The 126,377-nt window shown below is 41.0% G+C and overlaps 2 protein-coding genes and 2 long non-coding RNA genes across 4 annotated transcripts; 3 read left to right on the top strand and 1 right to left on the bottom strand.

Moving 5' to 3' along the window:
• The first annotated feature begins 4,389 nt into the window (after positions 1-4,389).
• On the top strand, positions 4,390-17,085 carry LOC135538793 (uncharacterized). The gene is made up of 3 exons (XR_010455489.1): positions 4,390-4,528; positions 11,761-11,948; positions 17,041-17,085. It is a non-coding gene; the product is annotated as an uncharacterized LOC135538793 (long non-coding RNA).
• Positions 17,086-30,500: 13,415 nt separating this feature from the next.
• On the bottom strand, positions 30,501-39,703 carry LOC135538792 (uncharacterized). The gene is made up of 4 exons (XR_010455488.1): positions 39,422-39,703; positions 33,886-34,079; positions 31,093-31,699; positions 30,501-30,959 (listed from the first exon to the last, which is right to left on the bottom strand). It is a non-coding gene; the product is annotated as an uncharacterized LOC135538792 (long non-coding RNA).
• Positions 39,704-58,384: 18,681 nt separating this feature from the next.
• Positions 58,385-63,445, top strand: LOC135538798 (fructose-bisphosphate aldolase A-like). The gene is made up of 7 exons (XM_064964713.1): positions 58,385-58,492; positions 59,825-59,943; positions 60,367-60,633; positions 60,996-61,156; positions 61,950-62,208; positions 62,486-62,685; positions 62,961-63,445. Exons 2-7 carry the CDS (start codon positions 59,832-59,834, stop codon positions 63,051-63,053), a joined length of 1,092 nt encoding a protein of 363 aa, XP_064820785.1. The 5' UTR covers positions 58,385-58,492; positions 59,825-59,831; the 3' UTR covers positions 63,054-63,445.
• A 1,439-nt stretch (positions 63,446-64,884) lies between these two features.
• On the top strand, positions 64,885-125,870 carry LOC135538797 (integrin alpha-M-like). The gene is made up of 30 exons (XM_064964712.1): positions 64,885-64,989; positions 68,897-69,002; positions 73,029-73,132; positions 73,617-73,687; positions 73,816-73,930; positions 74,225-74,352; positions 75,676-75,818; positions 75,933-76,083; positions 78,166-78,316; positions 78,632-78,702; positions 78,884-79,004; positions 79,086-79,219; positions 88,575-88,715; positions 88,830-89,042; positions 89,233-89,366; positions 94,239-94,381; positions 96,001-96,155; positions 98,009-98,140; positions 98,323-98,396; positions 98,637-98,778; positions 98,977-99,075; positions 101,464-101,543; positions 101,642-101,725; positions 109,829-109,907; positions 110,002-110,100; positions 114,288-114,368; positions 115,007-115,117; positions 115,241-115,354; positions 115,665-115,775; positions 119,503-125,870. The coding sequence occupies exons 1-30, from the start codon at positions 64,947-64,949 to the stop codon at positions 119,593-119,595; spliced, it is 3,423 nt and encodes a 1,140-aa protein (XP_064820784.1). The 5' UTR covers positions 64,885-64,946; the 3' UTR covers positions 119,596-125,870.
• The last annotated feature ends 507 nt before the right edge of the window (positions 125,871-126,377 follow it).

Below are 126,377 nucleotides of genomic sequence, written 5' to 3'. Positions count from 1 at the left end.
TCCACCACGAACTGACGCGAGGGATCGGGAGCTATGAGGATAGGAGCCGAAACAAAGCGGCTCTTGAGTTTGGCGAATGCAGCCTCGGCTGTATCGGACCACCTGAACGTCACTCTGGGAGAGGTTAAGGCGGTAAGAGGAGCGACTATCTGGCTAAAGTTGCGAACGAAACGCCGGTAGAAATTGGCGAATCCCAGAAACCTCTGTAGGGCCTTACGGGAATCTGGGCTTGGCCAATCCACCACAGCCTTAACCTTGTCGGGATCCATGCGAATACCTTCAGTCGAGACGATGTAACCTAGGAATGGAACGGATTGTGCATGAAAAATGCATTTCTCCGCCTTGACAAAAAGTCCATTCTCCAACAACCTCTGAAGCACTCGTCTGACGTGTTGAGCGTGTTCCTGGAGAGAAGAAGAAAAAATCAGTATGTCATCCAGGTAAACATATATGAACTGATCAATCATATCTCTCAGCACGTCATTGACGAGTGCCTGGAAAACCGCTGGGGAGTTGGATAGCCCAAAAGGCATGACCAAATATTCGAAGTGCCCTCTGGGGGTGTTAAACGCGGTCTTCCATTCGTCCCCCTCCCTTATGCGAACCAAATGATATGCATTACGTAAATCCAACTTAGTGAACACGGATGCTCCTGTAACCTTTCAAAGGCGGAGGACATCAACGGTAAGGGATAGGTATTCTTCACTGTGATGTTATTCAACCCACGGTAATCAATGCAAGGACGCAGAGATCCGTCCTTCTTCCCCACAAAGAAGAACCCCGCCCCCGCTGGAGAAGAGGAAGGACGAATGAATTTAGATGCCAGAGAACCAGAGATGTATCTCTCCATAGCCTCCCTCTCAGGAACAGAAAGTGAATATAACTTGCCTTTAGGCGGAGACTCACCTGGCAATAATTCTATTGCACAGTCATAGGGACGATGCGGAGGAAGGGAAGCAGCACGGGACTTACTGAACACCTCCTTCAGGTCGAGGTATTCAACGGGCACGTTAGACAAATCCACTGCCTCCTCTAGAAACACAGAATCAGACACAGACGAACAAGCAGACACTAAACAGGACTCAAGACACTTGTTACTCCACATAGATATAGAGTTATGACCCCAGTCAACTCTGGGGTTGTGTTGGGTGAGCCAAGGGTGGCCGAGAACTAATGGTGCAAGGGGTGAGTCCATGAGTAGGAATGATAGTGTCTCAGTGTGATTGCCAGAAGTGATGAGTGTGATAGGTTCAGTGGTGTGAGAAATGTTGGGGAGTTCTTGACCATTGAGAGCGTTGACGGATATCTTGTGCGTGAGTGAGGTGATAGGGATCTGGAGTTTGTGAGCGAGCTTGAAGTCCATGAAGTTACCCTCTGCTCCTGAGTCCAGTAAGGCTTGGGTGTCGTGCGTGTGGGTGGTCCATCTTAGTCTTACCGGGAGGAGAGTAGATGATGAGGTCTTCTCTGTGGTGACACCACCCGATAGTAGCCTCATGTTTACTACCGGGCCTGATCTTTTACCGGGCAGGAGTGGATAAAGTGGCCCGCTCTACCACAGTAGAGACAGAGTCCTTGGGATCTCCGCCTCTCCCTCTCTTCCCGGGAGAGGCGAGCTCTCCCCAGCTGCATGGGTTCGTGAGCGGAAGCTGAACTGGCCGTGTTCCCGACGCTGGCATGCCAGCCCTCCGTGTCGTTATACGGTCTGTTAGGGCATGCTCGGCGGCCAATACGACTCAGACGAGCGTCGACCCTCAGGGCTAGTTCCACTAGTCCATTTAAACTCCTGGGAAGGTCCAGAACATAAATCTCCTTCTGGATCCGGTCCTCCAGCCCATGCAGGAACATGTCCCACTGCGCCTCCTCGTTCCACTGACACTCAGCAGCCAGAGTGCGGAATTGGATGGAGTATTCCGATACTGAATGGTCTCCTTGGCGAAGGTCAGCGAGTAGTCTGGCCGTCTCCCTACCCGCCACGGCCCGATCGAAGACCCTTCTCATCTCCTCGGAGAGTGTCTGGAAAGAGGTGCAGCATGGGTCCTGGTTCGCCCACACCGCCGTTCCCCAGAGAGACGCTTTGCCTGATAGCAGTGTGAGTACGAATGCTACCTTAGACTGTTCACGGTTGAAGGTCCGTGGCTGCAACGAGAAATGCATGGAACATCTCGTAAGAAAGGCTCTGCAATAGTCAGGATCACCTGAATAACCCTCTGGTGTCGGTAGCCGTGGCTCTAGCTGGGAATCCGGCTCTGGCGGGGCGGGTTGAACTGCCGGTGTAGGTGTCGCAGCGGAACCCCTCAGATGTTGCAATTGTTGGGTCAGCTGGGATACCTGCGTCGAAAGGGCTTGTACTGCCCGACCTGTGCTGGAGATGTTCTCCTCTTGTTGATCCATTCTCGTGATACTGCGGGAAAGGAATTCGGTCAGACTCGTTGAACTCGCTGCATCCATGGTCTGGTCAGATCGTTCTGTTACAACACAGAGGCGGATGCAAGATGCAAGCTCAACTGGCCTACCTGATGAAATAAAGGAGAAATGAAAAATAAATACAAAATCCTAAGGTTGATCCCATTACGATCAAAGTGAATTCATGTTTATTTTGTTAGTATAGGCTAGGATAGTCTATACACACAGTTAAAAAAGTGTGTGCAAACTGACAGGCAATAAACTTGAGACAGACTTGTTTTTATCATACACTATTCATCCCATCTGGAATGTTTTACCTGAACTATGCACCTATGGATCTATCTATCAGTGTGCAAAAGTCAATATCATTTGTCAAATGTTGGTGAAAGCAATATGGATATTCTGAGGTCAATTGGTTATTCAGGCATATCTTTTTTATTCCCTCCACCACCCCCTCTTGGAGGACAAATATCTTAGTTTTTCTTTACAGCTTTTGCTACATATACATACACATTTTGCGTACACAATTTACATACACTGCATGCACAATTATTAGGCAAGTGAGTATTCTGATCTTATCATTATTTCTATGGACATTTTCTAACTCCAAAACATATAAACTTGAATGCTCATCAGATGTAATCATTTTCAGTGATAATCATATCAGGTGTGCATAATTATTAGGCAGCTTCATTACCTCAGGTAAAATGGGCCAAAAAAGAGATTTAACTGACACTGAAAAGTCAAAAATTGTAAAATGCCTTTCACATGGATGCAACATCCTTGAAATAGTTAAGCTATTGAGGCGTGACCACCGGCCAATTAAACGTTTTGTTGTCAATAGTCAACTGGGGTGCAAAACCCATGGAGAAGAAAAGACGCAAATGAACTGCAAAAGGCTTGAGAGGAATTAAACGTCAAGCTACCAGGAATCCATTATCCTCCAGTGCCACCATATTCCAGAACTGCAACCTGCCTGGAGTGTCCAGAAGTACAAGGTGTTAAGTGCTGAAGCGTCAAGATTGGGCAAAGAAATACCTGAAGACAGATTTTTTTAAAGGTTTTATGGACAGATGAAATGAGTGACTCTTGATGGACCAGATAGATGGGCCCATGGCTGGATCAGTAATGGACACAGGGCACTTCAAATCAGGCGCCAGCAAGGCGGAGGATGGGTACTGGTATGGGCTGCTATCATTAAGGATGGACCTTTTCGGGGTGAAGATGGACTGAAACTTAACTCTCAAACCTACTGCCAGTTTCTGGAAGATACTTCCAGTGGTATCTTACGAGCAGTATCTTACAAGCAATGGTACAGGAAGAAGTCCTCAGCATTCAAGAAGGCCATGATCTTTACGCAGGACAATGCTCCATCACATTCATCCAAGTACTCCCCTGCTTGGCTAGCCAGCAAGGGCCTCAAAGATACCCGAATAATGACCTTGCCCCCTTCCTCACCTGACTTAAATCCTATTGAGAACTTGTGGGCCCTTCTCAGATGTGAGATTTACATTGAGGGAAGACAATAGACCTCTTTGAACAGCATTTGGGAGGCTGTGGTTGCTGCTTCAGTGAAAGTTCATTGTGAACAGATCAAGAAACTGACAGACTCCCTAGACCGAAGGATCATGGCAGTTATTGAAAAGAAGGGTGGCTATATTGGTCACTGAAGTGAGTTGGGAGAAATTATTTTTGTCGTTTAGTTGCCTAATAATTGTGCACACTAATAGTTGCCTAATAATTGTGCACACGTATATATTCCCCTGAGAAAGACAAAACATTTCCTTTGTTAAATATTCAGGTTAGAGGTTCAACAGCATTTGGATTGACTGAGAGCATTGTTTGTTCAACAATAAAATTAATCCTGAGGAATACAATTTGCCTATTAAGCCTATTAATTGTGCATGCAGTGTACATGTAAAATGTTTCCTTTTCTTCCTCTTGGTTCCTAGCCACCCCTGGGGCCATCGAGGTGAAACTGGGGAAGAACAGAACGGAGGCGGACATGCGGCTCTTCACGGAAGAGCGTGACCGGCTGAGAGAGAGAAGGAAGAGATACGGAGCAGCCTAGTCAACCTGAAGAAGGAGAGGAGGGAGACCAAGGAGGAACTCAGCACCTGCCAAGGTACACCATCAACCCCTTGTGCTGGAGCACAACACATAGTTAGCCTTTACACAAGGTCCCTTTCTCAATTCATCTTTCCTCCATTGCTTGCCTCCTTTCTCCGCACCTCCCACTGTGCACACATTGGTTTTAATCAACGTTTTTTCAACCTAATTTGTTAACATATCAACGTGGAAAATACATTGGATTTGAAAAAAGTAATCGACCAGTATTGTTTTCATCTAATTTCAACCAGCATTGTAAACATTGAAATTAGGGTAAAACTTCAACTTAATTACATTGACTAAATGTGATTAACAGGTTGTTGCATCAATCTAATTTCAACATAATCATCAACACTATGTATACGTGGAATTTGCGTTAAATTCAATGGTACGTTTGAATCAACGTCATGCCATCAACCTAAATATAGAAGGGTATATTGAAATAAAATGTGACACCACAGTCCAACAAATGAACAGTGACTCTTACTGGTATATGAGGAGTAATGCACTTCAGTGAGAACAGTCTACCATCCAGATGCCTACTTCTATGTATCCTGCTTAGCATTGGAAACAATCTGAGTTTGATTGTGCTGAACCATCATATTTAGACATTGAGCAGCTTCCATACTCATTTGCGTAGACTACCTAATAACATAGAATAGTTTAAAGTAACTAACTTTTGTTACACAAGCTTTATGTGAAAGAACATTTGGAGTGAGGTTGGGTTTATGGAGGCGACATTGGCATCTGATTTGCCCAAAGGACACCATTTCAACTTGAAGCTAGGCATACTGTCAATCGTTCATGGTTGATTGGATCATTAGAAGTTTAAAAGTAGTTACCATTAGCCCTATAAATAGCTAAATTCATAATACACAGAAAATAAATATAAACGCAACATGTAAAGTGTTGATGCCATGTTTCATGAGCTGAAATAAAAGATCCCAGACATTTTCCATACACACAAAAAGCATATTTCTCTCAAATGTTGTGCACAAATTTGTTTATGCCCCTAGGTGAGCATTCCTCCTTTGCCAAGATAATCCATTCACCTGACAGGTGTGGCATATCAAGAAACTGATTACCGTAATTGCTGGACTATTAACCTGTTTGCCGCGCAATCCCGGATCCGGGATTCTATTTATAGCCTCATGCTCATTAGCATAACGCAACGTTAACTATTCATGAAAATCGCAAATGAAATGAAATAAATATATTTGCTCTCAAGCTTAGACTTTTGTTAACTACACTGTCATCTCAGATTTTCAAAATATGCTTTTCAACCATAGCTAAACAAGCATTTGTGTAAGAGTATTGATTGCTAACATAGCTATAAGCCTAGAATTCAGCCAGCAACATTTTCACAAAAACAAGAAAATCATTCAAATAAAATCATTTACCTTTGAAGAACTTCAGATGTTTTCAATGAGGAGTCTCTCAGTTAGATAGCAAATGTTCAGTTTTTCAAAAAATATTATTTGTGTAGGACAAATCGCTCCGTTTTGATCACGTTTGGCTATGAAAAAAACCTGTATACAGTTATAGCCTCAAGCTCATTAGCATAATGTAACGTTAACGATTTCTGAAAATCGCAAATAAATGAAAATAATGCGCCTGCTCTCAAGCTTAGCCTTTTCTTAACAACACTGTCATCTCAGATTTCCAAAATATGCTTTTGAACCATAGCAATTCACTAATTTGTGTAAGAGTATGCCAAGCTAGCTTAGCATTTTGAGTAGCATTTAGCACGCAACATTTTCACAAAAACCAGATAACCAAATAAATAAAATCATTTACCTTTGAAGAGCTTCGGATGTTTTCAATGAGGAGACTCTCAGTTACATAGCAAATGTTCAGTTTTTCCTGAAAGAATCTTTGTGTAGGAGAAATCGCTCCGTTTGTACATCACATTTGGCTACCAAACGAAACGAAAATTCAGTCACCAACAACGTCAAACTTTTTCCGAATTAACTCCATAATATCGACCGAAACATGGCAAACGTTGTTTGGAATCATTCCTCAAGGTGTTTTTTCACATATCTCTTCATTGATATATCGTTCGTGGAAGCCTGCTTTCTTCTCTGAATTCCATGGAAAAATACTTGCAGCTGAGGTTTGCGCACCATTTGGCGCAGGACACCGGGCGAACACCTGGTAAATGTGGTCTCTTATGGTCAATCTTCCAATGATATGCCTACAAATACGTCACAATGCTGCAGACACCTTGGGGAAACGACAGAAAGGGTAGGCTCATTCCTCTCGCATTCACAGCCATATAAGGAGACAATGGAAAACGGAGCCTCAAAAATCCTGCTGATTTCCTGGATGCCGTTTCATCTTGGTTTTGCCTGTAGCTCACGTTCTAGGGCACGCACAGAGAATATCTTTGCAGTTCTGGAAACGTCAGCGTGTTTTCTTTCCAAAGCTATCAATTATATGCATAGTCGAGCATCTTTTTGTGACAAAATATTGCGCTTAAAACGGGCACGTCTTTTTATCCAAAAATGATATAGCGCCCCTAGAGTTTCAAGAGGTTAAGGGCACCTGAATATAAACCGCACCCACTAAATTATTAAAAAAATATGTATTTTGTACAAAAATAAGCCGCACATGTCTATAAGCCGCAGGTGCCTACCGGTGGTACATTGAAACAAATTAACTATACACAGCCTTTAAACGAAACACGGGTTGTAACAAAAATAAATAGGCTTTAACGAAACACGGCTTGTAACAAAAATTAAACAGTAGCCTACCGAGAAAGTCAATGGTCACTATCTTCCTCCTCCTGTGCACTGAAACCACTGAAGTCATCTCCTTCGGTGTCGGAGTTGAATAGCCTCAGAATTGCTTCATCCGATGTTGGATCGCTGCCCTCTTCAACACGCAGCAGTCCAGCCTTTCGAAACCCGTTGATGATAGTGGATTTGTTGACAATGCTCTACGCTGTCAGCAGCTCTATTTCCTTTTCCAACAGCCAGATCGATCGCCTTCAACTTGAAAGCTGCATCATATGCATTTCTCCGTGTCTTTGCCATGATGGGGGTGACAAAATGACTACCGTAATCAGAATGATGGGAAGTTTTAGCGCTCGATTTACGTCACATTATGTGACGGTGCTCAGTTTTTTGGCGGCATGAATCTTGTGAAAGCGGAAAAAATCCATAAATTAGCCGCGTCATTGTATAAACCGTGAGGTTCAATGCTTGGAAAATAAGTAGCGGCTTATAGTCCGGAAATTATGGTTAACAGCATGATCATTACACAGGTGCCACAGATGTCTACATTTTTGAGGGAACGTGCAATAGGCATGCTGACTGCAGGAATGTCCACCTGCTGCCAGAGAATTGTTGCCAGAGAATTGAATGTTCTTTTCTCTACCATAAGCTGCCTCCAATATAATTTTTTGAGAATTTGGCAGTATGTCCAACCAGCCTCACAACAGCAGACCACGTGTAACTACGTCAGCACAGGACCTCCACATCCGGCTTCTTCACCTGCGGAATCATCTGAGACATGCCACCTGGAAAGCTAATGAAAGTGAGGAGTATTTCTGTCTGTAATAAATTATTTTTGTGGGGTAAAACTCATTCTGTTTGGTTGAGCCTGGCTTCCCAGTGGGTGGGCCTGGCTCCCAAATGTATGTGGACACCGGTTCGTCGAACATCTCATTCCAAAATCATGGGCATGGACTTCACTTTGTGCATGGGGGATTTGTCATGCTGAAACAGGAAAAGGCCTTCCCAGACTGTTGCCACAAAGTTGGAAGCACAGAATTGTCTAGAATGTCATTGTATGCTGTGGCGTTAATATTTCCCTTCACTAGAACTAAGGAGCCTGAACCATGAAAAACAGCCGAGACCATTATTCCTCCTCCACGAAACTTTACCATTTTGCCTATGCTTTTGGGCAGGTAACGTTCTCCTGATATACGTCAAACCCAGATTCATCCGTCGGACTGCCAGATGGTGAAAACTTGTTTCCACTGCTCCAGAGTCCAATGTCGGCGAAGTTTTACACCACTCCAGCCAACATTTAAATCAAATCAAATTGTATTGGTCACATAGCAGATGTGGGGCTGCAGGGTAGCCTAGTGGTTAGAGCGTTGGACAAGTAACCGAGAGGTTGCACGTTCAAATCCCCGAGCTGACAAGGTACAAATCTGTTGTTCTGCCCCTGAGCAGGCAGTTAACCCACTGTTCCTAGGCCATCATTGAAAATAAGAATTTGTTCTTAACTGACTTAGGGTTATTTTAGATGACACCTAGCTATATAGTTAGCTAGCTAAGTATAGCAAGTGAAACAGATTATTTCGCTATGTTTTTGGGGAAGAACATTGTTTGCATCCATGAGGTAGCTAGCTTTCTTTAATGACCAGCACTATAGGTGCTCTAGGCAACTTTACCAGCGTCATAGCGTACGTATCGATAAATCGCTGTTACATGAAATTCATATCAGTGCATCACAAGACTGTAAATATACTATTCAAGCAGAAGATACATCTCCTTCAAATGTTGATATTTTGTTGAGTTCACAATTCAATGTCCAGTTTGTCTACAAATTCATAATTGATATGTTGGATACACATCTCCATCTCAACCGAAAATCAAAGCTAAAGAATACCACTAAATCAAATCAAACTTTAAATGCACTTCAAATAAGGTTTGATTTGATTGAGTTATATTATTAATGTTAGCTCTCTGTGTTCATGCAAGGGCCAGCGTTGCTGCCCTGTTCTGAGCCAATTGAAATTTTCCCTCTAAGTCCCTCTTTGTGGCATCTGACCACATGACTGAACAGTAGTCCAGGTGAGACAACTATGACCTGGTTTATCTCAAAGCCAGTGCCATGTCGTTAGTAAAGATTGAAAAAAGTAAGGGGCCTAGATAGCTGCCCAGAGGAATTCCGGATTCTACCTGGATTATGTTGGAGAGGCTTCCATTAAATAACCTCTGTTTTCTGTTATACAGGTAACTCTTTATCCACAAAATAGCAGGGGGTGTAAAGCTATAACACATATGGTTTGGGTGGTGGACATTGTTGATACACACAGGAAACTGTTGTGTGTGAAAAATCCAGCAGCATTGCAGGTCTTGACACAAACCGGTCCGCCTGGCACCTTACTACCATACCCGTTCAAAGGCACTAACATTTTTTGACTTGACCATTCACCCTGTGAATGGCACACACACAATCCATTTCTCAATTGTCTCAAAGTTTAAAAATCCTTCTTTAAAATCCTTCATCTACACAGATTGAAGTGGATTTAACAATTGATATCAATAAGGGATCATAGTTTTCAACTGAATTCACCTGGTCAGTCTGTCATGGAAAGTTCTTAATGTTTTGTATACTCAGTTGAATATAGGATGAAAAATATTTTTTATGTTTCTATGTGTAATTTTCAATACAATTTCAATGTATACATAATTATTATGTTGAAATTAGATTGACTTAACTTGACTAACAAGTTGTTAAATCAATGGATTTAAGTTGAAGTTTTAGCCTAATTTCAATGTTTACAATGCTGGCTGAAATGAAAACAGTACTGATGGAAGACTTTAAAAAAAAAAAAATTGAATGTATTTTCCACGTTGATTCCAAAACTGTTGACAATTTATGTTGAAACAACGTTGAATTAACCAGTGTGTGCCCAGTGGGCTCCTCAAAACGCATTGGAGAGGAAGGCCTGAGGGCAGGGACCTTGGACATCTGCAAAGCTGATGTTTTGGCAGTGTCGGAGGTGTAACTGCAGTATGAGCTGACATATCAGTGAGCGGCTGCTATCGAGTGTCACAAACCACTCCCTTTCTTATTATCCCTATTGCGTTATAAGTTAAAAACGGCGGTATACAGTGTAGACTGTGTCGCTGATCGAATGACTCGAATGTAATAAATAATAAGACACTCATCTAAAGTGAATCAGTGCCGCTCCCCATATTCCTCCTCCTTAAGTTTACGAAGCACTGTTCTCATCCTCTTGTGGGCATGATTGATGCATTCTAGTTTCCCTAACTCAATGCCTGGGAAGCAATCTAATTTGACAACTGCCTTGTATGCAGTACTGTCACCGTCTGACAGCATCATATTATGCTCTTCTAATTAGCTTTGTAGCACTCTCCATTGACTATAGTCCTCTCTGTATCTCTGCAACTAAAGTGGGGGGGAAATACTTACTATGATGTCTGTCGATGGTTACAGTCATAACTGCAGGACTAAATATCAGGGTGTTACCATATGTAAATATTAGCATAACAGTGCAGTTCAAGAAAAGTTAATAAAAGTAACACAATAAAATAATAATAACAAGGCTATATACAGGGGGTAATGGTACCGAGTCAATGTGCGGGGGTACAGGTTAGTCAAGGTGATTTATACATGTAGGTAGGGGTGAAGTGACAATGCATTGATAATAAACAGCAAGTAGCAGCAGTGTAAAAAACAAATGGATTATCTCTAATTTGTAGAATCGTAGCAAAATTGGTTCCTGTTTGGGTCAACCAAAACACCCTATTGATTAGTTGACATATAGTATCTCCTCACTAGCCAGGCAATGGCTGCATGTTGCAGTTGGTGAGAAGCAAGTACAGCGACTTGAAGGCGACTTCGTCCAAAAACTGCATGACCTTTGATCACATTGTAAAGTTAATGCAGTCAACATGTAGGCACAAATGTAACACACTTTGAAAGGCAGTGACCAACTTTGGTTACCGACTTGACAAAATGGATCCGCACGAAAGTGCATGGGATTTGCCGGATGATAAAGTCGGTGTGGTTTTGTTGCATCGAATGGCAATGTCCGCAATAGGTATAACACCGGGAGCCGCTTGTGGATTTGACAGCTCTAACGCAATTCCACCTCCGTCACTCAAAACACCCGCTATGCAAAATGTCAGCTAAAGAGGATCTGATTGAATTAAGCCTTTACTTAGTGTCTATGCTGTTTTTTAAAACATTCAAGTATAAAAGACAACTTCATGTGTAATCTTTGTTTTGTGTGTTTTTGTCCCATACTAAAAAGGTGCACATTTTATCAAATTCTTAATTATTCTAGCCTTTAGTAAGAAACAGTTAACATGGTTTAACATGATGCTTGTTTCATGACTTTCCCTCTGCATATGCCATATGTAAGCTGTAAAGTAAACAAGCATGTCACTTAAAAACATTCTCAATCACTGAGATCATGATTGGCATCCACATGTAATTATGTCAGGTTTGACGTTCTGATTGACACATGTCCATGTTACTCAGACCCGGAGCAGCAGGCCTCCCTGGATGCATGTCTGAAGCAGAAGGAGGAAGCGTGCCGGGAGGCGGAGCATTGTCGGGTGGAGGTGGAGCTACGATTGATGGATGTGAAGGAGAGTCTGAGGAAAGCAGAGGCGGGGCCTTTCGTTCTGGGCACCACATTGGACAGCAGCCTCCTGGACACACCCATGGTGTGTAGGTTAACACTGCCTATAAGAAATTTGCCCCTGGATGCTGATCTTGGGTAAATTTCGCATTTCCCCCACTTATGGTTAAGGACAGGCACCACAGGCTAATAGTTATATATTTTTTGATTTACTCTAATCAGACTGAAACTTTACCAGTTGGAAGTATACATAAAAACAATATTTTTGTATTAAATGTTTTAGTTATTTAAAATAAAAATATGCAAATGAGCCAACATATGCCCTTATTTGCATGTTACAATAATCAGTTTTTCAACACATTGCTTCAGGGCAGAATATTTTTTGTTTTATTGTGATAAGACAGTCAATGGTCAGACTTTTGCAGAACAGCTTATCAAAATGTTGTAATTTTATGGAATTATTTAAAAAAACACTATTCACATGTATGCATATTTTGCATATAGACGTTGCAGCCGTGTTACAAGTTCAAACACTCGAATGGGTGAAGTTACAGTTACATTATTGCAAGTTACAGTTGCAAAATATCCCAAAATTAGAAAATTGACAGATGGAAGCAAAATCACAATTTTTGCCTGTGGTGCCTGGCTTTAAGATTAGGAATGGAGGAGGGGAAGCTGATCCTAGAACTGTACCTAGGGCAAACTTTACCCAGGGCAAACTTTACCCTGGATCCTGCATATACCAAAGAGTGTGTCACAAAGCAGAGCCCTATACTACATACCTGTTTTGAGGAGTTATCGCGGTAACTTTGGTCAACTCTACGTTCAACTTGGGATAACTTGTACCACGAAAGTGGCTCACCTTTTAGCCAGGTAAATTTCTAATGCAACAAATCCTTCAGAACTACCTGTAACCTGCTCCGGGGTAGGCTAATTCAGGAATAAATCCATTTATCCTGAATGAAGTGCCTGAGGTGAGGACCAGTGAAATCAGATTCCCTCCCTCTCGCATATATTGTCATCATCCCCTTCATTTGAGGTAGACAACTGATTTTAAATATTTTATTAATCAAATGTGTTAAAAAATAGTCATGTTAACCTGTTGCGACTCTAGGGGCAGTATTTTCATTTTTGGGAAAAATACGTTCCCGTTTTAAACGGGATATTTTGTCAGGACAAGATGCTAGAATATGCATATAATTGACAGCTTTGGATAGAAAACACTCTAACATTTCCAAAACTATAAAGATATTGTCTGTGAGTATAACAGAACTGATGTTGCAGGCGAAGGCCTGAGAAAAATCCAATCCGGAAGTGCCCCATATTTTGAAAGCGCTGCGTTCCAATGAGTCCCTATTGAGCTGTGAATGTGCTATCAACCAGCGTACGCTTTCTACGTATTTCCCAAGGTGTCTACAGTATTGTGACGTAGTTTTACGCATTTATGTTGAAGAATAGCCGTAGGCGGCAACATTGCGTCAGTGGTCACATGATGGCTCCCAGGGTGACTCTTGTGTAAAATAGTAGCCATTACTCCAATCGGTCCTACTGAAAAACGAATTGTCCCGACTGATATATTATCGAATAGATATTAGAAAAACACCTTGAGGATTGATTATAAACAATGTTTGCCATGTTTCTGTCGATATTATGGAGTTAATTTGGAATATTTTTCGCAGTTTTCGTGACTGCAATTTCCGGGCGATTTCTCAGCCCAACGTGAAGAACAAACAGAGCTATTTCACCTAAAAAAATAATATTTTGGGAAAAAATTAACTTTGGCTATCTACCTGGGAGTCTCGTGAGTGAAAAAAATCCGAAGTTCATCAAAGGTAAACAATTTAATTTGATTGCTTTTCTGATTTTCGTGACAAGGTTGCCTGCTGCTAGCAAGGCATAATGCTATGCTAGTCTATAACTTACACAAATGCTTGTCTAGCTTTGGCTGTAAAGCATATTTTGAAAATCTGAGATGACAGGGTGATTAACAAAAGGCTAAGCTGTGTTCAAATATATTTCACTTGTGATTTTCATGAATAGGAAGTTTTTCTAGAATATTTATGTCCGTTGCGTTATAATTATGTCCGATTGCGTTCCCGGACCCGGGATAGTCACAAGAAGTTTTAATAACTATCACAAACATTCAGTAATGACAGAATGCATTTGAAACTTCATGCAGAGTAAAAACGTTCTATGTCTATAAATAATTATTTTAGCGATATATGAGTGGGAAAAAAAGGTGCTTGTGCATTGAAAAGCACCCGAAGCAACCAAAGACGGCCGGTATCGGTGTCCCATCCACGGGGGAGTCAGGCTAATGTGATTAGCATGAGTTTTAACAAGAACATTTACGGAGACATATCTGATACAAACATTCAGTAATGACAATTTACAGAAGAATGAAAGAATACCATGCTATTGTTTGAGGAAGTGCACAATTTTGAACATGTTATTAATAAACAAATTAGGCACATTTGACAGTCTTGATGAACAGAAATGCAATGGTTCATTGATCAGTCAGAAACCTGGCACATACACTAGTGGAAAGCTGGGCTGGAATAATACAAGCCTTTCTCTTACATTTTAAAGATGATGGCCACCTAGTGGCCAAAAAATATAGTCCAGCTACAAATGAACCTTTCTCTTACATTTTAAAGATTTTTTTTTTTTCTTTGTATTATCTTTTACCATATCGATTGTGTTATATTCTTCTACATTCCTTTCACATTTACACAAACTTCATAGTGTTTACTTTCAAATGGTACCAAGAATATGCATATCCTTGCTACAGGCAATTAGTTTTTGGCATGTCATTTTAGGCAAAAATTTAAAAAAGGAGAGGTTAACAATAAGTAATCAAATAATGATGGCACTTCTAAAAGCCAAATGTGGCAAAGAAACTCCCATGTATTGATGTTTCAGCATTGTCTCAATTAGAGGTCGACCGATTAATCGGAATGGCCGATTAATTAGGGCCGATTTTAAGTTTTCATAACAATCGGAAATCTGTATTTTTGGACACTGATTTGGCCGATATTTAACTAGGCAAGTCAGTTAAGAACAAATTCTTATTTACAATGACGGCCTAGAAACGGTGGGTTAACTGCCTTGTTCAGGGGCAGAACGACATATTTTTACCTTGTCAGCTCGGGATTCAATCTTGCAACCTTATGGTTAACTTGTCCAACGCTCTAACCACCTGATTACATTGTTAGGCGAATACAGTACGAAGCCAAGGTAAGTTGCTAGCTAGCATTAAACATATCTTATAAAAAACAATCAATCATAATCACTAGTTAACTACACATGGTTGACGATATTACTAGTTTATCTAGCGTGTCCTGCGTTGCATATAATCGATGCGGTGGCATTCGCGAAAAGGACTGTCGTAGCTCTAACGTGTACCTAACCATAAACATCAATGCCTTTCTAAAAAATCAATACACAAAGTAAAAATGCAGGTTTAAAAATATATAGTTAATATTGCCTGCTAACATGAATTTCTTTTAACTAGGAAAAATGGTGTCACTTCTCTTGCAACAGAGTCAGGGTATATGCAGCAGTTTGGGCCGCCTAGCTCATTGCAAACTGTGTGAAGACTTTATTCCTAACAAAGACAGCCAACTTCACCAAAAGGGGGATGATTTAACAAAAGCGCATTTGCGAAAAAAGCACAATCTTTGCACGACTGTACCTAACCATAAACATCAATGCCTTTCTTAAAATCAATACACAGAAGTATATATTTTTAAACCTGCATAGTTAGCTAAAAGAAATCCAGGTTAGCAGGCAATATTAACCAAGCGAAATTGTGTCACTTCTCTTGCGTTCGTTGCACGCAGAGTCAGGGTATATGCAACAGTTTGGGCCGCCTGGCTCATTGCGAACTAGTTTGCCAGAATTTTACGTAATTATAACATAACATTGATGGTTGTGCAATGTAACAGGAATATTTAGACTTATGGATGCCAACCGTTAGATGAAATACGTAACGGTTCCGTATTTCACTGAAAGAATAAATGTTTTGTTTTCGAGATGAGAGTTTCTGGATTGGACCAAATTAATGACCTAAAGGCTTGTATTTTTGTGTGTTATTATGACATAATTAAGTCTATGATTTGATAGAGCAGTCTGACTGAGCAATAGTAGGCAGCAGCAGGCTCGTAAGCATTCATTCAAACAGCAATTGTGTGCGTTTTGCCAGCAGCTCTTCACAATGCTTCAAGCATTGCGCTGTTTATGACTTCAAGCCTATCAACTCCCGAGATTAGGCTGGTGTAACCGATGTGAAATGGCTAGCTAGTTAGCGGGGTGCGCGCTAATAGCGTTTCAAACGTCACTCGCTCTGAGACTTGGAGTGGTTGTTCCCCTTGCTCTGCATGGGTAATGCTGCTTCGAGGGTGGCTGTTGTCGAAGTGTTCCTTGTTCGAGCCCAGGTAGGGGAGCGTGGAGAGGGACGGAAGCTATACACGGGCTGTACTAAAGTGCCTATAAGAACATCCAATAGTCAAAGGTTAATGAAATACAAATGGTATAGAGAGAAATAGTCCTATAATTCCTATAATAACTACAACCTAAAACTAATTACCTGGGAATATTGAAGACTCATGTTAAAAGGAACCACCAGCTTTCAAATGTTCTCATGTTCTCTGCAAGGAACTTAAACGTTAGTTTTCTTACATGGCACATATTGCACTTTTACTTTCTTCTCCAACACTTTATTTTTGCATTATTTAAACCAAATTGAACATGTTTCATTATTTATTTGAGGCTAAATAGATTTTATGGATGTATCATATTAAGTTAAAATAAGTGTTAATTCAGTATTGTTGTAATTGTCATTATCAGCTTTTTTTGGTCCTCCAATAATCGGTATCGGCATTGAAAAATCATAATCAATCGACCTCTAGTCTCAATGAAGAGTTTGGCGTTCGACTAGCCACATGCGACATGCACGTGCATTTACAAGCCAACTGGAGTTAGCGGCTGGCAGACAAGCAATATCCAACGTCGTAATACGGATGAAGCCTGAGCTGGAATATGAAGCTAACTGAAGCTAGGAATCTTGAGAGAACCCTGAGTAGATCTAGCTTGCATTGCAGTATGCCCCTCAGCATCACTAAGTCAACTAGCTAACATTCAGAATAAGCATTCAGTTCTTGACTTTCTTGTTACAGGCGAAAGCGGTATCCATGGGTCCCCCACAGACTCCCTCTCCCCCACAAACTATGGGGACCTCTCCTGTCAACTCCGCCACCGCGCTAAAGAATAGACCCCTGTCAATCATGGCATCCAGCAAAGGCAACGTCCTGCAGAAGGCTAAGGTCAGAGGTTATTGTCCGTCCCCCCCACACAGACATTTGAGTACTTTATTTGGATCTATAATGAAGGGGAACCCACATTTTAAAGGTCATTGATGTATGTACTTTTTGAGTTGGATGGATGTCCTTTGGTTGGTGGACCATACACTGATTGAAGTGGATTTAACAAGTGACATCAATAAGGAACCATAGCTTTGACCTGGAATCACCTGGTCAATCAGTCATGGAAAAAACAGGTGTTCTTAATGTATTGTATGTTGTTGATATGATCACACACAAACACACATTTTTACTAATTTACTCACACACATACAGTGGCAAGAAAAAGTATGTGAACCCTTTGGAATTACCTGGATGTCTGCATAAATTTGTCATCAAATTTTATCTGATCTTCATCTAAGTCACAACAATAGACAAACAAGAAGTTATTTAATTTTTCCATATTGAATACATCATTTAAACATTCAGTGCAGGTTGAAAAAAAGTATGTGAACCCCTAGGTTAATGACTTCTCCAAATACTTATTGGATTAAGGAGTCTGCTAACCTGGAGTCCAATCAATGAGATGAGATTGGAGATGTTGGTTAGAGCTGCCTTGCCCTGTAAAATCACTCAAAAAAATTGAGTTTGCTATTCACGAGAAGCATTGCCTGGTATCAACCATGCTTCGAACAAAAGAAATCTCAGAAGACCTAAGTGTAAGAATTGTTGACTTGCATAAAGCTAGAAAGGGTTACAAAAGTATCTCTAAAAGCCTTGATGTTCATCAGTCCAAGGTAAGACAAAGGGTCTATAAATGGAGAAAGTTCAGCACTGTTGCTACTCTCCTTAGGAGTGGCCGCCCTGCGAAGAGGACTGCAAGAGTACAGCGCAGAATGCTCAATGAGGTTAAGAAGAATCCTAGTGTCAGCTAAAGACTTGCAGAATTCTCTGTAACATGCTAACATCTCTGTTGACGAGTCTACGATACGTAACACACTAAAAAAGAATGGTGTTCATGGGAAGACACCACGGAAGAAGAATACAAAAATAAAAATAACATTGCTTCACATTTGCAGTTTGCAAATGTGCACCTGGATGTTCCATGCACTACTTGCCAAATATTCTGTGGACAGATTAAACTACAGTTGAGTTGTTTGGAAAGAACACACAACACTGTGTGGAGAAAAAAAGGCACAGCCCACCAACATTAAAAGTATAGTGGAGGGAGCATCATGGTTTGGTGCTGATTTGCTGCCTCAGGGCCTGGACAGCTTGCTATTATCAACGGGAAAAAATCCCAAGTTTATCAAGACATTTTGCAGGAGAATGTTTGGCTATCGGTCCGCCAATTGAAGCTCAACAGAAGTTGGGTGATGCAACAGAACCATGACTCAAAACACAGAAGTAAATCAACAACAGATGGCCTTCTGGAGTGGCCCAGTCAGAGTCCTGACCTCAACACGATTGAGATGCTGTGGCATGACCTCGAGAGCCGTTCACACCAGACATCACAAGAATATTGCTGAACTGAAACAGTTTTGTAAAGAGGAATGGTCCAAATTCCTCCTGACCGTTGTGCAGGTCTGATCCGCAACTATAGAAAACGTTTGGTTGAGGTTACTGCTTCCAAAGGAGGGTCAACCAGTTATTAAATCCAAGGGTTCACTTTTTCCACCCTGCACTGTGAATGTTTACACGGTGTGTTCAATAAAGTCTTGAAAACGTATAACTGTTTGTTATTAGTTGAAGAAGATTGTGTTTGGCTATTGTTCTGACCTAGATGAAGATCAGATCCAATTCTATGACCAATTTATGCAGAAATCCAACTATTTCATAAGGGTTCACATACTTTTCCTTGCCACTGTACATTTACTCTGACTCAGTACTATTCTTACACTGGCCAGAGGAAAGGAGGCAAAATGCAAGACTGCCTCTGAGATTGACATCCTTTAAAGCAGTGGTTCTCAAACCTCTCCTCAGGGACCCCCAGCCATTCCATGTATTTGATTTATTCCTGAGCTAGCACATCTGATTCAACTTATCAAGCTCTTGACTAGTTGAGTGAATCAGGTGAGCTAGTTCGGAGCTACAACAAGTGTGAAAACGTCTGGAGGTCCCTGAGGAGAGGTTTGAGAACCAGTACTTTAAATCAGTGGTCACCAATCAGTCAATCTACAAACATTTCTGTGGAAATCCAACGATTAAAGCCTTGAGCTTCTCTTTTTTTTCTTGTCTTGGGCTGTTGGCGGTAGGTGTACTTGAATCAACTGCCCTACACGCCGGGTAGGCAAAGTGTCCCCATTTTGAACCATATGATTTGGACATGGAGAGCTAAATCAAAACACCTACTACTGACCAATTGGATTGCTCAAATCACTGTGCCTGCAGCTTCCACAACCCCACCCACAGCAAAGTTGCTACTCGCCTTCGTGAGATTTCATAACTTTTTTAAACCATGACCAGAGAGAGACAGTCAAAGAAAACAGCAAAGAGTGAGTTTGTGTTTAAGTTTTTATTCAGCACTGTCAACACTGTTTTTTTCCAACACCTTTACAAATGTGCTTCTCCCTACAACCAGCACTACAGCTGCATTGAATGAGTAGCCAAGTATATTGATAGGCCTGCATTTTTATTATTAGCGGCTCGTCGTGTCTATTTTAATATTGAGGAATATTTAACTTCAAAGGAACAACAACATTCATTTGTGGCTGAGACAGAAATAATGTGGTTCTTCTCAAGTTTCGTCATCATGCGGAAGACATTGTCCCTTCTTTCTGGTCAATCTCACTGGTGGGAGAGAGCAGGGACTTTGAGAGGCGAACCCTCTGCTGTTCTCTCCTTCCCTCTGCTGAGACTGACCATCGGCTGCATGCAGGTACCAGTAGTCTGGTAAAATAAAGTACATTATTTAAATGTATGCTCAGCAGTGCTTCGCAAGTAATAAAACTGATAAATTTTGTTATCATGTAGCTCAAGTTTTGAAATATAATATAGTCTGAGAAGGGCAAGCATAGCCAATATGCTGTGATAATGTATTAGGCCTACTGCACAAACCTCATTGCAGAACTGTTTTTATTAGGTTAATGCTGCATAGGTTTACATTTTTTAAGTCATGATTTTTTTTATCTGAGCGGTAAGACTTCGGCTTGCATTTTGACTCTGAAAGTGATCTTGACTCAGAAAAGGTTGGTGACCACCACTTTAAAGGCACAATTATTTTTGTATGGGGCCTGTTTTCAGGGATATGGCTGAAGAAATGTAACGTCTCAAATTAAATAATTGGAGCTATATGAAGAGCCATGATAACAACTTAATAGCTTCAAACAATGTAACATACAGAAACTATCATGGTTGGTATTAATGCTGTTCTCTCTGCACACACAGGAATGGGAGAAGAAATCCACCACCTAGGGGTGAGCAAGACTTTCCCTTTGATCTCTGATGACATTTGAGGTCATCATTATGACCCATGGCCAGGTCAGGTGCTATGCTTTGGCTGCACTGGGGGGCTAGGAAGGAAAGGACACCACCCTCACCACCTCCCTGCCCCTACACCTGCCTCTGTCCAACCAGAGAATAGGACAGAAACTAATGGCTCCACAGAAAGCCAATTAGAGACCAGGCACACCTGTCTACTGGAAAACCAATGCCACTGGACATTTCTAGATTTGAAAAACGATTGAAGTTGTTTTTTTCCATAAAGTCACATTTTCATATTGTCACATTTAAAAATATGTTTAAAGAGGTTTTTTAATAATATACAGTATTATTTTTGGAAATATGGAGCCACTTTCCTCTTACACCAGCATGCCACAAGGGGACGACCCCCCTACCATGTCTACCATTTGGTACAGGCTGATAGCCAAGATGTAAATACATATTACACTGTTCTGTTTACTTTTTACTTGTATGCTAGCTAAAACTTGCACTTTTATTAAAATAAAAAAACTTAGTACTGACATATACTGGCTTGCTGATACATTTTATATGCATTTCATAATGTAATTTAATTTCAAGTTGCCAGCACAGTCAAATGGGTCTTCATGAATACTCCTCTATTTATAAATTCATAACGTAAATCAGATTTAAAAAGACAAACAATTCATACATCGTATCATAATCATGTTGACAAACACATTTCTCTGTATATAAACAAGTCATTTTTATATTTGCATACTGTAGCTACGAATATATATATTTGTTTCAGTCAAAAAATACTCAAGTCTAATTCTTTCCAGAAAGAAGATGCATTCAATCAATCAAATGCATTTATAAAGCACTTTTTACATAAGCAGATGTCACAAAGTGCTATACAGAAACCCAGCCTAAAACCCCAAATAGCAAGCAATGCAGATGTAGAAGCATGGTGGCTTTGCAAGCACCCTAGAAAGGCAGGAAACAAGTAAGAATCCTGGAGAGGAACCAGGCTCTGATGGGTGGCCAGTCTTTTTCTCTTTGTGCCTGGTGGAGATTATAAGAGCACATGGCCATTTAAGGCCAGAATGTTCAAGCAGTTCAGACGTTTATAGATGACCAGCAGGGTCAATAATAATCACAGTGCTTGTAGAGGGTGCAACAGGTCAGTTGGCTTTTCATAGCCGAGCATTCAGAGGTCAAGTCAGCAGGTGCGGTAGAGAGAGAGAGAGAGTTGAAAACAGCAGGTCTGGGACAAGGTAGCACGTCCAGTGACCAGGTCAGGGTTCCCTAGCCGCATGGCGGAATCGTTGAAATTGTAGCAGCAGGGTGACCAGGTGGACTGGGGACGGCCAGGATTCATCCAACTGACATTTACTCCTGAGGTGCTGACTTTCTGCACCCTCGACAACGACTGATTTTTTTTGACCATGCTGGTCATTTATGAAATTTAACATCTTGGCCATGTTCTGTTATAATCTCAACCCGGCACAGCCAGATGAGGACTGGCCTCCCCTCATAGCCTGGTTCCTCTCTAGGTTTCTTCCTAGGTTTTGGTCTTTCGAGGGAGTTTTTCCTAGCCACCGTGCTTCTACACCTGCATTGCTTGCTGTTTGGGGTTTTAGGCTGGGTTTCTGTACAGCACTTTGAGATATCAGCTGATGTAAGAAGGGCTATATAAATACATTTGATTTAATCAGGCCAGGAGGTCCTGAGACATGATCCTAGGCCTCGGGTCCTCTGGGAGGGAGAGAGCGAATTAGAGCGAGTATACTTAAATTCACACAGGACACCAGATAAGACAGGAGAATTACACCAGATATTACACCAGACTGAACCTTGTCCCCCAGCACAGACTATTGCAGCATAGATACTGGAAACTGAGACGGGTGGGTCGGGGGACACTGTGGCCCCTTCCAACAATACCCCGGACAGGGCCAACCAGGCAGGATATAAAACCACCCACTTTGTCAAAGCACAGCTCCCACACCACTAGAGGGGTATAGCCCATGAAAATCTTCTCCACCGCACAAACCCAAGGTGGCGCAAAACCGGACAGGAAGATCACGTCTTTGATTCAACCCACTCAAGTGACGCACCCTCCTAGGGACGGCATGGAAGAGCACTAGTAAGCCAGTGACCCAGTCCCTGTAATAGGGTAAGAGGCAGAGAATCTCTGGAGAGCGATAGCAAGGGCAGTTCGTTGCTCCAGTGCCTTGCCGTTCACCTTTGCGCCCCTGGGCCAGACTACACTCAATCATAGAACCTACTGAAGAGATGAGTCTTCAGTAAAGTCTTAAAGGTTGAGACCGAGTCTGCGTCTCTCACATGGAAAGGCAGATCCTTCCATAAAAAAAATCTAGCTCTATAGGAGAAAGCCCTGCCTCCAGCTGTTTGCTTAGGGACAATAAGGAGGCCTGTGTCTTGTAACCGTAGCATACATAGGTATGTATGGCAGGACCAAATCGGAGAGATAGGTAGTAACAAGCCCATGTAATGCTTTGTAGGTTAGCAGTAACACTTAAAATCAGCCCTAGCTTAACAGGAAGCCAATGTAGAGAGGCTAGCACTGGAGTCATATGATTCATTTTTGGAGTTCTAGACAGGATTCTAGTAGCCGTGTTTAGCACTAAATTAAGCTTATTTAGTGATTTATCCGGGGAGCCTGAGAGTAGTGGATTGCAGTAGTCTAACCCAGAAGTGACAAAAGCATGGATTAGCGTTTATGCATAATTTTTTAAACAAAAAGCTTCAGGATTTTGCAATATTACGAAGATGGAAAAAATCTGTCTTTGAAATATTCTTGATATGTTCGTCAAAAGAGAGAGCAGGGTCCAGTGTAACGCCGAGGTCCTTCACAGTTTTATTTGAGGAGACTGTACAACCATCGAGATTAATTGTCTGATCCAACAGCAGATCTCTTTGTTTCTTGGGACCTAAAACTAGCATCTCTGTTATGCCCGAGTTTAAAAGTTTTTAAAAATGTGTTTGAATACCCATACTAGCGTACTACATACTTAAACTGCATTCTATATACTCATCGTCGCATACTATTTAGCACATACCATTTATTTAAAAGTATGCCATTTTCCACGTCCGCAACACCTGATTGACTGAGTAGGTGGGGCGGGGCCGAGTGCGGGTGGAATTTTCCAAATTCAACAGCATTAACCAGCCTGATAATAGCTGCTTTCCAATTTGATTAATTTCTCTACTCTGAATACAATAGGAATACTCAGGCTGGTTACAGGCAGACTATCACATACGAACAATACCGTAGTAGACCATCTATCCGATTTAAATAGGCTTAACACAAACAGATAATTTGGTTCCATTTCAATATATTTATTATTGAAACCAAAGTGCTGTAACATATAAATTAAATTTAAAAGTACACACACCAAATGTTCAACTCAAAAGACCATTGCACATAAAAACGTGGACAGTCGAGTGGGTGCATCGCAAATGTAGAACCGCTAGACAGCAACATAAACGAAAGCACTGGTTATTGGATATGAGATCAGAATGACTGCTAAGGCTTGATCCATAAAACAGGTCGCAGTGGTGGGTGGTATATGGAGCATTGGTGACAAAACGGATGGCACTGTGATAGTCTGCTAAGTAGAGTGTTGGATGCTATTCTGTAAATGACATCGCCGAAGTCAAGGATCGGTAGGATAGTCAGTTTTACGGGGTATGTTTGGTGGCGTGAGTGAAGGTGGATTTGTTGCGAAATAGAATAAACCGATTCTAGGATTAGAGATGTTTAATATGACTCTGGAAGGAGAGTTTACAGTGTAGCCATACACCTAGGTATTTGTAGTTGTCAAACAAACCTCCCGGTCACGGCCGGTTACGACAGAGCCTAGGCACGAACCCAGAGCCTCTGGTGGCGCAGCTGGCGCTGCAGTACAGCACCCTTCACCACTGCGCCACCCGGAAGGTTTGTTAACACAGTGTCCAAAGAAGGGATGTATACAGAATGGTGTCGTCTGCGTAGAGGTGGATCAGGGATTCACCCGCAGCAAAAGCGACATTGTTGATACATACAGAGAAAAGAGTCTGCCCGGGAATTGAGCCAGGTAGTACCCCCATAAAGACTGCCAGAGGTCCAGACAACAGGCCCTCTGATTTGAGAACTAGTTGGTGAACCAGGCGAGCCAGTCATTTGAGAAAGTCTGCCGATAAGAATACAGTGATTGACAGAGTCGAAAGCCTTGGCCAAGCCTTGGTCGATGAAGACGGCTGCACAGTACTGTCTTATCGATGGCGGTTATGATATCGTTTAGTACCTTAAACGTGGCTGAGGTGCACCCTTGACCAGCTCGGAAACTGGATGGCACAGCGGAGAAGGTACTGTGGGATTCGAAATGGTCGGTGATCTGTTTATTAACTTGGCCTTTGAAGACTTTAGAAAGGCAGGGCAGGGCTTGTGCTTCTAGTTCCGACAATGCAGTAATAACCAACAAGTAATCTAACTAACAATTCCAAAACTACTGTCTTATACACACAGGTGTAGGGGGATAAAGAATATGTACATTTTATTTATTTATTTTATTTATTTCACCTTTATTTAACCAGGTAGGCAAGTTGAGAACAAGTTCTCATTTACAATTGCGACCTGGCCAAGATAAAGCAAAGCAGTTCGACACATACAACGACACAGAGTTACACATGGAGCAAAACAAACATACAGTCAATAATACAGTATAAACAAGTCTAATAACGATGTTAGCAAATGAGGTGAGATAAGGGAGGTAAAGGCAAAAAAAGGCCATGGTGGCAAAGTAAATGCAATATAGCAAGTAAAACACTGGAATGGTAGATTTGCAATGGAAGAATGTGTAAAGTAGAAATACAAATAATGGGGTGCAAAGGAGCAAAATAAATAAATTAAATACAGTAGGGAAAGAGGTAGTTGTTTGGGCTAAAATATAGGTGGGCTATGTACAGATGCAGTAATCTGTGAGCTGCTCTGACAGTTGGTGCTTAAAGCTAGTGAGGGAGATAAGTGTTTCCAGTTTCAGTGCTTTTTGTAGTTCATTCCAGTCATTGGCAGCAGAGAACTGGAAGGAGAGGCGGCCAAAGAAAGAATTGGTTTTGGGGGTGACTAGAGAGATATACCTGCTGGAGCGTGTGCTACAGGTGGGAGATGCTATGGTGACCAGCGAGCTGAGATAAGGGGGGACTTTATCTAGCAGGGTCTTGTAGATGACATGGAGCCAGTGGGTTTGGCGACGAGTATGAAGCGAGGGCCAGCCAACGAGAGCGTACAGGTCGCAATGGTGGGTAGTATATGGGGTTTTGGTGACAAAACGGATTGCACTGTGATAGACTGCATCCAATTTGTTGAGTAGAGTATTGGAGGCTATTTTGTAAATGACATCGCCAAAGTCGAGGATTGGTAGGATGGTCAGTTTTACAATGGTATGTTTGGCAGCATGAGTGAAGGATGCTTTGTTGCGAAATAGGAAGCCAATTCTAGATTTAACTTTGGATTGGAGATATTTGATATGGGTCTGGAAGGAGAGTTTACAGTCTAACCAGACACCTAAGTATTTGTAGTTGTCCACGTATTCTAAATCAGAGCCGTCCAGAGTAGTGATGTTGGACAGGCGGGTAGGTGCGGGTAGCGATCGGTTGAAGAGCATGCATTTAGTTTTACTTGTATTTAAGAGCAATTGGAGGCCACGGAAGGAGAGTTGTATGGCATTGAAGCTTGCCTGGCGGGTTGTAAACACAGTGTCCAAAGAAGGGCCAGAAGTATACAGAATGGTGTCATCTGCGTAGAGGTGGATCAGAGACTCACCAGCAGGAAGAGCGACCTCATTGATGTATACAGAGAAGAGAGTCGGTCCAAGAATTGAACCCTGTGGCACCCCCATAGATACTGCCAGAGGTCCGGACAGCAGACCCTCCGATTTGACACACTGAACTCTATCAGAGAAGTAGTTGGTGAACCAGGCGAGGCAATCATTTGAGAAACCAAGGCTGTCGAGTCTGCCGAAGAGGATGTGGTGATTGACAGAGTCGAAAGCCTTGGCCAGATCAATGAACACGACTGCACAGTAATGTTTCTTACCGATGGCGGTTAAGATATCGTTTAGGACCTTGAGTGTGGCTGAGGTGCACCCATGACCAGCTCTGAAACCAGATTGCATAGCAGAGAAGGTATGCTGAGATTCGAAATGGTCGGTAATCTGTTTGTTGACTTGGCTTTCGAAGACCTTAGAAAGCCATGGTAGGATAGATATAGGTCTGTAGCAGTTTGGGTCAAGAGTGTCCCCCCCTTTGAAGAGGGGGATGACCGCAGCTGCTTTCCAATCTTTGGGGATCTCAGACGACACGAAAGAGAGGTTGAACAGGCTAGTAATAGGGGTGGCAACAATTTCGGCAGATAATTTTAGAAAGAAAGGGTCCAGATTGTCTAGCCCGGCTGATTTGTAGGGGTCCAGATTTTGCAGCTCTTTCAGAACATCAGCTGAACGGATTTGGGAGAAGGAGAAATGGGGAAGGCTTGGGCGAGTTGCTGTGGGGGGGTGCAGTGCTGTTTACCGGGGTAGGAGTAGCCAGGTGGAAAGCATGGCCAGCCGTAGAAAAATGCTTATTGAAATTCTCAATTATGGTGGATTTATCAGTGGTGACAGTGTTTCCTATCTTCAGTGCAGTGGGCAGCTGGGAGGAGGTGTTCTTATTCTCCATGGACTTTACAGTGTCCTAGAACTTTTTTGAGTTAGTGTTGCAGGAAGCAAATTTCTGCTTGAAAAAGCTAGCCTTGGCTTTTCTAACTGCCTGTGTATAATGGTTTCTAGCTTCCCTGAACAGCTGCATATCACGGGGGCTGTTCGATGCTAATGCAGAACGCCATAGGATGTTTTTGTGTTTGTTAAGGGCAGTCAGGTCTGGGGAGAACCAAGGGCTATATCTGTTCCTGGTTCTTCATGAATGGGGCATGTTTATTTAAGATGGTTAGGAAGGCATTTAAAAAAATATCCAGGCATCCTCTTCTGACGGGATGAGATCAATATCCTTCCAGGATACCCCGGCCAGGTCGATTAGAAAGGCCTGCTCGCTGAAGTGTTTCAGGGAGCATTTTACAGTGATGAGTGGGGGTCGTTTGACCGCTGACCCATTACGGATGCAGGCAATGAGGCAGTGATCGCTGAGGTCTTGGTTGAAGACAGCAGAGGTGTATTTAGAGGGCAAGTTGGTTCAGATGATATCTATGAGGGTGCTCGTGTTTAAGGCTTTGGGGAGGTACCTGGTAGGTTCATTGATAATTTGTGTGAGATTGAAGGCATCAAGTTTAGATTGTAGGATGGCTGGGGTGTTAAGCATGTTCCAGTTTAGGTCGCCTAGCAGCACGAGCTCTGAAGATAGATGGGGGGCAATCAGTTCACATATGGTGTCCAGAGCACAACTGGGGGCAGAGGGTGGTCTATAGCAGACTGCAACAGTGAGAGACTTGTTTTTAGAGAGGTTGGATTTTTAAAAGTAGAAGTTCAAATTGTATGGGTACAGACCTGGATAGTAGGACAGAACTCTGCATGCTATCTTTGCAGTAGAGTGCAACACCGCCCCCGTCTCCGGAGTCTGACCAGAAGACCGCCTCGTTTCCCTCTTTTTCGGAGTCGTTTTTTTGGGTCGCTGCATGCAATCCATTCCGTTGTCCTGTTTGTAAGGCAGAACACAGGATCCGCGTCGCGAAAAACATATTCTTGGTCGTACCGATGGTGAGTTGACGCTGATCTTATATTCAGTAGTTCTTCTCGATTGTATGTAATGAAACCTAAGATGACCTGGGGTACTAATGTAAGAAATAACACGTTAAAAAAAGCTGCATAGTTTACTAGGAACGCGAAGCGAGGCGGCCATCTCTGTCGGCGCCGGAAGCTTCCAATTGTGCTCCATACACAGTGAGCTACAGTAGAAATGGTATAACACAACATACATAAACTATAATAATGTAATAAGGCACTTACTTTGATAGAAACACCGTTTGGATTTGAACCTGGGTGTCTGTAGTGACGCCTCTAGCACTAAGATGCTGTGCCTTAGACAACTGCGCCACTTGGGAGTCATGAGGCCAGGGTAGCTTCAAAATACAACACATGCTAATACTTCTCTGACGCAATTAGCATTGTTTCCAAGAGCTAATAGAATAATGTAGCTAGCTACCTAAGCATTGAGTATAACACCATAAAGGTTATGAAATGAGTAACATTACCTCGCGTGTCCACAGTTATAAGGAATATACACAAATATTATGCTACAGTAGAAAAGACATAACACGACATGCATAAACTATTATAACGTAATAAGGCACTTACTTTGATATAAGCGCACACATTTCCAAAGTTATTATTGATAAGAAAACAACTATGACTGCGATGCAGGCAACAGACGGAAAATGTGAACACGTGTGTGCATTCAACTGCACAAAGAATTGGGAAGTGTTTGAGGAATTTTGTCTGGGTCAGAAATGTAAAAATAAATGTATTGGTCCGCAAAAGTAAAAATGACTACTTATGTTAATGAATGAGGCGGAACACACCTCAATTCAAACTGTTCTTAAAAAATAAAACACTAATTTGAAATGGACAAGTTGAAAATAGTCTATAAATAAAAACACACTGTTTGCTTTGGTTTGACGGCAGCACGGATTAAATGTACAGTTGCGTAACAATCACATTCTGTAATGGAGAGAACGTTCTATTATCACCTGCATAGAGAATCTCACGCTAGCGCGACCGTTAAAATTATTTGGAACTAACGCATGAAAGGGTTAAAAGCTCATTCTTGATAATCTAACTGCACTGTCCGATTTACAGTAGGCTTTACAGCGAAAGCATGCCATGCGATTGAGGATAGTGGCCCACATCAAAATATTTTTCCACCGGCACAGGTTTCATAAATTTACAATTAGCGATTAAATATTCACATACTTTTTGAAAATCTTCCTCTGATTGGTCATTCAAAAGGTCCCAGCTATAACATGTAGTGTTGTTTTGTTAGATAAAATCCTTCTTTATATCCCAAAAAGTCTGTTTAGTTGGCGCCATCGATTTGAGTAATCCACTTGTTCAACATGGCAAGATAGGGATCCGAAAATGTACCCCAAAACCTTGTTTAAACAAGTCAAAATACATTTCTATACAATCCTCAGATACCCTAAATTGTAATTAAACTATAATATTTCATACGGAAAGAAGTATGTTCAATAGGAGAGCGATATTAGCAGGTGCGCGTCCTCTTCATCGCGCACATTAAAGAATTTCCAAGTCTGCGTCCCTGTAGTAAAACTAATTTCTTACTCGTTTGGAAGATACAAGCCTGAAACCTTGAACAAAGACTACTGACACCCTGTGGAAGCCATAGGAATTGCATACTGGGAGCTAGATTTAATTTCCCTATACGTTCCATTGAAAGAGCATGGGCTCTCAAATAAAATAAATTCTGGTTTGTTTTTCTTTGGATTTTCTCCTACCATATCTATTGTGTTATATTCTCCTACATTATTTAAAAATTTCTACAAACTTCAGTGTTTTCTTTCCAATGGTACCAATTATATGCATAACCACAATCCACTGAGCAACCAATGCACATAATAAGTAGTTTTGAACCATTTGATTTTTCCAAAACCACACCCATAAATTTCACAAATCAAAAGCGCAGTGCACAAAACAGTGCAGTTTTCACAATAAAAACTTTTGTTGTTTTTCTGGAAATGTAGCAAATATACAATGCTGGACTTCAGTGGTAACACACTACACTCCTAAGAATGCATTTCAAACCAGATCAAAGTCATACTCCTTAAGCCCAATGTTGCATATATGAAACATTCAGGAATCTTGTTTGTAGTGCAAATATTCTGTCAACCTCACTGAACAAAACCCTTAGTTTTTTTATTCCAACAGGTTGTAGGGCAAACATTCTGTCAATGTAACTGAAAACTCTTAAAAGGTGTTCACCTAGCTAGTTAAAACATGTCAAGCAGGTAGTCCCAGTCTTGAACAGACCCAGTCTTTTAGCAGAAGAATAGGAAGATCTCAACTGCACAAATGGGTTTCTTGAGTTTCAAAGACCGTTGCTTTGATCACAAATCACCCGCTTAGTCACAGGAAGAACTTGGTTTGGAGGAACCTAACCCTTGCAGAGCACTGAATGCCCAGGTCCACGAAAACATTCTCAATTACCTCAAAAGTGTACTTAGAGTACCCAAAAAACGTATCTTCAAGGCGAAGTTGAGGCCAAACAGGTAAACAAATGCAGATGGCAGGTCTGGAAGATATTTTTAAGACAACAGCCTCTTCCAGCACAATAACCGTGAGGATGCCAGCTTCGACGCCTCTGGTCTGGCTCTTCTCTGGAGCAGTGTCCTGGTTAAAACAAGGACAAAGGGTGCGAAGCATTCCAAATGAGTGTAAAATCTACATTTCCCAAGCAATGAATTCTGCTTTATAATGAAGTTCTGTTTCAAATATTCAGAGGTGCTTTTAATGAAACACTCACCACGCATGTCTTCAGTAGCTTTGCTGGATTTTCGCGAACAAACAAGGGGAGGCCTTCCAGGACTATTATCTTCCTCTGTGCCACAATGTTTGAGGTCGGAAAAACAATACGCAAAAGAAAACAATATGATTTATTTGTGAGTAATTTGTGGCATTTATGATACCTTAAATGCAGATATTGCTAAAACGTGATACGTTGCTGAAAGATTAAGCATTTTGAGGTACTCCCTAGACCTACCATACACCACCCGCACATTTAAATTGGCAGACTGAGTCCAGAACAAACCACAGCTAGTGTCAATTCTGAGAGGGAAGTGAAATGGATCAGTAATTTTTGGGGTTGAAAATCATGCCAGGAAGATTTTCCTGTCCTATAAATAGAGTTGTGTCTGGCTTTCACCAGGATATGATATACCTGTGTTCTAAAATGGCAAGGTTAGACTAGGCTCTAAGCAAGGGCAGTCAGGTGTTAATATACAACATCTTGGATCTCCTGTCCAAGAGCTCCCCTTCTGGCTCGGTACAGTTTGAGGCGAGTGCTGGTTTAAAGATGCTCTGAATGTCTCCAGCAGTTTCACGTTGGTGATGCACTTAATTTCAACACAGATCTGTTGATGGCAACAAAGAGAAACCTAATCAAAGGCCTTAGCTGAAAGGATTTGTTTAGAATATTGCATCAATAAGTTCTTGAACAATACCATTGATTTTTATGTTATGTTTAGTAATTATCTCTGAGTTAAGTACATATTGAAGCATATGAAATATGGAAAAGTGCAAAATATCAACAATAACAAAAATAATATATTCTGTGTTGCACTTTTAGAAACGTGTAATACTGTCTGTATATATAAAAACAGAGACAGCAAGGGTTCAAACTGTAGAACGCAGTTCATACAGTTGAATATAAAAATGTATTTTTTCAAACATAACTATGCTACATTTTATCTCTGGGACCCTCAGACATGACAAATCAGAGCAATATTACTGAATGTACAGTGGTGCAAAAACGTATTTAGTCAGCCACTAATTGTGCAAGTTCTCCCACTTCAAAAAATGAGAGAGGCCTGTAATTGTCATCGTAGGTACACTTCAACTATGACAGACAAAATGAGAAAAGAAAATCCAGAAAATCACATTGTAGGCTTTTTAATGAATTTATTTGCAGATTATGGTGGAAAATAAGAATTTGGTCAATAACAAGTTTATCTCAATACTTTGTTATATACCCTTTGTTGGCAATGACAGAGGTCAAACATTTTCTGTAAGTCTTCACAAGGTTTTCACACAATGTTGCTGGTATTTTGGCCCATTCCTCCATGCAGATCTCCTCCAGAGCAGTGATGTTTTGGGGCTGTTTCTGGGCAAGACGGACTTTCAACTCCCTCCAAAGATTTTCTATGGGGTTGAGATCTGGAGACTGGCTCGGCCACTCCAGGAATTTGAAATGCTTCTTACGAAGCCACTCTTTCGTTGCCCGGGCGGTGTGTTTGGGATCATTGTCATGCTGAAAGACCCAGCCACGTTTCATCTTCAATGCCCTTGCTGATGGAAGGAGGTTTTCACTCAATCTCATGATACATGGCCCATTCATTCTTTCCTTTACATGGATCAGTCGTCCTGGTCCCTTTGCAGAAAAACAGCCCCAAAACATGATGTTATACCCCCATGCTTCACAGTAGGTATGGTGTTCTTTGGATGCAACTCAGCATTCTTTGCTCTCCAAACACGACGAGCTGAGTTTTTACCAAAAAGTTCTATTTTGGTTTCATCTGACATTCTCCCAATCTTCTTCTGGATCATCCAAATGCTCTCTAGCAACCTTCAGACAGGCCTGGACGTGTACTGGCTTAAGCAGGGGGACACGTCTGGCACTGCAGGATTTGAGTCCCTGGCGGCGTAGTGTGTTACTGATGGTAGGCTTTGTTACTTTGGTCCCAGCTCTCTGCAGGTCATTCACTAGGTCCCCCCGTGTGGTTCTGGGATTTTTGCTCACTGTTCTTGTGATCATTTTGACCCCACGGGGTGAGATCTTGCGTGGAGCCCCATATCGAGGGAGATGATCAGTGGTCTTGTATGTCTTCCGTTTCCTAATAATTGCTCCCACAATTGATTTCTTCAAACCAAGCTGCATACCTATTGCAGATTCAGTCTTCCCAGCCTGGTGCAGGTCTACAATTTCATTTCTGGTGTCCTTTGACAGCTCTTTGGTCTTGGCCATAGTGGAGTTTGGAGTGTGACTGTTTGAGGTTGTGGACAGGTGTCTTTTATACTGATAACAAGTTCAAACAGGTGCCATTAATACAGGTAATTAGTGGAGGACAGAGGAGCCTCTTAAAGAAGAAGTTACAGGTCTGTGAGAGCCAGAAATCTTACTTGTTTGAAGGTGACCAAATACTTATTTTCCACTATAGTTTGCAAATAAATTCATAAAAAATCCTACAATGTGATTTTCTGGATTGTTTTTCTAATTTTGTCTGTCATAGTTGAAGTGTACCTATGATGAAAATTACAGGCCTCTCTCATCTTTTAAGTGGGAGAACTTGCACAATTGGTGGCTGACTAAATACTTTTTTGCCCCACTGTAAGTACATTATTTACCTTCAGAGGTGAATGTACCAAACCAGTTGATGTGATAAAAGTGTTTTGTGGTTGTGCACTCTCTTAAAAAAATAGCATGGTATTTTTTCACCCTAATAGCTACATTCAATTGGACACTGCAGTTATTTTAACAAGAATTTAAGCTTTCTACCCATATAAGACATGTCTATGTCCTGGAAAGTTGGCTGTTACTTACGTCATTGTAGTCACATCAGCCCACCATAGCAACAACCGTCCCGGTTTAGGGACACCAATCCCGTAGTTAAAGGTACAGACACAATCAGAGTAAAGACGGGGCCAGTTTGCTCCTCCTATTTGACAGTGTTTCAGAAGGACCTCTTGATTGAAGTGGACAAATTTGCAGAATTTACATTGCATGTGTTCAAGTTCCTGCAAAAAAAATGCAACGATTGGTTAGCTGGCAACTATGTTCCAATTTAAACACTGGCTTCTGGGTTTCTAGGGTGAATACATATAAATAAACAATGCTAAATTATTCATAATTTATTAGGAATACAAATGAGAAAATTACAATCAATAGAAAGCGAATTGTAATAATACTAATGACCACATTACTGATAAACGTATAAATGCAAAATCACCATGATGGTATTCAGGAACATAAAATAAATATAAACCCAAAGGGGCCACATGTTTGACACCTCTGGTAGTCTAACCTTGAAAAAAAGAAAACATTGTCTCTTTGCATGTTTTGTAGCTTGTTTTGGCATATGTCAGTGTTGACTTATATTCCTTATGTGGCAAACACAATTAAATACATGATTGGGGCAGCAGGGTAGCCTAGTGGTTAGAGTGTTAGACTAGTAACCGAAAGGTTGCAAGTTCAAACCCCGAGCAGACAAGGTACAAATCTGTCATTCTGCCCCTGAACAGGCAGTTAACCCACTGTTCCTAGGCTGTCATTGAAGATAAGAATTTGTTCTTCACTGACTTGCCTAGTTAAATAAAGGTAAAATAAAAAATTCCTACAAAGATATGGTATAACATATCTTAGACAATATATGGCCCAGATGAGTATTATAATAAATGTGTATGTTCTGAAAATGTAACCTATACAAAAGAAAACAGGTTTGATATTGTTTTTAAAAGTCATATAAAACCCCAAGACAATTACTAGAAGATACAGTACAAGTCAAAAGTTTGGACACGCCTACTCATTCAAGTTTTTTTCAGTTTTATTTGTACTGTTGCCTACATCGTAGAATAATAGTGAAGACATCAAAACTATGAAATAACACATATGGAATCATGTAGTAACCCAGAAAGTGTTACACAAATCAAAATATATTTTGTATTGAGGTTCTTCAAATAGTCACTATTTGCCTTGATGGCAGCTTTGCATATGCTTGGCATTCTCTCAACCAGCTTCACCTGGAATGCTATTCCAACAGTCTTGAAGGAATTCCCATCTGCTGAGCACTTGTTGGCTGCTTTTCCTTCACTCTGCGGTCATACTCATCCCAAACCATTTCAATTGGGTTGAGGTCGGGTGATTGTGGAGGCCAGGTCATCTGAATCAGCACTCTCCTTATTGGAGAGTCACCAATACAGTGTTTACACAGTGCTGGAAATATTTGATCTCAAAAAGCAAATCTGTGCCAAACAAGGTAAATATATCTATGAAATATTTCCACAAGTGTAGTAAAGTGCCTTCAAAAATACAGCAAGATTGAGAAATAGGCCTACTTCCACTCCGATCTTGACAAACCATTTCTGTATGGACCTCGCTTTGTGCACAGGGGCATTGTCATGCTGAAACAGGAAAGGGCCTTCCCCAATCTGTTGCCACAAAGTTAGAAGCACAGAATGTCATCATCTAGAATGTCATTGTATGCTGTTGTGTTAAGATTTCCCTTCACTGGAACTAAGGGGCCTTGCCAGAATCATAAAAGACAGCCCTCGACCATTATTCCTCCTCCACCAAATTTGACAGTTGGCACTATGCAAAATGTTGCTCAACAGTGAAACACTTGCAATGTTACATGATGGAATAAGAGTTTGCCTTATGATAATTTGAAATACATTTTTAAACCATAATTCAACCAAGCTTAATAGGTGTACAATTTGGCAAGCACAAATTACTGTCTCACAAAAAATATGTATTTTATATATTTTTTACTTTTCCCCCTTCTTCTCCCCAATTTTGTGGTATCCAATTGGTAGTTACAGTCTTGTCTCATCGCTGCAAATCCTGTACAGACTCGGGAGAGGCAAAGATCAAGAGCCATGTGTCCTCCGAAACACAATCCAACCAAGCCGCACTGCTTCTTGACACAATGCGCACTTACCCTGAAAGCCAGCCACACCAATGTGTCAGAGGAAACACCATACACCTGGTGACCGTGTCAGGGTGCATGCACCCGGCCCGCCACAGGAGTCACTAGAGCGTGATGGGACGAGACATCCCTGCCGGGCCAAACCCTCCCCTATAACCTGGACGACGCTGAGCCGATTGTGCACCACCCCATAGGTCTCCCGGTTGCAGCCGGCTGCGACAGAGCCTGGACTCGAACCAAAATCTCTAGTGGCACAGCTAGCAACTGCGTTGTCGTGCCTTAGACCACTACGCCACTTGGGGGACCATAACTGTTTATTATTGTGTCTAAAAATGTTTAATTGATGGTTAAAGTAATTGACCCATTGTTAAATTGCTTTTATGTGAACTGTTGATGAACCCATTTTTGCCATTGGGCCCAGGCATCAGATTCCCTTTATTGCAGAGTTGGTTTATTAATGGATTTCTTTCATTGATCCCTAATATTCTGGACCCCTTCTCTTGATATATTCCATTGAATCTGTTGAAAATTCAAATTAAACACCATATTCAAAGGTATGGCTTTAGATAAATGTACTGAAAACACTATTGAACTCCATGATCAAATTGGTCTTCCACCCAGTGGGTGTGTTTTCTGGTATTTAATTAAATGTATTCAGTGCATGCAAGAGAGCCTCACCCCAGAGCGTGTTACTCACTTGCATACATTAAGTCTGAGTACCAACTACTGAGAAGTGCTTACATCAAAGCGTAAGAAAGTCTGTCGAGCCCAATGTCACAACTTCCGCCGAAGTCATTTTCGACTTGGCACCATCATTGACTTTCAACTTGGTACCATCATAGGATACCACCTTTCCAACAAGTCAGTTCGACAAATTTCTGCCCTGCTAGAGCTGCCCCGGTCAACTGTAAGTACTGTTATTGGGAAGTGGAAACGTCTAGGTCCAACACCGGCTCAGCCACGAAGGGGTAGGACACATACACACAAGCTCACAGAACAGGCCCGCTGAGTTTTGAAGAGCGTTGTGTGTAAAAATCGTCTGTCCTCTGTTGCAACACTCACTATGGAGTTCCAAACTGCCTCAGTAAGCAACAAGAACTGTTCGGGAGCTTCATGAAATGCATTTACATAGCCGAGCATCCGCACACAAGCCTTAGATCACCATGCACAATGATTTACACCAGGAGTGGTGTAGAGCTTGCCGCCATTGGAGTCCGGGGCTGTTTTTCATGGTTTCCGGCTAGGCCCCTTAGTTCCAGTGAAGGGAAATCTAAACACTACAGCAAACAATGACATTCTAGACAATTCTGTGCTTCCAACTTTGTGGTAACAAAAGTTTCAGCATGACAATGCCCCCGTGCAAAAGCGAGGTCCATACAAAAATGGGTTGTCGAGATCCGTGTGGAAGACCTTGACTGGCATTGAACCAGGCCTAATCGCCCAACATCAGTGCCCAACCCCAACCGCAAGTTCCCATAGCAATGTTCTAGTGGAAAGCCTTCCCAGAAGAGTGGAGGCTGTCATAGCAGCAAAGGGGGGACCAACTCCATATTAATGCCCATGATTAGGGAATGAAATGTTCGACGAGCAGTTGTCCACATACTTTTGGTCATGTATGCACTCAGTGCATTGTATACAGCCTTATTCTAAGTGGGGGTTTTTATTTTAAAAAATGTCTCATCAATCTACACATAATATCCCATAATGACAAAGTGAAAACAGGTTTTTGTTTTTTTGTGCACATAACTATTCAGGCCCTTTGCTATGAGACTTGAAATTGAGGTCAGGTGCATCCTGTTTCCATTGATCATCCTTGAGATGTTTCTAAAACTTGATTGGAGTCCACATGTGGTAAATTCAATTGATTGGACATGATTTAGAAAGGCATGCACCTGTCTATATAAGGTCCCACAGTTGACTGTGCATGTCAGGGCAAAAACCAAGCCATTAGGTCGAAGGAATTGTCCGTAGAGCTCCAAGACAGGATTGTGTCGAGGCACAACACTCTTCTAAAGGACTCAGACCATGAGAAAGAAGATTCTCTGGTCTGATGACACCAAGATTGAACTTTTTGGCCTGAATGCCAAACGTCAGGTCTGGAGGAAACCTGGCACCATCCCTACGGTGAAGCATGGTTGTGGCAGCATCATGCTGTAGGAATGTTTCTCAGCAGCAGGGACTGGGAGACTAGTCAGGATGGAGGGAAAGATGAACAGAGCAAAGTACACAGAGATCCTTGATGAAAACCTGCTCCAGAGTGCTCAGGACCTCAGACTGGGACGAAGTTTTACCTTCCAACAGAACAATGACCCTAAGCACACAGCCAAGACAATGCATGAGTGGATAAGGGAGAAGTCTCTGAATGTCCTTGAGTGGCCAAGCCAGAGCTCGGACCCGATCGAACATCTCTGGAGAGACCTGAAAATAGCTGTGCAGCGACGCTCCCGATCCAACCTGACAGAGCTTGAGAGGATCTGCAGAGAAGAATGAGAGAAATTCCCCAAATACAGGTGTGCCAAGCTTGTAGCGTCATACCTTGGAAGATTCGATGCTGTAATCACTACCAAAAAAGTACTGATCAAAGGGTCTGAATACTTATGTAAATGTAATATTTCAGATTTCGTTTGTCCTAAATTTGCTAAAATAATGTGGCTTTGTCATTATGGTGTACTGTGTGTAGATTGATGAAGGGGGGAAATATCAATTTAATCAATTTTAGAATAAGGCTGTAAAGTAATAAAATGTGGAAAAAGTCAAGGGGTCTGAATACTTTCCGAATGCACTGTATTCTGATCAACTGGCGTGCTCTTGTGTCAGAAAAAAAGTACCACATTAATCAGATATACCTGGCCAAAGATTTTTTACCAAATACTTCGATACTGTGTTTTGCCTTTGTAGGGCAGTGTACTATACCCTACTGTAATGTACTCTCCTGTATTGTACCCTACTGTACTGCATGTACTGTACTGTACCCTACTGTGCTCTAATGCACTCTACTGTACTGTGCTCTATTGAACTGTGCTTTACTGTACTATATTGTCCTCAAGGTTACTCTACTTGAGTTCCTTACAATTGAAGAAAGGGCCCTTGGACTCTTGATCTAGTGGACTTGACAACATAAACTCGGTCTTTAACTTCTTATGGTATAGGCGACGCTTGCTTCCCACTGGGACAAAAGCCAGGGAAAATGCAGTGCGGCAAATTCAGATAAAATGATATAAAAATCAAACTTTCATTAAATCACACATGTAAGATACTAAATTAAAGCTACACTCGTTGTGAATCCAGCCAACATGTCAGATTTTAAAAAGGCTTTTTGGCGACAGCATAAGAAGCTATTATCTGATGATAGCACAACAGTAAACAAAGAGTAGCATATTTCAACCCTGCAGGCGCTACACAAAACGCAGAAATAAAATATAAAACTCGCCTTACCTTTGACCAGCTTCTTTTGTTGGCACTCCAATATGTCCCATAAACATCACAATTTGTCCTTTTCTTCGATTAATTCCGTCCATATATATCTAAAATGTCAATTTATTTGGTGTGTTTGATCCAGAAAAAAACAGCTTCCAAATTGGACAAAGTCACTGCAAAATATTTCAAAAGTTGCCTGTAAAACTTTGCCTAAAAATTTCAAACTACTTTTGTAATACAACTTTAGGTATTTTTAAATGTTAATAATCGATCAAATTGAAGACGGGTCTATATGTTTTCAATAGAGGACGAGAGGAACAAGTGCCTAAGAAATATTGTTTCCCAATGAGAACTCACTGAACAGACAGACCTAAAAAAAGCATTCTGAACGGTTAGTCCTCGGGGTTTTGCCTGCTACATAAGTTCTGTTATATTCACAGACACGATTCAAACAGTTTTTAGAAACTTCAGTGTTTTCTATCCAAATCTACTAATAATATGCATATCTTATATTCTTGGCATGAGTAGCAGGAAATTGAAATTGGGCACGCTATTTATAAGAAGTTAAGATAATGGGCATAATGCCAACCCAGAGATGGGGCACCTATCTAGGATATATAAACAGGTCCATTGTGAGTGTCTGATTAGGATGTTGTAACCTGTAACATGTTATACCTGAGTAAAGGATTATGCTTGAACTTTTACCGAATTCTCTGACGTGAGTTATTCAGAAATTAACCCAAAGTCCAGCTCTGCAGAATTATTTTCAATGATTTCCTCAGCAAAGTAACCCCTCTTAGCTTCATCCATCCTCCTCTGTGCTTCATTTCTGTGACGTTTACATAGGGCCAAATCATGCTGCTCTTGAGAGTTCTTACATGTTTTAAAACCTGTTTGGGAAAGGCTAACAGGACACCTCGAAAACATCCGGTGAAGAGCGCGAAATTCAAACGACAGTATCATAAACATTTAACTTTCATAAAATCACAACTGTAATACATCAAAATATAGCTAACTTCTTGTTAATCCAGTCGCTGTGTCAGATTTCAAAAAGGCTTTACAGCAAAAGCAAACCATGTGATTATCTGAGGACAGCGCCCCGCTTACAAAACCATTGAAAACATATTTTAACCAGGCAGGTGCGACACGAAACTCAGAAATAGCGATATAATAAAAGCCTTACCTTTTGATGATCTTCTTCTGTTGGCACTCCAAAAGGTCCCATTTACATCACAAATGGTCCTTTTGTTCGATAATGTCCTTCTTTATATCCATAAAAACTCAGTTTAGCTGGCATGCTTCAGTCAATAATACCTCCAGTTTCCCTCCTTCAAAATGCATACAAAATGAATCCCAAACGTTACTAATAAACTTTTCCAAACAAGTCAAACAACGTTTGTAATCAAACCTTAGGTACCCTAATATGTAAATAAACAATACATTTAAGACAGAGAATCATTATTGTCTATACCGGAGAAAAATACCAAAGAACGCGCTCCCTTCCAAGCGCTTGGAAACACTACAGCCAAAATGGGAGCCACCTAGAAAAAATACAATTTCTGGGTCATTTTTTACAAAAAACAGCCTGAAAATCTTTCTAAAGACTGTCTATTGGAATCCCTGGGCACTGCAATCTGGGAGGTCTTCGCCTTATGATTAAAGTGATAGCCACTGAACTTAACTGCTAAGCTGAATTTTCTTTTGGGGGGGATGGTTTGTCCTCTGGGTTTCGCCTGCCATATCAGTTCTGTTATACTCACAGACATTATTTTAACAGTTTTAGTGTTTTCTATCCAAATCGACCAATGATATGCATATCCTAGCTTCTGGGCCTGAGTACCAGGCAGTTTACTTTGGGCACGCTTTTCATCCGGACGTCAAAATACTGCCCCCTGTCCAAAACAAGTTTTAAAGGCCTTGCTTGAATAGATTCTTGAATTTCATGATTAAACCCAGGGCTAGATCTCTGCTTTACCCTGACCAGTCTAATGGGAGACACCACATCAAGGAATCTACATTTAAAGGCTTCCCAAGCACTGTCCACCCCATACACTATCAAGCACAGGTGACCAGTCAATTTTACCCACTTCCTCCCTAAACTTTTCTACACAGTATTTTTTGAGTCCTCTGATTCTAACGGTTTTGTGACACTTAAATATATCTTTAAAAATCCTCCTTGTAAAATGTAATAAAAATGTAATAAAATTATCACTGATTCTATAGACTATTACTCCACTCTGCGATATTTTAGATTGATCAGACACCAATATTCAGTCAATTGTACTTTGCACTGTTTCACATATCCTGGTAAGCCTGTCAATCTGCTAGAACAGGATACATGCAGTGGTCAAAATTATGATGAAGAAGCGGACATGCTATTCATGACAGATGTTAATTCTGTTCAAAGTGGCAAAGAGAAATGGTTTACAAACTTAAAGCTTACCCCACGGACATGATAACTATGATTATGATTGAAATTTGGATAATAAATGGTTGAAATTATTACTATTAAGATTGAAATTTGGATAATAAGATTGAAATGTGAATAATAGGATGGTTGAAATTTAGGTATTAAGGTATTAAGTATTGAGTGAATGAGAGCTGTCAGGGGACTAGCTCCAGTGTGAATATAGAGTGAATGTGAGTTTTCCAGTTCTGTGAGCTGAGTTTTTCAATCTGTAACGTAATCTAGGAGTCTGTCCAACACCGCCATTGGATCTACAGGTAGAGGATAACATGTCTCAGAAATCTAATTCATAACATGCCTCAGAGGATAACATGTCACGTTAGTAACAAGGACAACATGTCTTGTTAGTAAAGAGGAAAACATGTCTCATCAGTAACGATGATAACGTCTCTGAGGTTAACATGACTTTAGATTACATGAGGTTAACATGTCTCATCAGTGGAGTTTGATGTATAACGTTATTATGTATGGAGATATGAAAGAAGAGAGAACTATTTCCGAATATGCTGTTAAATAGAGGTAATTTAAATATCTAAACCCCTGTATGAATAGAACACTAGTCTCGATGAGGAATTTGTGATGTAATACAAATGTATATTGGGTTACTAGAGAAAAAGTAATATAATACTGAGTATAGTTGGTTATTATGATGATCTGATGAATTAAGAATAGAAAAATTATAATAATATACAACCTACACACCCACACCCATACATACAGTGGAGCAAAAAAGTATTTAGTCAGCCACCAATTGTGCAAGTTCTCCCACTTAAAAAGATGAGAGAGGTCTGTAATTTTCATCATAGGTACATTTCAACAATGACAGACAAAATGAGAAAAAAAATCCAGAAAATCACTTTGTAGAATTTTTCATTAATTTATTTGCAAATTATGGTAGAAAATAAGTATTTGGTCAATAACAAAAGGATATCTCAATACTTTGTTAAATACCCTTTGTTGGCAATGACAGAGGTCAAAGGTTTTCTGTAAGTCCTCACAAGGTTTTCACACACTGTTGCTGGTATTTTGGCCCATTCCTCCATGCAGATCTCCTCTAGAGCAGTGATGTTCTGGGGCTGTTGCTGGGCAACACGGACTTTCATGTGTCTGAAATATAATTCTGTATAGACATGGGTTTATTGAGACTTCTTGCCCAAGCTGAAGTAAACTCGATTAATGATTAAGAATTTTTAGGACTGATTCAAATGTAGCATAGTGAAAACTAAGTACATGTTTATATTCTTTCTTCCAAGACTGATGGAATGTCTGCTACCAAGTTTTTTTTTCATGTTGATTAATGATTCTGTATCTCTCAGTTTGAAAGGCTTCCTGTGGCAAGGCCTTGGGAGAGCAGTTAAAAGTGCCTGGATCCAGCTGTTTAGGGACCTCCCAAATTAAGGAAGGCCTGGTCATTTTGTTTGTGTTTACCCTACAATTTTTTGCCACACACATGCCAGCACCCACACATAACCCACCTATTAATTAATATTTGTTAGTAGAACTCTGAGTTTTAGTGGGTTCTTCACAGGTTAGAACGGATGCTGTACACAAGTGAACGTTTCTATTGTCAGAGTTTTGGTTGCACACGTGTAAATTCTGTTGATTAGAAGAAATTAACTGAAAATGTAATGTAAACCTGATACACAAAATGTTTGAAATATCTTTAAATAATGTCTCAGGTACAGGAAAAGAAACACTCACTTAATAGGGCTGACTGACTTCCTGGTGAGGCCTGATCACCCTAGAAAGACAGCAGACATTGTTGTCAAATGTCAAAACAAATAATTAGGAAGAAGTTTAGAATTTATCAATAGTCCTATGTGTGATTCGGACCACGAGAAGGACAGAGAGAGCTGTCTCTAGTCTATTTTCCCATTACCTTATGGGATACAATTATTTCCTTATGAAGTTTTCAAGAAAATTTGATTTGTTATTCTAATTTGTTTATTTTTGATTTAACAGGCAATGTTATTGTGATTTTCAGATGCATGAATCACGATGTGAGTCGTGTCCAAATTGGGAATTACCAGTTCCCCCAGGGTATCTTTGGTTAATATGCAAATTGATTTATTTTCATATGCCTGTCTGTAAAAGGAAAAAAACAGATATTGTTCATGGATGATAGTTCTTTCAAATGAATTGAAGTTGAAGTTTTGCCCAACCTGTTGTTGTTTTCTTTTCTTTGTTTTGGTCTTGCTTCAATAACAAATCTCACCAGATTAGTTATAAGAAAAGCACAAACATAAAAATTCCATCATCAGCACCATCTGCAGTGCCTCTATTCTCATGACTCTCTCCTAACACACATACCATACTTTGCAGCTACTATTCATATTTGTATCCTGCTGCTCAGACACTACCCCTGATTGTATGCATATAACTACCTCATCTATCAACAGTATCACTCATATCGTATTGTTCTAGTACAAACTGTATATTATTTTGTTCTTTCTCTACTGGCATTGACACTATCTATTTTTGATATTGCTACTATGCAAGTAATCATTTCGCTATATCGTTTATAAGATGTGGCTGGGGTTATACCATTTCTTTCACATGACCCATTAATTTAGACAAGTGTGTCTGGGTAAGCATCATCTAATATTTATAAAATATTGTTTTATTGTTTGTAACGGTTGTAGTAGGAAGGATCGGAGGACCAATGCACAGCGTGGTAAGTGTTCATGATAGTTATTATAACTCAGAACACTAAAGAATAAAACAACAAAGAGAATGAAATGAAACAGAAACAGTTCTGTCTGGTGCAGACACAAAACAGAAAACAATCAATAACAACTCAAGGGCGAAAACAGGCTACCTAACTATGGTTCTCAATCAGGAACAACAATTGACAGCTGCCTTTGATTGAGGACCATACCAGGCCAAACACAGAAATCCCAAATCATAGAAAAAAGAACATAGACTGCCCACCCCAACTCACGCCCTGACCATACTAAAACAAAGACAAAACAAAGGAACTAAGGTCAGAACGTGACAGTACCCCCCCAAAAAAGGTGCGGACTCCGGCCACAAAACTGAACCTGTAGGGGAGGGTCTGGGTGGGCGTCTGTCCGCGGTGACGGCTCTGGCCCGGGACGTGAACCCCACTCCACCATAGTCTTTGTCTGCCTCTTAACCCGCCTCCGTGGCCTCTTTAGAGCGACGACCCTTGCCACCGACCTCGGACTGGGGACCCTAGCAACGGGTCCCGAATGCACGGCAGCGCTGGAGTGACGGGCGATTCCGGCAGATCCGGAATGAAGCGCAATTCCGGCAGCACCCGGAGACTCCGGCAACTCCTGACTGACCGGCGGCTCTGGCAGCTCCTGACTGACCGGCGGCTCTGGCAGCTCCTGACTGACCGGCGGCTCTGCAGCTCCTGACTGGCGGGCGGCTCTGGGCTCCTGACAGAGCTGGCAGCCTGACAGACGGGCGACTCTGGCAGCTCAGGACAGACGGGCGACTCTGGCAGCTCAGGACAGACGGGCGACTCTGGCAGCTCAGGACAGATGGGAGACTCTGGCAGCTCAGGATAGACGGGAGACTCTGTAGGGAGGAGACGGAGAGACAGCCTGGTGCGGAGGCTGCCACCAGAGGCCTGGTGTCTGGAGGAGGCACCGGATAGACCGGACCGTGGAGGCGCACTGGAGGTCTCGAGCCCGCAAAACCCTACCTGGCTGGACAACTCAAGGGTGAAAACAGGCTACCTAAGTATGGTTCTCAATCAGGGACAACGATTGACAGCTTCCTCTGAGAACCACACCAGGCCAAACACAGAAATCCCAAATCATAGGAAAAAGAACATAGACTGCCCATCCCAACTCACGCCCTGACCATACTAAAACAAAGACAAAACAAAGGAACTATGGTCAGAACGTGACACTGATTCCCCAGGATATTTCCTTATTGTGGGCCAATACCTTTACCACTTTTAGTCTTAATCTTCACTACAATACTCACTGTTTAGCACATTACCTCACATGTGAATCCTTAAAGGGATGGGTGGAGCTGGCTTAAGAGGGTGTGAACAATGATGAATGGGTATAGACAAAGAAGATTTCTCCAGTAGGTGAACCAAAACACTTAAGTGCCAATTTTCATGTGGGGTTATAAGTTTATCAACTTTCAAAGCATTGTTCCTCAAATACAGTGTATGATATACCATTTTGTAGCTCTGTGTGTCTGCTTTTATCCAATGTAAACAAAAACACATTTTCTAATGTTGCTACATAAGACCGAAGTATGACGTTCGGTCACAGACGCACTGACTGTAAAAAACATTGAAAAAAGTCCAAGATAATCAGACCATTTCTCCTTTTTTCTTTCACTTCCCCTGTACTGTAGATCCATTTCATTAAAGTTCTGCCTAATAGTCCGTCCTTTTTTAAAGTATGTCTGAGAAAACACAAGTATTGGTTTATAATGTCTTTGTTTCTATTAGTTGATCATGTATTTTGATTAGTGCTTTCAGAAAATTGCGATTTTGTGTCACTCAGCTACACACAATACCCAAAAAATGTCAAAGTGGAATTATGTCTTTAGAAATGTTTACAAATTAATTAACAATGAAAATCTGAAATTTCTTGAGACAATAAGTATTCAACTTTGTTATTTTAATTTTAATTTATCTAGGCAAGTCATTTAAAAACAAATTCTTAGTTACAATGGCGGCCTACATGGCAAGCCTAAATAAGTCTAGTAGTAAAAATGTGCTTACCCATATCTCATATCTGTACCCCACACATTCTGTACAACTTTCTTTAAGGTCCCTCAGTCGAGGATTGAATTTCAAGCACAGATTCAACCATTGGAATTGGATTTGACCCCATTGGAAGTTTTGATGGACTCGGCATGAGCTTTTCTTCTTCTCCTGCTTCTACCATGAAATGCTGGTAGCAAAGGTTATTGCTGTCCTCGTTATGAAATGATCAACTTTACCCTGCATATCTAAAAATGACCTCATATACTGAACCAAAACTACCAAAACTATTGCTGATGGTGAACCTGAACAATCAAAATAACATCTAATGTAAGCCCCAATCACCATGTAGCCTACCTATAGCCAGATGAGAGTTATGTCGCCGGTGGTAGCTTAGACTACTTTTATTTTCAACAGGCATTTGATAAAAATAACCAAGAAAATTACAATGGTTGTCACTCAATTAATTAAGCTTTATATTGTGCAAGCTATTTTACAAACATTTGAATGCTAAAGGTGGCACGCATATGTGACAGATCAGGAATATGCCTACCTCTCATTGGTCAGCATGCGAAGCAGCGCACAGTGCGCAATTTGTCAATGCTACTGATTTTGCCTGGGACTGTTCGGCATTCAAAATGACTTGTAGATCAATGACTGCCAACATAATTCCGATATCATTTGTAAGTTCATGCTAGATAGAAATTTGTCTTCTGCTTTAATCCAACCCCCAATATACACACACATTAGAGAGGCTGGAGCAGAGCGCAGCACCCAATGAGTAGTTTAGGGGGTTAAGTTCCTTGTTCAAGGGGTCCCCCACCGGTACCCAGCACCTCAACTCCGGGCCATACCCCTCCCAGTCCACAAGGGAACTGCAGGCCCATCACCCGGCGTCTCGAGTCCAGAACAGCACGTACTGTGTACGCCGAGGACACTTCGATGTCCAGAGGGGGGTGGAGGGACCTCGGGCACCTCACCCTCTTGCAGGGGACCAGCTACCACCGGCCTGAGGAGAGACACATGAAACGAGGGGTTAATACGATATTTGGAAGGGAGTTGTAATCTATAACACACCTCGTTTATCCTCTTCAGGACTTTAAAGGACCCCACACACTGCGGCCCCAGCTTCCGGCAGGGCAAGTCGGAGGGGTAGGTTTCGGGTCGAGAGCCAGACCCTGTCCCCCGATACGAACACGGGGGCCTCACTGCGGTGGTGGTCTTTGCTCCTCTTCTGCCATCCACCGGCCTGCTTGAGGGATTTCTGGACGGCCCTCCAGTTCTCCTTGGAGTGCTGCACCCACTCCTCCACTGCAGAAGCCTTGGTCTGACTCAGATGCCACAGTGCCAGGACCGGCTGGTAGCCCAAATCGCATTGAAATGGTGACATGTTCGTGGAGGAGTGGCGGAGTGAGTTCTGGGCCAACTCCGCCCATGGGATGTACCTTGACCACTCCCCTGACCGGTCCCGGCAATACAACCGCAGAAACCTACCCACCTCCTGGTTCACTCTCTCCACCTGCCCATTACTCTCGGGGTGATAACCGGAGGTCAAGCTGACCGAGACCCCCAGACATTCCATCCTCCACACTCGGGGCGTGAACTGGGGACCCTGATCAGAGACAACGCTTCAAGCTTGGCGCACCTGTATTGGGGGAGTTTCCCCCATTCTTCTCTGCATATCTTCTCAAGCTCTGTGAGGTTGGATGGGGAGCGTTGTTGAACAGTTATTTTCAGGTCTCTCCAGAGATGTTCGATCGGGTTCTGGCTGGGCCACTCAAGGACTTGTCTATGGTGTATGTAGAACCCTGATCTGAACCATAAGGGAAACTGGGACTCTGCCATCCCACTATCAGTTGGGGGGAGTCAATGTTTTCTTTTCACCATCACCCACTAATTAGTTTGTAATTTTTGCAGATAAAAGTGTTAGAGCTGGTACGGTATCAATATTATTATTTTTTTAAATTGCTAATGAGTATATAGCAAAACTTTGGATTTCACCCCTTTCTCATAATCGAGTGGTTTAGACCATATGGAAGTTTTCATAGACAGGAACTAGAAAAACCTTGAGGGGTCCATGACACAACATCACAAGCACGTTCTAAAAATATTCCCAAGGTTTCTCTGGAACAAACCGGAACTAGACAAAACCTCCAGGGGGCCATGACACAACGTCCTGACTTCTTTAGCTGACCATTTTGTGATGTTCTGGGGATGTCCTAACGACACATTTTTGTTGGCAAGGATGTTCCCTTTGGACCGTCAAGCAATATCCTACTGACTATTAAAATGAAAGTCCTGAAAACGTCCCAAAAAAGTCCTGACATAATCCTCAGTGTCATCCTGATAACTTACAGGGAACTAGATAAAGGTCTCCCAGAGAATGTTCCCTTGGGACCATTACGCGACAACCTCAAGACTAGTAAAATTAAAGTCCTGAGAATTTCTTAAAAGGTCCTGACATAGTCCTTAGTGACATTCTAGTTAATTACAGGGAACTTTACAAACGTCCCCCAAAGAACGTTCCCTTGGGACCCTCATGTTACGTTCTCTTGACCATCATTAGATGTCCCTCTGTGGTCATTGACTGTCCCATGGACACCGTCTTATCAGAACCAGATAATAATATTTTCGTAACGTTCCCTAATGGACATCAAAATACCTTATTATAAGGTTATGCTGCAACCAAACCTGGACATGTACTTGAACATTCTGTTATGGTCCCAAGGTTAACGTAATGTTTTAGTATTCCTTGAATGTTCTCCATGAATCCCTTAAAGGGAACTAATGGGAATGTCACCTAATGTCCTTAGGACGTCCCCTGTTTGCTGGGTATCAACTTACATTACATTTACATTTAAGTCATTTAGCAGACGCTCTAATGCTCACCAACAAAAATATTCTGTAAAGATATATTTTTGAATCATTATATGTATTGTTGGCTAATATTGCATATATTTGGCTTACTTTGCTGAAACAGCTCTATATGTACCTTTAAATATGTCAAATAAAATGAACAAATTGATTGATTCATAATATAATATCCCATGTGAGTGCACATCCTTTCCATGTTGAGTATGCAGTCATTGCCATTAATATGGTTGTGTCTGCAAGCTATCAGTAACTAATAAAACTGTCCAAGGCTATGCTTGTGATACATAAACAAAGGGAAGTGGTAGCAATAGAAATAGAATGGATGGTAATGACAGCATGATACGCGCATACAGAGTTGTTGTCCCATACCTTTTCAGAGCAACTAATGTCCTGTAAGGGAATTTGTGCCACATGTAATGTGAAGTATTATTAGGGATAAACATAAATTAGAGAGATATTCTGCCGTTTTGGCCCACAGTGATTTGAGGGCCCTTCACTCTCGCTGGCTCTAGGGTTCTCTACTCCCATTCATTCAGGCCACATGGTCCAATTTAAGCCAGACTCGTAGGGGTGTATAGTGAATTTACCTCTAGACACATCTTACGTTAGTATTTTAATTTCCCTGCTATTGGTTAAGGTTCGGGGAGGGGAAGCTGATCCTAGATCTGTACCTAGGAGACTACACCCCGGAGTGGTATGGGTAAAGGGGAACCTTTCTCTCATAGGGTGTTTTCTCTCATTATGTTAATTATCGTGATTACATCGTGTACTCCATATACACTTACTGTGAAAAGAAACAACAGAAAAAAAGTATGTCCAAGATAATCAGACCATTTCTCCTTTTTCTTTCACTTCCCCTATACTGTAGGTTCATCAGATATTTTTTCCGTCTACAGTATAGTCATTCCTTTTTTTAAAGTATGTCTCAGAAAACACAAGTATTCGTTTTTAATGTCTATTATTTTCTTTTAGTTGATCATGTATTTTGATTAGTGCTTTCAGAAAATATTCACTCCCCTTTTTCCACATTTTGTTGTTACAGACAGAATTGAAAATTGATTAAATTGCGATTTTTCTGTCACTGAGCTACACACAATACACCATAATGTCAAAGTGGAATTATGTTTACAAATGAATTAAAAATGAAAAGCCAACATTTCTTAAGACAATAAGTATTCAACCGTTTTGTTATGGCAAGCCTAAATAAGTTCAGGAGTAAAAATGTGCTTAACGAGTCACATCATAAATTGCATGGACTCACTCAGTGTGCAATAATGGTGTTTAACATGATTATTTAATGACTATCCAATCTCTGTACCCCACACATACTGTTCAATTATCTGTAAGGTCCCTCAGTTGGGCAGTGAATTTCAAGCACAGATTCAACCACAAAGACCAGGGAGGTTTTCCAATGGTTCGCAAGAAAGGTCCACTATTGGTAGATGGGTACAAAGATACAGGCGCCCTTCCTAACTCAGTTGCCAGAGAGGAAGGAAACCATTCTGGGATTTCACCATGAGGCCAATGGTGATTTTAAAACAGTAGATAGCTGAAGATGAATCAACAACATTATAGTTACTCCACAATAGTAACATAAATGACAGAATGAAAAGAAGGACGCCTGTATAGAATCCAATTATTCCCAAAACATGCATCCTGTTTGCAGTAAGGCATAAAAGTAATAATGCAAAGAATGTGGCAAAGAAATATACTTTTGTCATGAATACAAAATGTTATGGTTAGGACAAATCCAGTACAACACATTACTGAGTACCACTCTCCATATTTTCAAGCATGGTGGTGGCTACATTATGTCATGGGTATGCTTGTCACCGGCAAGGACTAGAGAGGATTGTACGATAAAAAGAAATGGAATAGTGCTAAGCTCAGGCAAAGTCCTAGAGGAAAACTTGGTTCAGTCTGCTTTCCAGCAGACAATGATCAACAACCAACTTGACAGAGCTTGACATTACAATCCAGGTGTGCAAAGCTCTCAGAGACTTACCCAGAAAGATTCACAGCTGTAATTGCTGTCACCTATCTAATAAAGATATATTAGTGTTTTATTTTCCATTATAGTTTGACATGACAGAGTATGTTGTGTAGATCATTGACAAAAACTACAATTAAATATATTTTAATCCCACTTTGCAACACAACAAAATGGTATCTACATGTGCTATCTACTGTAAATACAGTGGGGCAAAAAAGTATTTAGTCAGCCACCAATTGTGCAAGTTCTCCCACTTAAAAAGATGAGAGAGGCCTGCAATTTTCATCATAGGTACACTTCAACTATGACAGACAAAATTAGAAAAAAAATCCAGAAAATCACATTGTAGAATTTTTTATGAATTTATTTGCAAATTATGGTGGAAAATAAATATTTGGTCATTAACAAAACTGTCTAAATAAAACTGACTAAATACTTTTTTTGCCCCACTGTACATGGGCTCCGATACAATACAGGAGTGATATGTTTTAGTTTGAAACGATTTGGTGAGATGCGGTTTGACCAGAGGGTTGAATTGATGCGATTCTGCCCGATGTGATACGATTTGATGCACTACCATTTGTTGCACTAACATTACTCATTTTCCATTCCAAATTAAATTCTGCTGCTGATGGAGATCATGAGCTGGGCCTCTCTGAACAGGATCTGTCTGAGCTGACTTCTCTCTCTCTCTCTCTGTGTGTGTGTGTGTGTGTGTGTGTGTGTGTGTGTGTGTGTGTGTGTGTGTGTGTGTGTGTGTGTGTGTGTGTGTGTGTGTGTGTGTGTGTGTGTGTGTGTGTGTGTGTGTGTGTGTGTGTGTGTGCGCGCGTGTGCGTGTGCAATGTTTGCTTTTTTACCATCACCCAATAAATAATTTGTCATTTTTGCAGATTATAAGTGTTAGAGACAGTAATGTAGAGTATTTATCTTTAAAAAATTGCTAATGAATATATAGCACAACTTCATATTTCTTCTCGTCTCATAATCAAGTGGTTTCGACCCCATTGGAAGTTTTGATGGACTCGGCATGAGCTGCCAGGACCCGGCTGGAAGCCCAAAGTGGCGGAGTGAGTTCTGGGCCACTTGAACCTTGATCTTCTTCTCCTGCTTCTACCATGCAATGCTGGTAGCAAAGGTTATTGCTGTCCTCGTTATGAAATGATCAACTTTACTCTGCATATCTAAAAATGACCTCATATACTGAACCAAAACTACCAAAACTATTGCTGATGGTGAACCTGAACAATCAAAATAACATCTAATGTAAGCCCCAATCACCATGTAGCCTACCTATAGCCAGATGAGAGTTATGTCGCCGGTGGTAGCTTAGACTACTTTTATTTTCAACAGGCATTTGATAAAAATAACCAGGAAAATTACAATGGTTGTCACTCAATTAATTAAGCTTTATATTGTGCAAGCTATTTTACAAACATTTGAATGCTAAAGGTGACACGCATATGTGACAGATCAGGAATATGCCTACCTCTCATTGGTCAGCATGCGAAGCAGCGCACAGTGCGCAATTGCGGCCCCAGCTTCCGGCAGGGCAAGCGGAGGGTAGGTTTCGGGTCGAGAGCCAGACCCTGTCCCCCGATACGAACACGGGGGCCTCACTGTGGTGGTGGTCAGCGCTCCTCTTCTGCCGTCCACCGGCCTGCTTGAGGGATTTCTGGACGGCCCTCCAGTTCTCCTTGGAGTGCTGCACCCACTCCTCCACCGCAGAAGCCTTGGTCTGACTCAGATGCCACGGTGCCAGGACCGGCTGGAAGCCCAAAACGCATTGAAATGGTGACATGTTCGTGGAGGAGTGGCGGAGTGAGTTCTGGGCCAACTCCGCCCATGGGATGTACCTTGATCACTCCCCTGGCCGGTCCCGGCAATACAACCGCAGAAACCTACCCACCTCCTGGTTCACTCTCTCCACCTGCCCATTACTCTCGGGGTGATAACCGGAGGTCAAGCTGACCGAGACCCCCAGACATTCCATCCTCCACACTCGGTGCGTGAACTGGGGACCCTGATGTCCTCCAGCACCCCCTAGTGCCGGAAGACGTGGGTAAAAAATTCCTCCCGCAGTCTGTAGCGCCGTAGGGAGACTGGGCAACGGGAGGAGACGGCAGAACTTAGAAAACCGATCCACAACAACCAGGACTGCGGTGTTCCCCTGAGACGGAAATCCACCGACAGGTGAGACCTCGGCCGTTGTGGAACGGGGAGGGGTTGTAACTTCACTCTAGGAAGGTGCCTAGGAGCCTTACTCTGGGCGCACACCGAACAGAAAGAGACATAGAATCTTATGTCCCTAGCCAAGGTGGGCCACCAGTACTTTCCCCTAAGACCACTGTCCTCGTCCCCCCTGATGACCCGAAGAGGGTAGTGTGTGAGCCCACCGAATCAATTGATCATGAACAACAAGCGGCACATACTTGCGACCTGTAGGACATTGTGGGGGCGCAGGTTCCACCCGTAACGCCCGCTCAATGTCCGCGTCCACCTCCCATACCACCGGTGCCACCAGCCTAGAGGCTGGAAGGATGGGAGTAGGATCGATGGGCCGATCCTCCGTCTCATAGAGACGGGACAACCCGTCGGCCTTCGTGTTCAGGGAACCTGGTCTATACAAGATTGTGAACTTAAATCGGGTGAAGAACATGGCCCACCTTGCCTGACGCGGATTCAGTCTCCTCGCTGCCCGGATATACTCCAGATTCTGGTGGTCAGTCCAGATGAGAAAAGGGTGCCTAGCCCCCTCAAGCCAGTGTATCCACACCTTCAGGGCCTCTACCACAGCTAACAACTCCCGGTCCCCCACATCATAATTACGCTCCGCCGGACCGAGCTTCCTCGAAAAGAAAGTGCAGGGGCGGAGTTTCGGTTGCGTACCCGAGCGCTGTGATAGCACGGCACCCACCCCAGCCTCGGACACGTCCATCTCCACTATGAACGCTAAAGAGGGGTCCGGGTGCCCAACACGGGCGCATCAGTGAACAGCGCCTTCAACCGATTGGCTCTGTCAGCCTCTGCCGACCACCGTAAACGCACCGCCCCCCCCCTTCAGCAGTGAGGTAATGGGAGCCGCTACCTGGCCAAAACCCCGGATAAACCTCAGGTAGTAATTGGCAAACCCGAAATACCGCTGCAGCTCCTTCACCGTGGTTGGAGTCGACCAATTACGCATGGCCTTAACGCGGTCACACTCCATCACCACCCCCGAGGTGGAAATGCGATAACCCAGGAAGGAGACGGCTCGTTTGGAGAACACACACTTCTCAGCCTTGATGTATAGGTCATGCTCCAGCAGTCTACCAAGCACCTTGCGCACCAGAGACACATGTGCAGTGTGTGTGGTGGAATAAATCAGGGTATCATCGATATATACAACCACGCCCTGCCCATGCAGGTCCCTGAGAATCTCGTCTACAAAGGATTGAAAGACGGCTGGAGAATTCTTTAACCCATACGGCATGAGGTACTCATAATGGCCCGATGTGGTACTAAACGCGGTTTTCCACTCGTCTCCCCCCCCGAATACGCACCGTGAAATGATTCCACCGCCGTAGCGAACCTCTATAATTAATGCACGGACGCAGACCTTCCTCCTTTTACTTCACAAAAAATAAACTCGAGGAGATGGGTGTAATGGAGAGCCGAATGTACCCCTGTCCCAGAGATTCTCCATAGCCAACGTCTCCTCCTGTGGCAATGGGTACACGTGACTCCTGGGAAGCGCAGTGTTTACCTGGAGGTTAATCGCACAATCCTCCTGTCGATGAAGTGGTAATTTAGTCGCCCTCTTCTTACAGAAGGCGATAGCTAAATCCGCATACTCAGAGGGAATGCTCATATAGTTTCCCAGCTGAGTCTGAATCGACTAGCGCCTTATGCTGGGAACAGGAAGAAAAATCAAGGAAAAAAATACATATTCAAACATGTGACCATCAGGGGGCTCTGGGTGAGTTTGATGCTGACTCACCTGGGGTGACCGAGAAGTGTTCTGCCTGCCCTCTCAACTCCCAGACGGGCACCTCCAGCACCGGTCGTGTGTCCTCTCCGACCACAGCTGGTGCAGCTGGTCGAGTTCCCCTCGAAGTTGCCCCCCCTAACTCCATAGGAATGTGAGCAGGAGTGCTAGGAGATGGAACTGACAGAACCCTTTTTGAACGTCCACGGGCAGCTAGCAGATTGTCCAGCCGGATTGACATGTTTATAAGTTCGTAGAGAGAGAGAGTCGCGTCACGACATGCTAGCTCCCGGCGGACGTCCTCCCGGAGGCTGCACCGGTAGTGGTCCATCAGGGCTCTGTCGTTCCACCCGGCCCCAGCGGCCAAGGTCCGGAACTCCAACGCAAAGTCCTGTACGCTCCTCTTCTCCTGCCTGAGGTGGAATAGTCGCTCCACCACCGCTCGGCCCTCCGGAGGGTGATCGAATACCACCCTCCGGATGGGTGAACTCTGGATAGTGCTCCCTCGCCGAGTCTGGGCCATTCCAGACAGCGTTGGCAGGAGACGAGGATGCTCACACTCTCTCCTCCCCCGAGGGAGTCGGCCTCACGGTAGCCAGGTACAACTCGAGCTGGAGTAGAAAACCCTGTCACCCAGCCGCCGCTCCATCGTACTCCCTCGGGGGCGCAAGACGAAGTGCGCTGGAGCCGGACGCCGGGGGAGGAGCCGGAGGTGAAGTGGGGAGACCACTCCTCTCCCATTGGTCCATTCTCTCCATAATCTGGTCCATCGTAGACCCAATCCGATTTAGGATGGTGGTATGTTCCTCCATCGATGGGAGGGGGGTGGCCGCTGCTCCTGCTGACTCCATGCCCAGGGTGCGGGCTTCTGTAACGGTCTGGGCATAGTGGGTGCGGAGTCAGGCGCAGGAGGCAGAAAGTTCAGGATAGCGTTTATTACGCACAGGTAAAAAATAATGCTCGCCAAGAATACCGGGCACACAGTAACAAATGCCCAACACAATACGTACTGAAAAATAGTTAAGCCCGCACAAAGAGAAGGCGGGCCTACCGGCTTAAATAGCCCAACTAATCAACCTCAACAAGGAACAGGTGAAACTGAAGACAAAACCGAGCACCACCCGAACAGGGAGAGGAGTAATGACATGAATTTACATGCTTTTATTTACTGTGTTTAATTGATATGGTTTTGATATGACTAATCATGCAAGTTAAACGCATAAATAACTGATTAACTTGTTAAGTCCTAAATACCACATTGTGAAGCACATGTTGAAATTGCATGAGATATAAAAGGACAAAAATGTAATCAAAGAGAGAGCGATACTAGTTTCTTCACTATTGGTTATTCCATGCTCTTGATATATTTCGTAATTTGAGACTACACTAAATGCGAGAAAGCTCATTCTGCAATCAGTAGAACTTTGGGGCTGATTCTCAACTCTGTGTTACTTATTTTCAGGAAGTCATCAGTCTATTTCAGTGCCTCAGTCTCTGACACATCGGCTGTGTGTCATTGTTGGTAATGCCTCAGCAAATATACTGCAGGTTTCCATGGTAAAACTGAGGTTGCCTTGAATACTATTTCAGACACAACGAACAGCTTCTCACAACCCTAAAGATGTGCGACATGAGCTGTCTCATATCACATTATGACTTGCCCCAGCATTTGGCCAACATATGGCATTTGGCAGCTGCAGCCCACTTTTACTCTGACAGTGAACACACAAGGCCTTCAGATTTCTTTCATACACCACACAACATTTAAAGGAGTTGAGATGTGTCAAAAACAAAACAGTGAGTAAACTTCACAAACAAACAAAGATATATAGGGTCAGAAAGTGGAAAAAACTTGAGGTCAGACAAGTCCTATGTTTTCATGCATATACAGCCTTTGCCAAGACACCCACCTGACCCCATCCTGCCAAGCAAAGGCCATAGAAGGTCATGAAAAGGTCAAGGATCATCACACAGTGCTGCCATGTCTGGATTGGATTTCTATGAGCAGGTTAGCCATGTTGCTCTTTCAGAACATTCTAACTGGTGAAACTCTGTGAACTCACAGCTGGTTCGCAAGTTACACTTTATAATAACTGAACTAGTTACAGTTCCTTATTTAGCCACTGTAAATGTTCATGAATATTTCTACATGTTTAAAATGCATCTTCATTCATTATAAATGTTATAAATGCTTATGAATTGTAATGCTGATAAATGTTTACAAGTAATGAAATACTTATTTCCTCATAGCGTATAAATTCTTATTCATGAGAGTTATTATTGGCATGCAAAATAAAGCAGGCTTATTGTGAGAGGTGACGGTTTATTGAGTATTTCAGAAGGAGGAAAAGGAATCTCACTTGAATAGACAGTAGCAAAGTAGAATCACTCCTGATTCAAACGGGTTTCCATCCTTTGTGTTTTTTTAATACCTTATACGACTTATCATAAGTATCTCCGTTGAAAGCTTTCTACATTGACAGACATACAATATTTTCGCTCAAAGCCCTTGATTCTCTATCGTTGATAGTTTTATTCCAACCTGAATATTTGTCTACATTTATTCCCCAACCCCCTCATCCCATGGCCTCTCAGCTCTTTTCCCCTCTCTTCCAATGATTTTGCTTCATATTACCCTCTTTTTACTTCTATATGGTCCTGTGTGGTTCAGTTGGTAGGGCATGGTTTTTGCAACATAATGATGATCACCATATGGAAATGTGTGCTCGCACTACTGTAAGTCGCTTTAGATAAAAGTGTTTGCTAAACGGAATATATCACATGATTTAACGTGCACCCACTCTTATTTGTTCTCCTCACCATCCTTCTCTCCCTCTCACCGCCCATTTATTCCCTCTTTGCCCTTTCCCAGATTGCATGGGACGCCTAGCTGCATTACACTAGCATGTTTCTTTTTTTTTAATGTCACCGGCCTTCTCCGGTTGCTTGCCATTCTTTTTTTAGCCGGCGGCTGAAATGTGAGGGGTCACAATAGGAGGATAAAAAGTGTCCCAGGCGGACCAGGAGGTTGTCGCGAACTTTAGTCGGATCTTCTCCCCTCTCTTCTCCCAGCTCTCCTCCAACCCTCCAAGGTAAATTAATCGAATCATATCTTAATAAGATGGAAATTCATAATTTTTTCCCCCCAAACACTTATATCTTACTAAGATATTTATCATATCTTTAATTAGAATAAAAGTATGTATATACATATTGTTTAATCTAAGATAGCTCTGACTGCTTGTACTTTATATTGTGTGTGATATACAATTGAAAGAGCACTGCAAACATTGTATGCTGGCAAAACGTATATGAAACTGCAAGAGCAAATGCATGAGTAGAATTTTCAGAAGCGTTGTTGTTATTATACAATCAGGTGCATCAATGCTAATCAACATTTTATGCATGCATTAGACACATCTCTATGCTAAAAAACATTCATACGAGATGAATCTCTTAAATACTCACTCAAGCTAGCATACCACAATGTTGCTTTGCTACATTAGGTATCATTATTTCTTTGCTTTACACTAGCCTGCTTACACCAAAAAGTGGAAATTACTTACTAATTGCTTTTACTCACGCTGCACACTTTTAACTTAGCCTGTACTGTACTTAATTAACTGTACTGTACTACAGCTACAGCACATAATGTTATCTATATAGATCTGAGTTAGCGACTGAAGGAGGCCCCACACATGCACACACAACATTTACATCACCACTCTGAGAGAAACACGGGGTGCTTTGGTAACAGCTGCCGTGTTCCAATGTTTATATTTAGTTTGACCTATTGGATTGAGTGGTACTGTGACAAGACAGGGTTGGATAAAGGAGGTGTAGTGTGAGTAGTGGAGGGGAGAGGGGGGGGCAGCCAATGGAAAGGTCAGGGTTATCAGAGACTAGAAAATGGAAAAAGTAATTCACATGCCTATCATGGCTGTGGGGGTGGCTGCTGCAATAGATACCAGAGCTTAACATGCAGTAGGCAGGCATGCAAATTATAGACAGAAAGGCAGACAGGAACAGTCACACAGCAATCTCAAATGGACAGACATACAGACAGGAAACATACAGACAGGACAGACATACAGACAGGCATGTTAAGCCTATATATTACAAGAGAGGAAGACAGACAAAACTAGTACATTCGAATAACGTACAGACAATCACCCAAACGGACAGATGCAAATACTTGCCACTTTCTTCATCGATAGCTTACTTCCCTTTTCTTTGAACCTTTCCACATATTGTAATTTTACAGTAAAAGTAGTCTACACTCTTTTCACGTCACTGACTGCTTTTCATGAAATAGACCTTTGTTTAATTTCTACTTATGTATTTCTGTATGCGCTTCTGTGTATCTCAAGCCCCCTCCGAATTTTAAACATTGTCACCCCACTCTTTCTCTTCCTTCTGATAAGAGTCAAAATGCCTCACTCATTCCCCTTCCTCACTCCTGATCAGAAGAAGGAGCTCAGTGACATCGCTCACAAGATTGTCGCCAAGGGCAAGGGAATCCTCGCCGCTGACGAGTCTACCGGTACGCAAAGCTGGCCAACAGAAACTGGTTGCACACACATTATTAAACACACACCTATGGAAAGAAAAGGCACCCATATTTTATGACATGCAAAGACATACTCATAATCAGATCAACTACATTGTCACAATGTACACAATGAGTGTTTTTTCACCTTATTATAACTTCTTCAAAACATTTCATGAGAACCAACAAGTAATACCACACTTCAGCTCATACTACTACAGCTACATTCAAAATGCTACAACCGTTTCATAGTTCAGTTCAAGTTCCTTTTATTTCATTCACATGGCTAAGGACAATTGAACTACTGATTTGTGCAAATTCGGAATTCAGTTTAACCATAGAGATATAACATAATATTTGTTCTATTTCATTCTGTGAGTCTAACCCTCATTCCCTATCTCTCTTTCCCCCCAACAGGCAGCGTTGCCAAACGCTTCCAGAGCATCAATGCTGAGAACACTGAAGAGAACAGGAGGCTGTACCGTCAGCTCCTCTTCACCGCTGACGACCGCGCCGGTCCTTGCATTGGTGGCGTCATCTTCTTCCACGAGACCCTGTACCAGAAGACCGATGCCGGCAAGACCTTCCCCGAGCACGTCAAGTCCAGAGGCTGGGTTGTAGGCATCAAGGTGGACAAAGGTGTTGTCCCCCTTGCTGGAACCAATGGAGAGACCACCACTCAGGGTAAGGAGGAAGAATCGATGGCATTCCCCACTAATGGGAATACAGTACAACAACATACAATCATTTGTTTATAAGATCAAAAATGATTATATATTCTTCCAACCTAGCTAAAATACTCAGTGGCCTAGTGACCTAATGGTTAGAGTGTCCTCCCTGAGATTGGAAGGTTCTGAGTTCAATCCCTAGTTGGGTCATACTGAAGACTGTAAAAATGGGACCTCTGCAATAGACTACTGTCCTGGGCATGTACTTGTACATCAAGCTGCATTGAGATAGGTTCTGGTTTTCTTGTGCAAGGCTACTTACAAGATACCATACTCATCTCTATTTTCTCTCCCTGCCTCAATCCATTTCTCCGTCAGGTCTGGATGGCCTGTATGAGCGTTGCGCCCAGTACAAGAAGGACGGTTGTGACTTCGCCAAGTGGCGTTGTGTGCTGAAGATCACCTCCACCACCCCCTCCCGCCTGGCCATCATGGAGAATTGCAATGTCTTGGCTCGTTATGCCAGTATCTGCCAGATGGTAAGAATCACACAACCCTTTAAGGTCTCAGGGGTCTTGTTAGTTCATTAGCTCAGGTAGTTAAAGCACATTGCCACCAATGGCAAAGTTGTGGGTTCAATTATCCTATGGCCCACAAGTTACCTTAGAATCATTGCCTCTCTTGAAACATGTGGGTTAAACTTTCATGAAATAAGCAATTATAAATGTTTTAAATTCTTATAAATTCCTCAGAAATGATTACACTTTTATAAAATCACAGTATCAGAAAACACAGGTAAGTGTAGAGCAGGGATGGGCAACTGGCGGCCCCCGGCCGGGGGGCCCCCACTGATTTTGTTATTCAGTCTCACTCAGATATCCTATTAAAAATGGCTAAATCTTCTCCCCGCTCCAAAATGAGTAGAATTGCATTTAATTAGTTATAAAATTACAAAATCTTCTCTCTGCCCCATGGCAAAATATATAGAAATGCATCAAACTTGCTTTAAAAGAGCAACATTTTCTCTACACCCCATGGCAAAATGTGTAGAACTAAAACATTGTCTCTCCACTGTTAAGAGAGGGGCCATTAAAATGTTTTGCTCGCAGGCCCGCGAGCAACTGCAGCCCCTCATGATGAGTTCAGATTTTTTGTGGCCCCCACCCACATCAAAGTTGCTAATCCATGCTGTAGTGGGATAGAGAGGAAAGATAGGAGGAGAGCCACTCACCACTAAAGCTTTACTGTTTGGACTGTTAACTGTCAAGGTCAACAACATGCACCATTGGCTAAAAGTCTATTTTAGTACTCATGACCTTTTCCTTCTTCTAGCACGGCATTGTCCCCATTGTTGAGCCCGAGATCCTCCCCGACGGTGACCACGACCTGAAGCGCACCCAGTACGTGACTGAGAAGGTCCTGGCCGCAATGTACAAGGCTCTGTCCGACCACCATGTGTACCTGGAGGGTACCCTCCTGAAGCCCAACATGGTCACTGCCGGACACTCCTGCTCACACAAGTATACCCACCAGGAGATCGCCATGGCCACCGTCACGGCCCTGCGCCGCACCGTGCCCCCAGCAGTTCCTGGTGAGCGGACGACAACACACTGAATACAGCACAATACACATATACATTTCTAAACATCCACCTTCACCCTCTCACACTCAATGTTATGACACATTTTCACAAACACAAACTCACTCTCTATGAATATGGCACTTTCACATACAGTATGTAGTTATAATATTATATAATTTATTATTGTGTATATTTCACATACAATTGTGTTGTATGTGAAATATACAATGTGTTGTATCTTCTTTAGGTAGGTTTTTACAAAAAAATAACCTCTCTTCACCCACAGGCGTCACCTTCCTGTCCGGTGGCCAGTCTGAGGAGGAGGCATCCATCAACCTGAACGTCATGAACCAGTGTCCCCTGCACAGGCCATGGGCATTGACTTTTTCCTATGGCCGTGCCCTCCAGGCATCCGCCCTGAAGGCATGGGGTGGCAAACCTGCGAACAGCAAGGCTGCCCAGGAGGAGTTCATTAAGAGAGCTCTGGTATGAATAACCAAATATATTTTTCCACATTTTTTTAAATAGATTTTGCATATATTCCACGTGACTGTCATATTTTTAGCATTTATATATAAAAAGATAAAAAAATATTGTCATATATTTTGCTCATATTTCAAATGTGATTATTTATGTCTGTACAGTGGCTACATGTTTATATTATAGACGTATAAGGAAGCCGCAATGTAAATTCCACATTTAGAAAATATCAGCAGAAAACAAGTTTGTTGTTCTTATGTTGTTATTCTTTCCTTCCACAGGCCAACAGCCTGGCCTGCCAAGGCAAGTATGTCGCTTCTGGAGACAGCACCGCCGCTGGAGAATCACTTTTTGTGGCCAACCACGCTTATTAGGCATGGACACTTTTACCAGCATCCCTCTCCTAACCCTCACACCATCTCCCTGTACCCGCCACCCTCCCCCACATGGGGAGTGCCATGTCTTATTCGGCACCTCCTAAGAAGCCATCTCTACTCGACCCTCTGCAACATTACTCGTTTGGTACCTCAGCACGGAGAAAGAGAGAAACGGAAACCTTTCTTTGGGCTCTTGCTTCAGAGAGAAGATTACAAAAAAATGTGTTCTGCCTCCATTCCCTCTTCCTACCATTTCACACCTTTTTTTAAGGTGAAGAGATTCCCATCGTTGTGTTTTTACAAAACATGTCAAATTATTCCTGGGTCTGTAACACCTAACTCAGTATAATGTTTGTAATGGAGCCATGGAATAAAGTATGTATCCACAATATGTTGCTTTGCTTCCTTCCTTATTGTATTTCAAAGTAAATGACAATTTACACAACATCATTGAACATCCTGCTCGGCGCAATGACTACTTCCTATTTATTTAGAATGTACTGTTGGATGTTGATGTCGATACATATTACCATATAAAAAAAGCAAGACGAGGGGAGACTGTTTAATGTTGACATTCCAACTCAAAGGCTTTTCTCAAGAACAGTATCACTGAACAATGCACTACAGCAAACAAGAAGGCAAATTCTTGCAAATAGGCATTTGTAAGAATTTATAATAGTAATAACAGAATTACTGTAAATATTATCAAGAATATCCACCTTGTGATACCAGCAGCTAACAGAAAATAGAGAGCAAAGCAGTTGACCTCAACATGGGGCTGTTTTGAAAGTACAAATGATACTGTAAAAAAATGGTTGTATATTCTGTTGACTGCATACATTAATTGTGTTTCATCATAGTCATCTTCATAATAATAATAATAATAATAATAATAATAATAATCATTATCTTCATAAGCATCATCATCATGATTTTCAAACTTGTAAACCTTTATCACACCAGATAAAGAGGAGCAAGACAGATAAATATGGACAAAGCAAGAATGCCAATTGAGCTACAGTAGACAAAGACAGACAGAAAGTGCAAGAAAGAGAGGAATATTATAATTACATTCAGCTGTGGCCGAATTTTCCTTGAGCGGATGGTTGTACAGCGTAAATCGACTCAGAAATATACAGTGCCTTGCGAAAGTATTCGGCCCCCTTGAACTTTGCGACCTTTTGCCACATTTCAGGCTTCAAACATAAAGTTATAAAACTGTATTTTTTTGTGAAGAATCAACAACAAGTTAAAAGAAAGTTTGAAATATCCAATAAATGTCGTTCCACTTCATGATTGTGTCCCACTTGTTGTTGATTCTTCACAAAAAAATACAGTTTTATATCTTTATGTTTGAAGCCTGAAATGTGGCAAAAGGTCGCAAAGTTCAAGGGGGCCGAATACTTTCGCAAGGCACTGTATATATATTATTTGACAAAACAGAATAATTTCAAACCTTGACTACAATGAGATATAATCACATATGCCTCTCTATTTAAGCATGGGAATACTTAGGAAAATATTCCCTGAATTGAAATAACTTTGATCTGATTTCCTGGTGATTTTATGTCAAACAATGAAAAATAATAAATAAATAAAACATTTGTTATTGTTTTTCCCCAAAAATAAAATCACCTGCGAGCCAAATTTGGCCCACGTGCCGCCTATTGGGGAATCCTGTTATACAGCAAGAGAAAGGGGGAAAGTGGAAAAGATTTGATAAAATATTGTTAGAGTTTCACCCCATCAGTTCAGCTGCTACTTGGAATTAATCCAAACAAAGTGTTAAACGAAGCCATTTCCTCTTTATCAAGTTCCTCTTCTCAAACTGACACTCCCTTAAGACCTCAGAACTCAGACCTCTCCTTCCATTTGTGTGTTCATACGAGCATGACAATGGATTGGATAATACCCCTTTCATTCTACTTATCAGGTAGGCAAAATATATTTACCTTAACATTGCTGGAAATAATAATGTTCAGTCCATTGTCTGCCAATATTTGACTTTTTTTCGGGTCATTTTTGGTATTTGGTATCATCCAATGACACAAAACATGTACATTTGGAAAGAGGTTGGAAAATAAGTCAGGGAAGCTTCTTTAAATGCGTAGCAATTGGATACTAATCCCAGATGATTGATTGTCTTCCCATACATAAATGCTTAATAGAGACTATTATACTTTTACACATACAACATGCTGTTATATATTTACAGTCTTGATTTTGTATCTCCACAGACTACATTTGTGCCAGATTTTGCAGATCCATTGATATATTTTAGAAAGTGTAGCATGCTTACAGCTGTGAGCATTTTTCTAAGCTTTACACATGAAACTTGTGTAATTATGTGTAATTATGAACCTGTCCATGATGCATAAATATCAGCCCCTTTATCACATTCATAATGTATTGTAAGACTTGTTACAATATAAGCATTAATTACACTGCATGTGCTTGTTGTATACAGTACACTGAACAACAATATAAACACAACATGTAAAGTATTGGTCCCATGTTTCATGAAATGGAGTATAAGATCCCTGAAATGTTCCATACCCACAAAAAAGCATATTTGTCTCAAATTTGTTTACATCCCTGTTAGTGAGCATTTATCCTTTGCCAAGATAATCCATCCACCTGACAGGTGTGGCATATCAAGAAGATGATTCAACGGCATGATCAATACACAGGTGCACCTTGTGCTGGGGAGAATAAAAGGCCACTCTAAAATGTTTTTTTCACACAACACAATGCCACAGATGTCTCTAGTTTTGAGGGAATGTGCAGTTAGCATGCTGACTGCAGGATTGTCCACCAGAGCTGTTGCCAGAGAATTACAGTAAATGTTCATTTATCTACCATAAGCTGCCTCCAACATCGTTTTAGAGAATTTGGAAGTACATCCAACCGGCCTCACAACCGCAGACCACATGTATGGCATCATGTGGGAGTGCTGTTTGCTGATGTCAACATTGTAAACAGAGTGCCCCATGGTGGAGGTGTCGTTATGGTCTGGGCAGGCATAAGCTATGGGTTATGGTGTGGGCAGGAATAAGCTATCACCTCATGTTTCAGCATGATAATACACAGCCCCATGTTGCAAGTACCTGTACACAATTCCTGGAAGCTGTAAATATCCCAGTTCTTCCATGGCCTGTATACTCACCAGACACGTCACCCATTGAGCATGTTCGGGATGCTCTGGATCGACATGTACAACACCATGTTCCAGTTCTCACTGATAGAGTTCAGTGTGTCAAATCGGAGGGTCTAAAATTAAATGCATGCTCTTCAACCGATCGCTACCTGCACCTGCCCGCCTGTCCAACATCACTACTCTGGACGGCTCTGACTTAGAATACGTGGACAACTACAAATACTTAGGTGTCTGGTTAGACTGTAAACTCTCCTTCCAGACCCATATCAATCTCCAATCCAAAGTTAAATCTAGAATTGGCTTCCTATTTCGCAACAAAGCATCCTTCACTCATGCTGCCAAACATACCCTTGTAAAACTGACCATCCTACCAATCCTCGACTTTGGCGATGTCATTTACAAAATAGCCTCCAATACCCTACTCAACAAATTGGATGCAGTCTATCACAGTGCAATCCGTTTTGTCACCAAAGCCCCATATACTACCCACCATTGCGACCTGTACACTCTCTTTGGCTGGCCCTCGCTTCACACTCGTCGCCAAACCCACTGGCTCCATGTCATCTACAAGACCCTGCTAGGTAAAGTCCCCCCTTATCTCAGCTCGCTGGTCACCATAGCATCTCCCACCTTTAGCACACGCTCCAGCAGGTATATCTCTCTAGTCACCCCCAAAACCAATTCTTTCTTTGGCCGCCTCTCCTTCCAGTTCTCTGCTGCCAATGACTGGAACGAACTACAAAAATCTCTGAAACTGGAAACACTTATCTCCCTCACTAGCTTTAAGCACCAACTGTCAGAGCAGCTCACAGATTACTGCACCTGTACATAGCCCACCTATATTTTAGCCCAAACAACTACCTCTTTCCCTACTGTATTTAATTTATTTATTTATTTTGCTCCTTTGCACCCCATTATTTTTATTTCTACTTTGCACATTCTTCCATTGCAAATCTACCATTCCAGTGTTTTACTTGCTATATTGTATTTACTTTGCCACCATGGCCTTTTTTTGCCTTTACCTCCCTTGAAATTGTTGCATATTGCGATAATATATTTGTTCAGTATATTTTGCCAAATGGATTAGTGTGTGGGTGTACTGTGTTGCATCTGCCATCTGCCTGTATTTGGGCAAAACGTTGGAGTGATAGTGGAGTCAACCAATCACATTGACTTCACACTAACAAAAGCTAGCTACCTAGACCATGTTAAAACGTATGGAAACTTCTGCCTTCTCGAGGGCCAACAGGTTTAGCTAGCTAGCTTTTGTCGTAGGCTAGTTTGCAGCAGCTGCAGCAGTTATTATCGAATAGAATGATGTTGCTAATTTGTTAGCTCTTCCCTTTTCAAGATTAACTTTCAACAAGAAGTTAAGTTTCAAATTATTATCATCTGGTGAGTGGAACTGTGATTTTTATTGCAGCTGAAATGCTGTTAGCCATCTCTTTGAAAATAACTTATGTGTGTGAAACATTGTTGCATTTAAACTTTAGATCACCTGTTACTTTGTGTACTAAATGTGAAATGTTTTTTTGCAATGGGAAGTAATAGTTGTACATTTTGATTAGGACATGCTAGCCTAATGGTTGTGTTTTTGTATTCTTAAGATGATGACCTAATGGCTTATGTCCGAGTGAATGGACTGTTTATCATCATGCTGTGTGTGACTGCTGTCTTTCCATCTGCCATATGCAGTGGTGTTGTGGTGCCTGGAGAAGTGGGTTCTTTGTGAAGAATATGCGCCCTGTGTGAAAAATCCTTTGTCTTCCTATAGATTGGTCTGATTTTCACTCTCAAATAATAAACAAATAAAAAATGAATGTTCTAAGTCCACAACAATGCTTAAACCATAGCAGGAGACTGTTTTTGAGGTCTGGGAGGTTGTAGTTGTTTTTTGGGAAAACCTTTAGAAATGTTCATGACGAATTAATTGTCCATCGCAAATAGCCTACTAACCAAGATTACGGACCAAACTTTTTCAATACCTGGTTTGCATACCTTAGTTAGCATTTACTGGTCAATACCAGAAGTTGAAACGTCTTTCCTACCTACCAGGCGCCGATGTCATTATTTTGTGAGCTGCTCCATGCAACAACCAGTTGAGAGCTGCACTCTTTCTGCCTTCAAATGATATTCAGCAGGGTGGCAGTGTAGCCTAGTGGTTAGAGTGTTGGACTACTAACTGTAAAGGTTGCAAGATCAAATCCCCAAGCTGACAAGGTCAGCCCCTGAACAAGGCAGTTAACCTGTTCCTAGGCTGTCATTGAAAATAAGAATTTGTTCTTAACTGACTTGCCTAGATAAATACATCATACTGTTGAAATGAGGCTAATTGTGCTCCAGACGTGAATGTATTTCATGTGCTTTGCGATTGTGTAGGCAACTTTGCTTGCTGTCCTACATAATTAATAAATTGTATACATCCACTACACTACTTCGATATGCAACAGTAGGGATTAAGTAATGAGTATAGGCAATGCCCACTGAAAAAAAAGTGGGTATAGGGCGTATAGCTGTGTATATCCTCCACTCAGTGGCAGTTGCTAGCTGTCCCAGTCAAGTATTTGAGATCGGTTTCAATATCTTACACTCTTAAATAGATTCTCATACATGCTTTGAAAGAAAATGTGGAACGTTTGGGTTGTGGTAATGCTCTTTCTGATATATTGTCTCCTCTGCTTAGTGCCTCAAGGTGCTTTGGCTTTTAACATTGACCCAGTTGCTTGGAAGTATGTCAGCAAACCTGCTGCTGGGTTTGGATACAAGGTGGTACAGAATAACCCATCAAGGTAAGAGAAATCATATGGAGATAAGTCTAGTGACTTGGTTTGACCTTTTCATTTTCAAAAATGTGATTTTTCCTCATTGGCCAGTGTATTAGGTACACAAAAATGGTTCGTAGTGGCTTGCGATATAAAGCAGGCAGACAAGCATCAAGGTATTCAGTTACTGTTCGATTGAATGTTAGAATGCGAAAAAAGAAGTGACCCAAGTGGTGTTGAGCATGGTATCATCGATGGTGCCAGGTGTGCCGGTCCAAGTATCTCAGAAACGTCCGGCCACTTGGGCATTTCACGTACGAGAATGATGCTATAAACAAAAAGACATCCAGTCAGTGGCAGTCTTATGGGTGAAAACAGCTCATTGATGAGAGGTCGAAGGAGAATGGCAAGAATCATGCAAGCTAACAGGAGCGACAAACAGGCAAATAATGCAGTACAACAGTGTTGTGCAGAACAACATCTCAGGACTCACAACTCATCGGTCCTTGTCATGGATGGGCTATTGTAGCAGATGACTACACAGCTAAAAACAAGAAGTGGCTCCAGTGGGCATGCGATTAGCAACACTGGACAATTGAGGAGTGGAAAAACATTGCCTGGTCCGACAAATCCCAGTTCCTGTTGCGTCAGCATTTGGCCGTAAGCAGCATGAGTCTATGGGATGACATCCATACAAGCATTAAAACACCATTTTTACCTCAACATAGTGTGAAATACACATGTAAATAATAGCCTAAATGTTGACACATTTACTGGGGGGCAATGAGGAGATTCGGGATTTTTCCACCTCGGCACCTTTCCCCCACGTTTCCATGCCGTTTCCATGCCATTTCCATTGTTTTGGTCGAGTTCCATTGACTTCTTTACTGCATCTACAGTGGGGCAAAAAGTATTTAGTCAGCCACCAATTGTGCAAGTTCTCCCACTTAAAAAGATGAGAGGCCTGTAATTTGCATCATAGGTACACTTCAACTATGACAGACAAAATTAGAAATAAAAATCCAGAAATTCACATTTGTAGGATTTTTAATGAATTTATTTGCAAATTATGGTGGAAAATAAGAATTTGGTCAGTAACAAAAGTTTCTCAATACTTTGTTATATACCCTTTGTTGGCAATGACAGAGGTCAAATGTTTCCTGTAAGTCTTCACAAGGTTTTCACACACTGTTGCTGGTATTTTGGCCCATTCCTCCATGCAGATCTCCTCTAGAGCAGTTATGTTTTGGGGCTGTTGCTGGGCAACACAGACTTTCAACTCCATCCAAAGATTTTCTACGGGGTTGAGATCTGGAGACTGGCTAGGCCACTCCAGGACCTTGAAATGCTTCTTACGAAGCCACTCCTTCGTTGCCCGGGCAGTGTGTTTGGGATCATTGTCATGCTGAAAGACCCAGCCACGTTTCATCTTCAATGCCCTTGCTGATGGAAGGAGGTTTTCACTCAAAATCTCACGATACATGGCCCATTCATTCTTTCCTTTACACGGATCAGTCGTCCTGGTCCCTTTGCAGAAAAACAGCCCCAAAGCATGATGTTTCCACCCCCATGCTTCACAGTAGGTACGGTGTTCTTTGGGTGCAATTCAGCATTCTTTGTCCTCCAAACACAATGAGTTGAGTTTTTACCAAAAAGTTATATTTTGGTTTCATCTGACCATATGACATTCTCCCAATCTTCTTCTGGATCATCCAAATGCTCTTTAGCGAACTTCAGACGGGCCTGGTCATGTACTGGCTTAAGCAGGGGGACACGTCTGGCACTGCAGGATTTGAGTCCCTGGTGGCGTAGTGTGTTACTGATGGTAGGCTTTGTTACTTTGGTCCCAGCTCTCTGCAGGTCATTCACTAGGTCCCCCTGTGTGGTTCTGGGATTTTTGCTCACCGTTCTTGTGATCATTTTGACCCCACGGGGTGAGATCTTGTGTGGAGCCCCATATCGAGGGAGATGATCAGTGGTCTTGTATGTCTTCCGTTTCCTAATAATTGCTCCCACAGTTGATTTCTTCAAACCAAGCTGCTTAACTATTGCAGATTCAGTCTTCCCAGCCTGGTGCAGGTCTACAATTTTGTTTCTGGTGTCCTTTGACAGCTCTTTGGTCTTGGCCATAGTGGAGTTTGGAGTGTGACTGTTTGAGGTTGTGGACAGGTGTCTTTTTTATTCTGATAACAAGTTCAAACAGGTGCCATTAACTTCTTGAAACTCCCCATCCCGGATCCGGGTTTGTGACTAAAGCCTCAGGCTCATTAGCATAACGCAACGTTAACGATTTCTGAAAATCGCAAATAAAATGAAAATAATGCGTCTGCTCTCAAGCTTAGCCTTTTCTTAACAACACTGTCATCTCAGATTTTCAAAATATGCTTTTGAACCATAGAAATTGACTAATTTGTGTAAGAGTATGCAAAGCTAGCATAGCATTTTGAGTAGCATTTAGCACGCAACATTTTCACAAAAACCAGATAAATGATTTTATTTATTTGGTTACCTTTGAAGAGCTTCTGATGTTTTCCATTTACATTTAAGTCATTTAGCAGACGCTCTTATCCAGAGCGACTTACAAATTGGTGAATTCACCTTCTGACATCCAGTGGAACAGCCACTTTACAATAGTGCATTCAATGAGGAGACTCTCAGTTACATACCAAATGCGCAGTTTTTCCTGAAAGCGTCTGTGTGTAGGAGAAATCGTTCCGTTTTCTACATTGCGTCTGGCTACCGAAACTAACCGAAAATTCAGTCACCTACAAAAGTCACCTACAACGTAAAACTTTTTCCGGATTAACTACATAATATCGACCGAAACATGGCAAACGTTGTTTGGAATCAATCCTCAAGGTGTTTTTTCACATATCTCTTCATTGATATGCAGTTCGTGGAAGCTTGCTTTCCTCTCTGTATCGCATGGAAAAATACTGGCAGGTGACTTGCGCACCAATTTCGGCGCAGGACACCGGGCGGACACCTGGTAAATGTGGTCTCTTATGGTCAATCTTCCAATGATCTGCCCACAAATACGTCACAATGCTGCAGACACCTTGGGGAAACGACAGAAAGGGTTGACTCTCGCATTCACAGCCATATAAGGAGACAATGGAAAACAGAGCCTCAAAAAAGCCTCCTTGTCATTTCCTGGATGCCATCTCATCTTGGTTTTGCCTGAAGCTCACGTTCTAGGGCACGCACAGAGAATATCTTGGTATTTCTGGACACGTCAGAATGTTTTCTTTCGAATGGTATCAATTATATGCATAGTCGAGCATCTTTTTGTGACAAAATATCTTGTTTAAAACGGGAACGTTTTTCTTCCAAAAATGAAATAGCGCCCCCATAGATGTAAGAGGTTAATACAGGTAGCAAGTGGAGGACAGAGAAGCCTCTTAAAGAAGAAGTTACAGGTCTGTGAGAGCCAGAAATCTTGCTTGTCTGTAGGTGACCAAATACTTATTTTCCACCATAATTTGCAAAGAAATTCGTTACAAATCCTACCATGTGATTTCCTGTTTGTTTTTTTTTTTCCTCATTTTGTCTGTCATAGTTGAAGTGTACCTATGATGAAAATTACAGGCCTCTCTCATCTTTTTAAGTTGGAGAACTTGCACAATTGGTGGCTGACTAAATACTTTTTTGCCCCACTGTATGTTGTGTTGTAGAACAGCTGACTAAATACCAGGCATTCAGATCAAACAGATGAGACTTTGTGACTTGTCAGAGAAATATAAGCAAGGCTAAGCTGCAGCAAAATCACTAGCTATCAATCTGCAAGGCTAAAACAAAACGTTAGCACATTGATCTATTTAGCCAGTCTCGTAGCAAAACTTTAGCTCAAGATTTGACATGTTGAAACTTGGAAACCCCAGCAGCCATCTTGAGACGTTCTAAAACTAGACCGCTCAGATCAAGTAAACTTTGTTCTAAATCTGTATAAACATGTCTTGTCGCATCTTATGTATCTGAAATTGGCTTAATCATTTTTGGTATTGTATTTTTGTCAATTAATATAACATAAACACACCTTTGACCTATCTCAAGCTTGCTTATAAGTGCCCCCCTGGATCAGTATAAGCAAAATAGGAGGGGACAAGTTTACCGATGTCTGGTCAGAGATTCATCTTGCATACCATTGTCAATACAAGGTATGTATGGTAGAATATACTACTCAAATATCTCTGTTCATTAGCAATGGGACATTTCTTGATTACTGTTGAGCCTACCTGTGTTGTCGGATGAAAACCTTGTAATTCTATTGTTGCCAATTTTCCATATTTTCTTTTTACATGTAATGGAGTTACTTCCCTAAATGTACTATACACATTATATGACTCTAGGACTAACAAAATGTATTCAAAATAGCTTTTGAAGTTTGATAATTATGTTCATTAACAGTAAAAATATGGCAGTTTTTTTCCATTTCCTAAAAGGTTTATATTTTGGAGATATGAGGTTTTCATCTGACAGTGACAATAGACTACTGTAGAATAAGATATGAGTTGAAAGACGGTACTTGACTAATCTCTAACAAGAAAATCTAATAAATAAATAAATAAATTGGGGGGGTGGGGTCTAATAATACAAATCTAGATGTTTATACCGCAAATTCTCCCCTGTTGTGTTTTCAAGAGCCCAGTCATGGGATCAATATGTCTCTTGGTTTGTCAATGACAAAGGATCCCGAGTCACCAAACACCATGGTGAGTGGAATGTGTGTTCACATCTTAGCCATATTGATGAAAAACCACAAGTAAATAATCAAATTGGTGCATTGCTTTTCATGATGATTATGATTTTGTTCATCTCTCCAACCTTCTGTTCCTTATAGGTATGCGGACCAACCATCCCAAGAGAGTGCAAATCCATCACCACCTACAATGGGATGTGCTTTGAAATTGACCAAAGACTTAATGTGAAACAACCTGTCCCTTCATCTCTGGAAGGTAATCCAAGGTTGTATTTTAAGGTAGTCTGGTTGGTTGAGTCAATATTAAAAGAAAATAGACCTATTGTGGTACATATGCTGTCTTTTTCCGTGTGTGTCACGCCACATAATTACGGAGGGTTATCAGTGCCAATTCTTAAATGCTAAATTGCAATGTGACAATGACAAACGCAATGCCTAAATATTACATTGCATTTAAAGCATTTACATTAAGCACTAATGGAGGGGGTCTCTACCATTTGACTTCACATTGTTTTTGCTCTTTTCTGCTCTTTTTCTACACTTTTACCAGAATGTCCTGGACAAACAGACATAGCCTTTCTATTGGATGGGTCAGGAAGTGTTGACGAAGCAGATTTTGATAAAATGAAAGATTTCGTGAAAGATCTGATCAGGGAATTTCTGGAAAGGGATACTAAGGTAAGAACTACTTTTACATGTTATTATAGAAAGAAAGCTAACAAAAAGATGCACTGTTTCAATTGCATTCATTGGTGATTACTCAAAATATCATTGGTGATTATGGTTGAGGTCGAATTTTTTCAATATATTTTCAATGATTTCTCAATAAACTGAAAAGGATAAGCTATTTATCATTCTTTTGTTTTATTCAAATCACTCTGAATTGAGTGACTTCAATTATAATTGACCACAACCCTGATATTGCTCAACATAACAATATTTAATCAAATATGCAACATGTAGTTATTCGTTTATGTAGACTGACAATTGTATTTGTTATGACGAGATCAACAATAAAAATGTCACTAAGGTATTCATGACTAAGCTTCTTGTTGGTATTTTGAGTGTCTCTGTTATACTGATAGATTTGATGTATTTTACCTTTATTTAACTAGGCAAGTCAGTTAAGAACAAATTCTTATTTTCAATGACGGCCTAGGAACAGTGGGTTAACTGCCTGTTCAGAATGACAGATTTGTACCTTGTCAGCTTGGGGGTTTTGAACTTGCAACCTTCCGGTTACTTGTCCAACACTCTACCCTGCCGCCCCATAGATACAGTCACTACCGAAATTAATGGCACCCTTGATAAAGTTCAGAAAAAAAGACTATAAAATAAATAATACAAATAGTGAGCTATATTGTGTGCCAAAACAAAAAGGTAAGTTATATTATTTTATACTAAAACAATTGACTTTACCCAGTACCAGGATATTTTATCCAAAAACCCGGTGGCCTCTGCCAGGAGGCTGTAACTTGGCCATAAGTGGCTCTTTCAGCAAGACCATAACCCCAAGCACACATCAAAATGTACAAAGAAATGGTTAATTGACCATGACCATCTAAATTTTACAATGGCCATCTTAGTCTCCAGACTTGAACCCCATTGAAAACCTGTGGTTTGACTTGAAGAGGGCAGTCCGTAGGCGTAGACAAAGGATTTCAAGGATCTGGAATTATTCGCTATGAAAGAATGATTTAATGTGTTCTGAAATATTTTAGAAAATGCTCAGTGCTGTTATCCTCACAACGGGAGGGAGGGTGCTCGAGTATTGAAAACAGGGGTGCCAATAATTTTGACCTCAATCTTTTTGAGGAAAGAAAGATTACTTGTTTAAAACTCTTTTTTTTTTAGCAATTGTATTAGTATAATATATATGTTTTTTATTCTGAGCGTACAATATAGCTCAGTATTTGTATTATTTATTTTATACAGTATCTTTTGCTCATCCTTATCAATGGTGTCAATAATTTGACACGACTGTTCTCTTCCTTTTTACAGTTTGCAATTGCCCAGTATTCAGGCTATTGCACTATACATTTTGACTTAAATACATTTAATGTCATGAATCGGGATTATCAAGTGAATAGTATTGCTCAACAAAGTGGAGGGACTTACACGGCAGCATCCATCAAAAAAGTTGTGTAAGTGCATAATATTTATGTAGACATATTACAGTATATTTCCTCAGTCATCATACAGAATATTACCTTACAACATGTTAAAAAGTGAATCTACAACCTTTTCTGATCAAAAAGCCAAGAGGTCTTTTCAACGAGTAGAGGTTCCAGACCAAAGGCAAAGAGGATCATGATAGTCATTACAGATGGACAATCACATGACAGCGCGATGCTGAAAAATGCAGCCTCTGATGCTGAAGCCAAAAACATTATTCGATTTGCCATTGGGGTAAGTTGTTTGCCTCACTGTGTTTCTTTGTTCACCATACTACGCAAAATAATATCTTTTTCATTACGTGTTATTATATTCTTAAAAAAAGAAATTATAAATTGATCAATGCCTCTTTTGTATTCGAGATTTTGTGTCACAGGTCAAAAGTTTTACACGACAACTTAGTTGTCCTGTGAAGTCACATTTTTATTAGACTTTATAGACTTATTAAAATCACAATATTTGAAAAATGTTTCATTCATATACAGTTGAAGTCGGAAGTTTACATACACTTAGGTTGGAAATATTAAAACTCGTTTTTCAACCACTCCACAATTTTTTGGGTGAACAAATTATAGTTTTGGCAAGTCGGTTAGGACATCTACTTTGTGCATGACACAATTTTTCCAACAATTGTTAATAAATCCTCTTAAGGATATTGAGACGCTATCGTCTCTACTGGCCAATAGCCTGGGGGAAATGCAGAGCACCGAATTCAAATAGTACGAGAAACTTTCATTAAATCACACATGCAGGGTATTCCATTAAAGCTACACTCGTTGTGAGTCCAGCCAACATGTCAGATTTTAAAAATGATTTCACAGTGGGTCAGAAGTTTACAAACAATAAGTTGACTGTGCCTTTAAACCGTTTGGAAAAATCCAGAAAATTATGTCATGGATTCAGAAGTTTCTGATAGGCTAATTGACATCATTTGAGTTAATTGGAGGTGAACCTGTGGATGTATTTCAAGGCCTACCTTCAAACTAAGTGCCTCTTTGCTTGACATCATGAGAAAATCAACAGAAATCAGCAAAGACCTCCACAAGTCTGGTTCATCCTTGGGAGCAATTTCCAAACGTCTAAATGTACCACTTTCATCTGTACAAACAATAGTACGCAAGTATATACACCATGGGACCACGCAGCCGTCATACCACTCAGGAATGAGACTCATTCTGTCTTCTAAAGATGCATGTACTTTGGTGCGATAAGTGCAAATCAATCCAAGAACAACAGCAGAAGACCTTGTGAAGATGCTGGAGGAAACGGGTACAAAAGTATCTATATCCACAGTAAAACAAGTCCTATATCGACATAACCTGAAAGGCCGCTCAGCAAAGAAGAAGCCACTGCTCCCAAATCGCCATAAAAACGCCAGACTACGGTTTGCAACTGCACATGGGGACAAAGATCGTACTTTATGAAGAAATGCCCTCTGGTCTGATGAAACAAAAATAGAACTGTTTGGCCATAATGACCATCGTTATGTTTGGAGGAAAAAGGGGGAGGCTTGCAAGCTAAAGAACACCATCCCAACCGTGAAGCACGGGGGTGGCAGCATCATGTTGTGGGGGTGCTTTGCTGCAGGAGGGACTAGTTTACTTCACAAAATAGATGGCATCCTGAGGTAAGGAAAATTGTGGATATATTGAAGCAACATCTCAAGACATCAGTCAGGAAGTTAAAGCTTGGTCGCAAATGGATCTTCCAAATGGACAATAACCCTAAGCATACTTCCAAAGTTGTGGCAAAATGGCTTGAGGACAATAAAGTCAAGGTATTGGAGTGGCCATCACAAAGCGCTGACCTCAAACCTATAGAAAATTTGTGGGCAGAACTGAAAAAGCGTATGAGAGCAAGGAGGCCTACAAACCTGACTCCGTTACACCAGCTCTGTCAGGAGGAATGTTCCAAAATTCACCCAACTTATTGTGGGAAGGTTGTGGAAGACTATCTGAAACGTTTGACCCATGTTCAGCAATTTTAAAGGCAATGCTACCAAATACTAATTGAGTGTATGTAAACTTCTGACCCACTGGGAATTTGATGAAAGAAACAAAACCTGAAATAAATCACTCTCTACTATTATTCCGACATTTCATATTCTTAAAATAAAGTGGTGATCCTAACTGACCTAAGACAGGGAATTTTTACTAGGATTAAATGTCAGGAATTGTAAAAAACTGAGTTTAAATGTATTTGGCTAAGGTGTATGTAAACTTCCGACTTCAACTGTATAATGCCTCTACTTAGAAATTATGATTTTTGAATGAACCGCGACTTTAAGTACCAGTGTCTATTTCTGGATTTCCTCAGGTGGGCAGAGCCTTTTCTTCGTACTCAGCAAGACTGGAGTTAGAAACAATTGCCTCCTCTCCAGCACGCAACCACATGTTTCAAGTGGGCAGCTTCCAAGCACTTGACCAAATCAAGGATACGTTACAGAACAGCATTTTTCCTATTGAAGGTATTTCTTGATTTGTCTGTCAAGCCACTATAGTCCTCATCAGTCCACCACACCATTGCAATCTAACTTTTAATGAAGTGTGAATGAGTTGTTTACCCATCTTGAATATCTGTCCTGTCATGAGCCCACCTCTACCTTAGTTGATTGTTAACAATAACATAATATGTAACCTACAGGACATACTGTATAATACTAACTCGTGAATGTTGATAGGAATCAGACCATCTCACACTGTTAAACCACTTACGTGAATGTAATATCTCAGACTGCCATGTTTGTTGACTAGTTTTTCTGTCTTTTTTTTTGGTATTGCAGGATCTCAGACTACTGGGGAATCTATTAAGATGGAAATGGCCCAGGAGGGATTCAGTGCAGCATACGGGAAGGTAGGAAATACTCCCTTGTCCATAAATGGCTCATGTCCTGCATGCTTCCTGATTGGCTGGCTTGGCTTTCATGCCAAGCACTAATCCTGTTTTCTGGCCACTAATTAAAATATAATTGCATGTAATATAAGTCAAATAAAATGTATAGTCTTCAATTAGTACATTTGCCCATCATTGCCAGGAAGGATTCCAGATGGGAGCTGTTGGAGCCTTCCAATGGAAGGGGGCTTACCAGGTATACACAGAGAAGGTATACCCTACACCACAACAGAGTCAGAACATGGAACCAGATAGCTATATGGGTGAGAGAATCTACTGGGACAAAAAACACCCAAATGTACACTGTTATTATTGGCTCTGACCCTGTGAATTTCCCACCTCAGGGTACTCCATGGCAGTTGCGACGACACACACTCGCCAGTTTACCATTTTAGGTGCTCCAAGATTTAAACACACTGGACGAGTGGTGGTTTTTACGTCCAGAGACACAGACAAGCCGATAGACTTTTCTGGACAGGTCTGTAGACAACTTAAACATTGTTGACTGAAAATAATGTTGAATATCATAACTTGCGTTCTCCAAAAAAGTATGTGGGTAGCAGCAGACCTACAGGTAAATCCTGAACCAGTAGCAAATTGTAAAATACAATTTTGACAGTGTTGCTCCATGATTATTATAGGTGATGGGGTTCAACCTGAGAATTTTTGTCCAATGAATTAATGAATGTTGAACAACATTTTAGTTTGTTTGAGATTTGATCATGTGAAAGCTAAGTGGGTGTTCCCCAATTTGGCAAAAGAGTTGCCCAAATGGCCCACCCGATGAATGAAAGGTGCCTTGTTTTATCAGGTTTTCACTCTCAAAATTACAAAGATATGTTTGAAGTCCACAACAATACTTAAACCAAATCAGGAGACAGTTCAGTGAGACAGCATATAGGTCTGCTGATTAAGTACCTCTGTGCGGTCATAGGCTCCGAAAGTTCTGGCAGTGTCATATTTATTTTGCCTTTAGTGTGGCTGTTGATATGAGCCAATCCTGGTGACTGACAAATAGGAACACGGCCGGCACTGAATATGCAGTCATGTTTACATGACACATCTGAAATCAGGATACCTGATGGGTTTTTGATGAATGCGCAAAATTGTCAATCAAAATAAAGATGTGATGAAACCAAGATTGAACTCTTTGGCCTGAATGCCAAGCGTCACATCTGGAGGAAACCTGGAACCACCCCTAAGGTGAAGCATGGTGGTGGCAGCATCATGCTGTGGATATGTTTTTTAGCTCAGGGATTTGAATCGAGGGAAAGATGAACGAAGCAAATTATAGAGATCCTTGACGAAAACTTGCTGCAGAGTGCTCAGGATCTCAGACAAGGGGGAAGGTTCACCTTCTAACAGGACAATGACCCTAAGCACACAAGCAAGACAACGCAGGAGTGGCTACAGGAAGTCTCTGAATGTTCTTGAGTGGCCCAGCCAGAACCCGGTCTTGAACCCAATCAAACATCTCTGGAGAGAACTGAAAATAGCTGTGCAGCAATGCTCCCCATCCAACATAAACAGAGCTTGAGAGGATTTGCAGAGAAGAGTGGGAGAAACTCCCCAAATACAGGTGTGCCAAGCTTGTAGCGTCATACCCAAGAAGACTCAAGGCTGTAATCGCTGCCAAAGTTGCTTCAACAAAGTACTGAATAAAGGGACAGAATACTTATATTTTTAAATGTTAATCATTTTGCAAGTATTTCTGAAAACCTGTCTTTTCTTTGTCATTATGAGGTATTGTGTGTAGATATGAGGGAAAAAACAATTGAATCATTTTTAGAATAAGGCTGTAACATAACATAATGTGCAAAAAGTCAATGGGTCTGAATACTTTTCAAATGTACTGTATGAAGTTTGTATGTGAAAAATATTTCTAAGATGCATACTTTCCGAACTCAGCCTAATCATTGCAACAATTATAGCTGCTTTTAGCAACGCAGGTGTATGTACATACACTAGTGTTGATCCCTATTGTATTGAGTTGCACATAAACAGTCTGCGGGAAGCCAAAAGTTAAATTTAATTTCTTACTGTGCTGGTGGCCAAGACGGTTGGACAGGGAGTTGAGACCAAATATCTAAAGGAATGTATTGTTAAACAGACTTTACAAACATGGGTCTGTTGTAGACCCATTTCCTCCATATTTAGGGATGGATCAAAATGTACAGAATTGGTACTTGGAGAAAAACGGGGGAGGGTCATGCTTGTTCGATTACATTCATTGGGAATGTTTAGTCATTTTAAAATCTAGTCATGTAATTTGTAATTAATGAAATGTAAATTTTCTCAATGTTTTAGAATTAGTTGCTAGATAGCAATGTGTGACGATGCCACTCATCTCTGATTCTCCACCTGGCACGCAATATCTAGTGCGCCTATTGGCTATTTAATGTGGTCTCAATCAAATGATCCTTAGACTTTAGGCTATGAAGTGCATGCTCAGAAGCACACAGAAAAGTTTTATATTTCTAAGATAAATAAATAAAACAAAGCTCCATTACACACTGCAATTCTCTGCTCTGCTTTTGCTGAACAAAACCTTTTTTTGTGTGCTGCCTGATCAATTCTCTGCTGTGTAGGCCTACAGTGGCAGTTCAGGAGGCGAGTCAAATGCTTCTTCTGAAAATATTTTTATTTGGCCTAGTCCCAAAAAATGCAATATCTTGCGGGCAGACTAGCCTATATAGCGTATGTTCTGTTCATTTTGAGAAGGAGAGCGAGAAGATGAGAATGACCGGAGGTCAACTTTAATAGCTTGCTACTACTATAATAGATTTTTTTTTAAACATGATGTTTCTTGCGGCTCTGGCGGCTCTGGGTACTCCATGCAGACTGGCGGCTCTGGCTGCTCGATGCAGACTGGCGGCTCTGGCTGCTCGATGCAGACTGGCGGCTCTGGCTGCTCGATGCAGACTGGCGGCTCTGGCTGCTCGATGCAGACTGGCGGCTCTGGCTGCTCGATGCAGACTGGCGGCTCCATGCAGACTGGCTGCTCTGAACAGGCAGAGAGACTCCAACAGCGCTGTAGAGGAGGATGGCTCCAGCAGCGCTAAACAAGCGGGAGACTCCGGCAGCGCTGGAGAGGAGGAAGGCTCTGGCAGCGCTGGACAGGCGAGGCGCACTGTAGGCCTGATGCGTGGTGCTGGCACTGGTGGTACTGGGCCGAGGACACGCATAGGAAGCCTGGTGCGGTGAGCTGCCACCGGAGGGCTGGTGCGTGGAGGTGGTACTGGATAGACCGGACCGTGCAGGCGCACTCTAGCCCGGCCGATACGAGGAGCTGGTATGTACCGCATCGGGCTATGCACCCGCACTGGAGACACCGTGCGCTCCACAGCATAACACAGTGCCTGCCCGGTCTCTCTAGTCCCCCGGTAAGCACAGGAAGTTGGCGCAGGTCTCCTACCTGGCGTCGCCATACTCCCTGTGAGCCACCCCCCAATACATTTTTGGGGCTGACTCTCGGGCTTCCATCCACGTTGTCGTGCTGCCTCCTCATACCAGCGCCTCTCCGCTTTCTTCGCCTCCATTTCTTCTTTGGGGCGGCAATATTCTCCAGGCTGAGCCCAGGGTCCTTTACCATCAAATATCTCCTCCCATGTCCTGAAATCTGGATTTCGCTGCTCCTGCTGCCTGTCACCACGCCGCTTGGTCCTGTTGTGGTGGTTGATTCTGTTAAGGTTTACTTCCGTCGAAGGAGAGGCGGACCAAAATGCAGCGTGGAAATTTTGATACATGTTTAATACACGAATAAACACGAACAATACAAAACAAGAAATGTAACGCAAAAACCTAAACGGCCTACCTGGTGCAAGCAAACACAGAGACAGGAACAATCACCCACGAAACACTCAAAGAATATGGCTGCCTAAATATGGTTCCCAATCAGAGGCAACGATAAACACCTGCCTCTGATTGAGAACCACTTCAGGCAACCATAGACTTTTCTAGATAATCCCAATACCTACAAAAAAAACCAAGACAAAACACACCACATAATTAACCCATGTCACACCCTGGCCTGACCAAAATAATAAAGAAAACACAAAATACTAAGACCAGGGCGTGACACATACCCCTTGAATTATTCCACATTTTGAGAGTTTCAGACTGAATTCAAAATTGATTAAATAGATTTCTCTTCTCACCGATCTACCTCATAATGACAAAGTAAAAACAAATTGAGAAATTTGAGCAAATGTATTGAAAATGAAATACAAATATTCAAATGTATAGTATTCACACCCCTGAGTCAATACGTTGTAGAAGCAGCTTTGGCTGCGATTACAGCTGTCAGTACTTCTGGGTAAGTCTCTCTAAGAGCTTTTGACACCTGGATTGTTCAACTTTTGCTCAAAATTCTTTTCAAAATTCTTCAAGCTCTGTTTTTGGTTGTTGATCATTGATAGACAACCATTTTTTTCTGGTCTTGCCATTGAGTTTTTAAAGTAGAATTAAGTCAAAATTGTTACTCGGCCACTCAGTAAGATTCACTGTCTTCTTGGTAAGAAACTCTAGTGTATATTTGGCCTTGTGTTTTAGGTTATTGTCCGCTGAAATGTGAATACATCTCCCAGTGTCTGGTGGATAGCAGACTGAAGCAGGTTTTTCTCTAGGATTCTGTGTTTAACCCAATTCCATTTATATTTTATCCTGAAAAACTCCCCAGTCCTTAATGATTACAAGCATATCCATAACATGATGCAGCCACCACTATGCTTGAACATATGGACAGTGATACTCATTAAAGTGTTGTATTGGATTTGCCCCAAACAACATTTTGTATTCAGGACAAAAAGAGAATTGCTTTGCAGTATTACTTTTGTGCCTTATTGTAAACATGCATGTTTTGGAATATTTTTTTATTCTGTACAGGCTTCCTCCTTTTCACTCTTTCAATTAGATTAGTATTGTGTAGTAACTACAATGTTGTTGATCCAGCCTTAGTTTTCTCCTATCACAGCCATTCAGTAACTGTTTTAAATTCACCATAGGCCTGATTGTGAAATTCCTGAGCATTTTCCTTCATCTCCGGCAACTGAGTTAGGAAGGACACCTGTGTCTTTTGTAGTGACTTGATGTATTAATACACTATCCAAAGTGTAATTAATAACTTCACCATGCTCAAAGGGATATTCAATGTCTGCTTTTTTTATTTTTTTTACCTATCTACCAATAGGTGCCCTTGTTTGCGAGGCATTAGAAAATCTCCCTGGTCTTTTTGGTTGAATCTGTTTGAAATTCAATGCTCGACTGAGGGACCTCACAATTTTCTGTATGTGTGGGGTCAGAGATGAGTCATTCAAAAATCATGTTAAACACTTATTGCACACAGAGTGAGTCCCTGCAACTTATTATTTGACTTGTTCATACTATATATGGTGCTTTTTCACTATAGCACTGGTGTTAGCAGACATTTTTGGTGTGGAAGTGCTAGTGTTATTTGTGTTTCCATCACCAGGCCTGACACTAAGATGGTGCTGTATTGGATGGCCTCTGTTTTACACGCTCCGACCCAACTTAGCAATTTTGTGATTATTTAGACGTTTTATTTTTGTTATTTCTTACAACTGACAAGAACTCTTGAACATCAGATCGGCAGTTACTTACCTCAATTCTGGCTTCAACTTCGACTCATCTGCCCTGGGCTCTCTCTGTAATTCCAACCCAATTTTTGGGCTACCCAAGAGAAAACATTGACATTAGAGAGGCAAGAGAGGGGGATTCCTGGTGAGATTAAGGTGAAGGGAAAACCGGACACCTCTTCCCTCCATCCTACTGGCAAATTTAGTCACTTGATGATAAGATGGATGGATTTTTCTACCAATTGGACTCTCAGGACTGCAATATTCTTTGCTTTTCAGAAACATGGCTATCGGACAAGATACCCCCCATGGCTATCCAACTCGATAGATAGATTCTCCATTCACCGGGCGGACAGGACAGTAGAGTCGGGGAAATCAAGGTGGAGAGGGGTTTGCCAACTGGTGTGATAATTCCAGCGTGGTGGGTGAACAGTGGGTCAACACTTCCATCTTGGAATACCTGGCGGTCAAATGCCAACCCTTCTACCTCCTGAGGGAGTTTTCAGGTGTTATCACGACTGCTGTATGCACTCCACCTCAGGACAATAAATTAACAAACTGGCACTTAACGAACTCTACATGGCTATAAACAAGCAGGAAAATCTACACCCAGAGGCTGACTTTCTGGTTGTCAGCGATTTTATTTTTTTATTTATTTTTTTATTTTTTGGGGCGTCACTAAGATACGTGATGTCCAACATCCATCAACATGTCTCCAATGCCACTAGAGGCGATAAAGTCCCAGACCAAGCAAGGCCCTCCCTCTTCCGCCATTAAACAAATCAGATCATGACAAACAAGCTGAAACAGGAAGTACCTGCAATTCACTCCATTGAGAAATGGTCACCAGAGTCGGATTACAAAGGAAGATTCATCCTTGATCTGCCCAATGATGCCTCTCTACCAGACGAACTCAATGCGCTTTATGCACACTTTGACAACAAAATCAAGTCGGCTGTGAGGGCCGTCACCAACCCAGAGGATTGGGTGATCTCGCTCTCTGAGGCCGATGTGAGAAGGGTCTTTAATCAGGTCAACACTTGCAAGGCTGGGAGCCTTGACAATATTCCAGGGCGCGTTCTCAGAGCATGCACAGAACAGCTGGCAGTCATATTCACGGTCATTTTCAACCTCTCCTTGTCCCAGTCTGTAATCTCCACATGTTTTAAGATGACCACAATCATTCCTGTTCCTAAACTCTAAGACTTAATGCCACAATGACTACCGCCCTATAGCACTCATTTCTGTAATCATGAAGTGTTTTGAGAGGCTGGTTATGGCACACATTAACTCCACCGTCCCAGCCACTCTAGACCTACTCCATTTTGCGTACCACCCCAATAGAGCCATAAATGACGCAAACTCAATTGCTCTCCTCACTACCCTCACCCACCTAGAGAAGAGGAATACCTATGTGAGAATCCTGTTCATTGACTACAGTTCAGCGTTCAACACCATTGGCCCCTCTATGCTCGTCACCAAACTTAGGCTCTGGGTCTGAACACCTCCCTCTGCAACTGGATTCTGGACTCCCTAACAGGCTGACCCCTGGTGGTGAGGGTAGGCAACGTCACCTCCACCACGAGCACTCCCCCATCCACATCGACGGGGTGGCAGTGGAGCAGTTAGAAAGCTTCAATTTCATCGGTGTCCAAATCATTAAAGATTTAAAATGGTCCACACACACTGACTACAGTGCCTCTTCCCCCACGGGAGGTTGAACAAGTTTATTTAATCTGCTGCAGCACGGCAAGAGGTACCGGTGCATCAAGTCTGACACCAACAGGTTCTTCAACAGCTTGTCCCCAAACAATACGACTGATAAATAGCTAACAGAATAGTTACACTGACTATTTCAGTTAACCTTATACCTTTATCGACCTTTTATTTCAATCTTTGCACACTATGCACACTCACAGGGCCCAACACACTGTCACTCCAACACACACACACAAACACTCACTCCATAATTTGCTCATGCACACACAATATGCACATATATTTATTCAGACTCCTCACATACAAGCTGCTGCTGCTACTCTGTTTATCTTGCATCCTGTTGCCTAGTCCCCTTACCCCTATACATATCTGCCTCCATCATTCCAGTATCCATGCACATGTAAATATGGTATTGGATCTGATTTTTTAAATATTTTGTGTATATAGGATACTTACTTTATTGTGCATTTCATATTTCCAATTCTTATTTCTCATGTTTTTTTTCCAGGAAATCATTGTTATTTATTATTGCATTGTTGGGTTTTGGGTTTGCAAGAAAGGCATTTCACTTTAATGTGACATTAAAACTTGAAATGAGAAGTGTCAACAAACTTTGCGAGGTGTTAACCATGGAAGGTCTTAAAAAATACATTTGCATTCCACACTTGTGTGTAACAGGACAAATATAAGCAGCCCCAGAGTATTGTTATTGTACTGAACAAAAATATAAACTCAACAAGCAAAGTGATCCGGGCCTAAACAAATGTATTTCAATTTAATAATATGAACTGTTACTCACTAAAATTGTTGACAATTGTTTTGTTAAAACTTCTTATGGATACGTGGGACGGTAGCATCCCACTTGGCCAACATCCAGTAAAATTGCATAGCGCCAAATTAAATTACTATAAATATTTTACCTTCATGAAATCACGAGTGTAATTGTCAGGCATAGGTGTATAGGTGGCAGGGAAGTCAGGTGCAGGAGAGTCAAAAGGAGTGTAAAATGGAGTCTTTTAATAAAGTCCACGTAGTATGCTCCATCACACTAAAATGTACACAAGCAAACAAACATGGGTACGAGGACCCGACGCGCACCTATACAACAATCAAACTACACTGACAATAAAACAATCTATGACAAAGACATGAGGGGAAACAGAGGGTTAAATACACAACAGGTAATGATTGGGATTGAAAATCAGGTGTGTGGGAAGACAAGACAAAACCAATGGAAAATGAAAAATGGATCAATGATGGCTAGAAGACCGGTGACGTCGAACGCCGAGCACCGCCCGAACAAGGAGAGGCAACGACCTCGGCAGAAGTCGCGACAGTAATACATCAAAATAAAGCTTGGCTGGATTAACAAGAAGTTAAGTTGTCAGATTTCAAAAAGGCTTTAAGGCGAAAGCAAACCATGCAATTATCTGAGGACAGCGCCCCGCATACAAACACATGATAATCAGATTTCAACCAGGCAGGTGTGCGACAAAAGTCAGAAATAGCGATATAATATATGCCTGACCTTGGAAGACCTTCTTCTGTTGGCACTCCAAAATGTCCCAGAAACATCACAAATGGTCCTTTTGTACGATAATGTCCTTCTTTATGTCCCAAAAATGTCCATTTTATTTGGAGCTTTGATTCAGAAATACACCGGTTTCAACTCGCCCAACATGCCTACAAAGTATCTAATAAGTTACCTGCAAACTTGGTCCAAACATTTCAAACAACTTTCCTAATCCAACTTCAGGTACCCTAAAACGTAAATAATCGATACAATTTAAGATGGGAAATACTGTGTTCAATACCGGATAGAAACAAGGTGAAGCGCGGTCCAGGTCATACGCACCAAACAGTAGAATTCATCTGGATCCATCTGGAGTGACACTCACAAAGAACAGCCGTACTTCTTAATTTCTCAAAAGAAAAACATCAACCAAATTCTAAAGACTGTTGACATCTAGTGGAAGTCATAGGAACTGCAACCAGATTCCTATTAAAAAGGGCTTCCCATAGAAACCTAATGGAAAACAGATTGACCTAAAAAAATGTTGTGCTCGGGGTTTGGCCTGCCAAATCAGTTCTGTTATACTCACAGACATTATTCAAACAGTTTTAGAAACTTCAGATTGTTTTTTTTATACAAATGTACTAATAATATGCATATCCTAGCTTCTCGGCCTGAGTAACAGGCAGTTTACTTTGGGCATGCTTTTCATCCGGACGTGAAAATAGTGCCCCCTATCCAAGAGAAGTTATTAATGTATCTTCCACTATCTCCCAGTCTGGCCCCAAGTCTGGGTAGGTTCATGGCCCAGGATGTTTTGACTTTTTGACCAAACACTGCTACAAAGCCTGACAGTAGAAATGCACCAATAATGTGGGCATGTATGCCAATGCATGATTTAATTAATAGTGAGAATAAAAAAATGAAGTGTTAGTGTGATCTGTCAGAAAGGTTATTTGTTATCTGGCGGGGAAATAATTATAATTGTGGTTCTCTCATTCTTTCAGATTGGAGCTTATTTTGGTGCAGAGGTCTGTGCAATGGATGTGAATAAAGACTCATATAGCGACCTAGTCCTCATATCAGCTCCGATGTTCACAGACAGAGACAGAGAGGGCAGGGTATATGTCTGTACCATCAATGACAGGGTAATTGGTAGATCTTTTTTTGATTCACCTCATAATTGCCCAAATCTGACAAAACAATTGATAAAAACATGTTTCAGCCTGATCACTTTTACTGATTGCCTGTTTTTCTCCCAGTCTGGGGTGGCCTGTCAATTAAATGCTGAGATGATACTGGTGGGGGATGCAGGACAGATGGGCAGGTTTGGTACTTCTCTTGCCCCACTGCCTGACCTGAATATGGATGGATTTAATGATTTAGCAGTCGGAGCACCTCTAGAGAACGATGGTCAAGGAAGTGTCTACATATTCCATGGGACGAGTAGTGGAATCAGCAAAATCAAATCTCAGGTATGTGGGAGAAAGATAAATTGAATGAGGGTGGAGGATATGAGCATAGAGACAGACAGACAGACATTCTCCATTCTTTAAACTAAAGTGTAAATCCACTAGAGAAACACGGCAGAGATAATTGAAGGTGTAATATAAAATTTGATTATATCTACTGTGTCTTTTCCTCTTTCTTTCCATCTCTTGATAGAAAATTTCAGCCTCAGATGTACAGTCTGGATTAAAGTATTTTGGACTGTCCATCAGTCAGACTTCCCTGGACATGAGTTTGGATTCTCTCCCAGACTTGGCCGTGGGATCAAAGGGGGCTGTTCTCTTACTCAGGTATCTCCAAATAATATTTCAAGCAATGTTTCCATTGGCAATTAAATTCAAGCCAAGTTGGGCAGGCCTTGATGGGCACAGCTCGAATTGTTTATCCATTGCCTCTAGAATTTAGAAATTATGTCATGTTGTTGCTTATGAATTTGCCAATTTTAGCTAACACTAATGGACTAATGTTGCTAGCTAACTAGAATTTGTAGAATGCCCTTGCTGATAGCTACATGATCATAACTAGATAACTAGCTAACAAAATGTTGATAAACGATTTTAATTTACTTTCCATTACCCCATAGTACTAGTGCTAGTACCAGCTTGCCAAGTGTTTAGCTTGTTAGTTAGTTAAATGGTTACCATTTTCATTTGTTAACTCAATGAATAGGCAAGCTAGCTAGCTAAATTCTTACCTTGCTTACCATGGCATAGGCTACTAGCTAGCTAGCTAATATATATAAAAATTTCAATAAGATTTATCTAGCTTGCTTTCAATGTATCAATATGACCTGGCTAGCTAAAATCCATGATAGCAACATTGGCTAACTAGCTCCCCAGCAAACGGAGGACATCCTAAGGATCCTTCATTTTACTAGTCATTAGGATGTCACATGATGGTCCTCTGGGAACATTCTCTCAGGGACCTTTGTCTAGTTCCCTGTCAATTTCCAGGACGGTGTTGAGGACCATGTCAGGACATTTCAAGACATTTGTTTACCAGTCGTCAGGATGTTGCGTTATGGTCCCAGGTGTCCCAAAACATTATACATTGTAAAGTAATAAAATGTGATGGGAATTTTACGATAAGTGGGACCCTGTTCAGTTAAAGTAAAAATAAAAAAAACTTTTATCAACGGTAACATTTGACACAATCACTTTCATAGTACTGACTTTTCAATATGACCCCATCTGGGATTAAAATGCACAACCTCTGATTTGGATTACACTGATCTTTCTGCAGCGCCACAATTTCACCATATCAGTTACCAACATCACGGTACACGTTCCCCAAGGGCACCCCCCCAAGCTCGGCGCACAGAATGCAAAAATATTCTTAGAAATATTTAACCTCCACACATTAACAAGTCCAATAGCTCAAATGAAAGATAAACACCTTGTTCATCTACCCAGCGAGTCAGATTTCTAAAATGTTCTACGGTGAAAACATAGCACATATCTATATCAAACCACCACTAGGACACATACAATATGTAGCCATTATTGTCAAGCAAAAAACACAATCACAAATGCAAGATTAAAAGAAAAATAATTCACTAACCTTTTGAAAATCTTCATCAGATGACAGTAATAGGACATGTTACACAGTACATTTATGTTTTTTTGAATAATATGCCATTTATATCCATACATCTCCGTTTACATTGAGCCATGTTCAAAAATGCTACAAAAATGTCCTGAGAAATTATACATAGCTCCGCCAGATAACGCCAGCAATACACATCATAAACTTTGACTAAATATACATGTTCTACATATAGTTAGAAAGATACACTGCTTCTTAATGCAACCGCTGTGTTACATTTATTTTTAACGTTACAGAATTCGTTCACTAGGCACTAATCTGAGACGGCGCTCAGACATAAGCAATATTTAAAATAATCAGTTTCATTACACATCACACCTTTTTACTATTGAAGAGCCCGTTATGACCCTGATTGGTGAACCACTGATTCAGTCAAAGGTCTTTGTCTGTTGATAACGTGAGGGAAAACCCACATACACAAACCAGTGCTTTTAACATAGTGTTTTCAACTTACATGATTACATTGTGTATGTTCAATTTTACATTATGTCCTCAAGGCAAATATTATATCCTGGGATTTGAATTCACAACCTCTTAGTTCACAGCATTCCAATCATCCTGCTAAGCCACCATGTCTGTGTCAATGACTCAATTCACCTGTATCACTACTCTTGACTTCAATGCAACAAATTCACCCAAGAAAAACTGTTGTATTTAATCATAGTGATTCACGAGTAACATTAAAATAGAGTAATATGCCCCATCAACATTAGACAACTATACAGAAAACTCTCAGTGCTGAATTAAGTCAATCAAATCAATGATGAGAGAATAGTCAGGAAAGGTAATATATTTAGGTCCTGTACATGGTCCATTTTGCATGCAGGTGTGCTATTTTAGCAATACGCATTAACACCTGATGCATGGCTGAAGCATGGGGTTGCTCATCTGCATTGTTTACCCTAATGGCACTAGAGCCTAAAAAAAATGATGTGATTTTTGCAGTGAATATAGGCCTACCGTTTATGCACTCGAATGGCCGTTACGCACTTCCTGCAGTTACTTTTTTTATTGTCATGCCAGACACATTTTATTGTCATGCCAGATTGTAAAACCCTGCCAATTGCGCAAAAACTGTAGTTGAGAAATAAATCAAACAGTACTGGAAATCTGGGATCCTGCTCTTTTCAATAATTGCCATCAAAAGGGTTGTCTTTTCCGAGATTGCATTTAGGAATGTTGCACAGTGACTGGACTTATTAGAACACATTTCTTTCCATGCAGCAATCAGATGTATGAGGAGTTGCGTGCTCTTGCCACCGGACAGTTGATATTCTGCTGATGAATAATTGACAAAGCTTCGGGAATTAATCTGTTTTTTAAGCAATTATATTGAACAAAAAAAATGCATTTTTACAATATATTCTTTCCTGATTGAGTATCCAGGCTGTACTGAGGTGGTGCTCACTCGAGATGGAGAGAGAGAAGGTTTTGACATTCTTGACTCCAATTGGAAACCGAATGCTGGTTGATAACAAGTTTGAAGCATCAGACGTTGGGAAGATTATGAAGGATTAAATACAAATATACATTTTTATTGTCTGTTTTGGAGTGTTTAAATGTACTGGCCCAAGCAGACCATATGAAAGATTGATTAACTGGCCTTGTAAGCTTGGCAGATGTGGCCAGGACAGCAGGCAGCCATGAATTTTGAGCCCTGCCCATACATATCCCACAAGACATGCCACCAAGGGTCTCTTCACAGTCAACAAGCCCAAAACGAATTCATGCCAATGCACAGTATTATACAGAGCCATGATCGCAATGGATTTCTCTTCCATCTCCAATTACTCAAGCAAAACAGCAAAATTACCTTTAGATTGATTAAACATCTCATGGAACGGCGGGGACTGTGAGGACACACACACACACACACACTCTAACACACAATATTTTTGTTGTTGTATGTTGTTTTTTTTGCATTCTAAATTTGTGTGACTGTCCTTGTCGGATCAGTGTTTTGTTACTTCATGTCATTTTTTTTGTGGACTCCAGAAAGAGTAGCTGCTGCTTCTGGAAAAGATAATGTGGATCCCAAAACACAAACAATAAACAGCTTTAGGGAGTGATAATATGTTGACCAATAGTGGTTGCAATTGAGATCAGCTGTGCGGGTGATCTTAGCACATATTGATGGTTTACCGAGAGAGCACCTCGTGTTGGGATGGTGCTCAATGTTGGTTGCAATTAACCTAAAAACATTTGTTCTAAATTCATCCTGACCTGGTTCTCAATGATGTCCAAGAAACATAGAAGGAACTAGACAAAAGTCTCCCAGAAAACGTTCCTTGTGAACATTGCATTACATCCAGATGAAAGGAACAAATTATATATTGGGAATCTCCTAAAAAGGACATCCCCAGAACACGCTGGGAACTAGACAAAAACCTCCAGGGGACCATGACAGAAAGTTCTAAGAAGGCCCTGTAAACGTCCTTGGGGACGTCCCCTGAACAAACTGGGTACTAGACAAAAACTTCCAGGGAACCATGACAGAACATTCTAAGAGGGTCTTAAAAACATCCTTTGGGATGTCCCCCGAATAAAACGGGAACTAGACAAAAACCTACACGAGACCATGACACAATGTCCTCAAATCATCAAAGGGGACGTCCCCGGAACAAGCTGGGAACTAGTCAAAACCTCCACAGGACCACGACACAAAGTCCTAATGTCTCATTTTTGTTTGCAGGGTCGTTTCAAGCTAACATTAGCTAGCTGCTAACCAAAAACGACACTCTTCTAACAAAAGGCTATTGTTCAGCAGCCTGGTCTCATAGTGAATGTAAATCCAGGACACTCAAATTAGTATGATATCTTACATTTGGAATCGTTGCATGAGACAGAATGTTGCTTAAGGCAAAAACACAAGGAGGGTGGGCTTATTACGCAAATGTGAAGCAACCCAAAGGTAGCTACTTTGCAACTACTTAGCATGTTAGCCAACACTAACCTTAACCCTTTTACCTAACTCCTAACCTTCACCCCGAACCCAGCTAACATTTGCCACCTATTTAACATTATCAACAAAAAAAATGGAATTGGTAACATTTCATACATTTAGCAAATTCCTAACATATTGAACGTTTGGCAAATGTGTAACACTTTGTACGTAACATATCACATGAATTGTAATTTGTCAAATCCATTCCGAAATGGATGATGGGAATCCACAAATTAACACATACCAGAAGAATGTAACATATCAAACTAAGTGGAGTGTCATGTCTGACTATTGCAGTAGCTCAGCTAGCTAGCAGCAACAAATCCAAAGCCAAATGTATCAGCATTGAGCGAGTGATCAGCTAGCTGGTGGTTGCATTGTAACGGCGTCACCAGCCTGAACCTAATCCAGCCAGCACCAGTTGTGAATCTGGGCTGTGTTGGCCCGGGACTCCCTGAACCAGCTCAAATTTGAAAATTGAGCCAGCTCGAATTTGGCCCTAATTTAGGTGTCAATGGAAATGAGGCTTTAGAGGCCAATAACTCACCCTTCATTGTGGAATGTACGTATTCTTTGAGTATCAAACTGATACATTATATATTTTTTCTTCCAGGTCCAGGCCTATAGTAACATTGATGGCACGAGTTTCCTTCAACCCAACCAAAATCCCCACCAACCAGATGGACTGCAGTACACCTCTGAGAAACATTGCTGAAGTCTGTTTCACCATGACCAGACAAACAACAGACACAAAAGGTTTCTGACCTCAAAATTGTTCTTATCTACAGTGCATTCGGAATGCTTTTTCAAAATTTTGTAACATTGTAGCCTTATTCTAAAATGGATTAATAAAGTGTTTTTTTCCCTCATCAATCTATACACAATGCCCCATAATGACAAAGAAGAAAAAGGGTTTTAGAAATGCTTGCAAATGTATTAAAATTAAAAACTGAAAAATCACATTTACATAAGTATTCAGACCCTTTACTCAGTCCTTTGTTGAAGAACATTTGACAAAGATTACAGCCTCGAGTCTTCTTGGGTATCACACAACAAGCTTGGCACACCTGTATTTGGAGAGTTTCTCCCATTCTTCTCTGCAGATCATAAGCTCTGTCATTTTCGATGGGGAGCGTTGCTGCACAGGTATTTTCAGGTTTCTCCAGAGATGTTCGATCGGGTTTAAGTCCAGGCTCTGGCTGGACCACTCAAGGACATTCAGAGACTTGTCCCGAAGCCACTCCTGCGTTGTATTGGCTGTGTACCTTCATCCCAGTCTGAGGTCCTGAGCGCTCTGGAGCAGGTTTTCATCAAGGATGTCTCTGTACTTTGCTCTGTTCATCTTTCCCTCAATCCTGTTAAGTCTCTCAGTCCCTGCCACTGAAAAACATCCCCACAGCATGATATGCTGCCACCACCATGCTTCACCGTAGGGACGGTGCTAGGTTTCCTTCAGACAAGACATTTGGCATTAAGGCCAAATAGTTCAATCTTGGTTTCATCAGACCAGAGAATCTTGTTTCTCATGGTCTGAAAGTCTTTAGGTGCCTTTTGGCAAACTCCAAGTGGGCTGTCATGTGGCTTTTACTGAGGAGTGGCTTCTGTCTGGCCACTCTATCTTAAAGGCCTGATGGGAAGAGTGCTGCAAAGATGGTTATCCTTCTGGAAGGTTCTTCCATCTCCACAGAGGAGCTCTGTCAGAGTGACCATCAGGTTCTTTGTCACCCCCCGTCTCCCCCAATTGCTCAGTTTGGCCAGGTGGCCAGTTCTAGGAAGAGTCTTGGTGGTTCCAAACTTCTTCCATTTAAGAATGATTGAGGCCACTGTGTTCTTGGGGACCTTCAATGCTGCAGACATTTTTTTGTACCCTTCCCCCAGATTTGTGCCTCAGCACAATCCTGTCTTGGCGCTCTACGGACAATTCCTTCGACTTCATGGCTTGGTTTTTGCTCTGACATGCACAGTAAACTGTGGGACCTTACATTGACAGGTGTGTTTCTTTCTAAATCATGTCCAATCAATTTTATTTACCACAGGTGGACTCCAATCAAGTTGTAGAAATATCTCAAGGATACAGAATACACCTGAGCTCAATTTCAACTCTCATAGCAAAGGGTCTGAATACTTTTGTAAATGGTATTTCTGTTTATTTTTTTCAATACATTTGCTAAACATTCTAGAAACCTGTTTTTTCTTTGTCATTATGGGGTATTGTTTGTAGATTGCTGAGGAACATGTTTTATTTAATCCATTTTAGATTAAGGCTGTAACGTTAAAAAAAATGTGGGAAAAGTCAAGTGGTCTGAATACAGGCACTGTACATATGCATGCGAGTAGCTTATCCTTTTCATTAAATGCAATCTCTTTTGCTCCAGATCTTCAAGCAAAGATTAACTATACTTTAACTCTGGATGTGACCCGCCAAGCTCCAAACTATCGTGCTTATATCAGTCCAAAGATACGGGAGGAAACGAAGACTTTTACATTAAGACTTCAAGAGCAATGCTTCTCTCATAACTTCTTTATTGAGGTAGGTTTGAAACTTTAGCCCTCCATTTGGGTTTGCCATAAAGTTATCAATCAAGCAAATGACCAGTATTAGTATAACCTCATGCCCAACAACACAGCGCTCATATACCAAAAACTCAAATCTGGCATTCAGGTGAGTGAACTTAGTCAGTAAAGTATTTTTAATTTGTCATTATTTGAGCTTGGCTCCAAATCAGAAATAAATGCATAGGCAGGAAAATCTACAGATTATCTATTTTATCTCATTCTGAAGATATCTAGTGGGCCATGAGGAGAGTAACTACAATGTTGTTGACTCATCCTTAGTTTTCTCCTATCACAGTAATTAAACTCTAACTGTTTAAAAGTCACCATTGGCCTCATGGTGAAATCCCTGAGTGGTTTTCTTCCTCTACAGTAACTAAGTTAGGAAGGACGCCTGAATCTTTTTAGTAACTAGGTGGATTGATACACCATCCAGAATGCAATTAATAACTTCACAATTGTTAAAGGGACATTCAATGTCTGCTTTTTAAAATTCATCTACCAATAGCAGCCCTTCTTTGCGAGGCATTGGAAAAGCTCCCTGGTCTTTGTGGTTGAATCTGTGCTTGAAATTCACTGCTCGACTGAGGGACCTTACAGATCATTTCATGTGTGGGGTACAGAGAGTGCGTCCATGCAACTTATTATGTGACTTGTTATGCACATTATTTACTCCTGAACTTATTTTGGCTTGACCTAACATTTTTTTTTTTTACTTATTGACTCAAGACATTTCAGCTTTTCATTTGTCACTGGCCAGGCCAATGACAAAACAAATCTAAATTTAATTCAATTACAATTCAGGTTGTAACAACAAAATGTGGATAAAGTCAAATGGTGTGACTACTTTCTGAATGCACTTGGTGACTACCACGACTCAGGATATGACCCAGATGCAAACACAGGAGGCGGATAGTACAGTTCTCAGATTATGTATTGTAAACATGGGGCAGGCAAAGGGCAAGTCGAGGACAGACAAGGGTTCGTGATCAGGTCAGAATCAGGCAGGTACAGAACGGTAGGCAGGTTCGGGGTCAGGGCAGGCAGAGGTTCGTAATCAGGTCAGAGTCAGGATGGTACAGGACGGCAGGCAGGCTTGGGGTCAGAGCAGTCAGAATAATCAGAACCGGGAACACTAGGAAACAGAAGTTTTCCTTTTCTGACGGTTATGGTTTCATACTCGCAATGTAGCCTATAGGCCTACAATGTCCCATCTCTCATTGAATTGGACCCACTTTACAGTTGTAACGAGAAACTATCCAGAGCTAGGCTACTGTGTATAGTCTACTGTAATTTCAAATGTCTCAAGTAAACTATATTTAATTTATAAACATAAAACATAATATATAGTTTCATAACCATTGCAGAATAAATTCCTGGCCACCGTTTCTGTACATGATAGGTTCATATAAAGAAGAAGCTTTAGCCTATAACAATACAGCAAACAAGGGCGTTATTGTCACCATAAAAGTTGAATGATGTGCCTTTTTCAGGTGGAGTTTTAGTGCTCTAAGCAGTCAAAAGTATTTTTCGGGATCCAATGAGAGAATAGCAGCTGAAACTTTGGAATGACATACTATGTGACTATTATGACTATTATGTGGAGGACACATCAAATTGTATCAGCTTTAAGTCTGGGCTTTATGGCTGTCACATGTCGACAACCTCAAAAGCGTATGCTCATTGGTTTCTCCCCTCTGTCATTACTATACACTCTAAAGGATACAGCCATAGAGCCTTGACATGTCAATGTTAACAATATCACAGTAAACCTCTTTTTAGAGGAGTTTGAATGATAAAATGTCTCTGAAGATTCTATTTTTTTTATAGGCTTGCCCGGAGGACTCCCTCAATGAACTGTCCAATGAACTTGACTTCACATTTGAAGGGTTGCCAACAACATCTCCTGGTGGCCTCAGCTCAAGCCTTTCCCCGCAGTCTCCGACTGCAACATATCATCCTGTATGTTTCTTCTTTTAACTTTTGACAATAAGTTGATTTGATTTATTTGAAATCCCCTAAAAAAGGCTGTTGAGTGTGTGTGGGTGGGTGGGTGAAGGGGTAAAGATACATCTATATCCTAGTCATTGTGAAGAAGGTAACGTGTTAAGTGAACTTGGTGAACATCTTTCTTCATCCCACAGTTAGGTTTTGAGATCAACTGTGGCGCTGATAACAACTGCATTGACAACCTGAAAGTGGATTTTAATTTCACTAGGTAAGATCACTAGCATTGACTCAGAGCCTTTCTGTTTTTTTAAAGAAGTATGATGATTAGAATGTCGATTAGAGCGTTGCAGCAGCTGACGAGTAAAATGGATGAAGATGAAAATGATGATGAAGATGGATAGGATGATGATGTCAATGATAGTCAAAGGTTGAGGAAAACAAGCATGATGTAATGACAATGAGAATCATTTCTTTATTACTTTTGCGCTCTCTTTTTCACTTCTCTCAGGAGTTCAGAGGTGAGGGTTGGCATAGATGAGGTGGTAAATGTGACAGTGTCAGTCGAAAGCAGGGAAGAGAACTCTTACAACAGCCACGTTATTCTCAAATACCCTGCAGGACTTTCATTCAGGAAGTTCACCATACTCCAGGTAAGAGTATATACAAGGAAGGAGAGGGAGTGAGTAGCTATAAACTCAGTGTTTGAGGGGCAGGAAGGATTTATATTGTTTAAGTGATAGTCATTTCTGTAGATCCAGTATGTACATTTCCAGTGTTTCATTGGTAATTTCAGTGAACTATTGCCTGAATTTGACATAAATTGTCATTGTCCTGTCATTGCTCTCCAGGGAAGAGTGGAGTGTAACTCATCAGACAGTGTGGGAAATGTAATGTGGGGACAAAGTGACTGCACCATTGACAAGCCAATCTTCAAAAGCAATTCTAAGGTCTGTCTCACTTACAACATATGTTCATCATTACAATAACAGTAATACGAGACTGTATTGTAATAACATCCCTATTACTTACTAAATAAAACATCATATTGAACTGTAGAAGCAATCTTTACTCCCTGCAAAAAAAAATGTCATTAGGACGTCCACAGAAAGTCGGGAAATGGTTACCGAAAGTTGTCAGGAAATTGTTTCATGGTCCTGTGGAGATTTTGTCTAGTTCCCTGTTTGTTCCGGGGCCGTCCCCAATGCCAATTTTAGGATGTTCTGTAGACATTGTGTCATGGCCCTGTGTAGGTTTCATCTAGTTCCCAGCTTGTTCCCGGGGATGTCCCTAAATACGTTTTTAGGGACTTCTCAAGATATCATTTTTTCCTGTCATCGGGACATTGTGTGATGGTCACAAATGAATGTTCTCCAGGTGACTTTTGTCTAGTTCCCTCCATGTTCCTGGAATGTCATTGAAGGTCAGGTCAGGATGATTTTAGGACGTTCTCAGGACATTTAGTGTATCAGTCATCAGGACTTTGCCTGATAGTCCCCCCCCAAAAAAACATTATACCCACCTACCTGGGGATTCACACACTCGTTTCATTACACATCACCCCTAGTTACTGTTGTCAAGCCCATCAAGGCCCTGATTGGTGAACTACTGATCTATTCACAGCTCTTTGTCTGTTGGTAGGTTTAGGGACACCTACACACAAACAGTGCTTTTAACATAGTGTTTTCAATATAATTGACACACTTTGACATACATGAATACAGTGTACATGTTCATTTATACAGTAAGTATTATTCAACATGTCCTCACCTGGCATTTGAACTCACAACCTCTTGGTTCACCGCATTCCGATTGTCCTGCTATGCCACCATGTCTGTGTCAATGCCTGATTCCACCTGTATTGCTACAGTTTGCACTTCTAAGTAAATTAAGCTTGGTTAAAAATACACTCAAGAAAAACTATTTTATTTATCATAGTGATGCAGTTACATTAAAGCAGAGTAATATGCCCCACTAACATTAGACAACTATACAGAAAAGCCACAAATTGCAGAAATAGGTTAATCAAATCGATTAGAGAATAGTCAGATTAACTGATAACTGAAATACCAGTGCCAATGGCACTCTTTTGCTAAGTGCAGAGATGTGTTATAGGCAAAAATGTGTGGGGGACTTCTGAGTATGTCCAGATATTGTGGTGCAGCAGAAAGATCAGTATATTCCAAATCCAGAGGTTCTGAGTTCAAATCTCAAATGGGGTCATATTGAAATGTAAGTACTCTAAAAGTGATCATGTTATATGTGATTTTATTGTCATTTACATTATTTTAGCTGAACAGTGTCCCACTAAGCTCAAACACCCTCTCACATTCCATTACTTAACTTATAAAACAAATGTCCTGAGGATGTCTTGAGGATATCCTTATATTGTCCTCAACAATGTCCTATTATCTTAGAGGGAACTAGACAAAGGTCCCCCAGAAAACGTTCCCTTGGGACCATCACACAAAGTCATAATGATTAGTAAAATGTATGTCCTGAGAATGTAAAAAAACAAAGTCCTGACATGGTCCTCAGTGACGTACTGGTACTGGACCTTACAGGGATCTAGACAAAGGTCCCCCAGAGAACATTCCTTTGGGACCATCAAACAACTTCCTAATGACAGGAAAAAATGCATGACTTGGGGACATACAAAAAACATCTTTAGGCTTGTTCTAGTCCCCAGAACAAGCCGTGAACTAGACAAAAAACTCCAGGGAACAATGACAGTACATTCTAAGAGCATCGTTTAACCATCGTTGGGGACGTCTCCGGAATGAAGATTTTTAAAAAAAACAGGGGACCATGACAGAACGTTTTAAGAATGTCCTAAAATCGTTCTTGGGGACATCCCCAGAACAAACTGGGAACTAGACAACACATCCACAGGACCATGCCACAACATCCCTTTCTCCATTTTGTGACATTCTGGGAAATTCGACCAATTATTATTTGAAGGCCAGGACCTGCCTGAAACGTCTCCTTCTGAACATTGACATCGAATGCCCCAAGGATAACATCCTTTCAGAAAGAAATAGGAGCCTATTTGTAAAATATCCTAGTCATCACCAAAATACCTTTTTTATAACGTTATACTGTGACCAAACAGGGATCTGTACTGAACATCCCTTTATGGTCCCAATGATAACGTAACGTTTTAAAGTCCATAGAACGTTCTCAGAACGTCAGTGGGATAACGTCTCACTGAAACCCAAAAAGAGAATTTATGGGAATGTCGCCTAATGTCCGTATGACATACTTTTTTTGCTGGGCTTCTACAGGAGTCTAAGGTCATATTTTAAATAAACATTGTATTCTCCTTCCCTTCATCTCAGGCTCTCTTAGTAATTTCCTATGGGATTGATAGAAACACTCAATTTGGCCAAATGATGACATTCACTGCAAATGCCTCAAGGTATGTGCGGTACACACTCAGATAAAGTTATCATGTCTTATGATGTTTTGTCTAGCAATATTTGTAGTAACTGCATTACCCCGTCTCATCCTGTTTAGTGGAAATTTACACTCGCCAAATAGTGAACTTTCCAAAGTGAAAGAGATTGGTGTGAAATACAGCATTTTTGTTGTGATTAAAAGGTATGTGCTATTTAATTTTCATACCATATTTTCCTATATGTGGGTCTAGCTCGTTCTACAAATATAGGGCCTTTTATGTCCCTCAGACATTATTTGTGTACATTTTTTAAAAACACAACATTTTGCAGTTGAATCACGTACATCAATGCTCTAACTCAGGTGTGTAAAACTCAGTTTGCCCTGGGGGCTGCACAAGGTCCAGAGGGTCGCACTGAAAATGTGTTATATGTCCTCACTGTCAAAATCTACAAAAGATAGTCCTTATCCATCGTTTTTGGAATTTCCAATATTCCCTGACTGTCTAGCTTAAATTTCAGGAATTATAAACGAGATGGATACAGTCAATAAACTGTACAAATCAAAGAGGTTTGGTGGCACCTTAATTGGTGAGGACGGGCTCGTGGTAATGGCTGGAGCAGAATGAGTGGAACTGTATCAAACACATGGTTTCTATGTGTTTAATGCCATTCCAATCGCTCCGTTCCAGCCATTATTATGAGCCGTCCTCCCTTCAGTAGCCTCCACTGGTATAAATATAGGTTGAAGTCTGGGCTCTGGCTGGGCCACTCAAGGACATTCAGAGACTTGTCCCAAAGCCACTCCTGCATTGTCTTGGCTGTGTGCGTAGGGTCATTGTCCTGTTGGAAGGTGAACCTTCGCCCCAGTCTGAGGTCCTGAGCGCTCTGGAGCAAGTTTTCATCAAGGATCCCTCTGTACTTTGCTCTGTTCATCTTTCCTTTTTTATTTTTTTTATTTCACCTTTATTTAACCAGGTAGGCTAGTTGAGAACACGTTCTCATTTGCAACTGCGACCTGGCCAAGATAAAGCATAGCAGTGTGAACAGACAACACAGAGTTACACATGGAGTAAACAATTAACAAGTCAATAACACAGTAGGAAAAAAAGGGGAGTCTATATACATTGTGTGCAAAAGGCATGAGGAGGTAGGCGAATAATTACAATTTTGCAGAATAACACTGGAATGATAAATGATCAGATGGTAATGTACAGGTAGAGATATTGGTGTGCAAAAGAGCAGAAAAGTAAATAAATAAAAACAGTATGGGGATGAGGTAGGTAAAAATGGGTGGGCCATTTACCGATAGACTATGTACAGCTGCAGCGATCAGTTAGCTGCTCAGATAGCAGATGTTTGAAGTTGGTGAGGGAGATAAAAGTCTCCAACTTCAGCGACTTTTGCAATTCGGTCCAGTCACAGGCAGCAGAGAACTGGAACGAAAGGCGGCCAAATGAGGTGTTGGCTTTAGGGATGATCAGTGAGATGCACCTGCTGGAGCGCGTGCTATGGTTGGGTGTTGCCATCGTGACCAGTGAACTGAGATAAGGCGGAGCTTTACCTAGCATGGACTTGTAGATGACCTGGAGCCAGTGGGTCTGGCAATGAATATGTAGCGAGGGCCAGCCGACTAGAGCATACAAGTCGCAGTGGTGGGTGGTATAAGGTGCTTTAGTGACAAAACGGATGGCACTGTGATAAACTGCATCCAGTTTGCTGAGTAGAGTGTTGGAAGCAATTTTGTAGATGACATCGCCGAAGTCGAGGATCGGTAGGATAGTCAGTTTTACTATGGGTAAGTTTGGCGGCGTGAGTGAAGGAGGCTTTGTTGCGGAATAGAAAGCCGACTCTTGATTTGATTTTCGATTGGAGATGTTTGATATGAGTCTGGAAGGAGAGTTTACAGTCTAGCCAGACATCTAGGTACTTATAGATGTCCACATATTCAAGGTCGGAACCATCCAGGGGTGGTGATGCTGATCAGGCGTGCGGGTGCAGGCAGCAAACGGTTGAAAAGCATGCATTTGGTTTTACTAGCGTTTAAGAGCAGTTGGAGGCCACGGAAGGAGTGTTGTATGGCATTGAAGCTCGTTTGGAGGTTAGATAGCACAGTGTCCAAGGACGGGCCGGAAGTATATAGAATGGTGTCGTCTGCATAGAGGTGGATCAGGGAATCGCCCGCAGCAAGAGCAACATCATTGATATATACAGAGAAAAGAGTCGGCCGGAGGATTGAACCCTGTGGCACCCCCATAGAGACTGCCAGAGGACCGGACAGCATGCCGTCCGATTTGACACACTGAACTCTGTCTGCAAAGTAATTGGTGAACCAGGCAAGGCAGTCATCCGAAAAACCGAGGCTACTGAGTCTGCCGATAAGAATATGGTGATTGACAGAGTCGAAAGCCTTGGCAAGGTCGATGAAGACGGCTGCACAGTACTGTCTTTTATCGATGGCGGTTATGATATCGTTTAGTACCTTGAGCGTGGCTGAGGTGCACCCGTGACCGGCTCGGAAACCAGATTGCACAGCGGAGAAGGTACGGTGGGATTCGAGATGGTCAGTGACCTATTTGTTGACTTGGCTTTCGAAGACCTTAGATAGGCAGGGCAGGATGGATATAGGTCTGTAACAGTTTGGGTCCAGGGTGTCTCCCTTTGAAGAGGGGGATGACTGCGGAAGCTTTCCAATCCTTGGGGATCTCAGACGATATGAAAGAGAGGTTGAACAGGCTGGTAATAGGGGTTGCGACAATGGCGGCAGATAGTCTTTCAGAACATCTGCTATCTGGATTTGGGTAAAGGAGAACCTGGAGAGGCTTGGGCGAGTAGCTGCGGGGGGGGGGCAGAGCTGTTGGCAGAGGTTGGAGTAGCTAGGCGGAAGGCATGGCCAGCCGTTGAGAAATGCGTGTTGAAGTTTTCGATAATCATGGATTTATCGGTGGTGACCGTGTTACCTAGCCTCAGTGCAGTGGGCAGCAGGGAGGAGGTGCTCTTGTTCTCCATGGACTTCAGTGTCCCAGAACTTTTTGGAGCTGGAGCTACAGGATGCAAACTTCTGCCTGAAGAAGCTGGCCTTAGCTTTCCTGTCTGACTGTGTGTATTGGTTCCTGACTTCCCTGAACAGTTGCATATCGCGGGGACTATTCGATGCTATTGCAGTCCGGTCTAGTCTCCCAGTCCCTGCCGCTGAAAAACATCCCCTCAGCATGATGCTGCTACCACCATGCTTCACTGTAGGGATGGTGCCAGGTTCCCTCCAGACGTGATGCTTGGCATCCATGCCAAAGAGTTCAATCTTGGTTTCATCAGACGTAGGGCTGTGGCGGTCACGATTTTTGGCCGCCTGTGATTGTCAAGCAAATAACTGTCAGTTTCACGGTAATTGACAGTTAAATAACAAACACATTTAGCATCTCCTTGACTTCCAGACATAGCCTACAAGCAACTGACGCAGACCTTTGGAACATCATTTTGAAAAAGTATAATAAATCCATGTAATATAGCCTAAACTTTCTCAGGAAATCCATGATTTACTTCAAACAGGTCTAAAGAAACATAATATGAAGAAAATGTAGTCTACTTCAGATGAACAAATCCGTGCAGGATTTTGCTACAAGCATACTCAGAGTTGTCCTGATGTTAGGTCCTGATCTGGCTATGCCAAATGGCTGTGGGCTTCACTACTTCATTCAACGGACAGGATTTGCTTAGAATTCCGTGGCATTATTTTATATTATTTTATAGTATAAAGAATACAGTTGAGAATAGCTGAAGAAAATAGAAAGGATATTTTCTCCAAACAATTTGAGACACATGCCGCTATCCTGTGTTGAGCGGTACCAAAGAAATAGGTTGTACTATATCCTTAATTTATTAACAACTTCTTAGGGATCAAATCCCTTTAGCGGGATCGATTTTGACAACATCAAGTGAAATGGCAAAGCGCCAAATTCAAATTAAATTACTATAAATATTAAACTTTCATGAAATCACATATGCAATTCACCAAATTAAAGCTACACTTGTTGTTAATCCAGACAACGTATCAGATTTGAAAAAGGCTTTATGGTGAAAGCAAACCATGCTATTAGCTGAGGACAGTATCCCATCAAACAAAGACAGACCATCATAATTCAACCCGCCAGGCTGGACACGAAACTCAGAAATAAAGATATAATTCATGCATTTGACGAGCTTTTTCTGTTGGCACTCCAATATGTCCCATAAACATCACAAATGGTCCTCTTGTTCAATTAATTCCGTCGTTATATATCCAAAATGCCCATTTATTTGGCGCGTTTGATCCAGAAAAACACCAGTTTCAACCTGCGCAACATGACTACAAAATATCTCATAAATTACCTGTAATCTTTGTCCAAACATTTCAAACAACTTTCCTGATACAACTTTAGGTATTTTTTTTACGTAAATAATCGATACAATTTAAGACGGGATAAACTGTGTTCAATACCGGAGGAAATAAAGTGAGCGAGCTTTTCAGGTCATGTGCCTCTATCAAACAGTACACTTCACCCGACCCTTGTTCTGAACAGGGCTACTTCTTCATTACACAAAGGAAAAACATCAACCAATTTCTACAGACTGTTGACATCCATTGGAAGTGATAGGGACTGCAAGCAAGTGCTTTACAAATCCAGATGCCCCCAAAAAAAGAAATTCCTGGATGTCCTCTGGGTTTTGCCTGCCAAATAAGTTCTGTTATACTCACAGACATCATTCAAACAGTTCTAGATAAAATGCATATCCTAGCTTCTGGGCCCGTGTAGCAGGCAGTTTACTTTGGGCATGCTTTTCATCCGGAAGTGAAAATACCGCCCCCTAGCCTTAAGATGTTTTAATGTATCTTTAGTTGTTCTACAAACGTTGAGCTATATGTTTTAATTTTTAATACATTGTAAGGCTACATGATGCGACTCTAATGATGATTTGAAAAAAGTTGCTTGAAAGGCATGAGATCCTTCTTTGTTTTTTGTGCGGACTCTACACTACATCAGTCTCTCATTCACAATTTGACAAGCACTTGATACCACCTGAAATTCCCAGGCGGCATCCCCTTTGTGTGGCCGTAATGCACACTCAAAAAAACTTGCCTTTTGCGGCCAGTGGCTGTTGTGCCCTTGGCCCGGTGTGCTGCATTGTGCCCTTCTCCCTGAGTGCTGCGTACTACGAAGCACCTCTCACTCACATGGCTCTCCGTCATGTGATCGGGTCTTTCTCACAGGCTGCAAGTGAAGACAGACTCATCGGGGACGCAACTGTGTGTGTCCTTATCCAATTCCGTGGTGCAAATTGAAGATATTGGAAGAACTGTCCACATTTGCATTTTGTCAGCCAACAAGATGAGTAGGCCTAACGAACAGCAAAAGCACTAGCCTATGTCAATCTACTATTCCACATAGTACAAAAGTTGACATTCTTTTCTGTGAGGGAAATAAATGTGACTCAACACCTGGATTTGGTCTTATGTAGCAACATTTTACATTGTTTTTTACAAAAGTGTTTTACATTGGATAAAAGCAGAGACTCCGAGCTACAAAATGGTATATCATACACTGCATTTGTGAGGAACAATGGGAAATTAATTCTGCTTTGAAAGTTGATAATCTTGTAAACTCACTTTTGAGAAAATGGCCTTTGAATGTTTTGGTAACTAGTGAAGAGATCTTCTTTGTCTACACCCATTCGTTCACACCCTCTTAAGCTTTAGCCCCACCCATCTCGTTTCGCTGTCGGAGCGTTCAGAGCGCACACTTTGTTTACCTCTGGATAACATGAAAACAGCCTAATCAGCTCTGCTAGCAACAATTTCATTACGCTTTTTTGTCTACTTTTACTGACAACGGCCATATTCAACGGGTGTTGTACACTTTAGCTTAAGACATGTAGCTAGCTAGCAAGCTAGGTAAACAATGAACCTAGTTAGGTAAAAAAAGGTGTAAGATCACACGTCCCATAATGTTAGCCAGTTAAACAACAATGAACACAGTGCCAAATCATGTCATGACTATATGCTGGGAATATGCTGGGAGCTAACCAACCAGGTTCAATGTTAGCTAGCTAACATTAGTCTCTAACTAGAAAACCAAATGGCTCTGGGATACAAATAATAACATCAGCTAGGGAGCCAGCCAACTAACGTTAGTTAGCTAGCTAACAGTACAATTTTGCTTGAAATAAACCACTTTCTGTCAAAATTCGAAACGTTTAATATCTGAAAATGTAGCTAGCTGACGCTAGACTATCTTACCTGTATATATCATCATGCATGATGAACGCGTCTCCCTGTCACTAATTCCATGACATGGTTGCCCTTAGTTTAAAGATGTAATCCGGACACAGGTGTTTTCTCCATCTCTTTAGCTATCATACCCTAATTCCAATGATTTCAAAACTTGATCCAATGAATTAAAAAAGTTGAATTTGACAGATTACCAACACAGACTGACCAGCTCAAATAGACAGAAGCCTTCTTTATGGCAGACCAATCCTATATGGCAGACCAATCCGAACTGCTTTCTCCCCCAATTGCATAGCCTGTAGAAATGTTGTGCAATATGAGCTCATAGATCTCATGAAGTGTTTGATTAGATTTTCGATTACATTTGCATTCATGTCAGTGATTAAAGGAACAATAGAGTGCCGAGTACAAGGCAGTTAGCAAGTTTGGTAGGCTACTCATGACCATCAGCAGCATCAGAGCTTGGAGAAGCCTAATTGCCATGACCAAACGATCACATGGAATTTAACTGCCTTCATGACTCGTGACCGCCAGTGTGGTGGTAATACAGTCAATACAGTCAGGAGTGGCTTCCGTCTGGCCACTACCATAAAGGCCTGATTGGTGGAGTGCTGCAGAGATGGTTGTCCATCTGGAAGGTTCTCCCATCTCTCCAGAGTTCTGGAGCTCTTTCAGAGTGACCATCGGGGTTCTTGGTCACCTTACTGATCAAGGTCCTTCTCCCCCGATTGCTCAGTTTGGGTCTTGGTGGTTCCAAAATTCTTCCATTTAAGAATGATGGAGGCCTCTATGTTCTTCGTTGACCTTTGATGCTGCAGCGAATTTGTTTTTGGTACAATTCCCCAGATCTCTGCCTTGACACAATCCTGGTAACGTAGACCTTACACAGCCTGGAGGTGTGTTGGGTCATTGTCCTGTTGAAAACAAATGTCCCACTAAGCCCAAATCAGATGGGATGGCATATCGCTGAAGAATGCTGTGGTAGCCATGCAGTTTAAGCGTGCCTTGAATTCTAAATAAATCACAGACAGTGTCACCAGCAAAGTACCCCCACACCATAACACCTCCTCCTCCATGCTTCACAGTGGGAAATACACATGTGGAGATCATCCATTCACTAACACCTTGTCTCACAAAGACATGGCGGTTGGAACATAAAATCTCAAATTCAGACTCCAGACCAAAGGACACATTTCCACCGGTCTAATGTCCATTGCTCGTGTTTCTTGGCCCAAGCAAGTCTCTTATTCATATTGGAGTCCATTAGCAGTGCTTTCTTTGGAGCAATTCGACCATGAATGCTTGATTCACGCAGTCTCCTCTGAACAGTTGATGTGTCTGTTATTTGAACTCTGTGAAGCATTTATTTGGGCTGCAATTTCTGAAGCTGATAACTCTAATGAAGTTATCCTCTGCAGCAGAGGTAACTCTGGGTCACCGTAAAGCTCAATGTTTTTGTGACTGCCCTTTCTTGAAATGTTCCGTATTGACTGACATTCCTATCTTAAAGTAACGATGGACTGTCGTTTATCTCTGCTTATTTGAGCTGTTCTTGACATAGTATGGAATTTTACCAAATAGGGTTATCTTCTGTATACCACTCCTACCTTGTCACAACACATCTGATGGGCTCAAACGCATTAAGAAGGAAAGAAATTCCACAAATTCACTTTTAAGAAGGCACACCTGTTCATTTAAATGCATTCCCAGGTGACTATTTCATGAAGCTGGTTGAGATAATGCCAAGAGTGTGCAAAGCGGTCATCAAGGCAAAGGGTGGCCATTTGAAGAATCTAAAATATAAATTATATTTCGATTCGTTTAACACTTTTTTGGTTACTACATGATTCCATATATGTTATTTCATAGTTTTGATGTTTTCACTATTATTCAACAATGTAGAAAATAGTTAAAAAAATAAAGAAAAGCCCTTGAATGAGTAGGTGTTCTTAAACTTTTGACCGGTAGTGTATGACTCAGGCTTAATCTAGCCCAGTTGTTTGGAATATTTGTCTTCACTAAATCTTCCCCCCATTTATTTAGAAATGAGGATTCAACCAGTTATGTTAATTTCACTGCCGGGAAAAATGATTTGCAGAAACATGTGAAACAATCCTTTGAGGTAAGGATAATATACTAATATACAGTATTTATGTGTCATTTACTTAATATGTCTGAAATGTATAGCATAAGGTAAATACCCCCTTCTTTCTCAGGTTGAAAATTATGAAAGAGGCTTCAATCTTACTGTGATAATCAAGGTGCCAATGAAGCTTGGTGACAAAGACATCTGGGCTGATCCAAATGGTATACAGGTGAGAGGAGTGGAAACTATTTTTTAAATCACCTATGCAACTGATAGAAAATAGGAGAATTGAAGCTTTCTGGTATTGTAAACTTTGTCTAATCTCCCAATATTGAGTGAATTACACCCTGTTAAAATGGGATTAAGTGGTGAACAGTGATATTGAAGAGACATTTGCCGTACTTTGTTTAGCAAATTACAATGTGAAAGCAATTGTTTTTTTTAGCTTCGACAGAAAAGTTTGGATCTAGGTTGTCTTGATTTTCAATGTCTCAAACTTTAAAAATGCCTGGGAGTGGTAGATAGTCCATACGGAAAGTATTCAGACCCCTTGACCCCCTTGACCCCTTTTTCCACATTCAGTTCTAAAATGTATTACATAATTTTTTCCCTCATCAATCTACACAAAATACCCCAAAATCACAAAGCAAAACCAGTTTTTTTTTTTTTGCAAATGTGTAACCCCCCCCTCCAAATATCACATTTACATAGGTATTCAGAGCATTCACTCAGTACTTTGTTGAAGCACCTTTGGCAGCGATTGCAGCCTCGAGTCTTCTTGGGTATGATGCTACAAGCTTGGCGCACCTGTATTTGGGGAGTTTCTCCCATTCTTCTCTGCAGATCATAAGCTCTGTCATGTTCAATGGGGAGCGTTGCTGCACAGGTATTTTCAGGTCTTTCCAGAGATGCTCGAGGGGGTTCAAGTCCGGGCTCTGGCTAGGCCACTCAAGAACATTCAGAGATTTGTCCCGAAGCCACTCCTGCGTTGTCTTGGCTGTGTGCTTAGCATTGTTGTCATGTTGGAATGAGAACCTTCACCCCAGTCTGAGGTCCTAAGCACACTGGAGCAGGTTTTCATCAAGGATCTCTCTGTACATTGCTCCATTCATATTTCCCTCGATCCTGACTAGTCTCCCAGTCCCTGCCACTGAAAAACATCCCCACAGCATGATGCTGCCACCACCATGCTTAAACGTAGGGACGGTGCCAGGTTTCCTCCAGATGTGACGCTTGGCATTCAGGCCAAAGAGTTCAATCTTGGTTTCATAACACCAGATAATCTTGTTTTCCATGGTCTGAGAGTCCTTTAGGTGCTTTTTGGCAAACTTCAAGATGACTGTCATGTGCATTTTACTGCGGAGTGGCTTCCATCGGGCAGCTCTACCATAAAGGCCTGATTGGTCGTGCTAAAGAGATGGTTGTCCTTCTGGAAGGTTCTCCCATCTCCACATAGGAACTCTAAAGCTCTGTCAGAGTGACCATCGGGTTCTTGGTCACCTCCTGACCAAGGCCCTTCTCCCCCGATTGCTCTTGCAAGAGTCTTGGTGGTTCCACATTTCTTCGATTTAAGAACAATGGAAGCCACTGAAGTTGGGGACCTTCAATGCTGCAGAAATGTTGTTGGTACAATTCCCAAGATCTGTGCCTCGACACAATCCTGTCTCGGAGGGCTACAGACAATTCCTTCGACCTCATGGCTTGGTTTTTGCTCTGACATAACATTGTCAAAAGTGGTGCCTGCCCTCCAAATCATGTCCAATGAATTGAATTTACCACAGGTGGATTGCAATCAAGTTGTAGAAGCATCTCAAGCATGATCAATGGAAACAGGGTTTCCCATGTGTCCAAGTTCAAGTCTCATAGCGAAGGGTATGAATAATTATGTAAATAAAGTATCTGTTTTTTTTATACATTTGCAAACATTTCTTAAAACCTGTTTTCACTTTGTCATTATGGGGTATTGTGTGTAAATAGTACTTGCAAAACACCATTCTCAACGTCAACATTGAAGAGGCGACTCCGGGATGCTGGCCTTCTAGGCAGAGTTGCAAAGAAAAAGCCATATCTCAGACTGGCCAATAAAACGATAAGATTGAGATGGGCAAACGAACACAGACACTGAACAGAGGAACTCTGCCTAGAAAGACAGCATCCCGGAGTCGACTCTGCACTGTTGATGTTGAGACTGGTGTTTTGCACGTACTACTTAATGAAGCTACCAGTTGAGGGCTTGTGAGGCATCTGTTTCTCAAACTAGACACTCTAATGTACATGTCCTCTTACGCAGTTGTGTACCGGCATCTCCCACTTTCTATTCTGGTTAGAGTCTGCTTGTGCTGTTCTCTGAAGGGAGTAGTACACAGCATTGTACACGATGTTCAGTTTACAAGATGGCAATTTCTCGCATGGAATAGCCTTAATTTCTCAAACAAGAATAGACTAACAATTTTCAGAAGAAATGTATTTGTTTCTAGCCATTTTGAGCCTGTAATCAAACCCAGAAATGCTGATGCTCCAGATACTCAACTAGTCTAAAGAAGGACAGTTTTATTGCTTCTTTAAACAGGACAAAGGTTTTCAGCTGTGCTAACATAATTGCAAAAGGGTTTTCTAATGATCAGTTAGCCTTTAAAAATTATAAACTTGAATTAGCTAACACAACGTGCCATTGGAACACAGGAATAATGGTTGCTGATAATGGGCCTCGTAAGCCTATGTAGATAGTCCATAACAAATCTGCCATTTCCAGCTACAATAGTCATTTACAACATTAACAATCTCTACACTCTATTTCTGATCAATTTGATGATATTTTAATGGACAAAAAATGTGCTTTTCTTTAAAAAAGGACATTTCTGAGTGACCCCGAACTTCTGAACGGTAGTGTGTGTGTGTGATATATATATATATATCACAATATATATATGCAGTTGAAGTCGGAAGTGTACATACAATTATGTTGGAGTCATTATAACTTGTTTTTCAACCACTCCACAAATGTCTTATTAACAAACTATAGTTTTGGCAAGTCGGTTAGGACATCTACTTTGTGCATGACACAAGTAATTTTTCCAACAATTGTTTAGACAGATTATTTCACTTATAATTCACTGTATCACAATTCCAGTGGGTCAGAAATTTGCATACACTAAGTTGACTGTGCCTTTAAACAGCTGGGAAAATTCCAGAAAATGATGTTATGGCTTTAGAAGCTTCTGATAGGCTAACTGACATAATTTGAGTCAATTGGAGGTGTACCTGTGGATGTATTTCAAGGCCTACCTTCAAACTCAGTGCCTCTTTGATTGAGATCATGGGAAAATCAAAAGACATTTCCAAATGCCTGAAGGTCCCACGTTCATCTGTACAAACAATAGTATGCAAGTATAAACACCATGGGACCACACGGCTGTCATACCGCTCAGGAAGGAGACACATTCTGTCTACAATATATGAACGTACTTTGGTGCGAAAAGTGCAAATCAATCCCAGAACAACAGCAAAGGACCTTGTGAAGATGCTGGAGGAAACGGGTATGAAAGTATCTATATCCACAGTAAAACAAGTCCTATATCGACATAACCTGAAAAGCCGCTCAGCAAGGAAGTAGCCACTGCTCCAAAACCGTCATAAAAAAGCCAGACTACGGTTTGCAACTGCACATGGGGACAAAGATCGTACTCTTTGGAGAAATGTCCTCTGCTCTGATGAAACAAAAATATAATTGTTTGGCCATATTGACTATCGTTATGTTTGGAGGGAAAAGGGGGATGCTTGCAAGCCGAAGAACACAATCCCAACCGTAATGCACGGGGGTGGCAGCATCATGTTGTGGGGGTGCTTTGCTGCAGGAGGGACTAGAAACGGGGCCGTGCATTATCATGCTGAAACATGAGGTAATGGCAGCGGATGAATAGCACGACAATGGGCCTCAGGATCTCGTCACAGTATCTCAGCATTCAAATTGACATTGATAAAATGCAATTGTGTTCGATTGTCTGTAGCTTATGGCTGCCCATACCATAACCCCACTGTTCACAACATTGACATCAGCAAACTGCTCACCCACACAACGCAATACACTCGGTCTGCCATTTGCCCGGTACAGTTGAAACTGGAATTCATCTGTGAAGAGCACACTTTTTGCTTTTTGTAACATTTCAGCTTTTCAACATTTTAACATTAACATTTTATTTCAGCTCATGAAACATGGGACCAACACTAGACATATTGTGTTTATATTTTTGTCCAGTGTATAAATACATTAGTAATGATAAATGCACAAATAGCACAAATATAAAGTAAAGTATAAACTATGTTCAGTCCCAAGAAATGGGATAAAGAAGGTGGATATTGCAGGTTTTATTTCAGTTCTGTGATGATTGGAATTGACAGGAAACTTTTGTGTTTCAGATTCGAGGTTGTCAAAGACACAAGAATGAGGAACCTACTGCCACAGAGTTTGTGGACCAGCTGCAGAAAAATCATGCTGTGGTGAATAGTGCTAGCCCATTTCAGTGTTATAATGCCATCCACTTCTATTTGAAATAATATTTCTCAACAACTTCCTGGTATTGCAACTTCCTGGTATTGCAACGGTCACACCTAACACCAACTTGCCTTGAGTGTCACGAACAGTAGCAATGACAGGTTTTCTGCTAATAGATTATTTACTTAACACATAATCTAATGGCTAAACATATATTCTAGAATTTTTTAGATGTTGAAGCCAAGTGTTGTTACAGGTGTTATTACAGATTTGCTGTGTCTAGAAATGCTGTTAAATGTAAACAGAATTACATTTAGGTAGTTGCCTGATTCTGTATGAAGGCAAACTTAATTAAGAAAAGGTATTCACAACCTCTTAAAATGTGACTTTTAAAATGCTTGATTTGTGTTACACTTTATAACTCATGAATAATCCATTATAAATTGTCCATAAAGGAGTATAAATGCTTTAGAAATTATAATATATGTTATAAATGCTTACCAACTAAAATGCATATATAAATAGTTGTAATGCTTATTCATCATGGGTTAATAGTAAACAATGTATTCTATTATATTAATGTGTTCGATTGTCATTAGTTCAAAAGTGATCGCAATTCTTTTTTCTTCCCCCTATCCTACAGGACTGCTCTGTCGCAAATTGTGGGGTGTTCATGTGCAAAAGCTTCATTCGAAATTTGGAACGTAACTCCTATAACATCACTGGTAACCTCAGCTCTCAATGGATAGAACAGGTAATAAATGAAAGGATGGAGGTATGGATAATTGTATACAGTAGTTTCCCCCAATGCTAGCTGTGCTAATTTACAGAACATATCTCCTTACTAACATTCCTTGCTCTTTCTCTCTGCTCTCAGATTGGTCTTGAGTCTGCCCAGTTCAACTTGGTCAGCAGTGCCACTGTAGATTATGACAGAAACCAATACATCTACTATTCTTCGGACTCCAAAAATAACCCACCTATACAAAAGGTAGCCTTTTAGATGTTATCTCCTCAAATCGGGGTTGAGGTCGATTGGAATTGAAATCAGTCAATTCAGGGAGTGAATTTAATTTAAAATCCAAATATGTAAAAACGTTTGGCTTAAACAGCTTCTCCTTTTCAGCTTATTGCAAAGTTATAAAAAAAAATATTAAAATGTTTTACTTATTGAATTGGAATTTCAGTTTACTTCCTGAATTGACTGCCTTCAATTTCAAATTGACTCCAACCCTGCCGCCCAGTAAGATTGATAACTTAATTTAGCTTCAGTTGAAAATACATGCATTTGTCATCCTCAGATTGAAACTCAGGTGGAGGTGTATCCTGAGGTTAACTTCACAAAGGGGGTCATTGGGGGTGTTGTGGGAGGTCTGCTGCTGTTAGCTTTGATCACAGCTGGGCTTTATAAGGTAATATTCATTACATATTTGGTATAATCAATTTCACTCTCATATGTTGAATATCTACAGTATGCTCAAGGGTTTTAATGTACATCACCATTTTATATTAAGTAGTTCTAAAACCAGGGTCGTTTTCATATCCATGTAATGTGCCATGTACAGCATACAATGCCTTCAGAAAGTATTCATACCCCTCAACTCATTCCACATTCTGTTGTGTTACAGCCTGAATTCAAAATTGATTAAATAAAAAAATATCTCATCCATCTACACACAATACCCCATATGTGCAAAGATGTTTTTAGATTTTTTTGCAAATGCATTGAAAATGAAATACAGAAATATATAATTTAGTTAAGTATTCACACCCCTGAGTCAATACTTTGTAGAAGCACCTTTGGCAGCGATTCCAGCTGTGAATCGTTCTGGGTATGTGCAATGAACACGATGGGTGTCAGAGAGCACTGTGATAGACTACATTCAGTTTGCTGAGTAGAGTGTTGGGGGCTATTTTGTAAATGACATCGCCGAAGTTAAGGATCGGTAGGATGGTCAGTTTTAGGAGGGTATGTTTGGCGGCATGAGTGAAGGAGGCTTTTTGCGAAATAGCAAGCCAATTCTAGATTTTATTTAGTATTGGAGACACTTAATGTGAGTCTAGAAGGATAATAATAATAATAATATATCCCATTTAGCAGACGCTTTTGTCCAAAGCGACTTACAAGTCGGCTGGGGCCACTACTTTTACATAGCCAGAACCCACACGCTTGGCTAGCGCCATGCTTGACTGAGCCACACAGAGTTTACAGTCTAGCCAGACACCTAGGTATTTGTAGTTGTCCACATATTATAGGTTAGAACCGTCCAGAGTAGTGATGCTAGTTGGGGCGGGAGGGTGCGGGCAGCAATCGGTTGAAGAGCATACACTTAGTTTTTCTAGCATTTAAAAGCAGTTGGAGGCCACGGAAGGAGTGTTGTATGACATTGAAGCTCGTTTGGAGGTTTGTTAGCATAGTGTCCAAAGAAGGGCCAGATGTATACAGAATGGTGTCGTCTGCATAGAGGTGGATCAGAGAATCACCAGCAGCAAGAGTGACATCATTGATATATAGAGAGAAAAGAGTCAGCCCGAGAATTGAACCCTGTGGCACCCCCATAGAGACTGCCAGAGGTCCGGACAACAGTTCCTCCAATTTCACACACTGAAGGCTCAAGTTGCTGCAGGGGTTGCTGAGATGTTGGCCAGGGTAGGGGTAGCCAGGTGGAAAGCATGGCCAGCCGTGGAAAAATGTTTATTAAAATTATCGATTTTCTTAGATTTATCAGTGGTGACATTGTTTCCAATTCTCAGTGCAGTGGGCAGCTGGGTGGAGGTGCTCTCATTCTTCATGGACTTTACAGTGTCTGAAAACTTTTTTGGATTAGTGCTACAGGAATCAAATTTCTGTTTGCAAAAGCTAGCCTTAGCTTTCCTAACTGACTGAGTACATTGGTTCCTGACTTCCCTGAAAAGTTGCATATCGTGGGGGCTATTCAAGTGGGCTAGAAACGGAGCTGCCTTCAGGGGATTTAAGTGTTTGAGAGTGAGTTGGAAGAAGACATTTCATTACGTTTCTAAGAGTTTTCCACACCTGGATTGTTCAACCTTTGCCCATTATTATTTTCAAAATTCTTCAAGCTCTGTCAAATTGGTTGTTGATCATTGCTAGACAACCATTTTGAGGTCTTGCCATAGAATTTCAAGTAGATTTAAGTCAAGACTGAAACTCTGCAACTCAGGAATATTTATTGTCTTCTTACTAAGCAACTCGTGTATATTTGGCCTTGTGTTTTAAGTTATTGTCCTGCTGAAAGGGGAATTAATCTCCCAGTGTCTGGTGGAAAGCAGCCTGAACCAGGTCTCCACTAGGATTTTGCTTGTACTTAGCTCCATTACGTTTATTTTTTATACTGAAAAAATACCCAGTCCTTAATGATTACAATCATACCCATAACATGATGCAGCCATCACTATGCATGAAAATATGGAGAGTGGTACTCACTCAGTAATGTGTTGTGTTGGATTTGCCCCCTGAACACTTTGTATTCAGGACAAAACGTTAATTGCTTTGCCAAATTATTTTGCCGTTTTACTTTAGTGCCTTGTTGCAAATAGGATGCATGTGTTGGAATATTTGAATTATGTACAGGCTTCCTTCTTTTCCCCCTGTCCTTCAGGTTCGTATTGTGTAGCAACTACAATGTTGTTGACCCTTCCTGTTTTTTCCTATCACAGCCATTAAACTCTGTAACTGTTTTAAAGTCACCAAATCCTTGAGCGGTTTTCTACATTCCTGGGTGTATTGATACGCCATCCAAAGTGTAATTAATAACTTCACCATGCTCAAAGGGATATTCAGATTTTTTATGTTTACCAATAGGTGCCCTTCTTTGCAAAGCATTGGAAAACCTCCCTGGTCTTTGTGGTTGAATCTATGCTTGACTACCTCAAAAATCATGTTAAACACTGCTATTGCACGCATAAATCCATGCAACTTATTATGTGACTTTTGAAGCTAATGTGTAGTCCTGAACTTAATTAGGCCTGCCATAGCAGAGGGGTTAAATAATTATTGACTGAAAACATTTCAGCTTTTAATTTTGTAAAACAAAACAAAAAACATGATTCCACTTTGACATTATGGGGTATTATGTGTAGGCCAGTGACAAAGTAATACATTTTAGGCTATAACACGACAAAATGTGAAAAAAATGTTAATGGGTGTGAATACTTTCTGAAGGCACTGTGTATAGTAGAGTTCTGCATGGGTCCGTTTTTTGGAGCCACACCCGCCCCACGCCTGCCACAATTCCGATACCCACTCGACACCAGGACAGATTGTTCTCCACGAATCAACCCACCTACAAAGAATTATTCTGAGAGATTATCTGTGAACCTGCCAAATTGCATCCATTTTTTATTTATTTTTTTTACATTTTTTTTACTCCAGACAGTAAGCCCATTGATTTTTCTAATTTGTCTGCATGTTTATGTTGGATAAAGGAAACCATACAAATGATTTATTTTTATTTTCACAATGTGGCCCAATGATAACTCAATAACTTTCAGCAATAGCCTGCTTATATAGTGATAGGCTCATCTGCTCCATCCAGCATACCTCCTCATCAAATATCAGAGACACGGACCAGCCAGCAACTTGTTTTTGTTTTTATGTTGGGTTATCCTCGTCCTGTCCTCTGTTAGTTGTGTAACCAAGTTCAGCTAGTAGCTAGTTCTACTAACCTACTATGTTTATGTTATTTATTTAGTTGAAAAAGACAATCACTTGCAGGAAAAATAACGTTTTTTAGTTTACAACAACTCAAAACCTTTGCAGGCAAAATTGTTTTGGTTATCAAATTGTTTAATTGAAACTTAAATAAAGCATTGCCAGAATTGAATATAGCCTGCAACAATCTTCTAACCTTTGCCAGCCACACCAGTCAAACGCAAATTATATGACCAGCGTACGGTGGATGAAAGTTTCAGTTGTGAACGCCTCTGCACGTGTACAAATTACAATGTTTCAGCACCAATAATAGACAGTTCCCTACTCCAAGGAAACAGTGGGTACCTGGGCTGATGCAGGAATCTAATATGCAGTACACATTCTTATACTCTTACTATGCAATAAATTTGCCAAAAAACTGTTAAATAATGTCATAATCTCTCTCTACACATGTCTCTTTCTCTCAGGCTGGGTTTTTCAAAAGCCAGTTGAAGGAGATGATGCAGAATACATCAGAAGATGGACCAGGTGGTGATGGAGAAGCTGCCTCGCCTGAATAACAGCAAACAATTGGACTTGCTCACTGAATGTGTACAAATATTAAAGAGGAAGTTCAGGATTTTACAACTTGATGTTAGATGGTTTCTCACCGAAAAAGTAGTCTATGGGTCAGGAAAATCCGTAAATCATGGTTCAGTTTTCTTTAAATCTACTACAAACTTCAGCTAACTTGAGCCACTGCTAACAAAAAAACGATGCTCGTGATAGATGCTATCGTGCAATTTCGAAATGTTATCGGCCAAATCAACTACATAGTTGGTTTTTCGTTACTTAATAAACCTTTACCGCATAATGTTACCATGTGGCAACATATCATTTCTCTTTACCCCCTTACTTCCCTAAATGAAAAAATACACCATGGCCTTTTAACTAGATAATAACTAGCTACCACGCACATAACTAGCTAAGAGCTAGTTATTAATTTTCTCCACAAATGATTCTCATAAAATAATCGTCTTTACATCTCCCCTTCCCCCCAAAAAGATAACATTTGGCTAAGATAACATACGACTTTATTTACATATGCATGGAAAATACAATTAGTTTTATATGTATAATATTATAATATCCATTACATAAATATATAATAGGGCTAGATTTAATAGTTGTTTTAAGAAAACATTTTCACATAGTGTGATTGAATAAAACAATACAATTATAATTCAAACACCTCATTTTTATTAGAAAACCCAAATATTCATGATATTAGTAGAAGAGTATTACCGTTGTCACAGTGTTTTGATATGGCAACATGCAGTTAAATAAAACTTTAAAATATATTTTTTCAAACACTGTTCTACATTTGTTTATTTGAGGCCATTTGAAGTGATAAAAAATGGAAGTGATAGGGGGCATGGTTCTATAATAATGCGTGCAGTAAAGGGTGATTTGGCCATTGTAAGTCATTTGCACAATTGCCACTATCACTTCCATTGATTGTTAGCTAACAGTGGCTAAAGTTAGCTGAAGTTTGTAGTGTGTGACCACTGCATTTAAGCTGGTACACCATTGACATTTTCATTTAATTAACATTTTAACTTCCCATTATTACCAACAAGATGGCCACCGGTCCACTCCTGCTGAATGTTAACTTGAATGGGAATGTCTATTCTATTATCTATATTTCTGTGATTTCAATAGGTTTCCTATGGAAGATTGACAACAGAATTTAGAATAATGGATATTCCCATTCAAGTCAACATTCTTTGATGGGTGGACCTGCAACCATGATTGTGTTACCATTTGAAAGATACAATTTCAATTGTATTCACATTTTAGTATGTATGGAAAAACATGTATGGAAAGATTATTTCAAATCAAAAGAGGTCAAAATGCACCAAAGCATATGAATCAACTCAGAAAGTTATTGTAAATAAAAGTTAACCTCCTGGCAACTATCTACCTATATGATACTGTAAAATGCTCAGTAACCCCTTTACAGTGCCGTTCTTCTCTATTGTCGCATGCTCTTACAAAGACTGCAGAATTGGTAGTGGACAAAAGAGGTGCTCAACTTCAATTAACGTAACCATAGACCACTTAAACTGGTGCAACACTTCCACTAACCAACGTTTGGCACAAATACATATTGTAGACAACGCCCATAAATATGCTAATAGGGAGCCCCCTGCCAGTACATTGCCTCCACCTACAATTCAAAGTGAATAGATGATTGCACCTTATATTCAAAACATTTTTAACCATTACACTAGATAACCCATAAAAGTTACAAAACAGTACCATGTGAGATCATATGAGTACCTCTGAAGGTGCCTTATTTGTATATTTTACCTTTATGTACCCCAGGGAACAACACTGTACCCTAACCATACCCTTATTATGTTCTTGGTAATAAATATGTACCTGGTGGCAATGCAGAAACATCAACACACCTCTGACCAAGAGGTTGCAAGTTCAAATCCCCACAGCATATATTCATACTTTACATTAAGTGTCCCAGAGCCCTGCTATTTTTATGTTGGTGTTGTCAGATAATCTTACTTTGCCCACCCCCAATGTCATACCCAGAGACCTGGTCGCGTAGCAGTAAAAATACAGTAAATATCATCATTTACAAGTTATTTTAGGGCAATAACACCCTAGTAAATTGTATATTTACTGTATTTTTACTGCTACTCAGTAGCCAGTGTTTACTGTAATATATAATAATTATAGATCATTTTTAACAGTCTGAGAAACCTTTAGTAAAGTGCAGAAATGTTTTCTTCCCAATAAATCTGTGGCCAATCGCTGCCATGCCCAAAAAGCAGAACATTTCTGGTCACTGGCAACCAGAAAGTTGTAAGTTCAAATCCCAGGAGAGGTTGAATCCCACATGTAATTTAACAGCAATAACATCTTAATTCAGGTGTAAAAAAACATTCAAAAATATTGTAATTTCAGATGGTTGAAGCTTGTGTACAAAATGAAAGTTAAAGATGCAAAAACGATGCTTAAGAATGGGACGCATAGAAATAGCACACATAGAACACATCTAGCACTTCTTAGACTTGCTTTCAATGATAATGACAGATCTATAACTCACATTTCTATGTGAATTTGGTCAGGTCACCCAAAAGGTTACATATTGCAGCTTTAAATTAGGAATCTTGCAGCTTTAATTTAATTTAAACATTTCTTATGAAACCTTCTGGTATTTGTATGGCACAGACATTGTTTTATTGTTCTTCACATTTAATTGACACAGTGACTAGATAGCTTGCTTTAAATTCATCCCCTATCCTTGTGCTACTGGGTACCAATGATCATGTTCATAATTCCCTCCAATAACAAATGAATCCAATCTTCCAACTGGCAAGATATCCATCTGTTTGTTGGAAGATTGGATTCATTTTTGGACATGATCTTTGGTTTCCAATTTGCACAAGTATAGGGGATGGATTTGCAATAGCTTAGAGCTTACAGTACATGTCATGAGTTAGTTTAGTCTATTGAAACATACCAAGCATGACAATAAATGTAAATATTTCTACAAAATAAACTAACTGCCAAAAAAGCTAAACATTTCTTGCATTTATGATAAATAATCATTTTCACATGTAGTTTGATTTAACAATATACAATTATTATATTTAACAGACAACATCAGTTAAAGAATAGAATGTATGGTAGCTTATGTTCGTTGTATACTTTACAGCTGTACAACTGATGTTAAACATGGCTTCATTAATTCAAAGTATACAGTGCATTTGGAAAGCATTCAGATCCTTTGACTTTTTTCATATTTTGTTACGTTACAGCTTTGTTCTAAAATATATTTATATATTTTTTTCCCTCATAACTAAAAAAAAAAATAACCTCTTATGATGAAGAAAAAAGTCTTTTGGAAATTATATCAAATGTATAAAATAAAATAACTGAAATATCACATTTACATACAGTACCAGTCAAATGTTTGGACATACCTACTCATTCAAGGGCTTTTCTTTATTTTTACTATTTTCTACATTGTAGAATAATAGTGAAGACGGTCAAAACTATGAAATAACACATGGAATCATGTAGTAACCAAAAAAGTGTTAAACGAATCGAAATATAATTTATATTTGAGATTCTTCAAATGGCCACCCTTTGCCTTGATGACAGCTTTGCACACTCTTGGCATTATCACAACCAGCTTCATGAAAAAGTCACCTGGAATGCATTTCCATTAACAGGTGTGCCTTCTTAAAAGTGAATTTGTGGAATTTCTTTCCTTCTTAAAGAGTTTGAGCCCATCAGTTGTGTTGTGACAAGGTAGGGGGGTATACAGAAGATTGCCCTATTTGGTAAAAGACCATATTATGGCAAGAACAGCTCAAATAAGGAAGGTGAAACAACAATCCATCATTACTTTTAGACATGAAGGTCAGTCAATATGGAACGTTTCAAGAAAGTGCAGTCACAAAAACATTGAGCCCTATGATGAAACTGGCTCTCATGAGGACAGCCACAGGAATGGAAGACCCAGAGTTAACTCTGCTCAGAGGATAATTTCATTAGAGTTAACAGCCTCAGAAATTGCAGCCCAAATAAATGCTTCACAGAGTTCAATAACAGACACCTCTCAACATCAACTGTTCAGAGCATTCACTGCGCGAATCAGGCATTCATGGTTGAATTGCTGCAAAGAAACCACTACTAACGGACACCAATAAGCAGAAGAGACTTGGGCCACGAAACACGAGCAATGGACATTAGACCAATGGAAATTTGTAGAATCATGATAGAATCATGTAGTAACCAAAAAATATATTTTTACATTTTTGATTCTTTAAAGGAGCTACCCTTTGCCTTGATGACAGCTTTGCACACTCTTGGCATTCACAGCTTAGCACTTGTTGGTTGCTTTTCCTTCACTCTGTGGTCCAACTCATCTCAATTTAGTTGAGGTCGGGTGATTGTGGAGGCCAGGTCATCTGATGCAGCACTCCATCACTCTCCTTCTTAGTCAAATAGCCCTTACGCAGCCTGGAAGTGTGTTGGGTTATTGGCCGCTAAAAAAAAGACGAGGATCCCATCAGCTTTCTATAGGCTAGGCCTACCATATTTATTTCTCATCTTTCCTAATATTAAGCACATTGCTGATATTTTCAACAGGAGTATAGCCTACCTGGCTGGCATGAAAATAAACCACGGGGAAAAGCGTCCTCCATTTGCTATTTAAGTGTCACGTTCTGGCCTTTATTTTCTATGGTCAGGGCGTGAGTTGGGGTGGGGAGTCTACGTTTTGTGTTTCTATGTTTGGGTTTCTGTTTCGGCCTAGTATGGTTCTCAATCAGAGGCAGGAGTCGTTAGTTGTCTCTGACTGAGAATCATACTTAGGTAGCCTGGGTTTCACTGTTGATTTGTGGGTGTTTGTTTCAGTGTTTGTCGCCACACGGTACTGTTTCGGTTTGGTTATTCACGTCATCGTTTATTGTTTTTTTATTCTTAGTGTTCAGTTTATGTTTTTAAAATAAACGACATAAACACTTACCACGCCGCATCTTGGTCCGATCCTTACTCCTCTTCAGACGAAGAGGAGGAAATCTGCCGTTACATTAAGTGCATAGTGTAGCCAATTGTTAGATTACCTGTTAGATATTGCTGCACTGTCAGAAGTAGAAGCACAAGCATCTCGCTACATTCGCATTAACGTCTACTAACCATGTGTATGTGACCAATAAAATTTGATTTGATTTGAGATGACATGTATTATTTCCCGCTGCCCCTGTTTCGATACAGGTGCATGATAATGGTCCATTCTAAATCAAAACAAATGTCACATATTATTTAGTATATGTAAAGACAAGATTAAATCAAGAATAATCTGATGGGTGACAATGTTAACCGATCACTTGTGAATTATATATTATCACTTGTGAATGATGCCAAGCATAAGAAAAAATATTTTTTTTGCGACTTTTTCTCATCATAGTTGCACACAATCATGTAGCCTAGCCCATAGGCCTATATGTTTTAATAAGGTTTGTATTCCAACTAAATTGGCCAAATAACCTCTTGAAATAAAGCACATTAATCCACTTTACAAGAGGTGTAGAGCCTAGCTGGCATGTAAATTGTAAGCAGCCTGTGAGTTTCAAGTTTGGGGAAGATAATTTTTACCATAAAAATGCACCGTTATAATAAAAATATTACATGCATAATTGCATTTTCTGTCACTTTTGATAATGGTGTTTTCTGCTAATGTAACTGTCACGTTCTGACCTTTATTTCCTTTGTTTTGTCTTTATTTAGTATGGTCAGGGCGTGAGTTGGGGTGGGAAGTCTGTTTGTTTTTCTATGATTTGGGTATTTCTGTTTTGGCCTAGTATGGTTCTCAATCAGAGGCGGGTGTCATTAGTTGTCTCTGATTGAGAATCATACTTAGGTCGCCTGGGTTTCACTGTGTGTTTGGTGGGTGATTGTTCCTGTCTCTGTACCAGATAGGACTGTTTGGGGTTTTCACATTTCTTGTTTTTGTATTCAGTTGTTCATGTGTACATTTACGTATTCAAAGGAACCATGGACACTTACCACGCCGCAAATTGGTCCTCTGATCCTTTTCGCCTCTCCTCTTCGGAAGAAGAGGAGGAAATCCCTTACAGTAACATTTGCGCTTATAGCATATGTGTGCATTGGTGCGCTTATTATGTGAAGAAATAGCCTAATAGTTTATCAACATTTTAAGCTAAATGTTCTGATCTGTTGTTGTGTCAGCCACATTGCATAAAAATGTTTTTTTATGCTAATGGTTGTATAAATTTGGGATATATCGCATCCCACAACTGTCCCAGGCTATGTTTGGAATTTTATTTCTCGCACAGAATAGAATAGGTCGACTTTTGTACTAACGGAGATAGTATATTGACATAGGCTAGTGCTTTTGCTGTTCGTTAGGCATACTCATGTTGTTGGCTGACGAAAAGTAAATGTGGACAGTTCTTCCAATATCTTCAATATACACCTCGTAATTGGATAAGGAAAAACGCAGTTACATCCCCGATTTGTCTGTCCCCACTTGTAAGCCTATGAAAAAGAACTTGACAGAAAGCCATGTGAGTGAGAGGCGCTTCTGATTGTGCAGCACACTTAGGGAGAAGGGCACAAATCAGCACTCCAGGCCGCAAAAGGCATGGATCTTTTTATGGTGCATTATGGCCACAAAGGGGATGCCTCCGTGAAATTCTAGGCATTATCAAGTGCTTGTCAAATTGTGAATGAGAGACTATTGGAGTGTGTACAGCCTGTGCAAAAAAACAAAGCAGAGCTCATTCCTTTCAAGCAACTTTTTTTTCAA

The sequence above is a fragment of the Oncorhynchus masou genome, unplaced genomic scaffold (assembly GCF_036934945.1).
Source record: "Oncorhynchus masou masou isolate Uvic2021 unplaced genomic scaffold, UVic_Omas_1.1 unplaced_scaffold_24___fragment_2___debris, whole genome shotgun sequence".
Lineage (NCBI taxonomy): Eukaryota > Metazoa > Chordata > Actinopteri > Salmoniformes > Salmonidae > Oncorhynchus > Oncorhynchus masou.
The sequence above is the reverse complement of the archived record's forward strand: the minus strand, read 5'-3'. Positions and strand labels throughout refer to the sequence as shown.

Bases quoted from the DNA above. Each gene is read 5' to 3' on its own strand.
- LOC135538798 (XM_064964713.1), top strand. From the start codon at position 59,832: ATGCCTCACTCATTCCCCTTCCTCACTCCTGATCAGAAGAAGGAGCTC. The intron at 59,944-60,366 runs GTACGCAAAGCT...TCCCCCCAACAG, and splicing joins CGCCGCTGACGAGTCTACCG to GCAGCGTTGCCAAACGCTTC. The intron at 62,209-62,485 runs GTGAGCGGACGA...CTTCACCCACAG, and splicing joins CGTGCCCCCAGCAGTTCCTG to GCGTCACCTTCCTGTCCGGT.
- LOC135538797 (XM_064964712.1), top strand. From the start codon at position 64,947: ATGACAATGGATTGGATAATACCCCTTTCATTCTACTTATCAG. The intron at 76,084-78,165 runs GTAAGTTGTTTG...GGATTTCCTCAG, and splicing joins TTATTCGATTTGCCATTGGG to GTGGGCAGAGCCTTTTCTTC. The intron at 114,369-115,006 runs GTGAATAGTGCT...CCTATCCTACAG, and splicing joins TGCAGAAAAATCATGCTGTG to GACTGCTCTGTCGCAAATTG.